Source organism: Macaca thibetana, chromosome 1, assembly GCF_024542745.1.
Source record: "Macaca thibetana thibetana isolate TM-01 chromosome 1, ASM2454274v1, whole genome shotgun sequence".
NCBI classification, from domain to species: domain Eukaryota; kingdom Metazoa; phylum Chordata; class Mammalia; order Primates; family Cercopithecidae; genus Macaca; species Macaca thibetana.
This window is the reverse complement of record NC_065578.1, coordinates 130414782-130536677: the sequence shown is the minus strand read 5'-3', so window position 1 is coordinate 130536677 and position 121896 is coordinate 130414782. Positions and strand designations below refer to the sequence as shown.

The 121896-nt window shown below is 41.2% G+C and overlaps 2 pseudogenes; both read right to left on the bottom strand.

The window, feature by feature from the left end:
• Positions 1 to 6542: 6542 nt before the first annotated feature.
• On the bottom strand, positions 6543 to 58923 carry LOC126953049 (Fc receptor-like protein 2; annotated as a pseudogene).
• Positions 58924 to 113447: 54524 nt separating this feature from the next.
• Positions 113448 to 113710, bottom strand: LOC126948307 (28S ribosomal protein S21, mitochondrial-like; annotated as a pseudogene).
• Between the last annotated feature and the right edge of the window lie 8186 nt (positions 113711 to 121896).

The following is a 121896-nucleotide window of genomic DNA, read 5'->3' as shown; positions in this document are numbered from 1 at the left end:
GAAGCCTCTCTAATTCCTCCAGACAGCTAGATCACCTTGTTATTGCCTTCAATAACCTTCTATTTCCACTAGTAACATTCATCTCCCTTCTAACTAAGTATTCAGTGTCTGTTTCCCATGCTAGATCATAAGCCCTGTGCAGGTAGAGCCTGTACTGTTGTTGTTCACAGTTGTTACCAGAGTGCCTGGCAAAAAGGGAGATATTTCTGATTCTGAGTTCCACAAAGGATTTCCTGGAGTAGAGAGGAGGCTGGCTCCATTTCAGAGTACAAAGCCTGGGGGCTAGCAATTGAACTGCAGGAGAATATTCTCAACTAAGCAGGCACTTGATAAGTCCAGGAAATCATCCTTCCAAGGAGCTGGGAGAAGACAAACAGAAGTGGCATAAAAGTTTATCTTCTGTTGTTCAGGATGAGTATGTGTGGGGGAGACACTTATTACCTCGAATGTGCCAAGAAAAAAATCCCAGGGAACAGTGAACAAAGCTATAAATACAGCCGAGCGTCGGGTGACATCACCTGAGCACAGTGCGGCGATTTATGGCCAAGTCACACGGCCCTAAAGTGTATTTATAACGGTGTAACTCACTAGTACTTCTCCCTGCCTGCCTGCCCTCCCTCATTTCCCTGTTCAGTGGTGGCCACATTCCTTGTTCTTCTGATGAAACAGGATGGCTGGGCCAGGCACTTGCTCTGGGGGTACTTGGCTACTCTGAAAAGTGGAGCCGTCTCTCCAAAATATGTACTCAGCAACGTGCAATGGCTCTTTGCTTTTTGGAGAATTCTGAACATTTAAGCTGCACATTCAAGGCATGCAAACCCTCTGGCCTTAACTTACCTTCTAGCTTCATGGACAGCTTTGTTACCTTCCAGTTTTCTTCACGTATGTCACAGGGATCCTAATCTCCAACCTATTAGTTCTTCTCTAAAGTCTTCAGGTTTTTACCCCCTTACTTCTTTGCTCATGCTTTCCCCTTTACATGATGTATTTTTCTACCATAATCTCCGGTCAAAACTCCTCCTTCAAGGCCCAACCCAGACACAACATTTTCTCCGAGCTGTCTGATATGAGGACATGCCTTTTAGCTCTCTCTTTCCAAAGCCGCTGACTCTCCACTCCTGGAGGCCACCTGTTCACTATTATAGTCATGTATTTACATAGCTTGTTTCCTCCTCAAACTTTGAAAACCTTCCCCCACACATCTTAGTTCCTCCCTGAGGGTTTGCTCAGTACCTCTCATGTGGAGGAAGCTCAGGGCACATTTTTTCAACCAAATATCTGTCCCTCCTGCCAACCCAGTCCTCCTTGAGCATCTCCAGCATGTCTGGCACTATGCTGAACACGCTATGGGCACTATTTTCAATCTTCATAATGACGAGATAGGAATTATCATTCCCACTTCCATATAGGGGAATTGCGGCAGAGAGAGGCTAAGCAGCTTGCCCAAAGGCACACAGTATGCGAATGTGACCACAGGATGCTCACCCAGTTTGTCAAACTCCACCATGTTTCTTCTATTCCTGGAGACCTTGGGCTGTGTGTTCGACAGCCTAATTTCTATCCAATATCCCAGGGTTTGTATTTTCTTCTCAAAGACACTGCACACAGCCGGCTGAGAGCCTGCCTCTTCACAGAGAGTTCTAATGTGACTTGCTCAGGCACTGGGGTTATCAAAGTGGAGTTTTTGAAGAAGCTTTTCAGAGAATGGCTGCTATGAAAAAGGCAGCCTGGGCCCTGTCTATACTCTGGGGGCCTTCTCCTCCCTTGCTTCATTTACATGGGGAAAAGAAAGCTCAGAGTCAGCTCAGAGAGAGATAAACACTCACCTGCCAGCCGCTCGCTCCTCACAACATGGGCTCTCCTCTTCAGTCTCCACTCCTCTGCTCCTGGATTTTCTCAGGTGATTTTACCACTACCTCTGTTTAGAGTCTAAATGGAGAGAGAAGCAAGGTGGACTGAGAGTCTCCTTCTCACAAACACATCACCAAGTGCTCAGCTCATGGAGAGCGTGGCCTGGAAATCTCCCAAGGTGGATGGGGTAGGTGTAGGGAGAGTTCAGCTAGGCTGGTCCCTGAGTCAGGATCTCTTAACAAGCTGAGGTTGGGCAGTGGGGACAGAGGGCAGCGGGGGAAGCAAGTCAAAGGAAGTTAGAAAAATTATGTCTCTCCAATTCAGCTTGAACTAAGTCACCGCCAACACGTGGCTTAAAGCACTCAATAAAATCCAAAATACTTACCAAGCAAAGTGATTTTGTTGAGAAATTGCTATTAATACTATTAATAATTATTTTCTATTATTGCTCATAATTGAAAAGTGACTAAAAATAATGCTGCATGCTAGAGGGGTTCTCTTTCACTCTATCTCCTCACATAGGCCACTTGTCATCCCAAATTTGGCTGTAGAACACAGCGCATCCACTTTACACACAAAATGTGAAGCGAAGAACGTTTGCCTTTGTCTCTCTTTCTTGATACTTTATTCTTCAACCATGAGAATTCTCCTACAGTTCTAAACTTCCCCTGGTGAATGCATTCATACTAAAATGTAAGGGACTCCATATCCTGCCTCCTCTCATACCCCTACCAAAGCATATTTTAAAAGAGAGCTAGCATTGGCACAATGCTGTAACCAAGGGAATACATTCCTAACAGTGTAATTATAGACCCCCTTATACTTGATAAGGAGGCATTTTGGAGGGATACTAGAGAGACCTTCTCCAGCCCCTGAAATTATGGAGTCTACAGCTGGAGGCAGACTTATCGTAAAGGTAATGAAGCTCACTTGTCTAGGGCCCTCCTAAGGCCCTGGGAGGCGCCCTGTCGGTATGTTCATGTGGTTCTGCATAGAATATGCAAGCGTAAGATATCGTAACTACAATTCATTAAGTCTGATGTCTCTTTCCATTATAATTTTCTCTCTGCCCCACCTCCCCTCAAATTAGGTGGTAAAGGAGCCATGGGTGTTTTGGGGGTCTGCCTAAGTGGAAATTGAGTTGAAAATACATTGAAGTTTTTCTTTTTCTTTTTCTTTTTTTTTTTTTCTTGAGACAGAGTTTTGCTCTTCTTGCCCAGGCTGGAGTGCAATGGCGCGATCTCGGCTCACCGCAACCTTCGCCTCCCGGATTCAAGCAATTCTTCTGTAGCTGGGATTCTCCAAGCAATTCTCCAAGTAGCTAGGATTACAGGCATGTGCCACCATGCCTGGCTACTTTTTGTATTTTTACTAGAGACGGGGTTTCACCATGTTGGCCAGGCTGGTCTTGAACTCCTGACCTCAAGTGATCCACCTATCTCGGCCTCCCAAAATGCTGGCTTGAGCCACTTCACCCAGCCTACAAAAGAAAGCTATGCAAATATTTTTCATAATAGAGCTGTAAGATTTCAGGACAGTTCAGGCTTTCTTATGTAGTAACTAATCTTAAATACTTGTTATAAAGGATAATAGCCAGTTTGTCCTAGATGTAGCAGTCTATCATGAAGTTTATGAACATTATTTTTATCAAACCACCAAGAAATTTAGAACCTACATTTCAGTTTGTTTAAAGGGGTACGTGATGTGGTCCACGATCACCGGCATGTCTAGTTGTTGCTAACTTCTGGTATAGGATTGGCTTCTAGGAATATTCCTACAGCCATTGAGCTGACAGATTCAGGTATCATCATGACATATAGATTCAGAACCTGAGGGTCATGGTGGCAAGAACATGTCCTCTAATGCCTGAACCTGGAAGTAGTATTTGAACTATATGGAGCCAGAAGCCAGTCCGTGGAAAATTCTCCTGATCACGAAACATATAACATTGCAAACAGTGGATTGAGTTCTCACTGGTGCTTTATCAAAATGGAAGTTTTCCCTGTCAGGAATATGTTTAACAAGGTGGGATATACAATTATAAACATACCATACAAAAGTGTTTCCCATTGATTTTTATATGAAATTGTTAGATAGAAATTATTCTGACATTAAGGAGTGAATTGTAACATAAAACTCAGATTATCCTCAAAGAGATACTGCAGTAAGAGGAAAAGACAGATTTCTAATAAGATCTTGGATTATTTAATAATTCAATTAATGAGGAAGAGTAATTCATAGGAATACATTGCAAAAAGTTCTAAATTTCTTGGTGATTTGATAAAAATAAAGTTCATAAAGTTCATAATAGACCACTGCATCTAGGACAAACTGGCTATTATCCTTTATAACAAGTATTTAAGATTAGTTACTACATAAGAAAGCCTGAACTGTGCTGAAATCTTACAGCTCTATTATGAAAAAAATTTGCATAGCTTTCTTTTTCAAATCTGACAATCCCAATTTCTTTTTTTCTTAATAGAAACAGAGTCTTGCTCTGGAGTCTATCCAGGATAGAGTGCAGCGCCACAACCACAGTTCACTGCAGCTTTAAACTCCTGGGCTCAAGTGATCCTCCTGCCTCAGCCTCCCAAAATTCTGGGATCATAGGTGTGAACCACCATTCCTGGCCTATCCTAAAACTATATATGGTATTACCAAGAGCAGATTTATTTATTTATTTATTTATTTATTTATTTATTTATTTTTCTCTAAACAGAGTCTTGCTCTGCCACCCAGGCTGGAGTGCAGTGGAGTGATCTTAGCTCATGGCACCCTCTGCTTCCTGGGTTCAAGTGATTCTCCTGCCTAAGCCTCTCGAGTAGCTGGGATTACAGGTGTGTGCCACCAAGCCTGGATAATTTTTTGTATTTTTAGTAGAGACGGGATTTCATCATGATGGCCAGGCTGGACTTGAACTCCTGACTTCATGATCTGCCTGCCTTGGCCTCCCAAAGTGCTGGGATTACAGGTGCGAGCCACGGCGCCTGGCCTCACGAAATTTTAAAGTTGAAACATATTTTTAAATACTATCAATAGTAATAAAAAATTTTTTTCATCAACCATGCCAGAAGAAAACTGAATTATCTTTCTGCTCTCTCTATAAAAAACTGACAACATCATTATAAAGAATCAATCAAAGAGCATGCTGCCAGAAAAAGTTTAAAAATGCTATATGAATGTGCTAGGCAGTGAATTAATATAAATTACTATGTTATTTTTTCTGGATTTTAAATGATTTTTGATTTGCCAACTCTTTAATTTGCAATTTGTTATGATTCATCTTCTCATTTTAAAAATAAATTTTCAAGTATGTATCTAATTTTGCATTTATACTTTTATCTTTTTTTCCTTTGTGGGAGACCCTGCCTCCAACCAATGTGAGCTTCAGGACCCATAAAATTGGATTCACCTTTGTCCACAGCAATTTTTTTTGTTTGTTTGTTTTTTTGTTTTTTGAGAGGGAGTCTCACTCTGTCGCCCAGGCTGGAGTGCGATCTCCGCTCACTGCAACCTCTGCCTCCCAGGTCCAAGCGATTCTCCTGCCTCAGTCTCCCGAGTAGCTGGGATTACAGGAGCCCGCCAGCATGCCCGGCTAATTTTTTCTATTTTTAGTAGAGACGGGGTTTCATCGTGTTAGCCCGGATGGTGTCCATCTCCTGACCTCGTTATCTGCCCGCCTAGGCTTGCTAAAGTGCTGGGATTACAGGCGTGAGCCACCACCCCCGGCCAGCACTGGTATTTTATTACGGTAGTGTTGAATAATAATAATAACAACAACAACAACAACAACAATGGCAGCACCTTTCCTAACAGTTTGCTATGCATCAGCACTGTCCCAGGGCTTTACATGAGTTATCTCATTTACTCTTCTACGACTATGTTGTCTCCATTTCACAGGTGAAGGAACTGAAGTCCCAGAAATGTTAGGTAACCTGCCCACCGTTATTCAGTTGGGAGACTGCAAAGCTTGTTTCCTCTTTCTGTCTCCCTCACCTTCCCTGACTCCAGAGGGAAGAGCAATGTCCCACTTACTACGACATGTCTTACACAGGGTGCAGCAAAGTCTCAGAAAGGGTTGAGTGACTTGCTGGGCGATGCACAGCAGGCAAATGGCAGCGTTAGACCTCCAGGTCGCAGGGCTTTCCCTCCCACACCAGCAAACACCGACCTCGGCCCAGGCCCCATCGCAGCCGCTGCCTGCCGGCGGACTGAGGCCCTTTGTGGAGGGGATGCTCGGCAGGTGTGACCCAATGGCGGCCTGGGGCGGGGCAAGGGGACAGGGACGCAGGCTGGAGTCTCGCGGAGGAGATGCCTTCAGAACTCCGGCGTCTCCAGGGGCAGCGGCAGGGACTCAGCCTCCCCCCATTTCATTAACTGGAAAATAAACTAGAGCCACAAAGGGCTGAGGGAAGCGGAGGGCCCGGGCCCAGCTGCCGCGGGGTCGAGGGGCGAGGGGCGAGGGACGAGGCGCCGGTGGCAAAAGCAGGGGAGGAGGCGCCGCCCGCTGAGGCAGCCGCAAATCCCTGGCCCGCAGCCCCCAGACTGCAGCCCCTCCCCAGCCTCAGATCCGCCCACCCCCTGCCCCCAGTTAGCACCGAGGAGCCCGGGGAGCCAGTGGACTTTCCGGAGCAAGAGGGAATTTTTCCCCTCGGAATCACTCCACCCAGCTCTGTGGACACAATGGGCCGTCAGATGGCGGGGAGGGCCGGGGGCAGTTCTATATCCTCCTTGGAGCCAAACCTTCTGCTCCCTGAACAGAACAGAGGCACATTGAGAGTGTGGCCCTGGGGAAAATGGGCTGGCCCAGGGGAACATGAGATTTTAAGAGAGAGAGATGAGACTTTTTGTCTTCTGCAACCCTCCCCACCAATCATACACAAAGTTCCTAGCTCTTTTTTGGGGGGGGGGGGGGGGGGGGGGGGGGGGACTAAGTCTAGCTCTGTCGCCAAGCTGGAGTGCAGAGGCGCGATCTTGGCTCACTGCAACCTCCGCTTCCCAGGTTCAAGCGATTCTTCAGCCTCAGCTTCCCGAGTAGCTGGGACTACAGGGGCGCGCCACCACGCCCAGCTAATTTTTGTATTTTTTTTAAGTAGAGACGGGGTTGATTATGTTGGCCAGGATGGTCTCGATCTCTTGACCTAGTGATCCGGCTGCCTTGGCCTTCCAAAGTGCTGGGATTACAGGCGTGAGGCACTGCGCCCGACCCCTAGCTCCTCTTTTCAAAGCTCCCACCCTTTTCATTTTGTCACAGGATCCCCTGAGCTGTGCTTCCCCAGTGCCATCCCAATACCACCCACCTCTGTCCTCCAAGCTCACCCCTTTCCTAGCAGAGCAGTTTCCACTGCCCTCCAGTTCCCTTCTGTATTATACTAATTTTCTAGGGCTACCATAACAAAGTAGCACAGACTGGGTAGCTTAAACAACAATAGTGACTAGGCACCGTGGCTCGTGCCTGTAATCCCAGCACTTTGGGAGGCCGAGGTAGGTGGATCACGTGAGGTCAGGAGTTCGAGACCAGCCTGGCCAACATGGTGAAACCCCGTCTCTACTAAAAATACAAAAAAGTTAGCTGGGTGTGGTGGCGGGCACCTGTAATCCCTGCTACTTGGGAGGCTGAGGCAGGATAATCACTTGAACCCGGGAGGTGGAGGTTGCAGTGAGCTATCATGTCATTGAACACCAGCCTGGGTGGCAGAGCGAGACTCTGTCTCAAAAAAACAAAAACAGACAAACAAATAGTTGATTTTTCCCCTAGCTCTGGAGGCTAGAAGTTAGTTCCAGGTCAAGGTGTTCGCAAGGCTAGTTCCTTCTGAGGCCTCCTTGGCTTATAGGCGGCCTCTTCTCTCTGTGTCCTCACATGGTCTTCCCTGTATGCATACCTGTGTCCTAATTTCCTCTTCTTATAAGAACATCGGTTAGATTAGGACCCGCTTTAATGACCTCATTTTAACTTAAAGACCCTATCCCCAAATATTGTCAATTCTGAGATACTGGGGTTAGGACTTCAACATATGAATTCTGGGAGACCCAATTCAGCCCATAACACCTTATATGTCTAGACAGTCTGCCACCAAATCCTACAGGTCACAGGATCACCTTAGACTGGATGCTGTGACATGCACCAACACACCCTAACACCTTTCCCACTTTTCCCTCCATATTCAGGCCACCTCAGAACTACCTGGCCACACAGGCCCATGTAAGCTGGTAAATATAACCTAGCATACAGGGTTACCAACCTCCTGCTCCCAAGAGCAAAGCTGGCGTCTGGTTTCTTACTCTGTGATTTGGGGGCTGCCTATTGTAGAATCATAGCTCTTCAGTGTCTTTGGTCCTTTAGAAATCTCTTCCCATCCCCCTCCTGCCCCCAATGTTTCAGTGCCTTTAAATCATATATTTTGACTAGTTCAAAGTTTCCAAAAAATGACACAAAACTGAATACATGGAGGAATTTTCTTCTCACCACTTCCACCTACCCTGTTTCTTCCTCAACCCCATCCCTTATAGGGAGTAGGTTTAATTAGCTTCTGCTGTGTCTTCCCAGTGTTTCTTTATGCAGACAGAAGCCCACGCAAATGCATATGTGTATATTCCTCCTTTCTTATACAAATGGTAGTATTCACTGATTTACCCTTTGCATTTTTCACTTAACCATATATCCAGGAGGTTTCCCCATTTCTATAGAGATGGCTTCACTTTTTTCTGTAACAAGTGCATAGTATTTCATTATGTGGATATAAAATGATTTCTTTAACCAATCCCCTGTAGACTTGGGTTGTTTCCTATGCCTGTCCTCTTAAGAGGAGTATCTTGAGGCCGGGCGCGGTGGCTCAAGCCTGTAATCCCAGCACTTTGGGAGGCCAAGGCGGGCGGATCACAAGGTCAGGAGATCGAGACCACAGTGAAACCCCGTCTCTACTAAAAATACAAAAAATTAGCCGGGCGCGGTGGCGGGCGCCTGTAGTCCCAGCTACTCAGGAGGCTGAGGCAAGAGAATGGCGGGAACCCGGGAGGCGGAGCTTGCAGTGAGCCGAGATCGCGCCACTGCACTCCAGCCTGGGCAACAGCGTGAGACTCTGTCTCAAAAAAAAAAAAAAAAAAAAAAAAAAGAGGAGTATCTTGAAAACTTTAATCCACCAAGGTTTCCTAACACCTGGGAAATATTAGGGCCTGGAGGGAAGGCAGAAGGGACAGCAGAAAGGATCCCAAAGTACAGGAGATGTGGTCTCTGGCACTGAGTGTTTCAAATTAATGGGAAAGATATGGCTGCTCTGCTCTGAGGAGTCTTCTGTATGAAAAAGATCCCACAGAAACTCAGACCAGGCACATTTCTTGGATACTGCTTTACTGGTTCAAGACCTCTGGGACTGGTGATATCGCTGAGTTAAAGGGCTAAGATTAGAAGTAAACCTTAAAGGCCAATTTCTTTTCCTGTTTGTATTAGTTATCACTGCTGTGTAACAACATGTCACAAATATAGCAGCTTAAAATAATATACATTTACTTGCTCACAGTTTTGTAGGTCAAAAATCTGGGCAGAAAGAAAGACATGGAAGCTGGAATATGGCAATGGGGAGAGGGGAGGTAGGCAATAAGTAGCCTGGTGGTGTAGAACTCATTATGTAGGGAGAAAGGGGAAGTAGTGGTGCGATCTGAGCTCACTGCAACCTCCACCGCCCAGGTTCTCCTGTCTCAACCTCCCAAGTAGCTGGGACTACAGGTGGGCACTATCACACCTGGCTAATTTTTGTATTTTTAGTAGAGATGGAGTTTCACTCTCTTGGCTAGGCTGGTCTCAAACTCCTGACCTTAAGTGACCCTCCTGCCTCGGCCTCCCAATGTGCTGGGATTACAGGCATGACCACCATGCCCAGCCTCTAAAATGTATCTTTTTCAGTGCTAATGACTGGAATGATGAAACATTCATTCTGTCTTCGTACCCTTTCCCTGTACCTAGCACAGTGCAAGGCAAAAAAGCAGACATTTAATAAATATTCATGGAATTTAAATCACTGATGAGGAGCAAAAGAGAAGGCAGAACTGTGGGTATAGATTCAGGAAGGGAGGAGGAGCTGGGAGACAGGCCAGGGCTGGGCCTATGGGGATAGGCTAGGGGGACAAAGAGCCACCCACCATCAGTACCCCAGCCTGAGCAGACTTGGCAGCCAAGCCCAGTCTAAGTAGCACTTTCTTGCTAAGTGTTCTGTGGGGAGGTGTAATGTGTCTCTATTTAAAATTAATTTTTCAGAATTGGAAGCCCTACTCTGAAAGGCAGTGCTCCCTTGGTGGCTTCTGGCAGGATTGGAAAGCCATAACTTTGGAGAGAAACACAATAAACCAGAAATTTCCTCCCAGGTGAGCAAGAAACTGCCTCTCTCCTTCTGAACAGAGCATTTTCCAGAACTTTGCTCATCAAGTAGCTGGTTTTTGAGTCATTTCTTCTGTTTGTAAGTGAACCGCATTCTAGTCAACTGTCTGTTCTCTCTGATGGATGGGACAGAGGCCTAGGCAATCAACGTATAAGAGAGAACACAGAAGTAATTTCTCTCTGGCTAGGGGCTATGTTTCTGTATTTACATGTGAATGGAGTAGCGTCTGATGTTGGAAAATTTGCAGTGCTTGCTGCCAATAAAGAAACACCACTCTGTGGTGGACTTTGGAGAACTTGCTCAGTTCAACAAATGTTTACAAAGGATGTAGGCGCTAAAACCACAAAGACTCATTCATTCATTCATTCATTCATTCAACCAATATTTATTGAGTGCCTACTACATGCTAAGTGTTGTACTAGGCACAGAAGAAACAGCAGTGATAAAAGTAGAATCCCCCAAATCTCTGCCTTTATGAAGGGGAAATAAACAGTTAATATTATAAATAAGTAAAATGCATATTCTGTTAGGTAATGATAAGTACTAAGGGGACTAAGAAGAAAGTGGGGAAATAACATATTGGGAGGTGGGAAGCGTTTACCAGGAAAAGACTTACTGAAAAGGTGACATTTAATAACAACTTAAAGGAGATGAGGGAGTTAGAATCCAGAAATCTGGAGAAAGTATTCTAGAGAGGCCTCAGCAAATGTGAAGGCTGTGAGGTAGGAGCACATTTAATGTGTTTGAGTAACAGCAAAGACGTGGAGGTGTAACTCAAGCCCAGAGGATGAGGAGAATAGTAAATGATCAGAAAGGCAGTGGTTAGAACGGCAATTAGCAGCTGTAGAGGTCACTGTAGAGATCTGGGCTTTTCTATTTTTTTTAGACAAAGTCTTGCTCTGTTGCCAGGGCTGGAGTGCAGTGGTACCATCTCTGCTTACTGCAACCTCCGCCTCCTGGGTTCAAGCAATTCTCATGCCTCAACCTCCTGAATAGCTGGGTTTACAGGCACGTGTTACCACGCCTGGCTAATTTTTGTATTTTTAGTAGAAATGGGGTTTCACCATGTTGGCCAGGCTGGTCTTTAACTCCTGACCTCAGGTCATCCACCTGACTTGGCCTCCCAAAGTGCTGGGATTATAGGAGTGAGCCACTGCTCCTGGCTGACTCTGGGCTTTTAATACCAATAAGATGTGCTACCAATGGAAGGTTTGAGCAGAGGGATGATTGCAATATGGCCTGACTTATGCTTTAACAGAAACACTTTGGCTGCCATGTCAAGGATAGAGGGCAAAGGGAAAGGGGCAAAGGCAGAGAGCCATGGGGGGGACTACTCAACCATCTGTGAAGAGTGGCTTGAGTTAAGATGAGAGCGGGGGTCTGGATTTCTCTTGAAGACAGTATGGACATGATTTATTGATAATTAGACGTGAGGTATGAGAAGAGCAAAGTCGAGGATGATGCCTGCAATCTCAGCCTGCACAACTGGAAGGATGAAGGCAGTGCCATCTGTTGTGACAGAAAAGAAAGCAGTAGGAGCAGGTGGGGGGCATGAGGAAAGAACACTAACTTGTTTTTTGACATATTCAGTTTGAGGTATCTCTTAGACACCCAAGTGGAGAAAGTTACTATATAGTTGGATAACAGAATATAGAATTCAGGAAAGAATATTCTGAGCAGACTTGGGAGTCATTAGCATATAGATGGTATTTAAAGCCATGAGACTGAATGAGATCACCTAAGATGTGAGTGAGTGTGGATAAGAAAAGAGAAGAGGTCTGGGGATTGAAATTGGGGGCGCTCCAATCTTTGGAGGTCAGGGAGAAAAGAAGGAACCAGCAAAGGAGACATTGAAGGAGAGTGGAGACAAACTCAGGGGAGGGTGGTGTCCTGGAAACCAAGGGGAGAAAGAATTTCAATGAGAAAAGAGTGGTCAGCTGTATCAAAGACTGCAACCTTCCTGGTGGGGTAGTGGGGGTTAAGGCCTGCCTGAAGTGGGTTCGAAAAAGAATGTGAGGAAAGACATGAGAAACAATGAGTATGGACAATGGTGTGAGACATTATGCTGTATAAAGAAGGAAATAAAAGGGTGGTAACTACAGAGGGAAGTGGGGCCAAGATTTTTTCTTTAAGATTGGAGAAACAAGGATGAATATGGTATAGTCTGTTCTCAAGTTGCCATAAGTCTAGCGGGAGACAGACACACAGGCAGAAGAGATGGCATAGAGCTGTTTACAGGGGTCTGTATCAGTGCACCCCAGAGAGAATTTAAACTCTAGGCTAATTTGGATGTTTTGCTCCATCCGAATCTTATGTTGAAATGTTGGAGGCCAGGTGTGGTGGCTCATACCTGTAACCCCAGCACTTTCGGAGGCTGAGGCAGGCAGATCACAATGTCGAGAGATCGAGACCATCCTAGGCAACATGGTGAAATCCCATCTCTACTAAAAATACAAAAAAATTAGCCTGGCATGATGGCACATGCCTGTAGCCCCAACTACTCAGGAGACTGAGGGAGGAGAATTGCTTGAACCCAAGAGGCGGAGGTTGCAGTGAGCCGAGATCGTGCCACTGCACTCCAGCTTGAGTGACAGAGCAAGACTCTGTCTCAAAAAAAAAAAAAAAAAAAGAAATGTTGGAGGTGGGCCTAGTGGGAGGTGTTTGAATCTTGGGAGTGGATCCCTCATGAATGACTTGGTGCTGTCCTTGCAGTAATGAGTGAGTTCTCCTTCTATTAGTTTACATGACATCTGGTTGTTTCAAAGAACCCAGCACCTCCTCCCTTCTATATTGCTCCCTTTCTTGCCATGTGATACACTGGCTTCCACTTTGCCTTCCACCATGATTGGAAGACTCTTGAGGCCTTACCAGAAGCAGATGCTGCCACCATGCTTCTTGTACAGCCCACAGAACTGTGAGCCAAAAGATACCTCTTTTCTTTATGAATTACCCAGCCTCAGGTATTTCTTTATAGCAATGCAAAATGGACTAACAAAAAAATTGGTACCAAAAAGTAGGGCATTGCTATAAAGATACTTGAAAATGTGGAAGCAGTTTTGGAACTGGATAACAGGCAGAGGTTGGAAGAGTTTGGAGGGCTCAGAAGAAGACAGGAAGATGAGAGGGAATTTGGAACATCTTAGAGATTTGTTAAGTGGTTTTGACCAAAATGCTGATAGAAATATGGAAAGTGAAGGCCAGGCTGATGAGGTCTCATAGGGATAAGGAATTTATTGAGAATTAGAGCAAAGGTCACCCTTGTTATGCCTTAAAGAACTTGGCTGTATTGTGTCTGGGCCTAGGAGCTGGGGAAGGTTGAACTTAAGAGTGATGACCTAGGGTATCTGGCAGAATTTCTAAGCAGCAAAGCATTCAAGATGCACATGGCTACTTCTAACAGCCTATTATCAGATGTGAGAACAAAATAATGACTTAAAATTGGAAGTTATAATTAAAAGGGACGCAGAGCATAAAACTTCTGAAAATTTACAACCTGGTTGGATGGTAGAGAAGGAAAGAGCATTTTCAGAAGAGGAAGATAAGCTGGCTGTGGAGCAACCACTTGCTAGAGGGATTAGCATGACTAAAAGGGAATCAAGCGCTAATATCCAAGACAATGGGAAAAAGGCCTCAGAGGCATTTCTGAAATCTTTAAGGCAGCCCCTCCTATCACAGGCCCAGTGGCCTAGGAGGAAAGAATGGTTTTGGGCACCAGGCCCAGGGCCCTGCTGCTCTCTGTAGCCTCAGCATACTGTCCCCACATCCTGGTCACTCAAACTCCAGTCTTGGCTCAAAGGGGCCAAGATGCAGCTCAGGCTGCCGCTTTGGAGAATGCCACTATAAGACCTGGTAGCTTCCCCATGGGGTTAAGCCTGCAGGCATGCAAAGTGCAAGAATGAAGAAGTCTTGGCAGCTCCCGCCTAGATTCCAGAGGATGTATTAGAAAGCTTGTGTGCCCAGACAGAAGCCTGTTGCAGGGACAGAACCCCCACAGAGAGACTTTACTAGGGCAGTGCCAAGGGGAAATGTGGGATTGGAGCCCTGACACAGAGTTCGCATTAGGGCACTGCCTAGTGGAGCTGTGGGAAGGAGGCCACTGTCCTCCAGACCCATGAATGGGAGAGCCAGTGGCAGCATGCACCCTGAATCTGAAAAAGCCACAGACACTTAACTCCAACCTGTGAGAGCAGCCACAGGGCCTGCACTCTGCAAAACCACAGTGTCCAAGGCCTTGAGAGCCCACTTCTTGCATCAATGTGCACAGGATGCAGGACATGGAGTCAAAGATTGTTTTGGAGCTTTAAGAGGTAAGGATTGCCCTGATGGGTTTCAGACTCCTGTGGTGCCTGTTGTCCCTTTCTTTTGGCTGGTATCTCCCTTTCAGAGTGGAATGTTTACCCAATACTGGTATCACCATTGTATCTTGGAAGTAAATAGCTTGTTTTTGATTTTACAGACTCATAAGTAGAAGGAACCTGCCTTGAGTCTCAGATGAGACTTTGGACTTTTGATTGAGTGGGTGCTGGAATGAGCTAAGACTTTTGGGGACTATTGGGAAAAGATGATTGTATTTTGCAATGTGAGAATACCATGAAATTTGGGGAGCCAGGGTCCAAAAGATATGATTTGGATGTTTTGTCCCCTCCAAATCTCATGGTGAAATGTGACCTATAATGTTGAAGGTGGGCCTGGTGGGAGGTGTTTCAGTCATGAAGGCAGATCCTTCATAAATGGCATGATACTGTCCTTGTGGCAATGAGTGAGTTCTCATTCTATGAGTTCACATGAGACCTGGTTGTTTAAAAGAGCCTGGCACCCTATCCCCTCTCTCTCTCTTGCTCCTTCTCTTGCCATGTGATATACTGACTTCCCTTTGCTTTCCACCATGATTGGAAGGTTCCTGGGGTCTTACCAGGAGCAGTTACCAGTACCATGTTTCTTATACAACCTGCAGAACCATGAGTCCAAATATACCTCTTTTCTTTATATATTACCCAGCCTCAGGTATTCCTTTATAGCCATGTGAAGTGGACTAACGCAAATACTTTGAAAAGATAAGTACTAAACCAAGTCTTGAAAGATAAGTGATTTTTATCCAGGGGAAGAAAGAAGGGAATGGCATTTCAGGTAGAAGGGAGAATATAAATCAAATCCTGGAAGCCTGAAACAGCTTGTTGTGTGTGGAAATCACAAAGAGAGCAGCATTTCTCTTCTAGAACTGAACTGCCTGGGTGTGACTCCCAGACTCTCTGCAAGATATGTGATTTTGATCACATTACTAAACCACTATGTGAATCAGTTTCCTCAATCATAAAGTGGGGAATATCACAGTGTCTGCCTCATAGGGTTGTCATGAGAAGAAACAAATCAATTCATGTGAAGTGCTTGGGACAGTGTCTGGCACATTGTAGATGCTCAAGAAATGATAGCATTTCTTATCATTGGGTGCAGATGATGAGGCAGGGATTAGATGGAATATGAGATTGAAAATATAATTAGCTGAGCGTAGAAGGTCTTGTATGCCATACCCAGGGTTTTGACTTTGTCCTGGGGATACTGGGAGCCACTGCAGGATTGTAGGCTAAGGAACAATATAATGGGATTTGGTATTTCAAGTGGCTCACTATGGCCACCTAGTGGAGGATGGTCATGGGGAGGAAATTTGGAGGCAGGCTTTAGAAGACCTGGCTGTATATTCTGGCTCAACACTTACCAGTGTATGAATCATTTCCTTCTTTGAGCCTCAATTTAATAATCTGGGAAGTAGGAATTGTAAAACATATTCAAAGGGCTGTGGTGAGGAGTAAGTTATACAACAGAATGAACGGCCCTAACCCAGTGCATGACACATATAAATAGGTTTGCAACGAATATTTGTTTTGATTGTAATATCAAAAGTCTTACAAGAGAAGAGCAAAAAGTCTCACAGTTTCCCCATCTTTACGCTCTGTCCCACCAGGCCAGCTCTCCTTGCTTCTATAAATGTGCTAGAAACAGTTGAACTGGCTCACAGACCTTCATGGTAAGTATCATCCTTACTCTCTCCTGCTTCACTCTTCTCACCTCCATAGCTGTCCAGTTCACCCTGACTCAGTGGTCAGAACCCTGATCTCTTTCTAAAGCATCTGCCAGATCCAAGGCTAAGACCACATCCACCAGGCTGGAAAGTGGGTAAGGAAAGCTTCTGATGTAACAAGTCTTTTCTTTGTCTGCTGATTGTCATCAGAGAGCTATTGTTTTTCAATTGACCCTCACCACATTCAACACCTGTTGTTTTACACAATCATTTTGCAACACCTCTGTCTCATCTCCCCTAATAGTCTGTACCTTTCTAGAAGGCACAGACTGCACAGTAAACATGTCTTAGGACCTGCCTCTTGCTCACGGCAGAGGCTTGCCGGGGAATGAATCGAATGAGGAGTTGACTGATGCTCACGCAGTGCTGAAAGCCTGCCAAGCTGTGAATAAGTGTGAGTTGGTTTGATTATGAAAGATGGGAAATCATGTCTTCTTTTCCAGAGTGGAACATAAAACTTCCCAGCCTCTTCAGGCTTGCTCAGGCAGAGCGGGCAGAGCTGTGACCCGTGGGCCCAGAATTGTACCCTTGATAATCTGAATGACAATCAGCTTATTAAGTCTCACAGTCCCCTGTGCAAGCTGATGAAGGACAGTGGGCTCCTCAGTGGTCAACAACAGTTCAGGGATCTCCTCTCAACAATGGCTCTGTGCCTCTACAAGGCGTTTGAAACACACACAGAAAAGCAGCCGATTTACACACTCTTCTTCCTGCTGTTCCCTTGGCACACATTTTGTGCTGACGTGACAGCCACAGGAACAGATGTCTCTTTGGCCTCTGGGAAGGCAGAGGAAACTCAGGCCACATCTGAAGCTCCTCCCCTTCTTTCCGGGCCACCTGGAACCCAGGCCATGAGTCATGTAGGACCAGTTCAGGGATATGGTCCAGGAAGGCTGCAAGGCGTGGGGGTGATGACAGTTGGAGAAAAGAATCAAAGGCGTTGGCACGGAAGGGGAAGTTGAAGGATTCTCTGGCCCAGCTCTTGGGGCATTAAATAGTATTATTGTTCTGTTTTTGTAGTGAAGTAACTGAGGCCTGGGGTGGGTGAGTGACCTGAGCGACGCAAACGCTCCATGTGTGTAGAGAAGAGAGAAGACGGTGGCAGCTCAGGCCTACTGCAATGCCCATCACTGCCACCTGCTTCTGACTAAAGATATTGGTGGTGGTGATGGAAAAAGGATATTGGAGAGGATGTTGTTACCTCAGACCAGGTTAACCAGTAAAGGTGAGTGTGCATATGTGTTTGTGTGTGTGACCTGCTCTTCAATATTCAACTTCAGAGGTCCACTTCTGCAGGATACCACTGCTGCTGTCACACCTAATGATAATAATAATGGTAATAACAAAGGCTAACAGAGTGACTGAGCACTTACTATGTGCCAGACATGGTGCTCAGTGCATTACACAGATTATCACATTTAATCCTCTCAGAGGTTGTTCTTGTTATTCTTACCCCATTCCATAGCTGAAGAAAACAAAAGATAAGTTTAGGAACCTACCCACAGATGTACACTAGAGTCTTGGTTAGATTGGGTTGCTATGACAAATACCATAGACAGGGTGGCTTATAAAACAGAAATGTATCTCTCACAGTTCTGAAGACTGAAAGTCCAAAATTAGGGTGCTAGCGGATGGGGTTCTGAGCCACTTTTCTGAGCTTCAGCAGATGGGGGTCCTGAGCCCCTCTTCTGAGCTTCAGCATATGGGGTTCCGAGCCCCTCTTCTGAGCTTCAGCACATGGGGTCCTGAGTCCCTCTTCTGAGCTCCTGCAGATGGGTCCTGAGCCACTCTTCTGAGCTTCAGCAGATGGGGTCCTGAGCCCCTCTTCTGTGCTTCAGCAGATGGGTTCTGAGCTTCTTGCTGGACCTCTTGCTGTGTCCTCACATGGTGGAGAGAGAGAGATAGATCATCTCTTTTGTGTATTTTAGGGCACTAATCCCATTTGTGAGGGGTGCACCCTTATGACCTAATCATCTCCCAAAGGCCCCACCTCTAAATACCATTACATTGGGGAATGCATGCATTCAGTCCACAGCAGTTCCTAGATTCACAGGACCAGAATTTGCATGTGGGGTAGTCATTAGGATTGTTCACAAATCCTTTTTTCCCCTCTCTTTCGCAGGTTAGAATTTTCTGTCTCAGTTGAATTAAAGCATGACTATGGGACTTTGGCCAATAAAATGTGAGTGGAAGTGTCACTGCTGGCCAGAAGTTTTAGGAAGCAAGTTATGCTCTGCCATGTTCTCTTTTGCCTTGGTCACAGTGACTGGCAATAACCTAGGTGATGTTGTGCTGTCACCCCGGGTCCTAGGGGGAGGAGGATGATGGGGTTGAACAGAGCCCTCAACTGACCCTCAAGATTGCATAGTGAGAAATAAACCTTTGTGGTTGTAAGCCACTGAAGTTCTAGGACTGTTCACTATCAGAGCAACAGGGCTCAGCCCATTTTGATTGAATTGGAGTGAGGCTTTTCTAGCACAAAGTGAAACTCAAACCCCATACTTTGCCATCTCCTCAGTTTCTCCACCTGTCCTAGATATTCCCCCAGTGGCCTCAAGTAGCATTCTACTATGGCATCAGTTACTTTGCATATCCAGTCTTCTTTCATTCATGTGACCAAGCCCAATGGGGCACACTTCTGTGTCTTTGGGGTCTAAGCATCTAACACAGAGCCTAGGACATAGGGCATGCTAAGTACATGCTCACTGAATAGATTCCTGTAGGAGAAGGATTCTGGCACTGCAGTGTTGCCCTGCAGGATAAACTCCAAGTGGCCCAGAAGGTCAGCCCACCTCGGACCCCACATTTTTGTCAGATGACACAGGAGACTTGTTGTTTCCAGTATCCTCATGCCTGGGGACTCAGCCAGGTGGGTTGGCACCCAGGGTGTCTGCCCAGCTGGCTAGCAGAATTTGTTTCACCCTGTGCAGACCTCAGCAGTAAATCAGCAGGTGTGAGGAATTTACCCCAGAGAGTGATCCAGCAGTGGCATGAATGAGTAATTTACAAAGCCCATTAAGGCGGCACAGAATTACTTATTTATGGGAACTTTTTGACAGATCTGCGGCTTAATCATTTATCCCTGTGAACATTTAGCCAGGGTCATTGGTAAATAATTCACTTATTACACACTCTGGAGTGGTTTATGGTACTGTGACTTATGATCTCACATGAGTTCGCAGCTGGGGAATTGGAATGTGAAGGCCAGGGAGGGGAGGGGGAGGTGGAGGCCTCTGGATGCAGGCCCCAGTAGAAGGGCTGTTTGCTCTAAGTCAGCTTGATATTACAGCACAGGAGGATTTTAGTCCCCAGTCTAACCTTTGGGGAGACAGTGAGGGGAGGAAATAGGTATTAAGAGAATGGTCTGAAAATGCTAGGTCTTAGCTCCAGGCAGAGTGAGGACAGACTCCAGTTTCACTAGCTCTCAAGGGCCTAATGGGGAAATCTGAATGCCCCAGCCTGACATTCAAGATCCTCCAAGAACTGTCCCCATTCCTTTCCAGTCTTATCACTATTACTTATCTCAGCAGCAGCCACGTGGGCTGAGATCTAGCATACCTCCCCCTTCTCCAAGCATTTGCTCATGGCATTCCTCCTGCCTGCCTGCCCTTCTCTTCTTATTGTCTAACTGCTACTTAATATTCAGCTTTCAGCTCAAAGCCCATCTCCTGCATGAAGCCTTCTTACACTACTTCAGCTACGTTCACCACCTCCATGAAGTTCTTGAAAACTTGCAAAGTGCCATGCACACATGAAGCACATTACACATGCCATTGATTAGCCAGCTCCCCTGGCTAGACCAGGTGTTCCTTTAGCACCAGGACTCAGATCCCAATGAGCATGGTCCCATGAAAGCCAGCCCAGAGCCTGTCCCACAGTGAGTTAAATGAACATGGGCTATTGTTGATGATGATGATAATATGAAGATGCTAATGAAGATGGTTGTCAGGCTGACTTCCTCAGCATCCCACCACGGCCTCTCTTCTCTGTCCCACATGTTCCCCAGGACCCAAAGACAGTGGAAGCAGGTGGTCACATCTCTAAGGTTCTTCGAGATTCTAACTGATACCATAAATGGAGAGAGGCACTTATGTTGGGATGGAGGAGGAGTGCATTTGGGCCTGTTCACCAGAGAGGAGTCAAGTTGAAGGGGTAAGGAAATCCAGGTGCAAGCACCAAGCCTCACCCTCTTATTGAAGATCCACCCCCAAGTCACACCTGTCTTGCCCATAGCCTTTCAGGAAGACCCCACAGATTCCAAATGTGTTTCCCAGACCTCTAGTTTAAGAAGATTAGCTTGAGTTCTTAACGTTGAGGCCAGTTAAATAAGGTCTTCTACCTTTGTATCAACACCAATTGTTGCCCAGATGGTAGAAAGATTTAGTAAGATGGCTTCCTTTTCCCACTGGAGTTTTTAGGTCTCCAATGGGAAGACACGGGAGATAATTTACTGTCTTGCCCCCCAGAAAATCCTTCATAAAGTCTAGTCTCAAGCAGTTTTGCTATAACGGTCAAGAAGAAGCATAGGATATTGAGGAACTTGTGTTCCAGGAAGGGAAAGCCTGGGCTTGCCTGAGATGAGTTGGGAGATGAGAAAAGATAGAAGCAAGGTCGTTCCTAAGCACAGTGCTCTGTTCTTCCCTGGGTCTTAGGGAATTTTGAACAGGTTTCTAATCACTGTCTAGAGTGGTCAGAGCCATATGGTTTGTTACCATATTCGCATGTTTTTATGTGCTCCCATAACAACCATGTCAAGTAGGTATTCTTGTGAGCTACTCTTACTGACTGAATTGTGTCCTCCCTGAATCCATATGTTGAAGCCCTAGCCCCCGATGTGACTATTTGGAGACACAGCCTTTAAAAGGTAATTAAGGTGAACCCAGCTCATAGGGGTAGAGCCTTAATCCTTACAGGACTGGTGTCCTTATAAGAAGAGAATAGACATCAGATCTCTCTCTCTCTCTCTCTCTCTGTCTCACACATACACACACACATGCACACACTCCTTCTTTTGCTTTTCATGCATACAAAGGAAAGGCCATGTGACGACATAGCAGGAAGGCAGCTGCCTGCAACCCAGGAAGAGAGGAACCAGAAACTAACATGCTGGTACCCTAATCTTGGACTTCCAGCCTTCAGAACTATAAGGAAATAAGTTTCTGTTGTTTAAGCCACCTGGCCTATGGCGTTCTGTTACTGCAGCCCAAGCTGATGAGACAGCTTCCTTTTGCAGGTGAGAAAATTAAGGCTCACAGCAGAGAAATGACTTGTCCAAAGTCATCCAAGTAACAGGTGGCAGGATTTGAAATGAAGACTGGATGCTAGCATGGATGGACCAGATCCTGCAGACTCCATCCCACGATGGAACTTGGAGTCTAGACCCTGCGTCTCGCAGTCTCCATGCTAGCTCTCCTGCTGTGGGTTCCTGTTACAGCTTCTGCCTCAGCTCTGCGCTCCCACTCCAAACATCCTACACTTTGGGTTGCTTCTCCCCTTCTCTCCGCTCAGTGCGCCTCAGGTTTTGTGGTTCTGTGGTTCTGTGGTGTGGTGCTGCCATCTGCTGGCGGGACGCACCAGCTGCCCTAACTGCCAGGGAAAGATTTTCTATTTTATTTTATTTTATTTTATTTATTTTTTGAGACAGAGCCTCCCTCTGTCGCCCAGGCTGGAGTGCAGTGGCACGATCTCGGCTCACTGCAACTTCTGCTTCCGGGTTCAAGCGATTCACCAACCTCAGCCTCCTCAGTAGCTGGGAGTACAGGTGCACACCACCACACCTGGCTAATTTTTGTAATTTTAGTAGAGATGGGGTTTCACCACGTTGGTCAGGCTGGTCTTCAACTCTCGAGCTCAAAAGATTGCCCACCTCGGCCTCCCAAAGTGCTGGGGTTACAGGCGTGAGCCACAACCCGGCCCGGGATTTCCTTTACTATCTCTCTCTCTTACTTTCACATACCATCCATCTCTCCCTCCTAAGTCCAATCCCTTTCACTCTCTCCTGTAGGCAGGTGGCTAATATGATAGGCTCCTGGAGGAAAAATAAAATAAAATAAAAGGAAGCAGGTACAGAGAACTACCTTTAGTTTGAGAAGAAAGTGGATTACAAAAGAGAAAAGACGGTTGATTCCCAAGGGGTGAAGTCCCCACAGAGTGCCAAACCAGACCTTTCCAGCCTAGGTCAGAGAGCTGGGGGAGGTCTGAGGCAGTGGGCATGGTGCCCTTTGGCTTTGATCACAAACAGAAGCACCGAAGACCTCCCTGCATGTCCTATGGAGGTGGCAGGAGCTCCTGGAAAGCCTGTAGGAAGAGGCTACTAGGAATAAAATTCTATCTATCTATCTATCTATCTATCTATCTATCTATCTATCTATGAATGAGACAGCACTCTGTCACCCAGGCTGGAGTGTAGTGGCACAATCACAGCTCACTGCAGGCTCGACCTCCCGGGATCATGCCATTATCCTGCCTTAGTCCCCTGAGTACCTGGGACTATAGGTGTCATGCCTGGCTAATATAAAAAATATTTTTGTAGAGATGGGGTTTTGTTATGTAACCCAGGCTGGTCTCGAACTCCTGGGCTAAGGTGATTCTCCTGCCTTGGCTTCCCAAAGTGCTGGGACTGTAGGCATGAGCCATCATGCCCAGCCTACTGTCCCTTTATTCCAGAGAATGAGGGTGATCTTGCTGACTGGTTTCTGTTAGTTACTCTCCCATAGTGACATGTGCAGTAAATAATCCCACCTCATTTGACCGATGGGGAAACTGAGTCTCAGAGTGGTTTATCAATCCACAGATTAGTGTGGATGAATGATATCATACTTTGGGGGTGTGGCTATTGAGCCAGGAATGTACTTCAAGGGCACCTGAAAGTTCTGACTCATCTCATGCCAGAGTGTGAAATATTAAAGTCAGTGCTTAGGAGGGATCTCACTTTCTTCTCTCCACACAAACCCTAGCTTCAGTGTCTTTCTGTGAGGTCACCCAGAGTCTGGTTCGTATGGCTAAGAGCCACATATTACAGGCACAGCCACAGTCAGCACCTGGCTTCTGTTCTCCGGTGTCACCAAGGCTCAAGGCAGGAGAAGCAGATGGGTGAATGGGAGCCAGGAGAAGGGTGCAGAGAGGGGGAATGGCCAAGGGGACCGAGCATAAAGGAAGGGAAGGTCATATAGAAGGGAAAAAGTACAGACATAAAATACAAAGATCAGAGGACTTTGACTTTGCAGTTACCAAGCTGTGTGTCTTCAGGGAATTCTTCTTCATCTGTAAAGTGGGCATAATACAGTCATGCCTGCCTCACACATCTATTTTGAAAATTAAGTGAGATAACGTGAGTGAAACCACCAGTCCCAGTGTTCAACTCACAGTCAGCCCTAGTAAGTGTTCGTTGAATCTGAAACCATGAAAGGGAGAGGGCTGATTCATTGTACCCTCATGTCCTGGTACTGCTGCTAACCTGTATTAACATGAATATGCTGGCAGCCACTCGTCACATGCACCACAACACCTCCTGAAGGCTCTGACCCAGTCCCAGCTTTCCAGAAGCCAGGAGGTGGTCTTGCTGCCTCCAGCTTTGCTCTTCACAGGCACAGCTTTGCCACATTCCTCTAAATGCATCAGCATTGCAGAAGCCATGTCTTGTATGCCAGAATGGAGCAGATTCCAATTAGGAGCCACAGGGAGTCACATGCCTTCAAATGGAAGGGGGTAATTTTGATAATTTTTTGTTTATTTTGTTTTGAGATGGCGTTTAGCTTTTGTCGTCCAGGCTGGAGTGCAATGACATAATCTTGACTCACTGCAACCTCCGCCTCCTGGTTCAAGCAATTCTCCTGCCTCAGCCTCCCGAGTAGCTGGGATTACAAGCTCTCGCCACCATACCCAGCTAATTTTTATATTTTTAGTAGAGACGGGCTTTCCCCATGTTGGCCAGGCTGATCTTCAACTCCTGACTTCAGGTGATCCACCTGCCTCATCCTCCCAAAATGCTGGGATTACAGGCATGAGCCACTGCACCTGGCCAATTTTGGTAATTTTGTTTCCTGGGAAGGACAATACATTTACATGGCTTTGCAATATGACTAAGGAGCCTTGAATTTAGAGTCAGGAATCTGGCTTATGGTCCAGTGTCTTGATCACTACCTGTATCACTACCTGGGCAAACTAGGACAAGTTGGTTACCCTGTCTCTAAGTCTCCTTTTCTCTAATACTCCATGTTTCAATCACTAGCCTACCCAATTTTACCTCTTGGAAATGCTTTCTGCTGCAAGAAATAGAATACTCAGCTAACATTAGCTTTTGACAAAAGAGTATTTATTGTTTATGTACAACCATTTTGGACACAGGCAGTCTATGTCACCTCAACAGCATCATCAAGGACCCAGGCTCCATCGTCATCTTTAGCATCTTAATCCTCATGACTGCCACCTGAGGTCACAAGATAGCTACTGCAACTCCAGTGTCACACAACTATTTAAGGCAGAAAGAAGGAAGGAGTTGGCATCAAACGCTCCTGTTACTTATGTCAGGAAAGCAAAAGATTTTCCAGAAAATCCCTAGCTGATATCTCCTTTGCTTTCATTGTCTAGAATTCTGTCATATGAGAACTTCCAGCTGCCAGAGAAGCTTTCTAATCTCTAAGTGGGAGGCAGCAAGGGAGATCCCACAATTCTTTCATGTGCCACCCTGATGAGCATATATTCCCTAGTGTTGCTTTCCTGAGAGCGAGGATGAGCCAGTGAGTAGCTTTTGATAAAGAGGGAGGAAAAAGCCCTGAAAAAATTTAGGCCTTCCCCTCGGAGGTTAGACAGGGGTGGATATAATATGAATACGCTGGACACCATGAGTCTCAGGGCCCTGAGGTTTGGAGTACTGAACAGAGGAGTGTGAAGGTCTGGAAGGTTGCATTGTGTTTTGCCTAGCTTTATTATCCGCAAGACTTAAGAGTGTATCTAGGGCAGACTCCCCACCTGGTCAGCTAGCTGAAGCATCAGGGGTTCTAATATGTGTTTATCTCTATGGAGCCCCAGAAAGCCTGATAGTGATATCCTCTTCTTTCCTCCTTCTCCTGAGGGGCTCTGGAACCTCTAGGTGCCCAGACCTGTGCAATGTATAGATGTTGCTGAGTCCTGTAAATGACCTGATCGTACCTCCTCCCAGGAGCTTCACTACTTCCTGACCCCATTGAAGTGGCCATATAGATTCATCCCATTCCTGAACAACTGTGCCTGTGGAATCTTGATAAAGTAGGACATTTTTTTTTTCATAATAAGCATAGCTATCATTTACTGACTTATAGCAAAACAGTTCAGAGATGACAAGCCCCGAGTTACACAGTGACAGAGCCAAGATTCCACCTAGGTCAGTCTGATTCCACTGGCCTTACCTTTCTCTTTTCCTTTTGTTTTGTTTTCTTTCTTTTTTTTCTTTTCTTTTCTTTTCTATTCCCTTCTCTTCTCTTCTCTTCTCTTTTCTCCTCTCCTCTCCTCTCCCCTCCCCTCCTCTTTTCTTTGTTTCTTTCTCTCTTTCTTTCTTTCTTTCTCCTTCTCTTTCTTTCTTTCTCTTTCCTTCTTTCTTTCTTTCTTTCTTTCTTTCTTTCTTTCTTTCTTTCTTTCTTTCTTTCTTTCTTTCTTTCTTTCTTTCTTTCTTTATCTCTTCCTTTCCCCTTCCTTCCTTCCTTCCTTCCTTCCTTCCTTCCTTCCTTCCTTCCTTCCTTCCTTCCTTCCCTTCCTTCTTTCCTTCCTTTCTTTCTCAGGGTCTCACTTAGTGCCTGGGCGGGAATGGAGTGGTGCAATCTCTGCTCATTATAGTCTCAACTGCCCAGGCTGAAGCGATCCTTCCACTGCAGCCTACCAAGCAGCTGGGACCACAGGCGCACACCACCACACCAGGCTCATGTTGTTTATTCTTGGAGAGACAAGGTCTCACTATGCTGCCCAAACTGGTATTGAACCACTGGGTTCAAGCAATTCTGACTTGACTTCCCAAAGTGCTGGGATTATAGGTGTGAGCCATCGCACCCTGTCAACTTTATCTTTCTTGTTGCAGCAGTCTGACTTCCGAGTGGTTTTCCTAGACTTTGTGCAATATCCAGCTATAATATATGCATGGGATTGCTAATTTCCTCCACTGGTTTATTTCCATTTCCTGTTTCCTGAAGAACTCAACTTTTTGTACAAAAAGACTAATATCCCCAATACCTTTCAGAATAGTGGTTAGCACCTAGTAATGCACATTTGTGGAGTGACTGTTACATAAAGAAGTTTCTGATTTCCCAGGCCTTCTAGATACTTGGATTAATAGAAAAAAATGGGCCTGTCTACTTGTGGGTCTGTCATTCTTAGAGAGTACTAACTTAATTATCTATTTTTATAGTGAGAGGCTGAGACAAGGGGAGATGAAAGGTTATGTCCAAAGCTTATACAGCTGATTCAGGAAGGACCTCTACTCTAGCCCCTCAAGCAGGTACAGCCAGAACAAACACCTCTTTCCTACATGAAGCTAGGGAGGTGACAAGTAAACCTAAATGTTTTCAGGTCGGACCGTAACATCCACAGGATTCCTGTTGGGGGACTTTGCCTCACTTAGTGAAACTAAAGAAATCTAGCTTTCTTTTGGAATAAAACATCAGGTTGAATCACAGTTTTACGGGTAACTAGCTTGATGCTCTCAGCTAAGTTGTTTACCCTGATTAGGTCTCCGTGTTCTTTGTTGTAAAGTGGAAAAATAAAAGTGTTTATTTACCTTGTGCGATTTCTGTGAGGAGTAAATGAAGAGCTCCATGTGAAGTGTTTTAGCACAAACGCATACCCAGAGTGAGCATTCAGCACATTGTATGTAGTTGCAGTCATTACTGTCATAATTAGACTGCGGTGTGCTGAAGAATATTTGACTTTGTCACTTTCCCACGTTGTTTTACTTCTTGCTGTGGGAGGGGCTCTGCAGCTGTAGAAGGTCGCTGACGTCTGAGGTTTGGTTTTGCCCATCTCCTCTGTCTCTTCTGACACATTCTTCTGCCTGTTTCCATCCTTCCAACCCTCCCAGAACCTTCCACTTGGCCCAGATGAGCAGTTTGCTGGGTCGCAGGGCTGGCCTGCTGGAATGCCCTGTCATTCTGCTGTTGAAATGGGTGACCCTTCATTACTCCTGGGCAGAGGCTGGCCTGTCAGTCAGCTGGTAATTAACAGAGCCTGGAGATGAGTTGCCAGAGAAAGGGCTCTGGCCACTGCCTCCCCCACAATGCTTTTCTGGTGTGCTATGGCTGGTAAAGCCAATGGTTAAATATCCAGGAATTTGGCAAATCAGCTGTTAAGCTGGCTGCTGAATATCCAGGAATTTTGTGAGCCAGTTGTTAAACTGTTGGTAGCTGGAGATCAATCGTGATGGGAGTCTTTACGCCATGGAATCATCAGCAGACACAACAAATCAGGACACTGTCTCACCCTGCAGCGCATTGACCTGCACATCATTGAGCAAACTGTCTTCTCCTAAAACTCACTAACTGAGGGACTACAGGATTCTGGGCTTGACATGTGGTTAAAACCCACATTTTAAGAAAATTAATTCTTTTAGTTATAAAAGTAATGCAAGCTTGTTATGAAACATTGAAATAATATAGGACAAAAAACCTGAAAAGTAAAGGTCTCTGTCCATTTATCTCTCCTCCTTGCAGAGATATCCACTCATTTTTGTTTGTTTCTCTCTTGAACTCTTTTGTAGAGATAGAAAAAGAGCTATTTTATATGTCTACTGGGTTATTGGATGGGGCTGAACTTGAAAGAAGAAACCACTTTATTTTTTCTCTTGCCTCTACTCCTGCTATCCATCATGCTACATAGAATCCCTCTGACTTGCCCCTGAGGGCTGGCTTGAGCAGACTCAATAGCTTTCTGGCCATTTCTAGGCATTGGAAAAATAGTGCAGTCCAGTTCAATTTAAAACTTGAATCTCACATCCATTTCAAAGCTCCTCTTATCCCCCAATCTTAGGCCTGAATTGTGGCCCAGAAACCTGGGTGGGGTCACTCATTCTCCTTCTATCTCCTCCCACTTAGGGCAGAGAAAGATACATAAAGCTCTTTTTATTTAGGGGCTGCCCTCTGTAGCTCTGTCTTTGCTTGGTGGTTGACCTACACACCCTCTAGCAAGGCAGCCAAGTTCTTCTAATTGCTGTTTCCTGCTGGCTGACCTCTTGTAACCCTTTCTCAAGTCCAGCCCCTACAGGTACAATCTATAGCCATTTACTGGTGGTGTCCCGTCTCCAAGCAGGCAGGCTTCTTGGGTAGATTCTCATCGAAACGGCTTTAGTGTTGCTACTTCCCACAACATCCACTTGGCTCTCAGGAAATTCAGGCATCTTTGCCCTACCAAATGGTAGGAATACAGCTTACCCATCGGCCAACCCCTCTCTTCTCACCTTCTGTCATGTGTGGCTCCACCAAAGGTAAGTAGGCAGCTGTCACTTGCCCAGAACTCTCCCCTAGTTGTGCAGTGGTGCACCCAGGTGAGCTGTGAGTTGCTGCAGCTGAGGAGGAAGTAACCAGCCTCTATTCCTGTAGGCACCTCCTGTCTCAGCCAGTGATTCTTTTGAGACTTTCCTGTGTTGTGGTTTAAGATGGAGAGAAGCCCCCTCCTTCCCCTTCCCCTCACACGACTCTACTCACACGAGTAACCTAAACGTCCCTTTAAATGTATAGCCTCCCTTATAAGGTGGGGGTTGGAACTGGGTAAGGGCTGCAGGATAGGTTTTGTCCTCTTTTCATAAATTCAACAAGTTGTGTTTTGTACTTTTCTTTAGAATGTAGGAGGGTTTACTACCTAATCTTTACAGCTTTGGCATTCAAACTGAAATTTAAAGACCGTCTACATACATAATTGTATTAAGCAAATAAGATTATTATATGCATCTTGTTCTACCATTTGCTTTTCTTTCTAAGCAAAATACTATATTTCAGGCATATTTCTTTGTCATTGTATATAGATCTACCTCTACCTCTTTTTAAAAAAGTATCTTATTTTTCCTCACATATTACTTTTTTGTTATCTTGTGTTCATGACCATTTCTTCTTCTTCCTCTTCTTCTTCTTTTTTTTTTTTGAGACAGAGTCTTACTCTGTCTCCCAGCCTGGAGTGCAATGGCATGATCTTGGCTCACTGCAACCTCGGCCTCCCGGGTTCCACTGATTCTCCTGCCTCAACTTCCTGAGTAGCTGGGATTACATGTATGTGCCACAGCGCCCTCTAATTTTTGTATTTTTAGTAGAGATGGGGTTTCACTATGTTGGCCAGCCTGGTCTCAAACTCCTGATCTCAGGTGATTGGCCGGCCTTGGCCTCCCAGAGTGCTGGGATTACAGGCGTGAGCCACTGTCCCCGGCCCATGATCATTTCTTAAACTAGAGATTTTAGAACTGCCTAGAACAGCAAGCAATGCTTCCTCTTTATGATTTTGCATTTCCTTATTTTCACTGGGTGTCTTCAGAAAGGTTGGGGGACTTGAGTGTGCCTGTGTCCCTTGGCAGTGGGGTAGATCTTTTTACTCAAGCAGCACAAACTTTTCAAAATGGCTCAGTGTTTCCACTATACATATATCACCATGTGCATGTATGATGATCTACTGAATTAACCCCCATTAATGGACATTTAACTGTTTCCAATTCATCCCAATTATAGATAACATTATACTGAACATCTATCTTATATTCTTGTGCACTAACTCATTGGTTTTTAAGTAAGCAAAACATTATAAGATGTGATCCTTTCCCCTAAGACACATTTCCAGAAACCCCTTTTGTAATCAGAATGCAGAGAGAAAGGCTAGGATTAGGACAAATAGGTTCCCAGAAGGGACCTTTGAAGGATGGCGACTTTGTTAACCTTCCTTTCTACCAGGAATTCCTCTAGAGTTGGCACCTCATGGGCTCTGAGTGTGGCCATGGTCTATTGAGCAGAGGCCTGAACAAGACCCGGTGTGGGGCATTCAGCAGGTACTCAATAAATGTTTGTTTAACCTGAAGCACATTAGCCATCCTTATATAATGGCAGGCAGCCCAGGAACAGTTGTGCACATAATTACAACTCAGTCAGATTGACCGGGTTGTAACTTGTAAATTGGGCTTGCTTTCTACATCTTCCTGTTCACTGAGTTAGGCCTTCACAGATCACTATGCCTGACAGTCGTATGATCTCATGAAGGACTGGTTTTTTGGGGGTTTTTCTTGAGACAGAGGCTCCCTCTGTCAACCAGGCTGGAGTGCAGTGGTGTGATCATGGCTCACTGCAGCCTCAACCTCCTGGGCTCAAGCAATCCTCCCACTTCAGCCTCCAGAGTAGCTGAGATTACAGGCATGTACTACCATGGCTGACTAATTTTTTTAATTTTTTGTAGAGTCAGGGTCTTGCTATGTTGCCCAGACTGGTCTCAAACTTCTGGACTCCAGCAATCCTCCCATCTTGGCCTCTCAAAGTACTAGGATTACAAGTGTGAACCACTGCATGCAACCCCATGAAGTACTCTTGGCCCAGACTATAAATCCTTAGGGTACAAGGGTGGAGGCAGCCATACAAAATATGACCAGAATACTACTTTTTGAGGCTATACCTGCACCGAGTCACATTTAAAGAAATGGTAGGCTAGTAGAAAAATCTAACTGAAAGCATTTCAAACGTTTAATCAGAAGAGACTTGTTATTATAGTGCAGTCCACCTTAGATACTCCTCTTAGTTTCAGTCTCTCTTCTTTGCCAGGCAGAAGGTCCAGAACAAATTCTTCCCTCTCCTCTAATTTTCACAAACTCTCCTTTCCCCTATCCACTGAGTTCTCCTATGTATGTCTCTCCCTTTTAGACGTCTTCCTAGAGTGGGGCTCTCCCTTGCTGATCACACACACACACATACACACACACACACACACGCGCGCGCGCCCCTCCAGACCTATGGCTTTTTTTTTGGCTATACTCTGTTCCCTGGGAGGTATAGGTCACCCTCCCTGTCCACACAAACTATTGCCATTCCTCTCACAACCTTCAGCGCCTTTGGCAATTTCAGGGAATAAAATTTCCTATCACTTTACACACGGAGTCTAATTAGTAAAGGCTCCATTCCCCGGGCTGCCACATGTTGCATTGCAGATCTTTCTCAGCGTCTCTGGCAGAGAGTCTCAATGGACTCTTTCTCCAAATCCGGCTGTAAAAGAATCAGAAACACACCCAAGGCAATGATTTTGAGCATTCCAAAGTCTGGCATTGGTGCCGTCGTTTCTGATTTCTTGGGACTATCTCCCTCCCAGGAGAGGGAGGACCAACGGTACTCAAGTCTCTGGTTTTAGGTTTTGTGTTGTTGCACTGAATTTCTACTTCTGGTCAGTGTCATCTCCGCATCTCTGCCTAGATAACTCAACTCATACTCAGTTCAGGTGCCATCTACCCAGGAAGTTAATCTTGAATATCCACGTAGAACAATGACTGGTCTCTGGGATCTTGAAAGTACCGTGTTTACCTCCACCATAACACTTTTTTTTTTTTGGAGACACAGTTTCACTCTGTCACCCAGGCAGGAGTGCAGTGGTGCAATCTTGGCTCACTGCAACCTCCACCTTCCAGGTTCAAGCGATTCTCCTGCCTCAGCCTCCCGAGTAGCAGGGACTACAGGCATGCACCACCATGCCTGGCTGTTTTTTTTTCAGTAGAGATGGGATTTTGCCATGTTGGCCAGGCTGGTCTCAAACTCCTGACCTCAAGTGATCTGCCTGCCTCGGCCTCCCAAAGTTCTAATTACAGGTGTGAGTCACTGTACCCGGCCCTAAAATAAAATTTTTCCCCTACTAGAAAAATAATAAATGCTAATTACAGAAATATTGGAAATACTGAAAAGCGGGGAAAACAGCACACTTGTCTCAGCAGTTGAAAATAAGCAAAATTAATATTTCAGTGTATTTCTTACCAGTCTATTTACTGTACAAATTTTAATTTAATTTAATTGTGCTCATGTGGTAAACATAAAATTGTACATGTTGATATATATGAATACACTAACTAGTCAAGCATATTAGAGAAAACATCTATAAATACAGAACAAAATACAAAAAAAGAAAAAGTAGCATTTTATAATTCCACACCAAGAAACAACCTAGTTACATTTTAGTATATTTTCATAAAACCCCAAAAATTACCTGTTTGCATAATCTCACACTATGTGTCTTGAATTTTAATCACAGTTAACAAAGGAACACTTGTAAAATTTAGTTGGCAGATTTTACGTAAAGGTTTTAGTGACATGCATTTTCCACCTGGTGGTTTATTAGTCTTGTTTAATTAAAAAATGATTCAGGCTATACTGATTGGCTTTGAAGATACAGAAAGTCATTAATAATATTCTTTAGCAATGAAAATAGTAATTATGCTCTTTTGTGCACTTCTGCCTTGAGAAATGGAAGAAAGCGGGGGGCGGGGGGAACAAAGATTTTTAGTTTAATAACTATCTTGGCTTGGCATCTCAACCATACAAATTGTTTGGCCATGCTAATCAAAGTTGGAACAGACCCAGTTAGTGTTTTACGTAGTCTTTTATCAAATTGGCAAGAGATTATCTGTAAACTGCTTTTTTTTTTTTTTTTTTTTTTTTTTTTTTTTTTTTTTTTTTTTTTTCCGGTGGGAGGGGGAAGCACAATCAAAATAGAATCTGTAGGAAAGCAGAAGACAATCTTGGGAACTATACAGGGCCGGACTTTGACCTCAGGCTGGCAAAGCTACTTGATAGCACATTGTTCCATTGTTTCTCTTGGTTTTGAGTCTAATTTTAGTAAGGGAAGATCCGTCAGTCTTTCATTTCATGACATCTCCGTTCTCTACTTTTAAACTTTACTTTCTCTCTTTGTTGACTGGAGAATATGTTCAAGTGATTTGTTTCAAGATTAGCCCATGCATGACAGGTGTATGTTCTGAACCTTTTCATTTCTGATGTTTGCTTTTTTCTTTCTTTCCCACATAAAGGGAGTAATTTGGTTGGGCACACATTCTCGGGGGGAAACTCTTTCCCCGCAGTACTCTAGATCCTTTCCATTGAAAACTAAGTGCAGAGAAATCTGAAGTCAGCCTTCAAGAGAGATCTTTTGGTGAAAAGATTGATGATTTGGGTGGTGGGTGGGCATCACTGTCACTTCTCAGAAGGCAGCTTCCACACAGTAGAAGTGGATGTCCAGGTCTCTGGTATAGATTTAGCATTTTGTAACTGGGTGAGGGGAGCGTGATGTGGAGGTAGGAAAATGACTTTTTCTATTTACTTTCAGATAAGCCACCTGCTCTGTTTTTTCCAACATACCCAAGGTGTCCCTCTCTTCTGTTTTTTTTTTCTTTCTTTCTTTTTTCGGTTCAGTTCTAATGACCTTAAAGTTCATGGAAATTCCTTTTGCCTCTGACAATAGTTGATTTTTAAAAGTCCTCATTTTTAGTGTCATTATTAGGTTTGTCTTTTCCTGGAACTTTATAGATATTTCATGTGAAGCTTTAAGAGACAAGGCTAGGAGTGGTTAGCCAGATATTATTTTAATTCATAAGTTTAGCTATGACATTCAGTAGGTTTAATCAACCTTCCATAAAGCTATCATTTGGTTTCAGAGGGAAGGCTGCTCAGAGCTGCAAAGAGAAATGAGTTTTGAGCCATGTAAAGGTCGGAGCAAGAACATGTGTTGGTTGTTAGATCCAGGGTTGCTAGACTCTGTTCTATCTCACTTTTTTTTTCTATTGTATTCCATCTCACTGGATGGTCTGTTAGGAAGAAACATAAATAGCACCTCAGCTGACAGGGTGATGTCTCTCTGTTATTATCCTTAAGTAGAAGATGGTTCTATGTGGCTTACAGGTTCAGCACACAAACCATGTCAGTAATGATGTGAGTGCAACAGCGTTAAAGCCACAACAGAAAGAGGGCTTGTGTCAGTTCAGGTCCTCTGGGAAGCAGATACTAAAGACGGAATTGTAAGGTCAAGAGATTTTGAAAGATGGGAGATAGGGAACAAAAGGAGTCAGGGAAAGTCTTCCGATAGTGATATAGGTCTGATGCCTGTAAAATGAGATGGGGAGGCAAGACGGTTGGGAAAGAAGAGACTTTGACCCTGATGCAGCTCTGAGGAAGTCTCATCCAGCCCAGTGGGAAGCTCCAGGGAGGTTGCCAGTAGAGGAGTCTATGTTAGGAGAATGGCCACGTGGAGCAGAAAGTACCCCTGCTGTCCTGCTGTGCTCAGTGGCTGAGGCTGCCTGGGGAGATTTTAGCTTTGGTTCAAACATTGCAGCAGATCCTAAAGGTGGTGCAGCTGGAGGCTGATAGCTAAGTGCACTCCTGGAGCAGGGTCTTCCTTGAAGGGAGATCTGACTAGTGCACCTTTATGGCTGCCACAAAGCCCCTTCCACACTCTCCAGGAGGCACCAAGAATGTTACCCATCCTAAGAAGATGATGCACAAGGCAGCTTAGCTCCTGTGGCTGGATGAAAACAGAGCAGGTCCATTCATATGAGATCCCCAGCAACTGCTCTTTGGCAAAGCTGAATGGGCAACCCTGAGCAGATTGTCTCCAGGGGTTATGACCTTCAGTTTCAGGTGATTTTGAATGTGTACTTGAATGCGCCCCCAGAACAGCACGGAACCTAGCCTAAGGGTCAACTTAATTTGAGCAAACATTTCATCTCTCCATCAACAATTATTGAATAGCTACAATGAGGCAGATCTTGTACTAGTTATAGGTAATATAGGAGAGAACAAGAGGAAACTTCTGCCCTCGGTTTGCCTGTAGTCTAGTGATGGAGAAATAATATTAAAAACTGAGAATGGTGATAAGCACAACTAGCCTTTGTGAACAATATTAGGGATCAGACAGGAAAGGGAAGTTAAAAGAGGAGAGAGGGCTCCTCCTACAAACTTCTTCTGTTCCCTCTTTGGAAATAAAGTATGAAAAACATGAGTCTTGGGTCTTGAAAGGTCCCAGAGGCAAGTGAACTGGGATCTAGTCTCTGGTCCGTCTCACTGACTTCCATTAGAGTTCAGCATGGGGCATCATGATGAGCAGAGGGAGCAGAACAGACAGGCATCTGGGTCTCTCTCTACTCCACCCTGGTTGGGGATGGAGAAGAATGGGGTGAAATTAGTAGAGAGATTTACAGAACACACCAGGTCTCCTTTCACTGACCTCTTTCTTGGCTTCTGCATCATAGAACTATTCCCTTTTCCTTCCCTCAGTCCTCTAACATGGATGATCGGGGTGGGACTGGTCTAGGTAAGCAAACATGGTCTCCTGTCTACAAGTCATTGACTAGTTGTGCTATATCTGGACCAGGGTTGTTGGGGAGACCCTTCCTTCCTTCCTTCCTTCCTTCCTTCCTTCCTTCCTTCCTTCCTTCCTTCCTTCCTTCCTTCTTTCCTTCCTTCTTTCTTCTTTCTTTTTTTTTTCTTTTTTTCTTTCTTTCTTTCTTTCTTTCTTTCTTTCTTTCTTTCTTTCTTTCTTTCTTTCTTTCTTTCTTTCTTTCTCTCTTTCGTTCTTTCTTTGTCTGTCTTTCTTTCTTTCCTTTTTTCTTTCTTTCTTTCTTTCTTTCCTTCTTTCTTTCTTTCCTTCTTTCTTTCTCTTTCTCCTTCCTTCCTTCCTCCCTCCCTCCCTCCCTCCCTCCCTCCCTCCCTCCCTTCCTTCCTTCCTTCCTTCCTTCCTTCCTTCCTTCCTTCCTTCCTTCCTTCCTTCCTTCCTTCCTTCCTTCCTTCCTTCCTTCCTTCCCCCTCCCCTCCCCTCCCCCTCTCCACCCAATGCCTCTCCTCCATTCCCCAGCCCTCCCCTCCCCTTTCTTTTTTTGACTGAGTTTCACTCTTGTTGCCCAGGCTGGAGTGCCATGGTGCAATCTCAGCTTACTGCAACCTCCCCCTCCCAGGTTCAAGTGATTCTCCTGCCTCAGCTTCCCAAGTAACTGGGATTACACTGGGATTACAGGCATGCACCACCACGTCCAGCTAATTTTTTTATTTAGTAGAGATGGGGTTTCACCATGTTGGTCAGGCTGGTCTTGAATGCCTGACATCAGGTAATCCAACTGCCTCTGCCTCCCAAAGTGCTGGAATTACAGGTGTGAGCCACTGCACCCAGCTGCTGTATTTTTCAATCATTATCTCCTTTCACCATTAATTCCTTTTTTATAGCATTTTAAAAATTATTAGGCCTGGTGCGGTGGCTCACACCTGTAATCCCAGCACTTTGGGAGTCCGAGGAGGGTGGATCATGAGGTCAAGAGTTCAAGATCAGCCTGGCCAAGATGGTGAAACTCCGTCTCTACTTAAAATAAAAATAATTTTAAAAATTAGCTTGGCCATCAGAGAAATGCAAATCAAAACCACAATGAGATACCATCTCACACCAGTTAGAATGGCGATCATTAAAAAGTCAGGAAACAACAGGTGCTGGAGAGGATGTGGAGAAATAGGAACACTTTTACACTGTTGGTGGGATTGTAAACTAGTTCAACCATTATGGAAAACAGTATGGCGATTCCTCAAGGATCTAGAACTAGATGTACCATATGACCCAGCCATCCCATTACTGGGTATATACCCAAACGATTATAAATCATGCTGCTATAAAGACACATGCACACGTATGTTTATTGCGGCACTATTCACAATAGCAAAGACTTGGAATCAACCCAAATGTCCATCAATGACAGACTGGATTAAGAAAATGTGGCACATATACACCATGGAATACTATGCAGCCATCAAAAAGGATGAGTTTGTGTCCTTTGTAGGGACATGGATGCAGCTGGAAACCATCATTCTTAGCAAACTATCACAAGAACAGAAAACCAAACACCGCATGTTCTCACTCATAGGTGGGAACTGAACAATGAGATCACTTGGACTCAGGAAGGGGAACATCACACACCGGGGCCTATCATGGGGAGGGGGAAGGGGGGAGGGATTGCGTTGGGAGTTATACCTGATGTAAATGACGAGTTGATGGGTGCTGACGAGTTGATGGGTGCAGCACAGCAACATGGCACAAGTATACATATGTAACAAACCTGCACGTTATGCACATGTACCCTAGAACTTAAAGTATAATAATAATAATAAATAAATAAATAAATAAAAATTAGCTTGGTGTGGTGGTGGGCACCTGTAATCACAGCTACTTGGGAGGCTGAGGCAGAGAATTGCTTAAACTCAGGAGGCAGAGGATGCAGTGAGCCGAGATCATGCCACTGCACTCCAGCCTGGGTGACAGAGCAAAACTCCATCTCAAAAAAAAAAAAATCAATAGAAATAAACTCTGATGAGTGACATCAGTATCACTTGTCCTTATTCTTGTCCTGAGAACCTCAGCAGGGCCAGAGTTATTAGGAGGCCCCTTGAGTCCTCACTCGCATGGTGCCTTCCTCACATCTTCCTTCCTCCTTGGGTCCAGTTCTGGAAGTTTAGCCCCAAAGGAACCATTATCATTATTGCACACTGGCTGCAGCTCCACTGGGGTGGATGAGAACTGGGAGCCATCTCAGGCTGAGAGGATGCCTTGACAACAAGAACAACAAAAGATTTTCACTGAGACAGTAAGTGAGACTGGAATAGAAGCTGGGAAGAAAAGGGGGAGGGAAAGAGGATCTCAGAAACTCAGTAGTCAGGAAAACAAAGGCCTTTCATGGATTCCTTAATGAGATGACACAATTTACATGGGACATTTGAACATGGATCTTACAGTGGGGAGGAAGAGGGCGGGAGTAATCTCAGCTTGGAGACTAGACAGGCAACTGGACACAGGGCTAAAGGGTTCTCATCACACAGTGACCACAAATCTCCATCTCGTTTGACCTTAAAAGTAATCTGGATGCAGCAATAGGCGGTGAAGCCCTCTCAGCCAGAGGGCTCAGGCTGGGACTGGCTGAATTCTTACAGCTCACACTGCAACACTGATGGTCTCTCTCCATTTACACCAGGGATCCAGACAGCAGGAATGTGTCTGTGTCAGCAGAGGGCACTCCTTACTAACAGGCCGGGCTTGCTCTGAAAGACTGGGCTAATGAAGGAAGGCTCAGGCTCAATCAGGAAGAATCAAATTAGCCCTTCTTCACAGCCAGAGGGGTCCCAGCTGCCTTACTCAGAGCTGGGACAACAGCCACCCGTGTGGTGCTACTGGCAGGACTGCCTGATGCTGGAAGAGCAGCAGACATGGGATCTTGTCTGTTGGTGTGTCATTCATCCTCTGAATATTTATTGAGTGCTGAGTGTGTTAGCATTCCTCTAGGGCTGGGGACACAGAAGAGATGAATGAGGAGGCAGTATTTTGTGGTGATTAAGAGAGTGTGACCCGGAATATTCTGCCTGGGCTAGAGTCACAGATTTTCTGCTTCTTGTGTAAACCTGGGCAATTGACTGAAGTTCCCTGATCTGCACTGTCTTCATCTATAAGATGGCAAAGATGATAAAAACACTGTCTCAGGATTATTCTAAGGGTTAAATAAATTAATACAAATAAAGTGCCTTGAACACTTTCTGGCATATGTTAAGTTCTCATTAATGCTGGCTACTATTCTTTTCCCATGAAGGGCATATAAGAGCCAGTCAACAAATATCTGCTGGGATTCTGCTATATTCCAGGACCTCTGTCAGGTGCTCGGGATGGTGTGGTGAAGGCAGATGTGACAGTACCTATACGGAGCTTATAATCCAGATGACTGATTAGAAAGTATCTTAAATGCTGGAAAGTACTGTGGGATGTTACAGGAGCTAGTGTTGGCTCTGTTCCTACAAAACAATGTGAGCTTGGGACAGTCAGTTCATCTCTCTGGCCTTCACTTTCTTCATCTAGAGAAGGAAGGGTCCTTGATGGTGGTATTGCAAGCTGGTAGCCGTGGTGATAATAGGACCCTCAGATCCACCTGGCAATTCAAAGGGTCCATCACGGGGAGGTTTCACTGATTCACAAACCCCTGAAACATCTTTCTTGTCCCCTCCCCCCATGTATCAGTAGGACTTATGGTCTATCATGATGCTTTTGGGGTTAGTGTTGTCTTTCTACCCACAAAGGTGGTGATCCTTGACCAAGTTAGTCTCTAAGATTCCTTCCAGCTTCAATATTCAGAGCCTTTGAAAGCTTCTTTCCTTTGGACCTGCTAGCAGATCTAGAATCCGTCTTGTTCCTTCTCTGTCAAAACACAATTGCTACTTGAATGGTGACTTCAGTTGAGCAGCTGTGAGTTGCTAGATCTTATGGTCATATGGGCCCTCCACAATGACAGGTGCTGGGGGAGGACAGTTTCACAATAGAGGACCCTTGGATTCTGGCTGTCAAAGCCCAGCTAAGGGTGAGACTGGCAGTCTGTTTCTGAATAACAAGTGAACAATCAGTTGCACACAGAAAGCCTTGAATGGGCAATGACAGCCTGGCTGCTGTTTTCAGAATTTCTGGTTGATTTGATCCTTGTCTGACTTGAAAACCATACTTCTCTGAATCATCCTCCTGAAGCAGAACAAATCTCTGCAATGACATTTGTGTAAAAAAACAAAGTGAGGTAGGAAAATGGTCTTGTTGAGCCTTGTTACGGAAAAGACACTGGTATCTGCCCTTCTCTTATGAAGGATGTATATGAACTTGTTGGAGAGGTCAGTTCTTCCAAAGATTTGTCATACACCTGATAGATCAATTGCTTTGATTAAATACAGGATGTAAAAATTAATTCTCTGGGATTTCTGACTCTTCTTGGTTATGGATAGGGGACTGTGGTGCCCACTGTTCGCTGCCCTGTCCCAAAACTGCACTGCTGTTTGAGTCCAATGCCTGACTGCCCAGCCAAGTCAGGGAATCTTCCAAGTGTGTGTTGTGCTAGTGCCTTTCTCCCACGGATGAAATATGGGTTAACATGGGTTATGAAGACTGTGACTGTGGCTCGTGGACTCTGCAGTGCCAGCCTGGGCATGGGAAAAGTATGGCGTGTGGGAAGGCTCTCTTCCATATTCCCAACCCCCTCATCAGTTTGTTTACCCTCAGATGCTCCTTCATACACCCACCAAGAGGATCGTCAGAAAATAAGATTAAGCACCCTCAGTGGCTTTCTGACACTAACAAAATAACTCCGAAGCATTCAGTGCCCTTTACAGTCAAGGTCCAATGTTCCAGTGTCTCTTTCAAGCCATTCTAGTGTTTCTATATCAATTTACTCACTAATCTCTAAACACATTGTGATGTCTTATATGCCTGTGGCTTTTTTCCTCCCCTTCCAAAGTGGTAATATCCTGTTCCCGTCTGCCATAGACTGAACTTTTCTTAAGCTGCCCAATTAAAAATGTACCTTTTGGGGAGGCTAGAGAGAGCAGTGGTTATCAATGTGGAGAACAGGCCTGAGTGTGAACCCTAGCCCCATCATCTTGAGTTGGGAGACTTTGAATAGGTTTCCAGTTTCTGACTTTATAAAAGGGAAAGAACATTATCATTCTTAGAGGGTAGTTCTGAAGATTGAATATTAATACGATAATGCTTGTAAAGTTGCTCAGTTCACTGTGGGCACATAGCAAGCCCCAAGAGAGCTATTCTTAGTAATTTTGTAGAACCCTGTCTTAGTCAGTTCAGGCTGCTATAACAAACTCCCATTGAGCGGGTGGCTTATATACAACAAACATTTATATCTCACCATTCCAGAGACTGAGAAGGCCAAGATCAAGGGGCTAGGAGATTCTGTGTGAGAGCCTGCTTTCTGGTTCATAGACAACCATTTTCTTGCTGTGTCCTTACCTAGCGGACAGGAGAAGGGAGCTCTCTGGGATCTCTTTTATAAAGTTACTAATACCATTCATGAGGGCTCCCCACTCATGACCTAAACACTTTCCGAAGGCCCCATTCCCTGGTACTGTCACTCCGGCGGTTAGAATTTCAACATACAAATTCAGGGGAAACACAAGCATTCAATCGATAGCGAACTTCAGTAAATCTTACCATCTATAATGATAGACTGTACCTTCATCACAGCAGTAAATGTATTCTTCAAAGAGGACTCTACATATGCGTCTCATACCAGATTTCTGCAGTTTCCTCAGAGTAAAGGACTATGTCTGATTAATCTTTCTCCCACTATGCCTTATGTCAAGCTTATTATATAACAGAGGTTTAATAACAACTGCTGCAAGGGATTTATGGTTGATAGTTCTGAACATTCCAGCAGAAGTTTAGCACTGTTCCACCAGCACTGAAAATATTGCTTTCCCTTTGGGTGTCCATTCAGGTGCAGTTTGCTTGCAGAATTTCGAGGAGCAAAGATCTGTTTTAGAAAGCCTTTCTTCTCTGTTTGCACAGGAAGAGGGCAGGTCTATTCAGGGGAGCGCTGAGGTGTCAGAGACCACAGTCGACTCGACTCTCTAATCTGCTGAGAGAGAGCTTCAACCTCTATGCTGGTGAGAACACTTTTCCAGGAGTGACAATGGTAAAGGAAAGTGAGGAGAAATGTGATGAAGGAAAATTACGAGAGCCTACAATAAGGAGGTAATATAGATGCTGTTCTTACTGACTGGCAGTAAAGAAGGGGAAGTGACAGAATGTTGAAATCTATGACAGAAATAGGACATGAGGAAGGGAACTAGTTCTGTGGAAGAAGAGACTTTTGATTTTAGATGGATTGAGTTGAAGTAACCATGGAACAGAAATCTCTAGTAGTGGAAAAGTTTTAAACCTGAAGCTCGGGATGGAGCTCTAATAAGCACCATGCATTGTGACTGTAGTTAACAATTGTATTGCATACTTGAAATTTGATAAAAGAGTAGCTCTTAAGTGTTCTAACCAAAAAAAAAGAAGAAAAAAATGATAACTATGTAAGGTGACATAATATGTTAACTACTTTCATTTGATTACTGTTTGATGGTGATTATTTCACAATGTACATGTACATTAAAACATCAAGTTGCCCACCTTACATATATACAATTTTTATTTGTCAGTATACTTCGATAAAGCTCTTTTTAAAAAAACCAACCTGGAGCCCAGAAGAGGAGATACAGATTTTTGAATTATTTTCTTGGAAGCCATAGTTAAAGCTTTGTACTGATGTGATTCTTGGGAGTAGAAAAGTTAGAGGGAAGAATGAAGTCCTGAGAAACACTTAATGCAAAGGGACAAAGAAGCCCAAGGAGGACAGAGCAAATATGGGGTCAGAGTGAGATTGACCCCTGACTGTGGGAGCTGAGGAGAAAAGTCACTAGGAAAGTTGAGGATGCAAACTAAGTCAATCGCTGCAGAGAAGGAAATCATGGGGCCTGTATCAGACTCCTGTAGTCAGACATTAGGTGCTCATGAGTAAGCTTTAAATTGGCCAAAGAAGACATAATAGAAGAGGCCTGTTATGGGCTGAGTTTTATGCTCCCAGAATTCATGTGTTGAAGTCCTAATACCCCACTTTCTCAGAATGCGACTGTATTTGGGGATAAGGTCTTTAAAGAGGTGATTAAGTTAAAATGAAGTCATTAAAGTGGGCCCTAATCCAATATGATTGATATCTTGATAAAAAGAGGAGATTAAGACACAGATACCCACAGAGGGAAGACCACGTAAAGACACTGGGAGAAGGTTACCATCAACAAGCCAAAAAGAGAGGCCTCTGAAGAAGCTGTCAACCTAAATAACAAATAGAGAGAGATTTCTAAAAGTACTGAATTTAGTCGGGAATAAGCAGAAGGATTGCAATGTGGAACACGTGTGCCATAGTAAACTGGCGTATTTGAGGAGGTTGAGGCAAGGGGAGGCTTTTAAAGGCAAAAGGAGGAGTATATGTACATCACAGGAGCTGACACCAGTTCATTAGTGGAGACAGTGTGTCAGGCAAGTGTTCCTGTGGATCTTGCATGCTGTCCTTGTGACTCATGTAGCAAGCTGCAGTTTAGAAAGTCCTTCCCAAAAACTCTGTGACAGGTATGTGTGCATAAGAGCCCTCCAGAAAGCCTTTGTGCTAGTTCTTGTCACAGACGTGTGTGTGAAGGTCTTCCATTCCTAACCTCTTGACTTTTTGTTTGGGTGACCTAAGTGACTTCATTTTGATATTGACAACTTTCACAAAATCAACCCTGCCAACATCTTGATCTTGAACTTTCAGTCTCCAGAATTGTGAGGAAAAAAAATTATATTGTTTAAGCCAGCCTATCCCTGGTGCTTTGTTATGGTAGTCTAGCAATTAGATAAAATACCAAACATAATTTACTCATCATTTTTATTCTGGGATCCAAAGAAAATAGGAATATCAGTAGCAGAGAGGAAGATCATAATGAACATGGCCACCTTTCTTCACGGGGGCAACAATCAATGCAGGGGGCCTGTAAGACTAAGGCAGTAGTTTTCAGTTTGTCTGAATACTGTAATAACCTGAGGGTTAACTTGAAGGAAAAAATCTTGATGCTCCAGCATCACCTCAGACTCCTAGAGAATTTGGAAGTAGAACCCCGACATCAGGACTTCAAAAAATTCCTCAGGTGATTCCAATGTGCAGCAAAATTGAGAATCAGCAATCTAAAGAAAAATGCATCCACCAAAGGCCAGAGGAAACAGTCTGTGGAAGTCCATCAGGCAGCAAAGGCCCAGCCACACTGGGAAGTCCACAAGGAACAGAAGCCTATGAGATGCAGACTTCTAAGGGCTCTGTGGGTGGGCTTGAGGACTGCGCACAGAAGACCATGGCTTGGTCTTGCATGATACAGGATATGCACCTTTTGTTGTCTCCCAGAATGTGGTGAAGTCCTGAGAAGTTGTCAGGAGGAAAGGATATGAGGTATGGATAGAGCAATAAAGATATTACTCAATCCTTGCTACCCTCTAGGAGAACCAAAAATTTGTGGAAAAGAAAGGGAACAAATACTTTTTTTTTTTTTTTTTTTTTTTTTTGAGACGGAGTCTGGCTCTGTCGCCCAGGCTGGAGTGCAGTGGCGCGATCTCGGCTCACTGCAAGCTCCGCCTCCCGGGTTCACGCCATTCTCCTGCCTCAGCCTCCCGGGTACCTGGGACTACAGGCGCCCGCCACCTCGCCCGGCTAGTTTTTTGTATTTTTTAGTAGAGACGGGGTTTCACCGTGTTAGCCAGGATGGTCTCGATCTCCTGACCTCGTGATCCGCCCGTCTCGGCCTCCCAAAGTGCTGGGATTACAGGCTTGAGCCACCGCGCCCGGCCTGGGAACAAATACTTAGTAAGGGAAGTTTATGTGTTTACATTTAAGTCCATCTCCCATTCAACGAAATAGGAATTAATATGCTCATGTCATAAAAGAGAAAGCTGAGGGGCTCTGCAAGATTTGTAAATTTTCCTAAAGACGTATATCTGGCAGAGTTGTATGTTGAACCCAAGTCTATCTGACTACTATATTTCATGATATTGCCATCACATCATGCTTTCTCCCCGTGAAAGTTGAGTAGCGGTAGGGTAGGATAGGAGGTATGCTGGACTCTGGACTTCTATTGTGTCAATTTAGCTAAACTGGAAATACATTTCCTAGAATTCCCTGCCCGGCATAGTTCCAAATTACTGTGGGTCACAAGAGACATTTTAGTGCAAGATTTGGAAGGTGGAAGTGATGTGAAAGCCATATTCTTGTTTTTCCTGGAGAGTCCTCAACACCGAAGGCCCTGTTGCAGTTCACTCTTATAGCTTATTTTCTGGCTCCCTGTGCTGGCGTGGGGTAGCAGCCCGCAGCGACTCAAGCTTCTGCAGGCTCTTCAGCTTCTCTGACTCCTGGCCTCATTCATGTTTTGCTTAGTGATGAAAGGTGCCACCTTCATTCTCATCATTAATGAGGACATCCTCATTGTCCTCATTGATAAGCAGGACATCCTCATCATTGAGGCTGCCAGCTGGAGATGCTGAGAGACCAGTGCAGGTTCCGGCTCATCCTCATGGGTTGCACTAATTCTTGCAGGTTTCAGGTTATCCTTCCTTTTCCCAAATGCCTGTCATTTGGACTTCAGGCTGCCACACCAGACACAGAAGAAGCAGCCTTCTGTAGACTGTTTAACCATTTCTCACAATTATGTAATGCCAAATCCCTACAATAAATCCCTTATTATTTATATTGCCTAGTAAGTCTGTTTCTTTTATTGAGATCAGACTGACATAGGAAGCATGGTTAGGGAAACTGTTTTTTTTTTTTTTTTTTTTTTTTTTTTGAGACAGTCTTGCTTGGTCACCTGGGCTGGGGTGCAGTGGCACAATCAGGCCACTGCAGCTTCGACCTCCCAGGCTTAAGATCCTTATGGAAACTTTGTGAGAGCACAAAGTAGAACCACCATGCTGAGAAATTCTGTCCCTAGATATCCCACACCCAGGTACCTCATCAGAAACACTGTTACATATTCTGGAATCAGAAAGCCATTTTGAGCCACGAGGTTGGAGTGTATATTTCAGTTCAGTGGCTTATGGCCCATGGCAGGTGAACAGCAAATTAGTGACAAAGAGTGCCTCACTGTGCTGGGTCCTGGGGCCATTGTTGGCTTCACAGGAGTAGTTTTCAGAACGCTCTGTAGTCAGAAAGAGGTTGAAGGATGCTTCTCTTCCAGAGGGGGCTGAGCCCAAGGGCACTGCCCTGTGATAAAAGCAGTTCAGGGGCTCACGCCTATAATCCTAGCACTTTGGAAGGCCGAGGCAAGTGGACTGCCTGAGCTCAGGAGTTTGAGACCACCCTGGGCAACACAGCAAAACCCCATCTCTACTAAAATACAAAAAATTAGCCAAGCATGGTGGAAGGTGCCTGTAATCCCAGCTATTCAGGAGGCTGAGGCACAAGAATCGCTTCAGCCGGAGAGGTGGGGGTTGCAGTGAGCCAAGACCTTGCTGCTGCACTCCAGCCTGTGCAACAGGGTGAGACTCTGTCTCCAAAAGTAAAAACAAAATTAAAAAAAACATGGTTCGGGATTGGGAGATCCTCTATAGGCCTCACAGTGAAGCTCTACCATTTCCCCCATGTCAGCCTGGACCTCAGGAGCTCTGAGGGTGGGGGATAGTCAGACACTGGAAATGACAGAGAAAAAGGGACTGTCAGAGAAGGCCCCTGCTGCTTCCACCGTCCTCCCATCTGTCCATCTACTCAAGGAGGCTAGAACAGGTAAACAGCCCATTCTCATATCTAACATCCCCACATTCCTGCTCTTATGTTCAGAGGAATCATCCCCAGAGCTGTTTTGAAGAATTTTGAGCAACATTCTGTACACCTGTCCTGAATCCTGAGTTCCCATAAATTCCTCATGGTTATCCTTCTAGGACCCTGTAGTACCTTCATCATCACCATCACCAAAAGCAATAGCAACACCATGGAGCTGGCAAGTTATCTCCCAGGCTCTGCCACAAGAAGTGGCTAATTGTGCTCCCTAGGGTTGGCTTCTGGGTCCTCTTGAAACATTCTCATGATGCCTCTGGGGATATTGAGCATACTTTGAGATTTGCTGGTTGAGATGAATGAAGGTAAATATCCTTCTTATGTTGATATTTACCTGCCCACTAAACATACAGCCTTGGCTGTTCACAGCTGAAGAGCATCACCCCCACTCACAACACAGGTCATCTGTTTACTCTCTGGGAATGTTTAGTGCTCTTTTCCAAACGTTCCCTGTGCCTTCTCTGTATCAGGAGAATGTGGTGTCCTCTGGGACCTCAGACACCAAGGAGACAAAGAAGAGCATTATTCAATCACTCACCCTACTGTAGGGAGGGAAAAGGGCTGGGACTCAGGGTCAATGTAAATATGGGAACCCCTGAGTGAACACAAGATATCACAGGCTGTGTTTCCAGGAAGGCAGATGCTGAGACAGAAATGAACATGTAGGAAATCTATTATGGAGTGATCTCTGTATCACAAACTGTAGAAAGGAAGGAAACAACTTTGTGTAGAAGGAGAAGCTGGGCTTTGATGCAGTCTCCACAAAAGTCTCAGCCAACCCCTAGACAGCCTGAGTCTAGGATTATCTTTCAAAGTAGTCCTGAGTTGAGATTTAGGAACCCTGCCTTTATACCCTAGTGTGGACAGCCACTGGATACATGCTCTGGAAAGGGAGGATGACTCTGGATGGAGTGGACAAAGCCTTTGCCAAGAGGCTAATAACAGGATTATCTGCTGGCAGCAATTCTAGCAGCTGGGGGAGTAAGTCCATTCCTGACAGTAGATCTGGGTGGTGCATCACAGAATCCACTACGCAAAATGGGAGTCAATTTTGAGCATATTTCTGTGGAGGAGGGCAAAATCCCTGCCTCCTCATGCAGGAGCATGTGGCCTCCAGATGCAGATCGCTTTGGGAACTCAGAAAGGTTAGGGTGGGCAAATCCTGAGACATCATAGGGCATGTGTCTGAGGGCTCACTGGGTAGCTCTTAGGGAGGATACTGGAGGATATTAACCCTGACTTGAAGGTCACTATTGAAGATCATAAATCAGCTTTTCTTCTAATGTTTACAGACTTATCTCAAGTTTAATATAGTTTCCCTGACACTGTCTTCTCTCTGCTCCAGCCCATACTAATCTCTCTCTTTTGCACTGTTCCAGGTTTGTAGACCATGTTTCCCAGTTTTTTATCAGTTCCGTGTCAGAAGAGATCAGTTCACTTACCCTGCTGACTTCCCCTACAACCTCTACGGCTAGCTGATGGGCGCCCCATAATTACCTAGTATAAATATTTGGTGGTTTTACCAACTGAAAGAACAAGGATACAGAGATGTAGAGGCCTTATACAGCTTGGGATTTATGGAATATCATGATAACCCTCCCAGTTGTTTGCACCATTGGGAAATAGGGGAGACCAGGATGACTGATGGACCTAGCTGCTTTCAAGAGGAACCCTGTTTCTAGGAACAAAAGAGAAAAGCAGAGACAAACATCTGTCCCCTTCCTTTCTGCTTAGTCTTCAAACTGGCAGACAGGTCCCTCTGACACTCACTATTTACTTGAATCTGGGGTTGTTGACTTTCTTCCTATACCCTGTGACCTTCATATTCAGTACACACAGAACCTTTAATTTTTTCCTGTCTCCAGAGTGTGAAGCTCTTGGGCTTGTATTAGCTTTGCTCTAGAGCTCTGCCATTTCTAAAAAAGCAGAAATGAAGCTGAGTCTCTCATATTTGGAAGAATTTGGTCCCTGAGCTCTCCTCCATGGGATACTAGTATCTGGCTTTTGGGACAGAAGGTTGAATAAGCTCTAGAGAAGATTCAAATACATTTCCCAGGGTAATGAGCTCAAATTTCTGGTAAGAAGTGCATTGTGTTCTCAGCACTAGAACATGGGACATACAGCCCATGGGACATGAAGACCCATGGCCCACATATCTCTTTAGGAGACTAGTCTGGCAGAGTGCTAATCAAAGGGCTTTCTCTCGTCAGCACTTTCTCTTTCTCCATAAACCAATCCACTCCCTCTTCCAGCTCAGGCCCATAAAGAGAGTTAACCTTGCCCTAAGCTTTAAGCCTCATTGTTTAGAAGGTGTTGAGATTCTGAGATGTCCTGCAGTGGTACTTGAGTATGTTACTGGAGTCTGTGATTGACTTGTCAAAGCCTGAGTTTTTTTTTTTTTTTTTTTTTTTACTAAAATAAAAACTCTTTCTTTCATCTTAAGGAAGTCAGAGTAGTTCATAACTTTTCCTCACCCAAGCATCCAGGTATCACAGAGCTGCGGTGTCTCCATCAGAGATAGACTGTGTGGTCCTGAGATCAATCTGTTCACTTTTTTCAAGTTCTTCTTATTTGAGTCTATAGGAGAAGAAGCCACAGCCCTAAACATGCCTGAAGATGTTCTGCTTCCACATTAGCCACAGGAACCATCTGCCTGACCACTTCTCTGTCTGGAGACCCATCTGCCTGACCACTTTTCATGGGATGCCACAACTCCCATGGACACTTATGCTTTTCCTCTCCAAGTTCATTCTTCATTCAGAAGTGAGTTTTATCTTGAGTTTCCTCTTTTACTTGGAGGAACTGGCAAATATGCAGGGTTCTTCAAGGATTAATCTGCATTCTCTAGTAAGACTCACTTGAATTCTATTTGAAAGAGATTCTTTATTCCATCATCCCTCCCTATCCTCACTGTCCCAACATATTCTCTTTTATTCAGGGGAGAGAAATTCTTTGCATGTTGTATTGACCCTGGGCTTCTTTGCCCTCAGATCCATTTTCTACCTTCCCCTTGCACTGCTCTTTGTCATAGGGGATAATAATGGAGTGCTTCTGTGCATGCCAACAGTTTGGTTTACTAAGTCAGATAATACCACTTCATTTAGAATGAATTTAGAATTTAGACGGCTAAGGTCACATGCGACTTTGTGGCCCATGGCCAAGGGTTCAGTCTCTATTAGGACTTAGTAGCAAGTCAGAAGCTAGTTTTCAAAAGGAGACCAGTTATCTACAAAGGTGGACATGGCTGTGCTACAAAACATGTCCTTCACTCTGGGAAATATGTTTTGATATGTCTAAGAACACTGGACAACCAGAAATTTCACCAAAATTGGATTTATTTACCACTCCCTGGCATGTATATGTCCTACCAAGATGTCTAGAGTTGCTGCTTTGTGCTCAGTTGGTCTAATCCGTATGATGCCATTGATATAGTGGATGAGTGTGCAATGTCCTATAAAGAGGAGAAACTCATCAAGGTCTTTGTGATTCTATGACAGAGGGCTGAAAAGCTGATATAGCTCAAAGTTAGGACAATAAAGTGTATCGTAAATGCTTCTGGTGGTCTCAATTAACAGGAATTGAGGTTTAAAAAAAGGCATTTTCCAGGTCAAAAGCTGCATGGTGAGTGCTAGTAGCAAGACGATTTGCTCTGTCAAACAAAAGCACATCTGGAGCAGCCACCACAATTGTTGTTCTTCAAAATATACCTGTCATTTGCACAAACCAAATAAGTGAGTTGAATGGAGGATGTGATAGGAATCAATCTCTGTGTATCTTTCAAATTAATCTATAAATGTAATAAAATCACAATAAAAAGTTCACCTGGATCTTTTTTAGCCATTTAATATACTTACCCTAAAATTTTACAGAATAATACAAATCTATGAAAGGCCGGGTTAACTTTGATAAAAAAAGAACAAAGAGTGGTTTTATATTATCAGATACTAAGGTAGATCAGATGTCCAGGGCAATTAAATCAGTACAATGTATGTGTAAGATCAAATAAATAAATCAATGGAACAGAGTAATCATAAATAGACCTTGGGTGCTCTCACACACACACACATAAACTTAAGGCTGACATCACAAAATAATGCGGAGTGCATGGCCTATTTAGTACATGGTGCTAGATTACTCTAAGGAGAAAACAATTTGGACTTACACCTAATATCAAATATAAAGTTGGACTCCAAAAGATCCAAAGCATAAAAAGTAAAACTATAAAATTAAGAGAAGAAAATTGAAGATATCATTGAGATTTTGGAGTCAAGGACTAAACAAAACTCTAAAAATAAATGTTAAAAGCAAAAATTGGACGAGTTTTATAGCATATATATATATATGTTTTTGTTTGTTTGTTTGTTTGTTTGTTTTTTTGAGATGGAGTCTCACTCTGTTACCAGGCTGGAGTGCGGTGGCATGATCTCGGCTCGCTGCAACCTCCGCCTCCTGGGTTCAAGTGATTCTCCTGCCTCAGCCTCTCGAGTAGCTGAGACTACAGGCGTGTGCCACCACACCTGGCTAATTTTTGTATTTTTAGTAGAGACGGGGTTTCATCAGATTGGCCAGGATGGTCTTGAACTCCTAACCTCGTGATCCACCTACCTTGGCCTCCCAAAGTGTTGGGATTACAGGCGTGAGCCACCGCACCAGGCTTATAGCTTAATTTAAAAAAAATCTGCTCAATAAAAGACACTATGGACAAAGTTGACTGATGGTAGAGTAGGAGGTAATGTTTGCAAAGTCTAAAACAAGCAAGAAACTTATATAGAAAAAGCAGTAGCTCCTATATGCCAAATAAAAAAACCCAGAAATTATATTAACAAAATGAGCAAAGGACACAACATGGTTATTTCATAGAGGAGGAAACTCAAGAGGCTAACAAACACATGCAAAGATGCTTATGCTTATTGATAATTAGAAAAATGGAAACAAAACACCAATTAGATCTCTGAGATCTCTCTTTATCCTCATCTGATTGGCAAAGTTAGAATGCTAAACGGTTGAGTGGGATGTGGGGTTAGGGAATGTTCTTGCCCTGTTGGGGTCACTAGTAACTTTGGGGACCACTCAGCATTACTTGTTCCATCAATCACTCTCTTCGGTATATATCCAGAGATATTCTCACACAGGTCTATGATGAGACATTAAAAAGCAAGTGTCAGTGTTGGTAGTAGTAACAAGTTGGGGACAATCTAGGTATCTATCACTGGGATTAGATAAGGGTAGCATGGTGGAATAACCTGCAGAAGTTAGGAGCAATGGGCTAGATGTACACATAACAACATGGGTGGGTCAAAACATAGTGCCAAGAGAAAAATGCCCAGTAACATATGTAAATTAAAAAGGCTCAAGGAAAATGATACATGTATGTGGAGGAAATACACCAACACATGAAAATGATTGGGAGGCTGGGAAATGGAAATAGTAAGTAAAGACACAAGGAAATAAATAAACCAGAGAAAAAATTCATATGGACCAACAAAGGGAGTGAGCCATGAATTGAGGGATTAACTCTGTGTCTGAGGTTACAAAATGAAGAGTAAGAAAAACAAAACAAATAAAAAACAAAGGAAGCATTAAGAAGAGAACAGATAACACAGAATATAAAAGCAAGCACACTTAATAAAATAAAATAATTTTATATTCAGTACAAAAACAAAACAACTCTACATTATGTATAAGGGGCATATCTCAAAGAAAGTGGCTCAGGAAAGTTAAAAGTAAAAGAATGGAAGGCTGGGCATGGTGGCTCACACCTGTAATCCTAGCACTTTGGAAGGTTGAGGTGGGCGAATCATTTGCGGTCAGGAGTTTGAGACCAGCTTGGCCAACGTGGTGAAACCCCATCTCTACTAAAAATACAAAAAAATAAAATAAAATAAAAATTAGCCAGATGTGGTGGTGCACACCTGCAATCCTAGCTACGTGGGAGGCTGAAGTGGGAGGATTTCTTGAACCCGGGAGGCAGAGGTTTCAGTAAGCCGAGTTCACATCACTGCACACTCCAGCCTGGGTGACAGAGCAAGACTCTGTCTCTAAAGAAAAAAAAAAAAAAAAATGGACAAAGCCATATCAAGGCAAAAAGCACCAAATGAAAGTGGAGGAGGTTAAAATATATGAGAAGTCTCTAAGCCCCATAAATCTTTGGAATTGAATATCTTGGCATCAAAATGCCTGACACACAGACTAGAGGAAACAAAAAAGAAACAAACTCAAGCACAATGACAATAACAAATGACACCTGTAGACCTAGAAGATCCAGTGGATAAAAAATAAGGAAGCATATGATTTGAGTGATATGATTAATAAGTTCCTAATACATACATATTGAACAATAGATCCTAGCAACAGAGAATTCACTTTCTTTTTTTTTTTTTTTTTGAGACGGAGTCTTGCTCTATCACCCAGGCCGGAGTGCAGTGGCACAATCTGGGCTCACTGCAAGCTCTGCCTCCCAGGTTCACGCCATTCTCCTGCCTCAGCCTCCCCAGTAGCTGGGACTACAGGCGCCCGCCAGCACACCCGGCTAATTTTTTGTATTTTTAGTAGAGACGGGTTTTCACCGTGTTAACCAGGATGGTCTCGATCTCCTGACCTCATGATTTGCCCACCTCGGCGCCCACCTCGGCCTCCCAAAGTGCTGGGATTATAGGCGTGAGCCACCACACCTGGCTGAATTCACTTTCTTTTAAGTACTCAGGGACCACCTACAAAAACTAGCCATATTTTAGGTCACAAAGAAAATGTTTAAAAATTACAAATGCAATGAATTTTTTTAAATCACAAAATTAGGGGAAAAGATTATCTATCGCCAGCTAATTAAAAAAAAAAATCCCTTTTTAAGGATCAGGAAAAATAACTACTGGGTACTAGACTTAATACCTGGGTAACAACATAATCTGTACAACAAACACCCATGACACGCTCTTACCTATATAACAAACCTGCACATATACCCCTGAACTTAAAAGTTAAGAAAAAAACAAATAAAATAAAAAATAAAAAATACTTCTTTAAATCAACTTTGAGATCAAAGAAGAACATAAAATTGATGTCGCAGACTGAAAATAATAGTAACCAAAACACTACATATCCAAACCTGAAGGATATGACTAAAATATGTTCTCAGGAAAATTAATGAAACAGTTGGAATGAGTACCAAGAAAAAATGGAAATAAATGAACCCAGCATTAATCTTAAGAACTTATAAAAATGCCAACAAAACAATTCAGATGAAGGCACAGACATTAATGAGTAAAATAAAAAAACTCTCACAATGAAGAATATGAATAAACTCAAAAGCTTTTCCATGAAAAGCAAATTGATCAAGAAAGGAGCAGCAATGAATAAATATACATCTGAGCACCCACATTGAATGGATAATTTTCTAGAAAAATATAAATTACTAAATTTTATGTAAGAAGAGACAGTTAAATAAAAGAGTAGTAGTCATGAAAAAATTGAAACACTGTTAGAGAGCCACACCTCTAAACATATCAGGGCAAATGGTTTCACACTAACTTTTTTTTTTTTTTTTTTTTTTTTTGAGACAGTCTCACTTACTGCAACCTCCTCCTCCTGGGTTCAAGCAATTCTCCTGCCTCAGCCTCCCAAGTTGCTGGGATTATAGGCACCTACCACCATGCTCAGCTAATTTTTATATTTGTAGTAGAGACAGGGTTTCACCATGTTGGCGAGGCTGGTCTCAAACGCCTGATCTGAAGTGGTCTGCCTACCTCGGCTTCCCAATATGCTGGGATTACAGGTGTAAGCCACCGCTCCTGGCCTCATGGTAACTTTTTAAAAATCTTCAAGGGAAATGATAAACTTTAGTAGCATTCAAATTGTTTTTAAGCATAAAGAAACCTTTTAACATAATAAGAAACCAATATGGCATTGATATCAAAGTTTTTCAAAGAAAGAATGAAAGGCTACAGACAAATCCTCATTATAAATATCTGTGTTAAAGTCTTATATAAGATACTACCAAAGAGAACTCAACAGGATGTTAATATACATCACAGCCAGGTAGGGTTGAAATAATTATTTATTATTAGGAGATGTTAATGTAATCCACCATATTGTTAAAAGGAAACAAAAATAACACTGGGAAGATGTTTTAAAAATTCAACATGTACCTCTGATTAAACAGTAAATGAGTTTTGATGACTCATAGAGTGTGTTGCATCATGAAGCATGTGGCTTCTACCTTCCCTTAAGTCTGCACTCCCAAATCTAGTAAAGGGCCTTTTTGAATCAATATTTATCTTCTTGAGAGGGAAGTGTTATATACATACATACATACATATATACATATATGTGCAGGTGGTATGTATTTTCTATATCTATGGAATGTCTGTTAATGTTGCCTTGTTAAATTGAATAAGCACTATAAAATAATATATATATAGATTATGGTACAATAAATTCAAATATATGCATTAATATATGTTTATATATTGTTTTACTGAAGAATATATAAATGATATTTTCATTCCTTATATGACTTTCAGAAAGTTTCAGTATATTAACAGCAGTTACTTCTCAGTGTTAGAATTTTGACTGACTTTTATTTTCTTTCTTGTATACCACTTCTTTTCCAACGTGTTTTACCAATGTGATTTTTTTAAAATTGAAAAAATAACTTTTTTCAAACCTAGTTTCTTTCCAAGTCATTAAGAAAGGAGATTAAATGCCCTTAATTTTATCTGTTTTACATGTCCACATTTCTACCAGATGTAGGGCCCATTTCAGGTTATTTCTTGCTTGTTCCATCTCAGGCTGCCAAGAAGACAGTAACTGAGATTCCCAGCCAGGCACTTCCGGGAAAGACTAGAAAAGCCTGCTTGGCCAAGATGCCAATGTGGGGGACAATTTCACCAAACTCAGCTTCCTTAGCAGTTGGGTTTTTCCCTTAATGCAGGTGGGGCTGAGACTTTGGCTCAGGAAAGTGGTGTTTACAGTCCTGCAGAGGGGATGAGAGAGCCGCAGGTAAAGTCTTAAAAGTCCATCTGGGGTTGTGGGGCTCTCCAGGCCTGTGAGGTCAATGAGGATATGGGCCTGTTGATCCCCAGTCTCCAGATCTTCAAAAAGTATTAGGCAAGAATGCTATAGAGAAAAGGGGGAGAGGTGGTAAGGTGGGGAGATCCAGTAAAGTACTCTTCAGAGAAGCTCATAAGATCTCCCAGGAGAAGAGAGGCCCAGATTAAGGATGGAGCCCAGCCCCAAGCCTCAGACTGGCTCCCCTCATCCAGACCATCCCAAAGCAGCTCAGAGACTTCTTCCCAGACTTTGTTCCACAAGAGGTCTTTATGAGTGTGTTTTGCTTTATCTTGTCCTACTCTATGAGGAAGTTTGGCTAGATGCTATCCCACTTTTCTAACAAAGATAACAAGTTTTGGAGAAGTTTGCTACCTACATGGCTGGCAAATCAGGGAGGTAAACCTCTAAATTTACTGTTTAGTAAACTGTGCTCTGCACAGTTTACTCCAAATCTTGGATCCTTGCTAGTGCCCAATACTGAGTCCATTTCCTCGAACAAATCACAGGTTCTTACTAGGTCCTAAAGCTTAGCCTTGGCCTAGTGTTTTAAAGACTTTTCTTCTCACCAAGGACCTCTGAAAGGCCACTGCACTCCAACCTGGATGACAGAGCGACTCCGTCAAAAAAAAAGAAGAAGAAGAGGAAGGAGAAGGAGAAGGAGAAGGAGAAGGAAAGAAGAAAGAAGAAAGAAGAAGAAGAAGAAAATACTAAGGTCAACATTACATGACAAATTTGAAAATCTAGAGAAAATCCCCAACTTTTTGAGTGAAGGGATTCCAACTGTGTTTTAAAAGGGTGAAAAATTTGAAAAAAGCGAATAAAAAACGATTTGACAATGGAGACAGAAATATACCAGGCTCACAAAGTTTTCTGGGCTAGTTCCAAAGACTAAGTAGCAGATAATTCCAATATTGTTTTCAATTGTTGCGGAGCACAGCAACTATGGAAACTTCTGAAATTATTCTTATGAGGCTAACCTATCCCTGAAACCTAAACTAGATGAGTATAATTTAGAAAAGAAAACTCACTTATAAACAAAATGCTAAAATTTAAAATAAAACATTAGCAAGTTTTATGTAGTTACTACCTGCAATGACTAAGAAGGGTTTATAGGGGAAATTCAAGGATTGCTCCATATTAGGACATCTATTAATACAGTTCTCCACAATAATGGATTAAAGAAAAAAATGTATAGAACGGTGGTAATATATTAACATGGTGGCTAAGAGCACAGGTTCTTCATTTTGGCATCCCTGACCTAAAGTTCCATCTTTGTACCTATTTGCTATGTAAACTTGGGCAAGTTACTTAATCTAAATTTATTTCCTCATTTGTAAAACAAGAGTTGCTATGGAGATTAAGTGAGATAATTCTAGTAAAATTTAAAATCCCAGAATCTGGTCTGTTCACGGTTTTTCTACCTGTATTTACAAGGATTAGTTGTATCTCCTCACTCCCTGGAGCTCTGCATGTGCAAGATACTTCCTCATTTTTCTCAGGGAAGTCTTCCTCCTTTCTTCTTGCCTTACCGACCTGACTCCCAACGCTGACTTGACCCTAGCACAGTGCCCAACACCCAGTATCTATTTCACACGTTTTACTGGTTAAGTGAAAGGGAACAGGAGAGACCAGGGGTTGGCCAGTGATGCTGCTGTTAAGACCAGTTACAGAAGGCTGGGTACGGTGGCTCATGCCTGTAATCCCAGCACTTTTGGGAGGCCGAGGTTGGTGGATCACCTGAGATCAGGAGTTTGAGACCAGCCTGGGCAACATGACGAAACCCTGTTTCTACTAAAAATACAAAAATTAGCCGGGAATAGTGGTGGGTGCCTGTAATCCCAGCTACTCAGGAGGCTGAAGCAGGAGAATAGCTTGAACCCGGGAGGCGGAGGTTGCAGTGAGCCGAGATTGCCCCATTGAACTCCAGCCTGGGAGACAGAGCGAGTCTCAGTCTCAAAACAAACAAACAAAAACCAAACAAGCAACCCCCGCCCCCCAAAAAAACAAAAACAAAAACAAAAAACAATTACAGGGAGAGCCCTGGAGCATTGAGGTGCTTTCTAGAGGAACTGATTCCTCGAGAGGCAGAAATTTCGGAAGGAAAGGAAGCACCAGCCATTGCTTGGTATAATTGCAACCGGCTCTCTGGAAGGAGCTGTTTGCCATGTCCCACCTGTGACCGTGAGTGTCACCACCTCACTGCGCCGTGGGTCCCCAGCCATTGTCGGCCTCACAGGAGTAGTTCCCAGAATGCTCTGCGGCGACGGAGAGGTTGAAGGACGCTCCTCCTCCAGAAGGTGCTGAGGCGTTCCGCAGAGTCACGTTTTCACGGTAAAACCAAAACAGAATGGGTGCAGACGCTCTCCTGTCTTCACAGTGAAGCTCCACCACATCGCCAATGAAGGCCAGGGCGCCAGGAGCACTGAAGCTGAGAAGACGCGGCACCGGAACTGAGAGGCCGTAGGGTCCCTCAGCGAGGCTGGTCCCAACTCACAACCCACCCTGTCCTCGGCTCAGGACGTCCTCGCCTCACAGCACCCCGCCGGCCCTGCACTCTTTCCCACGTCTCACCTCCTGGTCTAACACTGCAGAGGTGCTTCCTGCAGAGCTGTGCTGGGCTCTGGTGAAGAGCTCGGGATACATGGCCCCGCGTCCACCTTCTCACCCTCCTCTAGCTCCTTTGCCACCCTGCTGCTGCCACCACCTCCCATCATAAGACTACAGTTCCCATAGGGCCTCTTACTGTCCTCACGCCCTGTTCCTTGTCGTCACCTTGGAGCATCCTCGCTGCTACAGAAGGAAACTGACCCCAGCGAGGAGCCGCCAGCTCGCCTATTCAGACCACGCGGCTCACCTCTCACAGTGACATTCAGCAGCGCGCTCTGGACCGGGCCCTAGCTGTTGTCCGCTGTCCAGTGGTATCCCCCTGCATGGCTCTCTCTGATGGCAGGGAGCTCCAGCTCTGCTCTTGGGGAACGCTGAGTTTTCCTCCCCAGACTCTCCTGCGTGTCCTCTCGGTGCCAGGAGAACGTGGTGTCCCCTGTGCCTTCAGCCACAGAGCAGAAAAGGACCAGCGTCTCCCCTTAACCGCCTGGCCCCTGAGGGCTGGGTCTCCAGGAGCACCCCAGACACAGGGATCCCTATGTAAAAATGAGACCACAGGTGGGGGCCAGGTATGAAGGAGGGCAGGGCTGGGTGGAAGCCGGTATCACCTGCTGGGCATTAAGGCAAGTGGGGTTGGTGGAACTAAATGTTTGGGTAGAGGGTCCACCTCACTTGCCTGAGTGTTTTTAATAGCTAGACAGCACCCTGAGGAGCATTACACAGGACCACCTTGCTGTTTGATGCTCCATAACAATCCTACCCTGCACCTCCTCCACATTCTTTTGTCCTCTGGAATGACAGCAGCCCACCGAAATCTCATCCTCTCCTGATTTCCAGATGTACATGGGCAGCAGGAGTGGGAGGAAGAGCACAGGCTAGGGGGATGGACTCCATTACTATCTCTATCTCTGGGTCTCAATCTTGGTAAGTCAATTACTGTTTCTGGTTCTCAGTTTTCTCAAATATAAAATGTGAATAATCATGTCAACATTACAGAGTTCTCATGGAGATAAAATGTGATACAAGTACCCCTCGCTTTGGATAAATCCAGCAAATGGTAGCTATTATTGGTACCACTCTTCACTGGCATGGTTGAGATAGGCAGTATAGCAAGGTAGTTAAAAGCACATACCTGAGTGACCAGGTTCATATTCCAGCTCTATGTGTTGAGTTACCTTGGGCAAGCCACTTAACAGCTTGGTGCTTTCTCTTTCCTCATCTGTAAAATGGAGATAATAATACTACCTACTTTACAGGTGCTATTTGTAATACTCATAGTGTTGTAGAATATCATAGGGTTGCTACTAGGACTAAATGTTAAACTGCTCTGAACAGTGCCATGTACAGCTGTAAACTTTCCTTAAATCTTCTCCTCTCTAGATATTTATGAATGTCAAAGGGGTTATTCCAGAACTGAGAATAACAGCTTGGGTTCAGACCTGGCATTTAAGCCTTTTATAAAGGCTGGAATTGTTAATTGTAATTTCTATTATTATTATTATGTCATTCCTTCATTGCTCTACTTAGGTCAAGTGTGCCTCCTGGTTAGGCATCACTCCTTGCAGACAGAGACCATGATTTATTTATCTTTTGGTTCACTGAGATATCTCAGTGCCAGTTGCACAGTAAATGCTCCAGAGATTATTATTGTTTTTCTGACAGGGAGAGCAAAGCTATTGGGAAATGATGCCACTGTAGAAATAAATAGAAAAGGGTGCAGATCAGTCATTGTAGCCCCCACACCCACAGGGATAGGGGAAGCATAACTGGAAAGAAGAGTCCAAAGTCTGGCCAGGTGCCACGGTTCTTCCCTGCCCAACCCAGGCCTAGCGACCCAGTCCACTCTTACTAACTCTGTACTTGTATATAGGATTCCAGATACTGTGAGATGCTTCCAGACACTGTGAGATGCTGTCATTGCCTCACACCAGTAATATCCTGAGTCTTCTTTCCATATTGCTGAGATCAAAAGGGAGCCGAATATCACAGGACAGGGTCACTGAGCTCCTTTCTGAGAGCTAGAGCAGAGTGGAGGGTCTGGCTGTTAGCATAGGTGCTGGAAACAACTCTAGAGGGAAGAATTAAACAGAGACCACCTGTCAGTGTGATGGGGAGTTCTTGTTGAGAAAAGACTTGTTTTCTTAGCCCAGACGAGCAGGACACACAACCCACCTCTCACTTCCCCCTCCTGCGTTGTCTCCTCTGTCCTGTACCCTCAGGGCCTACACAGGCCCTACTCCTTTCCAGTCTCATCCATTTGAAAAGTGAGCCCTCACCTTGGACAGTGAGCTATATTGATCTTGTTTCTTCTGTCATATCTACAAATAAGAAAAGTTTCCTATTTTCCTTACAATAATAAGAGCCACTGTCACTGGGTCTTGCATTTGAAATGGTATAGCTTGAGGCACTATGGTAGGTAGATATCTGAGATCCATCCTTGTAGTACATTAGTCTTTTTATGTCTTTATTTTTCCCAAGCACCTCACCACCACACGGTCTTCTTCATAGGCATTATGTGGCATGTAAATGATCAGCCAGTCTACAAAAGATACAAAGATACCTGTAGTGATGATGCTGCTCCCTGACCCAGCACTTTAACTTCTGTTCATAAGGGAAGGGGATAGTGCTGTACATGAGTCAGGAATCTGGGTATCCACAGTTGTCCTGGGACCTACTGGCCCTGTTAGCTTCCCTGCTCTGCAAAGGTGACTTTATTCCACTTAGTTTCCCTCTAAACATCCTGTTCATTTTATGTCTGTTAATGGTTTTGATGTCATTTTTCCAGGTGCCAATAGTTTTCTGGACTAAGTATGGATTTTAAAACAATCCCACTTACATCTCCTTACATCCATTTGAGGTTACTTTAAGTCCTCATGGGACCATGATTAACTTTCTCTGCATCTCTCCTTCCTTAGAGGCTCTGACCAGTGTAAAATTCAAGGACCTGCCCTTTGTCATTTACCCTAGGAGAAACAAACTGGGCCACTGAGACATCAGCCCTGAATCTACGTCTTCAAACTCTAGAGTTGCCCACTTGAAGGCTTTTATCAGAGGCTTCTGGGAATTGTTTTTGGGCCTGGATGATCCCTGTGAGAAAGGATGTGGGCTCCTCTGCTTGTTCAGGTCATTGCCTCCTCTTGGAAGATACTGGTCACTAGAAAGCTAATGAGCAGTTGGGTGTTTTGGATCTGCCCCTAGTAGGGGAAAAACCCACAATGGAATAGGAAAAAGCTTGTAGACTGTTCTCTAAAAGATTGTGCAGAAGGAAAGGAGAGCCAGCCGCCATGCTGCTCTATGACCGAGGCTGCAGGGCTGGGCTTGGGGAAATTTTTCATTTGGAAATACAGCTAGGAATTCAAGTTTGGGTCTTAATTTGGAATTGTACTATATTGGGCTAGATTTCAGGAAAAAATGTTTGTCGTTCTGATTAAAAGCCTGACCCCAGGCCTGAACCTTCGATCATTACCTTCAGTGTAATGAAAGACAGTGTCATACATGGAAGAATGGAATACAAAAAAAGGGCATGAGAGTTGTTTAGATTGTCTTCCCAGCCTATCCCTATAGTCATGAGACCATGGAGGAGGGGCGGTTCCCAGGGTCCTGTTTCAGAAGAGAGGCCGTCCTCTCACCAGATCTATATCCACAGTCCTCAAAATGGGATCCATAAGGAAGTGGGGAGAAAACATTGAGAATTTCTGGATTATATTAAACACTTCTTAATCTTAAAAGTTTCCTATTTTTGTGTATATTTTGCCACATTCACAACATTTCAATATAGGATTTATATCAGTGTATGTATAATACATTGGAGGTACATGCTCAGAATTTTTGTTCCCAATAGCACAAGTGTTCAAGTAAGTTTAAAGACAACTGTTCTACACCCTTTAACCACTTTGAAAGTTCTACCATTAGAATAGAAAGTAGGTGTGGACAGTAGGAGCCATAAGTATTGATAACGAGAAAGCCTCTTGGAGGCCAAATGTTCTCTCCCTTTATATTGAGACTGGGCAAGATTGTCAGTGAAGATGAGGAAGATGCAATCAGTTTGATTCAAGAAATATTTGAGGAATAAGATTTTTGTGACCAAGTTGATAATAACAACAGGACTAGAGATAGAGAAGAAATGCTGGCACCAGGCATTACTGAGTCTGGAACAAGGATTTGATTATAATTGCCTGGATAAGTGGCCCTTAACTTTTCACATTTACTTATAGGCTCATTCCCTAGTGGAAGGCACGATTGTGCATATATACACATTTCGTCATAATTTCAGGGAGTTTGCTGGATCTCATGACACTGCTCCAGAGACCACTCTCCCCCAGCCACTTTAAAAACACTCTTGCTTAAAATTACAAGCTAGGTACACAAGCTTCACCTCCCTTCCCTAGTATAGATTGATTAAATATATGATTAAAGAAGAAAATATAACATTCCAATCTAATATAAAACCAAGCTTTCTGTATTATATTAGAATTCCAATAAAAAAGCAAAACAAGTTAGGCATTTGATAGTTTATAATCCAAGTAAAAGATCCAGGGGCATTCTTATTTAATGCAGAGCATCTCCTTCGCTCTCTAGTTGCCACTCTAGTATAAATATGTTTCCCATCATTGCCTCCAGTACTTCCATTGGGGGCCTATGAGCACCTGCGGCCGGAACCAGGAGAATGGTTTACTTTCCCTTCATACTTATCTTCTCCTTTTCTGTCCCAGGGCTCAATAGCAAAGGGATAATTCATTGCCTTGAGAGAGTCAGGGCACGGTCTTCTTGCCCATCAAGCAGGGAGGTGGCAAAGCGGAGATGAATGTGATACTGGAGTGTCCCTGCCATGGCCAGGACTAGAGGGAGGTGAGTAAGGCACTGGACTCCAATTCTTTTCACCCTAGTTCTGGCCCAAATCCCCGCAGCCCTCAGCCAAGAGGCTGGAACTGGAAGTACCTCTCATACCTAGCAGAGTGAGTGTGATTCCTAGAGATCTAAAAGAACAAAGAGAAGAGCCACTCACCTGACTGGACGGTGACAGGAGCGATGAGGGAACAGAGTCAGAGAGATTACCACAGGACCAGGATTCTTACTCTCTTTAAAAAGTTGTAGCCCTTTGAGAATTTTCCAACAATTATCACTGCCCAACTTTGTTTCTGTTTCTTCTCCCCTCCTCCCACTATTTCTTCCCTCGTATCCTACTTCCCTTATTTCCTCTATTCTTTTCCCCTCCTTCTCTTCCTTCTTCCTTCCTTCTTTTCTTTCTTCCTTCCATCAATAACAAACAACACTCCTGCGGACCTCACTGCAACCTCCGCCTCCTGGGTTCAAGCAATTCTCCTGCCTCAGCCTCCCATGTAGCTGGGACTATAGGCACATGCCACTGTGCCTGGCTAATTTTTGTATTTTTAGTAGAGATGGGGCTTCACCATGTTGGCTAGGATGGTCTCAATTTCTTGACCTTGTGATCTGCCCGCCTCGGCCTCCCAAAGTGCTGGGATTATAGGCATGAGCTACTGTGCCCGGCCATTTTGTCTGAGATACATTGCTTGCCTGGGGGCAACGTGAAGCCCAGAAGGCCCATGAGGGAAATGAAGGTGTCCTCTCATATTTCATTGACACCATTTATCCCTCCATTCCTATTCTAGGCCTAATATTATGTTTGAGTCCATATAAGAGAGACATATTTATCAGCAGAAGCCATGATCTCATCTATGGTTAGCAAGACTTGAAGCCTCTCTAAAATCTAAGTATAGGGAGATAAGAGTTCAGCCAGAAATGTAGTAGCTTTGAGTGGAAATGGGGGTTAGGGCAGAGTAGAATTTATGTGGGCTGGACCTAGAATTCACCCTAACTGAAAATTTCTTTCATGTCCTTTTAATAAATTTTCCAGTTTTCTGAGAGATCAAAGCAGAAATGGATGTTAAACAAAAGAAAAGTAGTCAATATTTAGTAAAGGGATTCATAGTGCTTTGTTTTTCCTAGGAACCCTGCTCTGCTTAATACCCATTTGCATAGTATCTGTTGATACTGAGTTAGGAGCTGAATCCAGCAGAAAGAATGCGCTCAAGAATAGCTTCCAGGATGCCCAGGGACAGGTAATTCTGCCCACCTCAGTCCTGCTCTAGCATTCTACCCACCAACGACCAGAAGTAGTGTCCAGAGCAGCATGAGGGCTAAGGCAAGAAGTTCTACCAGCAACTGTCAGGTGCAGCTCAGGTCCTTAGGGCAGCTGTCTGTCTGCATGGACCGTGAAGCCAGGATTTGGCCCTGTGGTTTAGTAGGGATTATATAAAATAGAAAAATGGAAGTAGAAAAGCTCTGTGTCAGTCAGCATTGTCTCCACCCCCATGGATAAGGAGAAAGTAATTTGTTTCTCCTTTACAGACTTGCTCAGATGTTTGTGTATTGATCAGAAATGCTCCATAAAGTGTCAAGTGTCTTCATCCTATTTTTAAGCTTTCCAACTCATTTTGACTTTGTGGAGAATGCTGAGTTTTGGGCCTTCTGAGATTCGAGTCACTTACTTGGTCTGCTTTAAAGGGAAAACCCCTTTACTACTCAAGATGCATGATTTGTTACACAGTTCCTCATATTGTGACACCATGTCAACACCATATCAATGCTGCTCTTCAGAGGTCTACTCAGACTACATCAAGAGACAAGCAGGCATTTGTCAGAAATGATGATGGGATTGGTATGATATTAGAGGTGTGTATGGTTCGGGGACTCAGGAAGACACAAATCTTGCCCAACTCAAGTCACCTCTGCCCATGAGATGCTCTAGCCAGATACATTCAGAAAGGAAGAGGTAATATGCACACCCTATGGCTACCTGAAGCTTTAGCTCCAAACTACAGTGCAGTGATTTAAAGGGCCTTAACATGCTCAGGAGAGATCAGGTCCAAAGTTCAAGAATAAATTTTGGAAGAGACCCCTTGTAACTGGCTGGAAATAGAATCCACCCTAGTGAATAAAAAATGACTTTAATGAAAGAACTACCTAGAATGATGTAGACAGGACTTAAATAATAGACTACAGACAGTGAGCCATCCAGAGACCAGCCACAGTGGAAAGCTGTCACCACCTTCACAGCTGAAGGAGCAAGGAGAGGAAGGACTGCTACAAAAGCCCAGTGAGAATTGGAGGGGCCACCAGGTGGAATTGTGATTGTGGAGGGCATTGCTCCTGCCAGAGAAAAGGCACCAAGCTAAGCCAACAGGTGGTGGGAGAGTGGGAAGGGGGGAAATACCTTGACCTCTTTCCTTCATGGTCCCTCATCGGTGCCTCCTATTGATAGAGCCAAACTGTAAGCCAGAGAGGCTGACTGATGCAGTCCACAGGGCATAGCCTCCTAGAGCACAGAGCAGCAGAGGATGACAGAGAATGGATGTGGTGGGGGAGTGGAATGGGGTGGCTCTAATGGAGAATATCCAGTGTAGTCCTCAATGGGGTAAAAGAGATTACACCAGTTTAGGAGCTCCTTCCCAGCAAAAGCTTTTATTTCCTCATGTTGGTATCTGCCCATTCCCACCCAGTGCTGCCAGTGTGTGGGGTGCTCAGGTGAGAATAAGATATTTAGGTCAGGCAAAATGTAATACCTTGATTATCTTCAGTCAGTCACTCTAGAAAGGAATACTGACCAAAGAATAAACAATGCAAATTAACACTTTTTCACTAGCAATTTCAGACCCAGATTTTACAGGTAGCTTTTTTAGTCTAGTCTGCAGACCTTCATGACTTGACGAACTTCTTCTCCCTCAGTCATTCTACCCCTGGAATAAAGATGTGAGCATAAGAGGTGAAGCAAACCAGAACTTGCCTAGGCTACTAGGTAAAACCTTTCTCTGCTGATGTGTTTATGTTTGGAGTCTGTGGGGAAGCAGAAGCAGGAAGGACAGCATGTGAGGGTACACACTCCAGGCTTGCCTTGCTGCATGAGTGCGAGAAGAGAGGGTACTGAAGAAATCATATCCATATGCATTTTATCTTGTAATACCTCTGTTGTTTCACCCTCTAGAACTGTGGGCAAGTAAATGTTCCCAGAAAGCTTTCAATCAGAAGTAAAGATGAAAATGGTTTAAGTCAAAGGAATGTTTGAGAAATAACAAGATTCTGTGACCAAGAATCTTCTAGTCCTGCAATGTATTCCCTTTAAATTGCAGGACTAGAAGAAGAGAATACATGATTTTACTGGAATATTTCAAACAAGAACCAAGGCTTAAACTATAAGACATGGGTCTAGCCAGCAGCAGATGGACTCCAAATTTGGTACTCTCCGGAAACATGGCTCATGATTCTGAACATGTTCCTTTGAGATTGTGTTATAATATATGGACATTTTATCCTCTCAAATACTACAAACACACAAAGGTGAAAGGTTTTTTTTTTTTTCAGGCAATTTTGGAGGTTCAAACACTTTCAGATGTGATCCAGGGAAATCAGATAAGAGCCACTAGCCTATTTCTGTACAGCAGCAAAGACAAGGCAGGATAGAGATGGTCAATTATATTTTCAAAGGACAGGTTCTAGAAAAATATTACTTTTGTAGTGGATGGTAAAAGCTGGCTCTTTTCTTTGTTAATTATGTTAGAATTTTAAGCCATGAGGGGAAACATGGTGAGCTTTTGCCAGTTTATTAACCAAGCTGAGAACATAGGATTTCTCAGATTTCAGAGCTGCTGTGGCTTCTGTTCTCCAGACCGTTCTGCATCCTTTGGAGAGGACATCCCGCTGGGGAAATCAGAAATCTTAGGGTATCTTTCAATTTGCAGTAAAGGGATTCTTCCAACATCTTTCAACTCCACAGATACCCTTTCCTCCATAGGTGTCTTGTATCCCTCCCAGCTTCGAGCTTTCCCAGGTTGAGTGAGGTTTTTTTCACCCAGGAGAATAGGCAGGTGTCAGGGCAGGGACTGATATATCCTCAGAGCAGGGAGATCTCACACCTGGGAAAGCAGGAGAGCTCATCTGTGAAGCCTTTGGCAAAAGGGGAAGGGTGGGCACTGGTCACTGAAGTGGGCATCTGATAGTTTTCTATCCTCTTGTACCATAGGACCCAGAGGTTCGAAAGAATAAAAAGAAGGGGAACCCATGTAACTAACTACATACACACTAGTGGGTGAAGATTCTGACATTAGCTTAGGCAGGACTTCTCATACTTTAAATTTTGCAGTCCTCTGAGAAATTTTATGCATTCCCTGCTGTGTTTCCTTCATGTCTCCAGTCTGGAGGAAATTGCCTGCAGAATGGGAAGAGTCCTGAGGTAACGTCCCTTGACAGTGAGCCATGTTCAACAGATCTGTCATGCCTACCGGAGCGGGGAGACTGGAGCTTCAGGCAGCAAATCCAATCAAATGTGAAACAACGCTTTTCTCAGGCCCTTGGGGACCTTTGATTGGAAAAGTAATCTTTCCTAGGACCTCCAGCAGTACTGCAGGTGGCAGACTTTCTGTCTAATGTGTCTGGCCTCCAATGGTGCATCTCACTGTTGTCCTGTACCCCATACGACTGATCACTGATACTGACATAGAAAGGTTGCTAATACTGACATAGAATGATTTTCAAAGAGTGAAGTGGGCTGGTGTCTCTAGTTCTAGCACAGCCTGTGAAGGATCAGCCTAGAATCTGTGGTACATTTGGCAGGTGGGTGATGGTCATGCTGGACATCTCCCAGCCGTATGCTAGGTCTGGCCATCAGCCTACAGTGCATATGGAGAGAGCCAGGGTGCAGTTAGTGACTATAACTGGATCATATTCATGACCACAATTTAGTAATATCCTAAATCATCAATGTTCTGATGTTCCTTTGCACTAACAGGAACTCGTGTCTTGCCCCAGGACTGAGAATGATCAGGAAAATGTGCAAGTATAAGCACAAAGACTCTGATTCAGGCTGCAGAAGCAGGTGCATATATTGATTACCCAGGGAGTTGAGGTCGTTTTGGAACAGGGAGTACCCAAGCACCACTCCCAAGAGTAGAGATACCCAACACAAAGTTAAAGTATTTAAACTGGCATTCATGGCTATCTTTCTGCTGCCAGGGAGGGTAAATGGGAACATGTCAGCATGTTGCAGCTGTCTAGGAAATGACCCCTTAGTTCTTAAAAAACCCCTAACATCTATATGGGGAATGCCCCATTCTAGCATTTCATTATGCTGATTTAGACCCCCATCAAATAAAAAAGTCAACTCAGGCAATACAAAAGTTCTACCAGGACTGGTAGAGCCATAGGGAAATATGGAAGTCAAGATTTCAGGAAGCTATGTCATGTGATACTAGACACACGGCTACTGTAATTTTCAGTGTTCTTTGTTACTAAAATCTGGTCTGATTCCATCACAAGGCCTGAGGTTATGGCCTCTGGGGATTAAATACTGAGTCTTACACAGACCCAGGCTCAATTCTGGTGAGTTTTAAATGTGAGGAGATTTTGAAAGCAAAGGAAGACTTTGGCTCAAGGGAATGAGTCAATGACAAGCCCCAGGTGACTGGGTGGAGTAAGCAGGGCCTCCCCCAGGTGGATCTAAATTTTGCTTTGGCAGTGGCAAAAACTTGAACTGCTTAACTGATATGCTGCTAAAAGATACAGGGCCCAGTTTAAACAATGAATGATTCTGTTCCAAATGCAATATTTCCCAGCTCAGAGAGAATTACCTGGATATTATGGGGAGGAGGAAACCCTAAAACTTAAAACCCCCATATTTACCAGTGCAAGATTTTTATAAGGACATCAGAAATCTAAATGTGAGATGGGCTTCTGCTTCTGGGAAGACAGAGTAGATATACTTCTTTCTATTCTTACAAAATGCAACTAAAAACCCTGGATACGATAATCACAAGCAGACTGAAATATGGAGAAAAGAAGGAAGACCAGCTAGGAATCTCCATATCCAAAAAACAACATGGTGCTGAGTTCCCTGGGTTGTTTTGTTGTTGTTCTTGTATATTCTACACTTGGAACTGAAAACTCCATGCAACCTGTAACACCCATGGGTGCAGATAAAAAGGCCTCAATAATAGCCTGTGCTCTAGCCAAAGGGTGAGAAAAAGGACAGCCAACCAAGACAGAAAACTTTCAAACAATAACAACTCTACTCCAACCAAACACTACAGAAAAAACTGTGGGCCCATTCCCACCTATGCTAACAAGACAGGAGTGGAGAGCCTATACTTCCACCCTTGTAAGCCAGTATCATCGAAGTGACTCTACCCCTCCCAGGAGTAGTGTCAGAGAAGCCTGAGTAGGGCACAGAAACTTTCATCACTGGTGGTTCGTGGGTGTCAATGGAGACCTTGTGATGAGCCTGGACTTCCACCCCTGCCTGGCAGTAAGGAGGTGCCTCCCTTTCTTTTTTGTGTGTGTTCATTTACTATATAGTGACTTAATTTAGTTACCCTTTATAAAATCTCTCTGTTTTTATTGTGGCAAAAATAAACATAACAAAACTTATTTTACCATTTTTAACTGTACAGTTCAGTGACATTTAGCACCTTGACCTTGTGCAACCATCACCATCCATCTCCCAAACTTTTTCATCTTCACCAGCTGAACCTCTGAGCTCATTAAACAGCTTCTCACTTTCCCCTCTCCCAGCCCCTGGCAACCACCATTCTACCTTCCATCTCTATGAATTTGACTACTTTAGGTACCTCATATAAGCAGATCATACAAAATTTGTCTTTTTGTGTCTGGCTTATTTCACTTGGCATAATGTCAAGATTCGTCCATCTTGTGGAATTTCCTTCCCTCCCTATCTCAAGATGTTGCATTCCCAGCACACATTCTACAGTTATTCTGAGAACAAGAAGAGGGAAAAAGCTTGGTTGGCCAAGGCTGTCTGAGGACTGTCTTGTAATATCCAGAAGTGGAACTACTGGATCACAAGGTAATTCTATGTTCAGTTTTTGGAGAACTTTCCATATTATTTTCAATAGCTGCTGTGCCATTTTACATTCCCACCAACAATGCAAAAGGGTTCTAGTTTCTTCTCATTCTTGCCAATGCTTGTTAATTTCTGTTTTGTTTTCATTTTTTTTATAATAGCCATTCTCATTAATGAAGTGGTCTTATTGAGGTTTTAATTTGCATTTCCCTAATTATTAGTGATATTGAGCATCTTTTCATGTACTAACTGGTCATATGTATATCTTCTTGGGAGAAATGCCTATTTAAATTATTTGCTCATTTTTAAATTGCATTGTTCATTTTATGCTAAATTGTAAGAGTTATATATATATTCTGGATATTAATTCCTTATCAGATATACAATTTGCAAACATCTTCTCTCATTCCATGAGTTGTCTTTTCACTGTTGATTGTGACCTTTGAGGTATAGAAATTTTAAACTTCGATGTACTGTAATTTATCTTTATTCTTTTGTTGCCTGTGCTTTTGGTGTCATATCCAAGAATTATTGACACATCCAATGTAATTAAGCTTTTTTCCTATATACTAGGATTTTTGGTAATTTTAGTTCTTATGTTTAAGTCTTTGATCAATTTTGAATTATTTTTTGTATATGTTGTAATGATCTAACTTCATTATTTATGTATGGATATCTAGTTTTTCAATATCATTTGTTAAACAGAGTATCTTTTCCCCACTGAATATTCTTGGCACCCTGTTGAAAGTCATTTGACTGTATATGCGAGAGTTTATTTCTGGGGTATCTATTCTATTCCATTTGTCAGTATGTCTGTGTTTATGCTCATACCATACTGTTTTGGTTGCTGATAGCTTTGTAGTAAGTTTTAAAACCAGGATATTTAAGACCTACAACTTTGTTCTTTTTCATTGTTGTTTTGCTTTTCTGTGTCTCCAAAAAATATATCTAGGATTTTATTGTATTTTATTTATTTTAAGACAGAGTCTTGCTCTGTCACCCAGGCTGGAGTGCAGTGGCACAATCACGGCTCATTGCAGCCTCAACTTCATGGGCTCAAGCAGTTCTCCCATCTCAGCCTCCCGAGTAGCTGGGATACCAGGTGCATGCTACCAAACTCAGTTATTTGTTTGTTTGTAGAAACACATTATCTCTATATTGCCTAGGCTAGTCTTGAACTCCTGGGCTCAAGTGATCCTCCCATCTCAGCCTCCCAAAATGCTGAGAATACAAGTATGCGCCACTGCATCCAGCCTCACTGGGATTTTGATAGGGATTGTATTGAGTCTGTAGATTGCTTTGGGTTGTATTGACATCTTAACAATACTAAGTCTTCCATTTATAAAAATGGAATGTCTCTCCATTTATTTGTGTTTTCTTTAATTTCTTTCAACAATGTTTTCTAATTTTAGCGTACAATTTTTTTGCCTCCTAGGTTTTTTATTCTTAAGTATTTTATTATTTTTGATGTTGTTGGAGTTGTGTCTTAATTTCCTTTTTGGATTGTTTATTGTTAGTATATAAAAATGCAGCTGAGGTCAGGCACAGTGGTTCATGCCTGTAATCTCAGCACTTTTAGAGGCCGAGGCAGGAGGATTGCGTGAAGGCAGGAGTTTGAGACAAGCGTGGGCAACAGAATGAGACCCTGTCTCTACAAAAAATTTTAAAAATGGGCTACGCGTGGTTGTGTGTGCCTGTTGTTCCAGCTACCAAGGAGGCTGATGTGGGAGGATTGCTTGAGCCTGGGAGTTCAAGGCTGCAGTCAACTGTGCTCACACCACTGCACTCCAGTCTGACTGACAGAGCAAGAGCCTATCTCCTCCCACAAAAAAAGAAAACAAAAAAAAGCAACCGGTATTTGCATATTGATTTTGTATCCTGTAACTTTGTTAAATTCATTTATTAGTTCTAACTTTTTTTTTTTTTGTAAAATCCTTAGGATTTTGTATACATATAACGTCAGAGAACAGAGATAATTTTACTTCTTCCTTTCTGATTTAGATGCCCTTTATGTCTTTCTAGTGCTTAATTACTCTGGCTATGATTTTCAATACTATGTTAAATAGAAGTGGTAAAAATGGACATCTTTGCCTTGTTCCTGATCTTAGAGGAAAAGCTGTCAGTTATTTACCGTTGAGTGTGATGTTAGTTGTGGGCTTTTAACACATGGCCTTTATTATATTGTGGTAGGTTTTTTCTATTTCTAGTTTGTTAAGTGTTTGTTTTCATCATAAAAGTATGTTAAATGTCACTAATGCTTTTTCTGCATCATTTGAGATGATCATGAGGTGTTTTTCCCTGCTTTATTCTGTTAATGTGGCATATTATATGGATGGTTTTCATTTGTTGAACTATCCTTCCAGGAATAAATCCCACTTGGAAGTGGTGTATAATTCTTGTAGTGTGCTGTTGAATTCGATCTGCTAGTGTTTTGTTGAAAATTTTTGCATCAATATTGATAAGAGATATTGGTCTGTAGTTTTCTTTTCTTGCAGTGTCTTTGTTTGGCTTTGATATTAGAGTAATACTGGCCTTAGAATGAGTTAAGAAGCTTTCCTTCCTCTTCAACTATTTGGAATATTTTGAGAAGTCTTTCTTCTTTTTCAATGTAGACATTTACAGCTATAAATTTCTCTCTGAAGACTGTGTTCACTGCATCCCATGCATTTTGGTATGTTACATTGTTCTTTTTATTCATCTCAAAGTATTTTCTAATTCCTTTGTGATTTCTTCTTTAATCCTTTAGTTGTTTAATAGTGTGTTGTTTAACTTGTTCATATATTTTCCATTTTTCTTGTTATCGATTCCTAACTTCATCCTGAGGTAGTTGGAGGAGATACTTCATATGGTATTTATATTTTAAAATCTATAGAGTCTTGGCATATGGTTTATTCTAGATAATGTTCATGGGCATTTGAGGAGAATGTGTATTCTGCTTTTGTTGTTTGCTCTGTATATGTCTGTTAGCTGTAGTTGGTTTATTGTGTTGTTCAATCACTCTGTTTCCTTATCTATCTCTTGTCTGTTTTATCCATTATAGAAAATGCATTATTGCAGTTTACAACTATTAAGTAGAACAATTTATATCTTCCTTCATTTCTGTCAATTTTGGCTTCATATGTTTTGACAGTCTATTATTAGGTGCACAAAATGTTTAACATGGTTATATCTTCTTGCTTTATCATACAATGTCCTCATTTTTCCCTTGTAAACCTTAAAAATTTAACATCTATGTTTTGTGATATTAGTGTAGCTGCCCTAGCTCTCTTTTGATAACTATTTTCATGGAGTCCTTTTCTCATCCTTTTGCTTTCAAACTATTTACATCTTCAGTTTTAAAGTGAGTCTTTTGTAGACAGCATATAGTTGGATTATTTTTTATTCCATTCTGCCATTTTTTGTCTTTTGATTGGAGATTGTCTTAGTCTATTTAGTGTTGCTACAACAGAATACCTGAGGTTGAATGATTTATAAAGAAAAGAGATTTATTTGGCTTATAACTGTGGTGGCTGAAAAGTCCAAGTACATCATGCCAGAATTTGTTTGACTTCTGGTGAGGGCCTTGTGCGGCATAATAGCATGGTAGAGAAGCAGAAGGATAGACAGGCATGTGCGAAGAAGGTAAACATAAGAGGCAGCTTCACCTTATAACAATCCCCTGTCGTGGTAACTAATTCAGTCACACAAGAGTGAGAACTCATTCCTGCAAGACAGCATTCACCCATTAATGAGTGATCTGCACCCCTGACCCAAACACTACCTGCTATTCCTCACCTCCCAGCACTGCTGCATTGATATGAATATGGAACATATCATATTTAAACCAATGCATTTGCCCTCACCCCCCAAAAACTTACATTCTTCTTAAAATGCAAAACACATTCATCCCATCCCAATAGTACCCAAAGTTTTAACTCATTCAAGGACCAACTTAAAAGTCCAAAGTCCAAAGTCTCATCTGAGACTCAAGGCTAGTTCCTTCCACCTGTGAGCCTATAAAATAGAAAATCAAGTTATTTACTTTCAAGATACAATGGTAGCATAGATATTGGGTTAACATTCCCACTTCAAAAAGGGGTAAAAGGCCCAAAGAAAGGAGTAACTGGCCCAAAGCAAATTTGAAACCCAGCAGGTAGATGTTAAATCTTAAAGCTCTAAAATAAGTTTTCACTTCATGTGCCACCTGATGGACATACTGAGATGGGAGTTGGGCCCCCAGTGCCTCAGGCAGCCCTACCCCTATGGCTTTGCTGGGTGCAGCTTATGTGGCTGCTTGTACACCTTGGAGTCCAGTGCCTGTAGCTTTTCCCAGTAGGCATTGAATGCTGCTGGTGGCATTCTGGGGTCTTCAGGGCAGTAGCCCCACTCCCACATTTCCACTAGGCGTTGCCTTGGTAAGGACTTTCTGTGGAAGCTTTATCCCTGGTGGGAAGCTTCTGCCTGGGCACCCAGGCTTTCTGCAGCATCCTTTGAAATATTGGTGGAGGCAGCCATGCCTCCACTGCTCTTGCATTATGCATACCTGCGAAATTAGCACCACATGGATGTAGATGTTTCCAAGGCTTTATGCACCCTTTAGAGTGGTGGCCTAAGCCATATCTGGGGCTGCTTGTGCCATTGCTGGAGTAGCCAGAATGGCCAAGATATGGAGAGCAGCATCCCAAGGCAACCCTGGGCAGCAAATCTATGGAAGGTGCCTCAGGCCCATCTCCCAAAGCCATTCTGTCCTCTTATGCCTCTGGGTCTGTGGTGGGAGGGGCAACCTCTAAGATTTCTGAAATACTTTTGGGGCCTTTTTCCCGTTGTCTTCACAATTAGCAATTGGCTTTTTTTCTATCAGTAGTAATCCCTTTGACAACCAGTTGCTCAGCTGCACTGTTGGATTCTTCTCCTAAATATGCTCTTTCATTCTCTACCACATGTCCAGGCTGAGAATTTTCCAAATTTTTATGTTGTTTCCCTTTTAAGTGTACATTTTGCCTGTAGATTATCCTTTGCTCCTGTAACTCATTGTAAGCAGTTAAAAATAACCATGCAGCTTCTTGCATGCTTTGCTGCTTAGATATTCCTTCCTCCAGATATACTAGCTCATCACTCTTAAATTCTGCCTTCTGTAAAGCCCTAGGAGATGGAGACAATGCATCCAAGGTTTTTTTGTTTTGTTTGTTTGTTTTTTTGTTTTTGTTTTGTTTTGTTTTTACAAATGTATAACAAGAGTGCCTTTTACTGCAGTTTCCAATAAGATATTTCCATTTCCATCTGAGATCTCATAAGAATGGACTTTACTTTCCATTATTTCTATCAGCATTTTGGTCACAACCACTTAACCAATCTCTAAGAAGTTCCAGACTTTCTCTACTCTTCTTGTCTTCTAAGCCTTCATTAGAATCTAGGCTTTTTCTAGCCTGTTCCTCTTTCAACCTCTACTAATTGTCAATTCTAAAGCTACTCCACATTTTTAGATATCGAATAGCAACACCTCACTCCTCAGTACCAATTTTCTGTCTTTTTTTAGTGTTGCTATAACTAAACACCTGTGGCTAGGTAGCCTATAAAGAAAAGAGATTTATTTGGCTCACGATTCTGATGGCTGGAAAGTCCAAAAGCGTGGAACTGGCTGGCATCTGCTGGGCTTCTGGTGAAGGCCACAAGTTGTGTCACAATATGATGGTGAAGCAGAAAGTAGGCAGACATGTGCGAAAAGTGCAAATATGAGAGGCAGCCTTGCTTTACAGCAACCCACTCTCATGGTAACTGATCCAGTCCCATGAGAGTGAGAGCTCATTTCCAAGACATGGCATGCTATTTATGAGGGATCCACTCCCATGAACCAAACATTTCCTAGTAGGCTTCACCTCCCAACAATATTGCATTGAAGATCAAGCCTCACCATGAGTTTTGGTGGGGGAGAAAACTATATTCAAACCATAGCAGAGAGTTTAATCTACTTACACTAGAAGTTATTACTTATAAGGAGAGACCTCTGCTCTTTTGCAATTTGTTTCCTATGTGCCTGTAGCTTTTTTGTTCCTCAGTTTCTCCATTACTGCCTTCTTCTTCATTTAGTTATTTTTTTGTATTGAACATTTGCTTCTTTCTTATTTTCTTTTCTCTATGTTCTATAGTTTTTTTGTGTGGTTGTGTTTCATGTGGTCATGTTTAACATGCAAAGTTATAAGAATTGAATTTGAATTTATATCAATTTAATTTCAATAGCATACAACAATTCTGCTTCAATACAAGTTTGCTCCCCTTTTCTGTTATTGATGCCACAGATTACATCTTTATATATTGTACACCCAGAAACATAGATTAGTGATTTTTTTGCATCTGTATTTTAAATTATGTGGAAGATGAAAAGTAAAATTACAAACCAAAATTACAAGAATATTAGCTTTTATAAATGCCCATGTATTTACAATTACCAAAGACCTTTTTTTCTTTAAACTGTCAAGTTACTGTGTAGTATCCTTTCATATCAACCTGAAGGACTCCCTTCAGCATTTCTTACAGGGCAGGTATTTTAGTAACAAATTCCCCCAGCTTTTCTTCATCTGGGTATGTCTTAATTTCTCCATCATTTCTGAAGGACAATTTTGCTGAAAATAGAATTCTGACTTGACTTTTTTTTTTTTCTTCAAGCACTTTGAATATATCTATCTACTTTCTTGGGCTCTCTAAGATTTCTGATAAAAAATTGGCTGGTAATCTTATTTAAGATTGTTGTACATTATGAGTTGCTTCCCCCTTGGTGCATTCAAGATTCTGTCCTTTTGAGGAAAGAAACTGAATAGACATTTTCCCAAAGAAGACACACAAATGGCCAACAGGCACATGAAAAAAATTTCGGTATAACCAAACATCAGGAAAATGCAAATTAAAAAAAAATGAGATATCACCTCATATCTGTTAGGATAGCTATTCCCAAAAAGACAAAAAATAACAAGTGTTGGTGAGGACAGAGAAAAGGGAACCCTTGTACTGTTTGTGAAAATGTAAATTGGTTATAGCTGTTATTGAAAACAGTATGGAAATTCCTCAAAAAATTAAAAGTAGAGCTACCATATGATCGAACAATTCCACTTCTGGGTACATATCCAAAGGAAATGAAATGATAACTACATAAAGTGAAGGATATGTTAATTAGTTTGATTATAGTAATTATATTACAATGTATGTATAAAACATCAAATTATATTTCAGTAAAGCTGTTACTTAAAAATTAAAAAATAAAATTATTCTCTCCATGTTAGCCAGGATGATCTTGATCTCCTGACCTCCCAATTTGCCCACCTTAGCCTCCCAAAGTGCTGGGATTACAGGTGTGAGCCACCGTGGCTGGCTATTCTCTCATTGTCTTTGGTTTTTGATAGTTTGATTATAGTATTTCCTATTGTGGGTCTTTTTAAGTTTATCCTGCTTGGAGTTTGTTGAGCTTCTTGGACTTGTAGATTCATATATTTCATCATTTTGGGAATTTCTCAGTCATTACTTTAAAATCTATTCTTTCTGACTCCTTTTCTCTCTCTTCTCTTTTTGGAACTCAAGCAGTAGACATATTGGTTTATTTCATGATGTCTCACATGTTCCTTAGGCTCTACTTATATTTCTTTTTTCTTTCTATTTTTCAGACTCAATAATTTTAATTGTCTCATCTTAAAGTATTCTCATTCTTTCTTTTGCCTATTCAAATCTGCTTTTTAGCTCCTCTAGCAAATTTTTCATTTCAGTTATCTTACTTTTCAGCTCCAGGATTTCTTTTTCATTTTGGTTATTATATCTTTCAGCTTCAGAATTTCTTTTTAGCTATTTAAAAGAATAATTTCTATTATTATTAACATTCTTATTTTGTTCATACCTTGTTTTCCTGTCTTTTAAAATGTTTTTTTCTTTTTTAGATCTTTGAGCATCTTTAAAACAGTTGTTTTAAAATTATTGTCTAGTAAGTCTAGTGTCTTTTGATTTGTTTTGTTCCTTTGAATGAACCATACTTTTCTGATTTTTTGTTTGTCTTGCGATTTTTTTGTTGAAAGCTGAATATTTAAATTATATAATGTGGTAACTCTGGAAAGCAGATTGTCCCCTTTTCATAGGGTTTGTTGTTTTATTAAAAAAATTATTGCAGGGTGTCTCTGTGCCAGGCCTCAGTTTGAGGTGAGGACTTAAGGTATTCTCAGGTATTTTCTGAGATCATATCTTCCTCTGGGCATGTGTGATGGCTTTCTAAATTCTTTCATATATGTGATTGCACTTGAATATCCCAACTTGCATGTCAACAATCAAAAGCCATAATCTGCAATCAGAACATAGAACTCAATATTTGTAGGGAAAGGTCTTTATTGCCCACTCAGGCTCCAGAAAGCTATACTAAGAATATGGGCTTTCATACTCACAGCTACCTGGTACAGAATTGGAGACTGGGAGGCAGTAGACACCACTGAAGGAAAGCTAAGAGTGATAGAAATTAACTGCAATTTAGCAGCTGATCTTTCTTCTGGAAGCTGCAAGCATTCAAATTCACGTCAGCATTCAGAAATAGTTACTTCAGACAGTTTCTGCTAGTAGAATTGTTGCCTAGGTGGACAGACAGATTCCTGGTGCTTCCTACTTCACCATTTCCTTGATATCCCCAACTGTTTTTGACAAAGTGCAAAAGCAATTTGGTTGAGAAAAGGAAGCCTTTTAAACCAATGGTAGTGGGACAATTGGACATCCATAGGAAAAACAATAAATCTCAATCTAAGTCTGACACCTTATACAAAAATTAACTTAAAATGGATCATGGCTGTTATTGTAAAGTGTAAAACTATAAAACCTATAGAAAAAAACTAGGAGGAAATTTTCAGAATCTAGGGCTAGGCAAAGAGTTCTTAGACTTGTTACCAAAAACATGATCTATATGAAAACAAAATGATAAATTGAACATCAGAATTTAAAAATTTAGCTCTGCAAAATACTTTACTTAAATGATGCAAAGATGAACTATAGACTGAGAGAAAATATTTGAAAAGCAAATATCTAACAAAAGCCAGTATCTAGAGTATATAAATGACTCTCAAATTCAAGAGTTAAAAAAAAACTGAAACAATCCAACTTAAAATTGGCAAAAGATATGAAGAGATATTTCAGCAAAGAGGATATAAGATGGCAAGTAAGCAATGAAAAGATGTTCAACATTATTACCCATTAGTGAAATTCAAATTAAAATCATCGTGACATATCATTACATACCTATTGAAATGGCTACAATAAAAAACAGTGACAGTATCAAATGTACCAATTTACATTCATAAATTGGTGGTAGAAATGTAAAATGATACAGCCACTCTGGAAACCAGCTTGGCAGTTTCTTAAAATCTAAATATGTTACTTATATATGACCCAGAAATTGCACTATTGGTCACTTATCCCAGACAAATACTTAAGTTTACATAAAAAACTTTACAGGAATGTTTATAGCAGCCTTATTTGTAACAGCCTTAAATTGGAAATAACCTAGATGTCCTTCAACAAATGAATGGTTAGTGGTACATAGTAAAGTACTTAGTCCATATGGTTTGGCTGTGTCCCCACCCAAATCTCAACTTGAACTGTGTCTTCCAGAATTCGCACAGGTTGTGGGAGGGACCCAGCTGGAGGAGGTAATTGAAGCATGGGAGCTGGTCTTTCCTGTGCTATTCTCATAATAGTGAATAAGCGTCATGAGATCTGATGGGTTTATCAAAGGCTTTCACTTTTGATTCTTCCTCATTTTTCTTTTGCTGCCGCCATGTAAGAAGTGTCTTTTGCTTCCCACCATGACTCTGAGGCCTTCCCAGCCATGTGGAACTGTAAGTCCAATTAAACCTCTTTTTGTTCCCAGTTTTGGGTATGTCTTTATCAGCAACCTGAAAAAGAATTAATTCAGTAAATTGGTACCAGTGCAGTGGGGTGTCACTGAAAAGATACCCAAAAATGTGGAAGCAACTTTGGAAGTGGGTAACAGGCAGAGGTTGGAACAGTTTGGAGGGCTCAGGAAGACAGGAAAACGTGGGAAAGTCTGGAACTTCTTAGAGACTTATTGAGTGGCTCTGACAAAAATGCTGATAGTGACATGAACAATAAGGTCCAGGCTGAGGTGGTCTCAGATGAAGATAAGAAACTTGTTGGGAACTGGAGCAAAGGTGATTTTTGTTGTTTTAGCAAAGAGACTGGTGGCATTTTGCCCCTGCACTAGAGATTTGTGGAACTTTGAACTTGAGAGAGATGATTTAGGGTATCTGGTGGAAGAAATTTCTAAGCAGCAAAGCATTCAAAAGGTGACTTATGTGCTGTTAAAAGCATTCCATTTTAAAAGGGAAACAGAGCATAAAAGTTCAGAAAATTTGCAGCCTGATGCTGCAGTAGAAAAGAAACACCCATTTTTTGAGGAGAAATTCAAGCCAGCTGCAGAAATTTGCATAAGTAGCAAGGAGCCTAATGTTAATCCCCAAGACCATGGGGAAAATGTATCCAGGTGATGTCAGAGACCTTCACAGCAGCTCCTCCCATCACAGGACCAGAGGACCAGGAGGAAAAAGTGGTTTCATGGGCTGCGCTCAGGGTCCCTGTACTGTGTGCAGCTAAGGGACTTGGTGCCCTATGTCTCAGTTGCTCCAGCCATGTCTGAAAGAGGCAAACATAGAGCTTGAGCTGTGACTTCAGAGAGTGGAAGCCCAAAGCCTTGGCAGTTTCCACGTGGTGTTGAAACTGCAGGTGCACAGAAATAGAGAAGTAGAGAATTGAGGTTTGGGAACTTCCACCTAGATTTCAGAAGATGTATGGAAATGCCTGGATGCCCAGGCAAAAGTTTGCTGCAGTGGTAGGGCACTCATGGAGAACTTTGGCTAGGGCAGTGTGGAAGGGAAATGTGGGATCAGAGCCCCCACACAGAGTCCCTACTGGGGCACTGCCTAGTGGAGCTGTGAGAGGAGGGCCACCATCCTCCAGACCCCAGAATGGTAAATCCATTACCATTGCACCATGAACCTGGAAAAGCCACAGGCACTCAGTGCCGGCCTATGAAATCAGCCAAGAGGGAGGCTGTACCCTGCAAAGCCACAGGGGTGGAGCTGCCCAAGACCATGGGAACCCACCTCTCACATCAGTGTGACCTGGCTGTGAGACCTGGGGTCAAAGGAGATCATTCTGGAACTTTAAAATTTGACTGTCCCACTCGATTTTGGACTTGCATAGGCCCTGTAATGCCTTTGTTTTGGCCAATTTCTCCCATTTGAAATGGCTGTATTTACCCAATACCTGTATCTCCATTGTATCTAGGAAGTAACTGCTTGCTTTTCATTTTACAGGCTCATAGGCAGAAGGGACTTGCCTAGTCTCAGATAAGACTTTGAGTGGAATTTTGGGTTAATGCTGAAATTAGTTAAGACTTTGGGGGACTGTTGGGAAGGCATGATTGGTTTTGAAAAGTGAGGACATGAAATTTGGAGTTTGGTTTGGCTGTGTCCCCAACCAAATTTCAACTTGAACTGTATCTCCCAGAATTCCCACATGTTGTGGGAGGGACCCAGGGGGAGTTAATTAAATCAGGTGGGCCAGTGTTTCCCAGGCTATTCTCATGATAGTGAATAAGTCTCAGGAGATCTGATGGGTTTATCAGGGGTTTCCACTTTTGCTTCTTCCTTATTTTTCTCTTGTGGCTGCCGTGTAGGATGTGCCTTTTGCCTTTTGCTGTGATTCTGAGGCTTCCCCAGCCATGTGAAACTGTAAGTCCAGTTAAACCTCCTTTTGTTCTGGTTTTGGGTATGTCTTTGTCAGCAGCATGAAAAATAACTCATACATTAGTAATAAAAAAAACCTATTCATGCAAGTGCAACATGGATGAATTGCCAGACAATTATGTTGAATAAAGAGAAAACATCCAAATAATTACAAAATACATGATTCTATTTATGTAACATTTTTGAAATGACAGAACTATAGAAATGGAAAATACATTTGTATTACCAAGCATTAAAGAGGAGGTTTACAAGAGGGAGGTGAGTGTGGCTACAAAAGAACAACTTGAGGGATCCTTGTGGGGAAGGATATATTGTGGTTTTTGACTGTATCTATGTCAGTATCTTGGCTGTATATTGTACTGTAGTTTAGCAAGATGTTACAATTGAGGAAAACTGGGTAAAAAGGAGATGGGATTGATGCAGGGCACACGAGCACCAAAATTGGAGCTTAGCCTAGGAGAGTTCTTGGCTTTGCCCAGGAAAAGAATTCAAGGGTGAGCTGGAGGTGTTAAACAGCAACTTTCACTGAAGTGGCAGTGTACAGCAGAACCACAGGTACTGCTCCTTATGGAGAAGGGCTACCCCATAGGCAGTTTACCTGGAGTAGCAGCTCAAAGTCAGTTGTGCAGTCATATTTATACTGACTTTTAATTACATGCAAATTAAGGGGGTGGTTTATGCAGCAATTCCTAGGAAAAAGGCAGTGACTTCCAGGTCATCTGATCATTGCCATGGAAAGGGTGGTACCTTCTGGGTGTTGCCATGGCAATGGCAAATTGACGTGGCACACTGGTGGCCATGTCCTATGGAAAGTTGCTTCCCCCCAGTGTCTATTTTCCTCAATTTGATTCCATGTCCAAGCCCTGACTCTGGAGTCAAGTCTCTGTTCCTGTCTCAGGATCTCTCTATATTATTATTTTTGACTGCATGAGAATCTACAGCTATCTCAAAATAAAATTTAATTAAAAAGTACAAATGTGAGAATTTTGCCTATTTCTAAAAAGGTAGCCTACGTGGACGTACTTCCTAGAGCTGGTGTTTATAATATTCTCTTGGATACTAAATAGCAGAATCATTAAGAGCATATTTGTGTTGGCTAATCAATTTACTTATGAATTCCAAGTTTATTCTTACAGGGAACAAAGGCATCTAGAGTTACAGGAAAAAAATCCCATACTTTCCATTCTAAAAGTTTCCCATTTGAATTAACTCAAATATAGGGAGATATTTTTAGACTTGGCCAGAATATGCAGTTTTACAATAGCTGAGGCATGGAAGCCTCTATGATCCCTAGGGAGACAGACAGCCTCAGGAATTTATACAGCATATTGGGGAAATTGAAGCTTGAAAAATAGATCAGAGGTGCCAGCAGCTAGCATTCAGTGGTAAAGAGCAATGATTTTGAAGCTGAAATGTGAATCTTGCCTTTGCTGCTTAACAGCTGTGTGACTTAAGGCAAATTGCTTAACCTCTCTGGGCCCAGAGGTTAAGCTCTAGGAAGTGCTTCCATGTATGCTTCCTTGAGGTAGGAACAGGGATTTTTAATTATATGCAAATTAAGGGGTGGTTTATGCAGAAATTCCTAGGAAGAAGGCAGTAACTTCCAGGTCTTCCGGTCATTGCCATGGAAAGCAAAACTCAGGCAAAGATGCCACTGGCTACAGAGTTTCTGGCTGGCGAAGTCACACTCCAAGGATCCTGTAACATGATCTCCCTCCGATATCCGGTCAGGGGTCATGAAGCCCTGGTGCCAACCTGAACTGTCTGGTTTCTTTAAGCAGCTGAGCCTGTAAATGAGGGACTAAAGAGAAACAATAAGAAAAATAATTTTTCCAGCTATTTTGTCAGGGCTGTCCTGGTAACATTTTAATATTTAAAAATGCTTAAAATAGTGTTTGACATATCATAAGCCACTATGTGAATATTTATTAACTTACTAAATAATAGAATAACATACTATGAGAAATAATGTTACTGGCTTTACCCTCAATTTTGAAGTGTTGAGAAGGACCTTGACTGTCCACTGATATCTGTTTTTAGGGAGTTGTTGGATTGGGAATTTGAGGGACTGCACCAAGTATGCTGCTACTCTGATAAGAACCCTAATCTTCGAACACTTTTGAATAATAGGGGGAGACAAAAGGAGCTGAAAGAATGGGACTGCAGTCAAGAGTGTTGTTTGATTGCCAAAATTCATCTCCCTTTCCCCTCTGTAGCATAGACTCAATTCTTTTGGCACATTTGTGCCCCTCCACAATGCCAGGCACACAGAAAAGTAATCCACTCAATCCCTCACCAGGAAGGTAGGTTTGATTTAACATTAGCCAGTCAGTCAGTCAAAGCAGTTCCATTTCTCTTGCTTCAATGCTATTGATCACACAGACCAATCCTGCTACAGTATGTGGGAGGTGAGTACAAAAGGGTATGAATACCAAATGTCAAGAGTTATCAAGGATCGTCTTGGAGACTGACTACTCCACCAGCATTTTAAAAAAATTGTTTTTGTCATTAAATATATGTCTCTGCATTCATAGCTTAAAATTTTTGAATTTTACTTAGAAAGACGGATTCCATCTTAGATTATTTAAAAAAATCTGTCATACTTTTTTCTCGTATTTGTATAGTTTCTGTTCGTATGTTAATTTTTCATCCACTTGGAGTTCATTTCTGTTAACTATTGAGTAGGAATCTAGATTTATTTTTGTAAATGACTAGTCATTTGTCCCAAGACCTTTAGAGAGCAGTCAATTTTCTTTCCACCAAGTTGAGTTGCTGCTTTTTAAATTATTAACATATATTACTTCATCATTTGTATGTTAAAATGTGTTTCTGGAATTTCTATTTGGGTTCATTGATGTGTCTACTCATGTTCTAACACCAAAGTTAATTGCCATCATTTTATATTTTGTTGTTTTTACTTTTTATTTAGAAATAATTATAGATTTCTACAAAATTGCAAAGAAAGCACAGGAAGGTCCCATGTATCCTTTGTCCAACTTTCACCAATGTTAACATAATTATAGTACCTATTAATACCAGAAAATTGGCACTGGTATAAACCACTGGTATTCAGATTTCACCAGTTAAACATGCAACTATTTGTGTGTGTGTGTGTGTGTGTGTATGTGTGTGTAGGTGTGTGTGTGTAGCTCTATGCAATTGTATCTCCTGTACAGATTTTTGTAATTACTACCAAGTGTTACTTCATTCTTTTATGGCTAAAAGGAAATACGTGAAATTGGGCAATTTATAAAGGAAAGGCGTTTAATTTGCTCCTGGTTCCATAGGCTGCATAGGAAGCATAATGCTGGCATCTGCTCAGGGAGGCCTCAGGAACTTACAATCATGGCAGAAGGGAAAGGGGAAGCAGGCATGTCTTACATGGCTGGAAGAAGAGGAAGTGGGGGGTGGTGCCACACATTTTTAAACAACCAGATATTGTGAGAGCTCTATCTCAAGACAACACTAGGGGGGTGGTGCTAAACCATTAGAAACCCCCTCCACGAGCGAATCACCTCCCACCAGGCCCCACTTCCAACACTGGGGATTATAATTTAACATGAGGTTTGGATGGGGACACAGATCCAAACCATATCATACCATAATCAAGATACCTCCAGTACTGTCACCATGGGATCCCTGGTACAATTCATTTCTAGCTGCCAACTCCGCATCCATTCCCTTGCCACTGGCAAAAACTAGCTTGTTTTCTATCTGTAGATTTCTGTCATTTCACAAATACTGTATAAATGAAATTGTGTAGTGTGTATCCTTTTGAGATTGGATTTTTTTTATTCAGCATAATTTCTTTGAAGTTCATCAAAGTTTTTGCCTATATGAATTGTCTATTCCTTTTTAATCACAGAATGCAGCACTGTTTAACCATTCACCCATTAAAGGATATTTGCATAGTTTATAGGTTTTGGCTGTTATGAATAAAGCTGCTTTAAACATTTTTGTGTGAGTTTCTGCTTGAAAATAAGTTTTTTCCTCTGTGCAAGAGTCCAAGTGCTGTATTATATGGTAAGCCCATTTTAAATATATATACTTTTTAAAAAACTACCAAACTGTTTCCCACAGTGGATGTACCATTTTACATTCCCATTTGCAATGAAACTGTAAGTAATACTATTTCTCCACATTTTTACCAGCATTTTATTACCACTATTTTTGTGTTTTTTTTTTTTTTAAACATAGCCATTTTGATTGGTGTGTGATGATAGCTCACTGTGGTTTTGATATTTCTCTAGTAGCTAACTGTGTTGTGTGCATTTTCATGGGCTTAATTTCTATTTGTATAGCCTCTTCAAAGAAATATCTTTTCATGTTTTTTGCCCGTTTAAAAAATTGTGAGAATTTATGTATTTTAATTAACAAATAAAAATTGTATATATTTATTGCATACAACTTGTTTTGAAATATGTGTACACTGAAGGATGACTAAATCAAGGTAATTAACATATGCATTATCTCACCTGCTTTTTGTGGTGAGAACACTTAAAATCTATTCTCTTAGCAATTTTCAAAAACATAATATGTTGTTATTAACTATAGTCATCATGCTGTGCAATAGAACTCTTGAACTTATTCCTTTATCTAACCGAAGTTTTGTATACCTTTACCACCATCTCCCCAAGTTTCTCCTCCTCCACACCCAGTCCCTGGTAATCATCATTATGCTCTCCAATTCTACAAGTTTAACTCTTTTAGAGTTCACATGTAAGTAGATCATGCAGTATTTGTCTTTCTGTGCCTGGCTTATTTCACTTAATAAATGTCTTCCAGGTTCATCTTGTTGCAAATGATAGTAATTCCTTCTTTCTAAAGGCTGAATGGTATTCCATTGTATATTTATACCACATTTTAAAATCTATTCATCCATTGGTAGACACTTAGGTTAATTTCATATCTTGGATATTATAAATAAAGCTGCAATGAACATGGGAGTGCAGGTAACACCTCAATGTGCCGATTTTATTTTCTTTGGATATATACCCAGTAGTGGAATTGCCGGATAATATGGTAGTTCTATTTTTAATTTTCTGAGGAACTTCCACACTGTTTTCTATAATGGCTGTACTAATTCATTTTCCCACCAACAGTGTAGAGGGCTTCTTTTGTCTCCACGTGCTCACCAACACTTGTTATCTTTCATCTTTTTGATAATAGCCATTCTAACAGGTGCGAAATGATATCTCATTATGGTTTTAATTTGCGTTTTTGTGATGATTAATGATTTTGAGCACTTGTAATATACCTCTTGGCCATTTGTATATCTTCTTTTGAGAAATGTCTATTCAGATTATTTGTTCATTGTTTTAATTGAGTTACTTGTTTTCTTACTATTTCGTTGTTTGAGTTCCTTATATATGTTAGATATTAATCCCTTATCAGATGAATGATTCACAGATATTTTTGTCATACCATATGTTGTTTTTCACTCTGTTGTTTCTTTGGGTGTGCAGAAGTTTTAGTGTGATGTAATCTCATTCATCTACGTTTGCTTTTGTTGCCTGTGCTTGTTGTTTATATCATGTCTTTTGCCCATTTTTAAAATGGATTTTTCATTTTTCTCATATTGAGTTTTGGAGTTTTAAAAATATATTCTAGATGCTTGTATTTTGTTGGATATGTGATTCACAAATATTCTTTCCCAGTCTGGAGCTTGTATTTTTATTCTTTTAACAATATCCTTTGCAAAACAAAAGTTTTAAATTTTTATGAGGTCTAAGTTGTCAATTTTTTCTTTTGTAAATTGTGTTTTTAGTATCAACTTTAAGATTTCTTTCCTAGCTGTAGGTCCTTAACGTTTTACTCTACCTTTTCTTCTAGAAGTTTTATGGTTTTACTTTTATATTTAACTCCATAATTCATTTTGAGTTACTTTTTGTGTAAGTTGTATGACTTAGGTTGAGGGTCATTTTTTTTTGGCCTATGAATGTCATTTTAAAGACTATTCCTTCTCTTTCAATTTTCTGTTCCTTTATCAAATATTAATTGGACATATTGGTTTGGGTCTATTTCTGGGTTCTGTATTCTGTTCCACCACTTTATGTGTCCATTCCTCTGCAATTTCATGCTGTCTTATTTACTATAGTTATAAGAAAAAACCCTTAACACTGGGAGGAGTGATTCCTTCCACCTTATTCTTCAAAACTGTGTTTGGCTCTTCTAAAGCCTTTCCCTTTTCACACAAATTTTAGAACAATCTTGTCTATGTCTACCAAAAACCCTTTCAGAGATATTGATAGCAATTTTGTTAAACCTATAGATCAATGTCGGAAGAAATGAAATTTTTCTTATGCTGAGTCTTCTAGTCCATAAACATAATAGGTCTTGCCAAGTAGGTAGTTTTTCTTGAATTTATTTCATCAGCATTTTGTATCTTTTAGTGTATATATTATGTATATATTTTGTTAGATTAATACCTATTTTCTTTGAAGCAATTATTAATAGCTTTGTGTTTTAAAATTTGATTTCCACTTGTTTGTTGCCAACATACATAAATGAAACTAATTTTTTTGTGGCTAATCTTGTATTTTTTTGACCTTACTGAATTCATTTAGTAACACCAAGAGGTTTTGTGTTTTTTTTGTTTTTTTTTTTTTGGTAGATTCTTAGAATTTTCTATGTAGTCAATCATGTCATTTGCAAATGACGCTGTTTTATTTTTTCCTTTCTAACTTCCACGTCTTTTTGGTTCTTGCCTTATTGCAGTAGTTAAAATTTCCAGTATTATTGAATAAGAATGATTAGGGCAGATAACCTTGTTTTGTTCCCAATCTTAAGGGAGAAACAGTTTTTCACCATTATGTATGATGTTAGTTGAAAGTTTTTATAAACGTCCTTTGTGACATTGAGGCTAGTATGTTGTTTAAGTTTCACTTCTTTGAAGATGTTACTCTTCTGTTATTTATTCTAGTTTTTTTCTGTTCTGATCAGAGAACATATTCTGCATGATTTCAATTATTTAAAATTTGTTAAGGCTTGTTTCATAACTCAAAAATAGTGTATCTTGGTGTATGTTGCATAATTACTTGAAAAGAATGCCTATTCTGCAGTCGTTTAGTGTTGTAAGTGTTGTGTTCTACAAATGTCAGTTAGAGCCTGTTGATTGACAGTGCTTATCAGTTCTTCTGTATGTTATTTTCTGTTTAGCAGTTCTGTCAACTGATGACAGTGGGGCATTGAAGTCTTCAACTTTAATTGTGGGTTAATTCTCATGAGTTTAAATACACTGTTATATATCGCAGGGTTTGTACTCCTAAGTGCTCTTTCAGATTTTCTCTCATCACCATTATAAGTTTGTTTCTTCATATGAAGTTTAGAATGGGGCTTGTCAAGTACAAAATAGCAAAATTATTGTTACGTTTTTGCTGGAATCAGAGTGAATCTGTAGATGTAAATAATTAATACATAATAAATAAAATAAATTACTATATAAATAATATGCATGAAAATAAATGCATATTTAACATACATATAATATTGAGACTAAGAATATAGTTTGCATTATTATTTGAATCTTATTTTGTTCATGAGAGTATAAATTTTTTTTATGTTTATTCTTCAATGTTTTGCTAGCCTTATTCCTGGATATATTATCATTATATTTTTCTATTTTATTTGTAGGATATTTTTTCTATTACAATTTCTTATTAGTGGTTGGTCTTGGACATTGTAAGGCTCTTAATCTATTTTGTCAAATTGCTTAATTAAACAATTTTACAATTACACGTTACCTTACTTTAAGACTCTACTCAGGTAGTTGAACATGGATTGAAAAAGATTTTGTTAGCTTTGTCTTCAACACCTGTATCAGTCAGGGTTCTCTAGAGGGACAGAACTAAGAGGATATACACATCAAGGGGAGTTCATTAAGTAATATTAACTCACATGATCACAAGGTCCTACAATAGGCCATCTGGAAGTTGAGCAGCAAGGAAGCCAGTCTGAGTCCCAAAGCTGAAGAACTTGGAGTCTGATGTTCGAGGACAGGAAGCATCCTGCATGGGAGAAAGTTGTAGGCTGGGATGCTAAGCCAGCCTAGCCTTTTCACATTTTATTTTTTCTGCCTGCTTTATATCCTGGCTGCACTGGTAGCTGGTTATAAGGTGCCTACCCAGAGTAAGGGTGGGTCTGGCCTCTTTCCCAGCCCACTGACTGAAATTTAATCTACTTTGGCAACACTCTCACAGACACACCCAGGATCAGTACTTTGCATCCTTCAATCCAATCAAGTTGACACTCAGAATTCAACTCCTTAACAACTTGAACCCATACACATCTCCTCAGATCATACATAATCTTCAAATAAAGAAAATAATAAAGTCATAATTACACGTAATATAATACAGCTCTCCTTCATACAACTGGAAATGCACCAATCCCTAAATGCTATTACATAAAGTTAACAATATTTAAATACTGATATGAAGTCAATAAATATCTCACATGATAAAGGAAAGAGGAAATAAAATCAAGATATTTTCTTAGTACAAATGTATACATGCATAAACATGCTTTTAACAAAAGAGGGAGGAAATACTCATGATAATTACAGTCCTCATTTCTGCAGCTGGTCATGTGGTCATAGCTGGTATTGATGACTACCTTCCTCTGCCACCCTTTCTGTATTTCCTTTGCCTTCAGCATGCACCTCAGCAGGTTGTGTTTTTTTTTTTTTTTCCCTGGTGGAGTGACCCAAATCTTCATTCCTGAAGGGTCTGGGCCATTTGTATTCCTGCCTGGATTGGGCTGTTGTAGTTTCCCATTGGCCTTAATCACAGGGCATGGGAATACTAACAGGTGCCCTGATGGATCTCCTGTATTCCATGCATACTCTTTCTTACCTTCCTTGGGGAGTAGTAAACTGATTTCATTTTGATAGTCTGGGTCTATAACCCCCACCAACACTGTATCTCCTTTCTTAGCCTGTTGACTTAAAGGTAGGAGAAGCCCCAAATGTCCAGGTGGCAATCTCAGCTTCCAGTTTAATGGAATCATTGTTGTGTCTCCTGGTGGCAGTGTTCCTCCCTCTGGAACTAAGACCTCTAGACCAGCAGAACGTAATGTCACAGGAACAGGAAGCAAAAATTTTGCTAGTGGATCACTAGGGGTGATGATGAGTGGTGCCACTTTCACTTTCACCCCTTGATTTCTGGACCCATGAATCCTGGCTATGAGAGAAACCGTACCATATACTGGATGCTGATTCAGAGCATACAAGGCCTTCTGAAGAAATTTTCCCCAGCTCTGCAAAGCATTGTCACCTAATTGGCGTTGTAATTGTGATTTCAAAAGGCCATTTCACCATTCTATCAAGCCAGCTGCTTCAGAATGCTGGGGAACATGGCAATACCAGTGAATTTCATGAACATGAGCCCACTGCCACACTTTTTTAGCCATAAAGTGAGTGGCTCTGTCAGAGGCAATGCTGTGTGAAATACCATGATGGTGCATAAGGCATTCTATGAGTTCATGAATGGTTGTCTTGGCAGATGTATTGCATGCAGGATAGGCAAACCCATATCTGGAGTGTCTATTCCAGTGAAGACAAACCTCTGCTTTTTCCATGATGGAAGAGGTCCAATATAATTGACCTGACACCGAGTAGCTAACTGATCACCCCAAGGAATGGTGCCGTATTGAGGGCTCATTGTTGATCTCTGTTGCTGGTGAATTGACCACTCAGCAGTGGCCACAGCCAGGTCAGCTTTAGTGAATGGAAGTCTAGGTTGCTGAGCCCATGTGTCACATCCATCCTTTTCACCATGGTCACTTTGTTAATGTGCCCATTGGGCAATGACAGGGATGTCTGGGGAAAGAGGTTGAGTGATGTCCACAGAATGGATCATCCTATCCACTTGATTACTAAAATCCTCCTTTGCTGAGGTTACCCGTTGGTGAGCACTCACATGGGATACAAATGTCTTCACAGTTTTTGACCACTCAGAGAGGTTCATCCACACACCTCTTCCCCAAATTTCTTTGTCACCAGTTTTCCAATAATGCTTCTTCCAAGTCCCTGACCATCCAGTCAAACCATTGGCTACAGCACATGGATCAGTATATAATTGCACATCTGGTCATTTCTCCTTCCATGCCAAGTGCACAGTCAGGTGCACTGCTCAAAGTTCTGCCCACTGGGAAGATTTCTCTTTACTGCTGTCCTTCAGGGATGTCCTAGAAAGGGGCTGTAGTGCTGCGTTGTCCACATTTGGGTGGTGCCTGCATATCATGCAGAACCATCTGTGAACCAGGCCCTAGTCTTGTCTTTCTTTGTCTACTGATCATAGAGAATGCTCCATAAGGCTATTGGTGCAGATGGGGGGAGAGAATGCAGAGTGGCAGGAGTGTAGACCATGGGCATTTGAGCCACTTCCTCATGTAACTTACTTGTACTTTCAGGACCCACTCAAGCCCAATCATATACATACCACTTTCAGGCCTCCGCTCTTTCACCTATGGGGTGAAATACCCTGACTGAAATGTTAATCTACTTTGGCAACACCCTTGAAGACACACCTAGGATTAATACTTTGCATCCTTCATTCCAATCAAGTTGACACTCAGTATTAACCATCACAACACTCCATCTCAATGATTTTCCGTCTCATATTAGAGTAAAAGCCTAAATTGTTTCACAGTAGTCTCCCAGGTCCTACTTACATTATTTGGCTACCCAGGCTACTTTTTGGACCTCATTCCTTACTGCTTTTTTTTCTGCTTTCAGCTATAGCCACAGTAGCCTTCCTGGTATTCCTTGAAAACGCTTAGTGCACTTTTGCATCAGGGCCTTTGCATTAGCTATTCTCTTTGTCTGAAATAAGTTCCCTCCAGAGAACGATATGGCTCATCCCTTCATTTCTTCACATTTCTACTCAACTCTTACCTTATTAGTAAGGTCTTGCCTGATGAACTCATATAGGAAGTAATCCTCTCCTCCACCTACTTTATTTCTTAAAATAGCATTTATCAATATATGAAACACTATATATTTTATTTATCTTTTCTTTCCCCTTTAGAATTTAAGCTACACAAGTGCAAAGACTTGCTCTTTTTCTTACTATTATGTCACCCATGCTTCATGTTGCCTGGTACATGTAAGCAGTAACTATGAGTGCAAATAATGAATACTATCAGGGCATGAGAGTGCCATCTTACTGTACTCTCACTTCAGTCACTTGCAAAGGGATCACACTTCAGCTTATATCAGGCTCCATGTTACTTTAGATCTACTGAGAAAGGGCTGTGTGTCTAGAAAGGAGAGAAGACAGTACAAATGAATTACTAGCAAAGAATAGCATGTGCAGAGGAGACCAGACTAGATTTGCAGATATCAGTTGGCTCTGTTGAAATCATTTCCTTTTCTCTACTCCTAGGAAATAAATGTGTGGATGCAGAACCAGTGAACAACTTCTGTGTTTCTGAATAAAACTGCTGTGGCTTCCCAGAAGAAGGAAGGAGATTTCTGAGTTGCAAGAGGCCATCTATGAAGGCAGAAGCCCAGGGGCCCTACAGTTCCTTTACTTCTTCCCTTTTCACTGGTAAAGAAACTATTCATGATGATCTTAGAGCCAGGGTCATTGTTGGTTGAGATTGATGAATTTATTTTTAGACTGCCATCCTGGGATGGAAACCATGCCTTAGGGGAGGCATTAGTAATCAGGTGGATGGTGTTTCCAGGATGAGGTATCATTTCTTAAAGAGATACTTCTTGGGCAATTATTACAGCTTTCCCTTCATAGAAAAACACTGATTAAATGCTTGATGCTATATATAGTGTCTCTGTGTTTATAAATCCCTAACTTAAAAGTCTAAGCTACCTGTGTGTCCTACATTCAACCCCAAATCAAAATGCCCAAAATTTACCATCAAAGATGGTTGCAAAAGAATGTTCATTGTTGGGATATTAATTATACTGAAAACAATAACACTGTCAATGTTAGGGAGTTGGTTCGATTAATTATTGTATGTTTACAAAATGGAATAGTATGTAGTTATATATGAAGTAAATAAATATTTTTTGATGTAGAGAGATATACGTGATAGATAGCTAAGTAAACAAAATGAGGTTATACAGTAGCATTACAGTATGATCCACTTACATGTCTATGAAGAAATTACTGTTCAAAAACGAATATCAGAAACAAAATTTATTGTAGGAAGAGAATTGCTCTTTTGTTAGAGAAAAATACTTTAGTTTGTCCTATGTTAAAGAAGGTATCACCTTCCCTACCCCATGCTACCACTATATCTAGGTAGTAGCTGGTAAGATGAAGAGTGGCTAAAGTTCTTCCTAGTAATAAAATAAATGAAGTCGGAAATAACATGGGAAAATAATTTTCAAAAATATTACAAGTCACTTTTTTATTGCTGTGTCTGTCAGGCTTGAACTTCCTTATATGGTGTCTGCCTGTTGGAATCATTCTCATGACATCACAGCATCCACCCAGTACTTCACAGGTACAAAGAACATTCACACCATTTGAAGTGTTGATTCTCAAAACTTCCAATAAGATGGGTGGAAGAAAACACTCTTATTGTTATCATTTGGTAAATGAAAACATCAAATCAGAGAGTTACAATGACATACTCCAAATCTCAGAGATAATAGCTTCTGAAGATTATTTGTGTGTATCTTAGATTTAACAACTCAGTTGTATTGGTGCCAGGGCTGATCCGATATGAATGAATTAGTTTTCATTATCCAGACTCACCAGAAGACTCATTTATAAACCTAAAGATCAATTTTCAAAAGTTTTATGTATTGGATATATCTTTCAAGATTCAGAACACTTGGTTGACCTATGCACAATAACACTTTTTTAGTACCAAGATAATTGACAAATAGAATTAGTTCATTTATTTACTCATTCAAAAATGTGTTTATCAACTACCTACTTTATGCTGAATTCTATTATAGAGGCTGACTCTTGAGTGATGTACAAAAATATATAATCTTTATTTCCATGGAGCTTATGATTTAATACAGGAAGACAGATATTAAAAATTGTGTTAAGTGCCTCAAATAAAATTTATAGGGTGTATAAGCAAATAAAATAGGGTAAATACTTATACTGGACTTGTAGTGGTTAGAATTCTTTATTGCAAGTGACAGAAACTCAAATTAGCTTAAGTTAAAAAAAGAGAAAATGTAAGAGAGAATGTAATGACTCTTTTGGTCTCAGTTTTCTAGAAATCAGAGTCTGAGACAGGGATTAAATTGTTGACACTTTATTTGGAATGCAAATACTCAAGTCAACACAGGCAAAAAAGAGGGGAAGTGAGAAAAGTGGAGATGTGGAGCATTGTCATGCTGGTCTTGATCATATCAAGTCATGAAGAAACACAGCAAGGGCACAAAAACAGGTGCACCACTTATCTGGAAAGTCTTCTCTGTAGAGGTTGCAATGAAGTCATGCCACAGAGCATTCCATGAGAATGAGGAAGAACAGAGAATCTGTCTCCTCCCCCAACAGCCTGTGTTGTGGTGTTTAATCCAAACACTAGAATGTTTAATGAACATAGAATCAGAGTAAAGGGCTTATAATAAGTCACTGGGGCTGTGGTAGCTCTTTGTCCCTTCTCCCCTATACAGGCATTCTTAACTCTTGTTACGCTGTGGCACACTGAACCATGTGAGATATTGATTCCCTGGGCCTTCAGTTCATTGAGATGTTGCCTGAGACTGCTGAAATCCCTGGACCATTAATCTTATACTACAGAATCCTCCCTTGGGCCTTTGGATGCCCCCCACTTTATACCAGATTGCCCAAAAATTATTATTGTGATACGAAAAACTTTGGGAAGCACTGACTGGAAGTACATACTTTTGGTACTTTGTCCTTTGTGAGCTAAGAGGGGTGTTTCTCCTCCACAGATTGTGTTGGAGACACATGGACACATGTTTGACTTCTGATTCTAGTGCAGGCAGATTCTCTAAGGCTGAAGCAGGGTGGAGTTAAGTGACCTGAGGGTGTGTATCAATGCTGGTCATCAGAATCTGGAGGCAGCAGATTTTTAAAAATGTGTTGGAATGTGTTGGAATGTGTTGGTCTTCTTGGAAGCTCAGGGAGACTAATTTGCTCTCTTCTTTCTTTTCATCTTCTACCTGCTATATTCCTTTGCCCATCCCTGCCACATCCAATTAATTGAGAAAAACTTCTCTAGTTATAGTGAGCTTTGGTGCCTGATTGGAGCAGATGATATCCATCAAAAGTTTTAGAGAGAAATGATGGCTAAGCATCATTAATGATTAATCTTACTTTTAAAGTTCTCCTTTTATATCATAGTTTCCAAGGTGATAGCTCACTGATTGCCACCTTATTACTTTCTACTCCTTGTTGGGAATTGGGAGCTACCAAGACTTATCAAAACAAATCTATAAATAATTCTTTTGGATGGGTTACTCCTGTCGGGAAGAACTAGGCCATGGCATATTCCCTCTATCATTTGTTGAATCAGTTTTGCGGTACTTTATTTTTCTTTAAATCCTGTGGCTGCATCCTATGTGTACAGCTTCCAAAATGATTTTGGCTATAAATCAGATGTAATGTTTATGATACCCTCTGTTACCTCATGTCACAGTGCACTGTTTCAAACATCTTGGTAGATTTTGACATTTATTTTCCTCTTAGGGGTATATTTCTAAAATGGGATTACTGAGTCAGAAAGAATTTGAACAGATCTTATCATATATTGTGAAATTATTTTTCTAAAAAAAACTATCATTTTTCAATGTCATGAGCAATATACTTATTTCCAAATAACCTACTACAATTGCGTTTTATCCTTTATGCTTACTTTTGTTAATTTAACTACATTGTGCCCAGAAAAATATATAAATATAAATATACAGCCTTTTCTCCTGTTTCTCTATATAAATATATGTCTTCGCTTGCTCTGTTCAGTGTCTGGACATGATTGAGATAATAGGAAGAAAACTAGAAGCTGAGAATGAAGTGATTCATTTCCATAAGAAAGGACACAGAAGTAGCTACAAAAGAAAAATATTTTAAGCAAAAGAGAGAAGGAGGTTAGAAGTAGGAGAGGAGGTAATGCAATAAGAAAGCTAGAATATTGAAAGAGATTTTAAAAATGTGTTGGAAGTAATAGGTGCTGTGCTGAATGCATTTTTGGGAGAAAAGGTGTAAAAAAAAGATACTGAGGAAATTTGGTTTTGTGTTGTCTGATAAGATTTCTTCTTTTCTAATACAGTTAGGAAGGAGGTAACTTTCACTAGGACTACCACACTCTGGCTTATGGCATAAATAAGTAGGAATATATCCCCATGATATTATGTTCCTGAAAATACTCCCCCTACCCCGCACAAAGTTAGAGATACTGTGAAGAAAACTGTGACATCTTAATAATGCCCATTGAGGAAATAACGCAGTTTTGACCTGGGTATTTCGGACGGAGAACCAGACTTAGAGCATTAGTTGAGTTCATTGATACGGGGAAAAAAAATAACTCCCCCTACAGGTCTTTCCTTTCCCCTTTCCTTTCCTTTCCTTTCCTTTCCTCTCCTCTCCTCTCCTCTCCTCTCCTTTCCTTTCCTTTCTTCTTCTCTCTTTCTTTCCTTTTCTTTCTCTTTCTTTCTTTCTTTCTTTTTTTTTTTTTTTTTCTTTCTTTCTTTCTTTCTTTCTTTCTTTCTTTCTTTCTTTCTTTCTTTCTTTCTTTCTTTCCTTCTTTCCTTCTTTTTCTTTCCTTTCTTTCTTTTTATCTTTAAAAAACAAACAAACAAACGACAACCTCCATGAATATCCAATTTCCCAATAAATTAGAGTCTTTCCTAGGAGAAAAGCTCTGGGTAGCCCCCTGCCCTATACTAGCACCTAAGACAGGGCCTTGTAGGAACTGAATGACTGTTGTGAGGCATGCCATTAAATAAATTTTGAAACCACAATTAGAGGTCATGTGCTACCATAAGTGAGAAAAACTCATGGGGGTTCTAGTAGTGATGGTAGAGGAAGACACAAAGTTGTGAGCACACTCCTGAAGATTACAGGTTGATCAACGTGGGAGGTCCATTATTGGAGATTAAATGAGACCCTGAAAGGTCCAGTTGATGCCTACACCGTTCCCCACGGATGGCACAGACTTGATCACAAATCCAGGATTTCACAGGGTTTGAGAAGGCAAGGATACCCTAGGCACTGATCTTAGTTATGGAGAAGAGTGACATCTGGTGGCGCTCATTAAGAAAAAAGCTCTGTGAACGTGCCTCACTTATCAAGAGGCATGATATAGGCGGATGTTCCTATGATAGCAGCCAGATCTGCTGATGTATTTTCCATCAGGACTGTTACAAATTTCCAAAATATAAAGTTCTAAAAAGAATTCTGGCAAACATATGTAGGCTGAGCCAGGTAAAATCACTCCAAAGGGCTGCAGGGAGGAGCCATGCAAACCAGTAAGAACAAAATAATATCAAGGATGAGCATAAACTTTGAAGTTGCAGGGGTCCTAAGTGACCCAATTAAATTTCAAAAACCTCTTTGAAAAGATTACAATAATTTCCCTGGATAAAAAGTTGACAGGGACAAAAGCAAAAGTGTTTTATATTCTGTATTTCCTCTATCCTTGTCTTTTGTGGAAAATTCTTTGTTTGTACTGCTCAGTTGGACTGATTCACATAACCAAAGGAGAGTGTCAGTGTGAAGTTTGGAGTGTATTTGAGGGTGGCTTGGAGGCACATACAAGGCCTTTCAGATGCTTACAGTTTAAAGTAATACTTCCAAATATGAGTTTACAAGAATGAAAATTTAGCAAGTATTTTAAAAAGGAAATTTTTAAATATCTTAGTTAAATTTCCTAGACACTTTCAACTGCATTTTTACTTTATTTTTTTATTATTATACTTTAAGTTCTAGGGTACATGTGCACCATGTGCAGGTTTGTTACATAGGTATACATGTGCCATGTTGGTTTGCTGCACCTATTAACTCATCATTTCATTAGGTATTTCTCCTAATGCTATCCCTCCCCCAGCCCCTCACCCCCGACAGGCCCCGATGTGTGATGTCCCCCTCCCTGTATTCATGTGTTCTCATTGTTCAACTCCCACTTATGAGTGAGAATATATGGTGTTTGGTGTTCTGTCCTTGTGACAGTTTGCTTAGAATGATGGTTTCCAGCTTCATCCATGTCCCTGAAAAGGCCATGAACTCATCCTTTTAATGGCTGCATAGTATTCCATGGTATATATGTGCCACATTTTCTTTTTCCAGTCTATTATCAATGGACATTTGGGTTAGTTCCAAGTCTTTGCTATTGTGAATAGTGCCACAATAAACTGTGTTTTTAAATCTAATGCACTGTCTTTGATTTCATTTTCCAGTAAATTGTCTAACAAATCTTCTCATGTACTCAAGCAATCACAAATGAAATAACTTGCACTTATAAATATGGTGACTATTAAGTTCTCCTCAATTATGTTTACAAACTGAATAAAATTCTCTTATAAATTTTAACTTCAAACCACAGTTCTATGGGACAAATTTTTTCTCAACCATCCAGTGGTTTGGTTTATTTAATTGGTCACTTAAGAGGTCAGGTCATGAAAATAGACAGGTGTGCTGTGATTCCTCTAAATCAGTGGTTAGGAGATAGAGCATCATCAAGATGGGCTGGTATAATTACATGCTGCTACAATAATGCTTGCCTGTGTTTTTAACCAAAGAAGTTTCCTATCAGAGGTTTGGAGTTCTGACAGTCTTAGTTATGATACTTGTTTCTCTTGAGGGTCCTTTGCTCTTCAATATTTAATGCATTTGGCAAGTTGTTTGCTGTGCATACCACTGGGCATTTTTATAAACACAGAGATAAGATTTTTGCACTTACTGAATTTGGTTATTCTATTCTTTGTTATACTAAACAGAAAAATGAGAGCTGTATAAATTATTAAATGAAGAGGAAAAAGAGAACCAAAAGGAAGATAAACATAAAAAATAAGAATCATAAATTTAAGATGATCAGATTGAAGCCATGGAGTATTATGAAAACATACTATCTTCAAGAAAATATGCTGATAATTTGGAGTATTTAGGACTGTTTCACTAGGATACAATGAAAATTCCTTCTTAATTAGAAAACATGTGCAAAACATATTAGAGCTCAAATAAATGTTGATTGTTTTTCCTCTCAATTCCCCCCAACAATTCTAAATAACTTACTTGTTACACATTTTAAAAATTGGAATCTCATGGTTAATTTATTAGATACTATAATATTGCACATTATCTTAATTTATATATTCAAAACACCAAATATACAAAGGTCACTTTTCAATAAGTAGAAAAATATTAATATGTGTTTACTTCATCATCTCAATTCTTATTTTCACCTTCATTGAAATAAGCCCCTTAATCATTAAAAAAACAATTTTAGCATCTCGATGTAATTTTGAGTTACTAAATATTAGGAATTTGCTTAATTGCTAGTTACAAAAACCTGAAATGATGATGGCTTAAATGTTAGGAACTTGTTTTTCTTTCACCTAAAAGATATCTATTCATGCAAAGATTGAATCATTTCAAAGAGATTCACAAAAGCTTTCCCAGAAGTACCACCCAACAACTTCAACCTACATATCCTTGTGCATAATGCAGTCATGTGGCTACCCCTATCTGCAAAGAGGTGGATGGGAAATCTGGATGTTCATCTGGTCGCATGGCTGTCCTCTGCATTTACCAAATAAGAAGGGGGGATTGAATAATTGATGTGCAACTGGAAGTCTCTATCATAACCAGCCAGGCACCTTGACTTTACAGTGCCAGTGCACTGATGCTGCATAGAGAACCGAACTTTGGGTTGAGGCATGAGATCTAGAGCAAGACTTCTGGGATTGTTTTTTACAAAACTGTGAAAAAATAAGTTGAGGTTTGTTTTATAGTTTCTGTGCCAATAGAGACTTCAAATCCATGTCCTATAAATGAAATGGACTTGCAGTTCAGTGTCCTTGGATTTGAAGGGCATCTTAACAACATTTCGAGTCTGATTTGAGGCTATGAGCACCCCTCACCAATCTCCCACTAGGCCTCCACCACTAGACTGGGTTCTAATAATTATTTGCTTTTCAAATTCTCCTTATATTTTAGCTGGCAGGAGCACAACTCTAATAGATATTTACTTAGCATATTATTGAATGCAGTATATTTTACATGTCAGCTCCTGGATTTGAAGTAGCAGCTTTTAGGGTCTTTCTAATGAAGAGAGGGAACTTGAAGGAACACAAAGACAAAATATAAAAGAAAGCTCTGGCAAGTGAGAGGAGGGGCAAGAGAGTAAGGAAATTGGGATAAGAGGTCTAAAGTGAGACAAGGAAGCTGAAAACTTAGGAAAAATAAAGATTTAGGGTGAGCTGGTGCAATGATGACACGTTTGACAAGAGATATTTCTAAAGGACAATATAAAAAAGTTTTTTAATGTACCGTGTATTATAATATCCATCATGTCACTCCCCGAACTTTCTGTCTCCTCAAGAGATAGTCTATAAAAGTCTGTGTTACTGTTCAAAACTTTTGGAGGTTGAATTTTGGTATTTTTGAAAGTGCTACCTTGTCAAAATGGATGTTGATGAGAAAGTAGAACCTTATTTATTGGTATCCAGGAGTGTCATGACATGTGATACCCAATCTCTGTTTTAAGAAATTCAAAGAAGTGTGGGTGTCAGATTCCACTCAACCTTCAGATAAGTTGTGGGAAATCCAAATTCATACTTGCTTTATATACAGAGCTCTGGACAACAAGAAATCCTCTATTCTGCCAGGACTTAGAAACAGGTTAGAGATTGCTATGTGGGGGAACCAAGGAACAAAGAGTCTATCAATCAGCAGACATTTACTGAATCTGTATTATGTTCTAGGTATTATGCTACAAACTGGGAGAACAATGGTGTACAACGTAGGTGGCATCTCTGTCCCTAAGGAATTTATATTTAGTGAGCCTGAAGGAGCCCCACAAAATCTCCTCTGGGGGCCATATTTGGGGCAAGGAAGCAAATTGCATGGAATGACCTGCAGGGTTATGGACATCTTAACAGGTATCAACCTGGAGAAATGATCTAGCCTGGAGGCCAAAAGACATGCTTCAGTCGCCTACACGGATAGAAAGTGATACCTAAGGACCTGATCCCCAGCGTGTGCCTTTCTGCACTGCATGTATGCCCCTTTATTCTAGAGTCACTTTCAGAGAAAAGGGGGAGAGGGAAATATCAGGCTGAGTGAGAAAACCCTGACATAATTGAAGTTAACCTGATTTGGCAAGATTAATGTCTATTTACTTATTTGGCAGTAGGCAGAATGGAGATTAGAGATAGAAATTAAATTTAATTATACACATAGAAAAGTTATAATTTTTATACACTTTAGTTTATGTTTTTTGTATATTTTTATCCAGTACATCTGGTTACAAATCGAATTGAACAGAAATTATCTAGAAACAACTTTGAAGTCAATATGTTGCATGGTAACTAAAATTAGTATTTGGGTTGGCATTAAAATATGTTTTAGGAGATGTACCCAAGTACCTGGGTCATTAGAAAGTTTTTCCATGTGATTTTGGATTAAATAGATACAGTATTAAAATGGATTCACTTTTGTGTTTCTGACAACATTTGTGGGAGTTTTGGCATTAGAGTCATAATCGGGTGTAGGTCTAGAATACCTTTGGTTTAGGATTGATATCTTGAGATTTGAGTGTTTATGAAACATTTGGCTTCAATTTAAGGCTAGGGATGAAGAGTAAGTGCAGGTTTTGATTCCATCAGGGTTTGCACTGACAGTAACAAAGTACAGATGGAGACGTTCCCTTTATTGCCTTCTTGAGGATGTGCTGAGGTAAAGAGGGTTAAAAGACAGATTGTTACATAATCAAATACCTGACAAGTTAGGCTATGGTTAAGAGACCAACTCAAGTTGTTTACCATGGATCAGGATTAGAGAAGATCAGCAAATGGTCAGTTAAAAAAATGGAAATAGAAACAAGTTAGGGGATAGGGGACCTCAATGAAAAGAGCTGGGAAAAAGAAAGTGTTAGAAAGCTCAGGAAATGAGAAGCTATGTTCAGAGGTTTGGCTGGTGCATTTCATATTTCAGAGGAGAAGCAGTTCTGGCAATGATGAGGTCCAAGACAGAGGAATAGAAGAGAGGGAAGGTGGAAGTTGTAGAAGCCAAGGTGTTCAGGGAATTGAGATGAGGTTAGTAACAGGAGACTCCGCCAGCTGAGACAAGTGGTGCAGGATTTTAGGGAAAGAGCCCAAAGCTGTCTGGAAGTAGACAGTTTTCTGAAGAACATTGATGTAAGACACACACTGAAGGCTAGAAGACACCCTGCAGTCTACTCTAATGAAAAGTGAGCCCCATGTCCTGTTTGTTTGGCATCATTGTGAAGCCCCTGTCCCCGAGGCTCTTTGAATAGTTTCCAAAGTTTCAGTCCTCAGGAGCTCCACTGGCCCAAACTTGGGATGAGCTAATGTTATTTCTCCCAGTGAACTTTTCTTTTGTTGTTGTTGCTATGTGATTGCCTAATTAACAGTAACCTAAAGGTGGTGGGGGGCTTACAGAGTCCTGTAAGCACAGTTTCTTTCACCTGAATTTCTATGGATCGCATAGGTCAATTACTAGGCTGTGGACTCTGAAAGTAGGAAACCATCCAAGTTGTTCCCCCTTATAATCCCAGTGCTTGGCATGCAATAAATGGTTACTGAATCAATGAATGCTTGAATGAAGGTATTATCTGTGAAAGAACATCACAGAGCCTTTAGACTCACCAGAAATGCCAACTTTGCCTCTACTTCTTGTCCGTTATGTCCACATTGTCTTGTGTGGGCTGGGGGATAAAGGCAATAGTGTCTTCAGGAGGAACAACTGGCAGGAAATAAGTACTCGGTCAAGATAGAGTTTGGATCATCAAAGATGTGAGAGCTAATAGGTTTCAGGTCGTTCAGGAGGCCCACCACCATAATATTAGTCCAGGAAGATTCATTTCAGTCCTTATTGGCCAAGATGAGGCTCTTAATGTGCACTTGTCTTGCTTAGGATTGATTGGCCTTGGAGCTGGGTGGGGCCCACCAGTGAGAGTCACTGGGGGTATGCTTTCTAGGCTAGAGAAGGCAAAACCTGATGTTCTGAGATAGTTATCAGAATGATTCGGCCTCTCCTAGGCTGCTATATGCTTTCTATGAGCTATAGATCTAGATTCTTGTGGGTTTGGTTGCTCTTTCCTGTGTACATCTGCAAACACTTGTAGATAGTAGCTTTGATTCTCTTCTGTTGTTCTCATTTTTTCACCTACCTCCATCCCTCACAGTGACCAGGATGAAGAAGCAGCTCCACATTATGTCACATGAGGAACAGATCCAGGACTTAAGGTTCAGGGAACATGATCACCATCTTTAGACACTTAGATTAAATTTGCTCTGTGCAATTCCTGAGGAGAAATCTCTACCTATATATGGAAATTACAGGAAAACATTTTTCTGTCAACTCATCAGAAGAAAAAACTGAGGATAGAATAAGTTGACCCAGATACCATGAACTCTCTATGACTGTAAATGTTTAGTTACATTGCCTGTTTACAGATACTCCATTACTGATGCCTGATTATTATTAATACTTTTTCAATTCACAAAATCTCAGGGTTGATTAGTGCAGAAAATTTCTGATCACTCACAGGAAGGAGGTCCTAAGGACTTAGTAGTTAAACCTCCAGCACCGACCCTGTCAGTCTGGGCCCTTGTGGATGCTGCAGGGCAGACAGGACACCTGCATTGTGGCCTCCCTCAGGGTCATGACAGAATCAAAATGATTTTCCTTTCTTTAAGTATCTGCAATGAGGAATCCAAGAGGACATAGAACAGGTTATGGCAGCCCAAAGACTGGAGTCCACAGGGAGGAAACTCAGCGAGTCTGCCTGTCCAGGGTGCCCTGGCTGAACCCGGACTGGTTGCCCACATCCTGCTGGCAGCAAAACCATCCCTAGCTGTCCTTGTGTCCCTGGTGTGCTCTGCCGTAGAACTTCTACCCGTGCTTTTCTGGACTTTCCTGGAACAATATTTAAAAAGCAGCATTGGCCTTGCACGATGGCTCACACCTGTAATCCCAGCACTTTGGGAGGCCGAGGCAGGCAGATCACCTGAAGTCAAGAGTTCAAGACCAGCCTGATTAACATGGTGAAACCCTGTCTCTACTAAAAATACAAAAATTAGCTGGGCATAGTGGTGGGTGCCTGTAATTCCAGTACTCGCGTTGCTGAGGCAGGAGAATCGCTTGAACCTGGGAGGTGAAGGTTGCAGTGATTGCACTCCAGCCTGGGTGACAGAGTGATCTAAAAAAAAAAAAAAAAAAAAAAAAAAAAGGGCAGCATTATAGTTCAGAGGCTAAGAGCACGAGTTTTGGGTTTTGGAGGCAGGTAGACCTAGTTCTAATTCCCACTCTGTCACTTACTAGCTGTGTGGCCTTGAACAACATATATTGGCTCTTTACTGGTAGTTCTGTTGATTAGATTTATGCTTTTTAAATTTTGCTAGGGGGATCAGTTTTCATTTCCACCTTTTATTAAATATTTAAGTAGCCTTGCTTAATCCACGTTCATGTTCCTCTTTTAAATGGGAAATCAAAAGTGACAGTAAAGCAAGTAGCTTACGGAGTCACACCTCAGAGGAGCACTAAGTAGGGAGGCCAGCTTGCTTCCTACTGCTTATTAGCCTTAATTAGCCCTTCTGTGATTCAAAGCTTATTCCCTGGACATCTCTGATTCTAAACCTAGGCCCTGTGAAAGATAGAAATTTCCATGTTCAAAGCCCTTATTCTGTTAATGTCAAAATAAATGAGTCAGTATGGGGCTCACAAGAAGACAGTAAAGCAGAGCTACCTGAAGAGGTGATGTTATGTTAATGGTGAAATAAGTGCTCTGTAAGGAGACACATATACAGTTTACTCATGAGCACTCTCTACTTAGCCTTGGGAATATTGTACTGTGCAACTTCAATCCTTCCTCATCCAGGAGATAATTTTTTAATCTACGTGACTGAGAGAACCATCTGTTCTATTCAGCCCGTTTCTCTTCTTCAGGTTCTGCCAGACTTCTCTGTGTATCCACATGTGTTTCCTCCATATTGTCTGGGCAGAGGAATATGTTTTCTTTTTTCAAGGTCTTAGTTTCTCTTTTATCAATTGGAGTATGCTGCCTCTTGAAAAGAGGCTGGAAATGGTATAAAGAGATAATAATTATCTAATCTATCACCTGTATTGTGATTTTGTTAATTGACCCAATAATGATTTTTATAGCATTTTTTCCTCCTGGATCCAGTGGAGGATACAGTCTACAGTAATTTAACTGTTATGTCTCTTAGGCTCCTTTAATCTGGAGCATTTCCACAGGGGTGTGTGTGTGTGTGTGTGTGTGTGTGTGTGTGTGTGTGTGTGTGTGTGTGTGTGTGTATATATATATATATATATATATATATATATGGTACATTTTTCCTTTGACTCTGTTTTTTAAGAAAAGGGTGTTTCTCATTTTGAATCTGTCTGATGCTTCTCATGAATTCCCAGCAAGAAAATGACATATGTGATGCTGTTGCCTTAGTGTATCACAAGTCAAGGCTCAAGATGTCCATCTGCCCCTCACTGACAGTGTCAGTTTCCATTATGTAGTCAAGGTGGGGTCTTTTTTTCTCCTCACTGTAGTTACACTTTCTCCCACTTGCACCAAGTAAGAAATTTGTGAGGAGACACTTTAATACCAAACAAGTATCCTGCTTCTCATCAAACTTTCATCCCACAGGTATTCCACTGATTTCCTGAGCCGATTTTTAATGCAATAGTGAAAAAGGATGATTTTCCCCCTCCAGCACTCCCTAAACACTCTCCACTGCCATTTACCATTCCACTGTAAGCACAAGTCCTCTCTTCTCCCTTGTAAGAACTTTAGTGAGAATTTGTCTAGCTTGATGATGCCTAACTAAAAATAAGAATGTCTTTCCACTTGTTCCAGTGTACTTTTGTGATTTTAGGTTTTGAGCATCTCTTGTGTAAATCAAAAATAAAATTCGAATCCCTCCCCCACAACCAACCAACTAAATGGAGCCCTCCTCTTGGCCAAAGACATTCCAAAGTTAACCCTAAACATGAGTATAAACCATGATGGGAATGGGGGGTCAGATGTGTCTCATTATGCCCTCCTGCCTTTGGAATTCAGGCACAGCTGACCAGCATTAACATTAAAACAGAGACCTTAGGACTGACAAAGCAGACTCTTTGTAGCAATATGATAACAACATGACAGATAATAGTCCCTAAAAGAAATCAAAGTGTTTTACCCCAAAATATATCTATTTTTTTACATATTTATTTTTATTTTATTTTTTAGCATTTGGAATAATTTTCTTTATTATTGCTAATGTCGTTATAGTAATATCTGCCCGTGGAAAAATCTGGTCTCTGGCACCATAAAGGTTGGGGACTGCTGTACTGATTGATGTCTTATGTCTCCCTAAAATATATAAAACCAAACTATAATCTGACTGCCTTGGGCGCATGTTCTCAGGACTTCCCCAGAGTATATGGTGAGTATGTCCTTAACCTTGGCAAAATAAACTTCTAAATTGATTGAGACCTGTCTCAGATACTTTTGGTATACATGTTAAGTTTATTTCTAAGTATGTGTTTTTATTGCTGTTTACATTTTTTTGTCGAATGTTTTTAATAACATAATTCCAACAATACGTGTCAGTATTTGGATATATAAATTTTATTAATTTTGCAGGTTAATTTTATATCTTGGTACTTTCTTAAATTATTTTATTGTGTTATCTTTACCATTTATCCTTAATGTTTTCCAGATGTACTATAATGTTATCCTTAGATATCAATAGCCTTTTTTTCTTGTTTATTTCGTATACACCTAACTGTTTTCTCTATTTAAACTACTTTGAATAATGCCTCCAGAACAATGGTAAATAGTGAGAATTCTTGCCTTTTTTATGACTTTAGTGGAACTACTTTTAATATTTTCTCATTAAATATGATTCTCGTTTTAGATTTTAGGTAAATATACTTGTAACATGTTAAGGAAGCATCTATAAATTCCTGTTTTCTTAAGAGACTTTTACGAGAAATGGCTGTTGAGTTTCATCAGACTTTTTCAGCATTTATGAAGGCAATTATATTTATCTCCTTGAACCTATTAATACAGTAAATTATATTAACATATTTTCCAATGTCAAACCGCCCTCAAATTCCTGATATAAAACCCGACTTTGTCATGGTGTATTCAGGTTATTTATTAATCTTGATGGCCTAAGCCCCTGCTGTACCCTAAGTGGGTTCTTTGACCGGCCTTAATCTAAATGTAGACCTTATTTAAGATAGTCATTCTCATGTTAAAAAGCTCCTGTTCTGGTTACTCCAGAATAAACTATTTAGTACAGGGGCTCATGAGAGGAAAGAAAAAAGCAAATAGGGCTCTTTTACAGGACTGAGATGTGTCACAGGTGTTGTCAGGTCTTATGTCAATATTATGCCCCTCCAGTGAAAGAATTCATTACAAGTGGTTAAATCTATGAACTGTAATGAGATGTATATAGAGTAATTCAAATATATCTTTTATGTAGCAACTAAGAATATGATACAGTAGTTTCTGATGCTTAATTCCAGTCTTTCTTTGCTAAGAAAATGGTGATTTTCCTTACTCACATTAACAAAGAGAATACTTTCTGTTCTAATCCTATCTGAAGTCCACTTCTTCCAGATTCTTCAGGTCATCTTCTGTGTACCTACACTATTATTATTCCATATAGTTTGGGCTGGAGTTGTCACTTTCCTGTATCAGGACTTTCTCTACCATTTTCAGGGCATGCCACCACTTTTTGAAATGAGGAATAAAGAGATGAAATCAAATGAATTGTAGGCTGAAAATATGTGGAGGAGATCCTAGTGTTTTTTATATACACGAAAGAATAAATGTAGAAAGAAAATTTAAGATTTAAGGTGAAAAAGACAAAGAATATGCTCTCTCTTCATTCCTAATTTTCTCGATACTTAGAGTAAGTCTCCTTTTATTTTTATTCAAACACCATTAATTTAGTCAACATATATTTGTTGATTATCAACTGTGTGTGAATCACTGTGCTAGGCTCTATGGAAAGAGAGCAACAGGATACTCATGAATGAACCATGATTCTTCTGTCAGGATAAAGAATCCATAGAGAGAGGCGGAACTTAGTAATGCTACAGTGTAGGTATAATGAGAGGAAAATAATTTATTTATAGCCCCCTTGTACCCTTGTAAATTTTAGTGTAAATAAATAATTCATCCTTCCTTAAAATACTTAAAAACAGAGCATTTATTAAGGCTATGTAAAACTGGCATATCAGTTATCTATTGTTATGTAGCCAACTACTTTAAAATTTAGCAACTAACAACAACTGCTGTTTGTTTAACTCATAACTCTATAGGTCAGCAATCTGAACTGGGCTCAGTTGGACAGTTCTGGTCTCAGCTGGACTCACTCATGGGTCTGTGGTCAGCTGTAGGACAGTCAGGTACCTCTCCTGGGGTGACAGGTGGTGGGCAACATGTCTCTCATCATCCAGTAGTTAGCTTGGGCTTGTTCACATCACAGCAGAGTTTCCCAGAGCAGCAAGAAGGCAAGCCTGAAATGGGAAAATGCTTTCCAAAGCTCTGCTTGCAACATGTCCACTACCATCCTATTGGCCAAGGCAAGTTATTAAAGCAGCCCAGATTCTAGGAGTGAAGAAAAATTCCATCTTTTGAAGGGAGAAGCTGTAAAGATATTGCACATGATGAAGGAATATATTTTTATTTCTGCAATCTATCATGAGTGGCAATTAAAGCTGATGAAAAATTATCTACCACCCTATCTGTCTATTATCTATCTATCTATCTATCTATCTATCTATCTATCTATCATCTATCTACTTACCTATGTATCTGTCATCTGTTTGTCAAGCTTAGGGTCAAGGCTTGTTTTACATCACATTGTGAAGGAGAATATTAGGGAGAACCAAAATGTTCAATGAGTATTTATTTTGGCATATGTTATGGGTGGAGGTGGTGTAATACTCTCCTATATTTTCCTTATTATTAATAAAATATATATTACTGTCATAAAATTTTAATTGTGATTTTTATTGTGTGCAGTACTGAGGTTTTGGCACACCTAGAAAAATAAGTACCAGACCAAATGTGCAAGAAAATACATTATAGACCATTTGTTTCGGAAATGCTAAGAGATTGGAAAACTGCTTTTGCCATATGAGCCTCTAGATTTTTAAGAGAAGGAAAATAATTTTCTAAGAATAGATTGGTAGTAAGGAATTACTTTTAAAAGAGTTTTTTATATGTTACATCATCTTCCACCCTCTTCTCTCAAACAAAATGATGGAGGTTACAGAAAATCTCTTACAAAGCTGACCGCGTTCTTTCTGGAGTTGGGAAGGCCCTGATACTGGTATCTGACTTACATTTGAAAGGGTCTAAATGTGAGCAACTGGATGAAGCTCCCTGTAATAACAGAATGCAAAGATGAAACTGCATCAGGAATAACCTGCTCACTCAGAGTTTGGCAGGAAAGGCGCATGTTTCCTATGGTTCACTGTGAACCAGACTGGATCATCTTGAAAGTGACCTTGTCCACAAGGATGCAGGATGAGGTGACCTCAGCAGAGGGCATGTTGAGGGGAAGTCCACTGGAAGTCAAGGGATAAGGGGAATGTTCTAAGTAGCTGGCTATAGCCGGCTTCATCAATGTCAGGAGATCCTAAGTGAAAGATCCTGGTGGGGAAATCTGTGAAGAAACCACAAAAATGCTGCCCCAAAGAAGGAAGCAGCAGGTGGACACTGGTCACACAGAGTGTGGCTGTGGACAGTGAAGACCTTTTCTATTTCATCTAGGTTATGGAATGTGTTGACATAAAGTTGTTTACAATGATTCCTTATTATCCTTTTTACATCCATAGCTCTGGGCATTCTTACATTAGTATGATAGTGCATTAGTAATTTGTGATTTTTTTCTTTTTTGGTTTTGCTGGAAATTTGTTAATTTTAGTTATCTTTACAATTTTAGATTTACTATGATTTTCTATTGTTGTTTTGCTCTATTTAATTGATACCAACTTTTATTATCTTTATTGTTACCGTTCTATTATTTTGGGTTTACTTGAACTTTCACTACGTTAAGGTAGAATTTTAGATAATAAATTCTAGCAATCTTTTCTGTTTATAAACATTTAAAACTGTGAAATTTCCTTTTAGTACCATTTTAGCGGCTTTCCACAAATTTTTGACATGTGTTTTTAATTTCTAACTCACCTTGAGCTTTTTATTTTGATCCATGCATTATTAAGAACTGTGGGCTTGGTGCGGTTTGGTAGCTCATGCCTGTATTCCCAGCTCTTTGGGAGGCTGAGGTGGGCAGATCACCTGAAGTCAGGAGTTCAAGACCAGCCTGGCCAACGTGGTGAAACCCGTTCTCTACTAAAAATACAAAAAAATTAGCAGGGCATGATGGCGGGAGCCTGTAGTCCCAGTTACTTGGGAGGCTGAGCCAGGAGAATGACGTGAACCCAGGAGGCGGAGCTTGCAGTGAGCCGAGATCGTGCCACTGCGCTTCAGCCTGGGCAACAGAATGAGACAAATCTCCTTTGTAGGAAATTTGGTTAAAATCCTTTGATACTTACTTAATGGACCATAAAAATAAATGTGTCTTGAATATATTCTGTATGCATTTGAAATATACATTCTACATTTGCTGAATGTAGTGTTATATAGATACCTATTAGGCAAAGTTAACTGATAGTACTGTTCACATTTCTACATCCTTATTGATTTTTTGTCTTCCTTTTTTACATGGACTAATTAGTTCTGTGAAGGTGAAATGAAGAAGAATGATACAACAGAGAGAACAGCATGTGTTTAGATTATAAAGAGGAATAAAGTGTGTAAATAGACTTCTGTCTCATCACTCCACTGGAAATGCCAGTTAGCTGAATCCCAGCAGTGGGCACAGGTTAACTTCTTAGCCAAGAAGCTCTTCAAACACTATACAAAATCAGCATCTGAAGGGATGTCCCACTAGCTCTTCAGTCTCAGTGTACCTAAGCAGAGCTTGCCATACATTTCTACCCTTTATCTGATCTATCTACTCTACTAAAGTCCCTATCTGATTGGAATGGGAACTTTCTCCAGTGCCGTATCTCATCACATTCTCCATATAATTGCTACATCTTAGCATAGTCGAAGGCACCTAACAGGTGCTGAATTAATGCTGAATGAAATCATGAAGCACTGCCCACTTACCTAAGTCATTGGCCGCGACCCAATGACTTCTGCTCACCAGAAGAAACATTCCTGAAATCCTATCTATAGCAAGAACCTGGATAGTTTGACAGGCCTGTGGAAGCAGGCTGATCACAAGAAGACTGTAATACCTGAAAGCAATCTTGTCCAGGTGGGAGAGCTAGGACTCCAGGCCTTGCAAAGGATTGGGACCCGAACAGGAGGAGACACACACGGAAAACTCAGGTAGTGACTAGGCCTGACTCACTGTTCTTCTTTGTCCTCATTCACAATAGGGGTAGCCTCAGAACACCATATTCTGCTGTGCGGTTTGTGCCATGTACACCTCCTAGGAAAGTTGGGGTAGGTACCATTCACATTGTGCTCAGTGGGACTGACTGCCTCTGCTGGAGTTGTGCAGTATACAATCAGGATGATCCTGTATGGATCACCTAGGAAAAGGGGCAAAGTAATAACCAGCAGGAGCCCTCACCTGGGTGGGTCAGCAGCTGAGCTTTCTCTTTCAAAGAAAAAAATAAGGTTTATCTATAACAGCAGAGGGCATTCCACTCTAATGGATCCTTGAACTTACTATGAGAGGCAGAGCCAACTTTTCAGAAATGAATTTACACCATCCTATCAGCTATGGAGGACTGTTTTTTTTTTTTTACTTTCAACAAATTTTTCATTGTAGTAAAACATAAAATTTACCATCTTAACCATTTAATTATACAGTTCAGTGGCATTAAACACATTCACCTTTTTGTGCAACCACCGTCACCATCCATCATCCATCTCCTGTTTTTTTGTGTGTGTGTGGAGTTTCACTCTGTCACCTGAGCTAGAGTGCAGTGGCATGGCCTTGGCTTACTGCAACCTCTGCCTCCCAGGTTCAGGTGATTCTCCTGCCTCAGCCTCCTAAGTAGCTGGGACTACAGGCACCTGCCACTATGCCTGGCTATTTTTTTTTTTTTTTTTTTTTTGTATTTTTAGTAGAGATGAGGCTTCACCATATGGGCCAGGCTGGTTTCTTGAACTCCTGGTCTTAAGTAGTCTGCCCGCCTTAGTCTTCCAAAGTGCTGAGATTACAGGCGTGAGCCACCATGCCCGGCCATCATCTCCTAAACTTTTTCATCTTCCCAAACTGAAACTCTGTGCCTATTAAACAATAACTCCTCATTGCCCCCTCCTCCAGCCCTAGCAAATACCATTCTACTCCTAGACTACTTTCAGACTCAGTTTCTTCTTTCACTTAATAAAAGACAGGGTTCACTGCTGACTAATGGGATTGTTTCTATATGTGGAGGCCTTCTTGCAAACATATGATTGAGTTTATTGCAGAGAACGGTAATAGGAAATGAGATTGTAGAAAGAAAAGAGATGGAGACAAAATTGGATGAGGGTTTCATACTGGGTGTCCCATCCACAGGCCTCAGCAACCCTGCCACAGATCTGCCTGATTCTTTCGCATCAAGAAGTTGATCTTGGAGCCATTTCCATGTTGTAGATCTGCTGGCACCTTGCATAGCTTTCCCTCTGTCACTGGTGGCATGGCTTCTCATTATACCGTGGACGTTTAGTGTCCTCAAGGAGCCCATCCATAGTGAGGATTCTGTTTAGGGTCCTGTATGCACCTTCCACATTTCCTTCCTGTACCATCACAGCACTGGTGATGAACTTGAGATGTTTTGCCATGACCTTGGATTTAAATCTCCACTCTGCAGAGCCTGGCACGCTCAGTACCTAGTCGACCCTGGCTATGGAGGATTTTAAGTTGCTTAGAAATATGTGTGTTTGCCTGTTGGTGGGACTGTAAACTAGTTCAACCATTGTGGAAGACAGTGTGGCGATTCCTCAAGGACCTCGAGCTAGAAATACCAGTTGACCCAGCCATCCCATTACTGGGTATATACCCAAAAGATTATAAATCATGCTGCTATAAAGGCACATGCACATGTATGTTTATTGCGGCACTATTCACAATAGCAAAGACTTTTAACGAACCCAAAAGTCCATCAATGATAGACTGGATTAAGAAAATGTGGCACATACACACCATGGAATACTATGCAGCCATAAAAAGGAATGAGTTCATGTCCTTTGTAGGGACATGGATGAAGCTAGAAACCATCATTCTGAGCAAACTGTAGCAAGGACAGAAAACCAAACACCGCACGTTCTCACTCATAGGTGGGAATTAAACAATGAGAACACTTGGACACAGGGTGGGGAACATCACATACTGGGGACTGTCATGGGGTGGGGTGAAGGGGGAGAGATAGCATTAGGAGATATACCTAATGTAAATGATGAGTTAACGGGTGCAGCAAACCAACATGACACATGTATACATATGTAACAAACCTGCACATTGTGCACATGTACCCTAGAACTTAAAGTATAATTAAAAGAAAGAAATATGTGTGTTTGCTTTCTCCAATTGTAAAATATTTTAAACAATTGTTGTTTTATTTATTTGCTAAATACATTATATATACATGGCTCCAAATTTAAAATGTATGAAAGATCATGCATATCCTCATTTAGTTAAGATAAACTTTTGGAAGCAACCTATTTTATCAATTGCTTAGGTAATATTTCAGAGAAATTTTATGCATAAACAGATAGCTAAGTACATATATGTTTGCTTCTCATTTTTGTACAAATGGCAGCACACTATACACATTTTACTGTATCTTACTATCTTCAGTAAACGAGAAGTCTTAAAGATTATTCTCACCAGTACATAAAAAATTTATTCACTTTTATAGCTGAATAATATCCCATTACAAGGATGTAACATAATTAATTTAAACTTTCCTCTGTTGATGGACATAAAGATTGTTTCTAATTGTTGCCTATTTCAGATAATAATGCAGCTAATTAATTTGATTACATGCTGACTAGAATGTGAACCCTATTGAGAAAGAAGAGTTTTTGTCTGTGTTAATCACTAATGGATCCCCAGTGTCCACAGCAGTACCTTGTACATAGTAGCTGATCAATAATTATTTGTGCAATTAATCCACTATTTCATATATACATCCACATCTATCTATGCCTATATCTATATTTGGATCAACTGTATCTACCCATGTGTCTATCTAGCCTCCAATATAGAACATACATCACACCAAGAAATTCTCTTATCCCTCTTTCTGTTCAGTACACATTTCTCACCCTGGACCAACTTTTTTCTGATGTTTACTACTATCAATTAGTTTTGCTTGATGTTAGACATCATATAAATGGAATCATACAGTGTATTCTTTTTTGTTCTGCTTTGTTTCATTTGATATAATGTTTGTGAAATTCATGCATGTTATTGTATGTATCAGTAGTTTACCTTTTAAAATTGTTAAATATTTCACCACTATATGAATATATTGAAGTTTATTTATCCTCCTGTTGATGAACATTTAGGTTGTTTCCAGTTTTTGGCTATGATGAGTAAGATCATTATATGCATTTTTGTATAAGTCTTTTTAGGACATATATTTTTATTTATCTGGAATAAACATTAGGAAGGGAATTGCTGGGTCACAGGGTAGGTGTACGTTTAATTTTAGAAATACTGAACAGTCCTTCAAAGTTACTGTCCCATTTCATATCATCACTAGCAATATATGAAAGTTCCAGTTGCTCTACATCTTCATCAACATTTAGTGTTGTCAATCTTTTCAATTAGAGACATTCTGGTGGATATGATGTATACTTCATTGTAACTTTAGTACACATTTCCCTGATGATGAATGAGGTTAAGTACCTTTTCACATGCTTATTGAACATTCACACGTCTTCTTTTGTGAAGTGTCTGTTCAAAAGTTTTGCCACTTTTGATTGAATTGCTCATAATCTTTTATCTTTGTTTTGTAGGAATTTTTCGTAATAGTCAAGGGACAAATATCTTTTTTCTATTCTGGCTGCTCTTTTAAAAATTGTGTCCTTTAAAAGAAAAAAATTAATTTTAATGAAGACCAATTTATCATATTGCTTTAAATGAGTAAAGCTTTTTGTTTCCTTTCTAAGAAATCTGTTTACCCTTAGGCCACCAAGACATTTTCCTATGTTTTCCTCTCGAAGCTTTATGGAACTGTGTTTTGTGCTTAACTCTGTGATCTGTCTCAATTGTTATTATTATTATTATTGTATTCAGAAAAAAAAATCTATGGTTCTTGTGTTCCATACAGATAGGCACTATTTGCTGGCACTATTTGCTGATAAGTCTTTCTTCTCCTCAGTGCACTGACTTGGCACTTTGGTTTAAAAAAAAATCAACTGGGGTGCAGTGGCTCATGCCTATAATCTCAGCACTTTGGGAGGCTGCAGCAGGCAGATTGCTTGAGCTCAAAAGTTTGAGACTAGCCTGGGCAACATGGTGAAACCCCGTCTCTACCAACAATACAAAAAGTTAACCAGGCGTGGTGGCATGTACCTGTGGTCCTAGCTACATGGGAGGCTGAGGTAGGAAGATTGCTTGATCCCAGGAGGTGGAGGTTGCAGTGAGCTGAGATCAGTGCCACTGCACTCCAGCTTGAGTGACAGAGTGAAACTCCATCTCAAAAATAAATAAATAAATACATAAATATTTTTAAAAAGAAAAAAACTGATTTTTGGTATGTGGTTTTATGTACAAATTCTGTGTGTTCCATTGATCTATTTGTACGTCATTATGCCAATACCATACTGTCTTCATTACTGTATTAAGTCTTGAAATCAGAGTGTCAAAGACATTTTATACCTTACTTATTTTCTTAAAATTGTTTTGGATATTCTAAACTTTTGCATTTAAATAAATTTTAGAAGTAGCTATTCAACATGTTCAAAAAAGCATACTGGGATTTCGGTATGGATTGCACTAAATCTATAGATTAATTTAGGGAGAAGAGATTCGTAACATTTTTGAATATGCCTATCTACAAATAAGGTATAATTCCCCATTTATTTAGGTTTCAAATTTCTCTCAGTGATGCTTTGTCATTGTCAGTGCAGCAGTTTTGTAAGTATTTCATTAGATCGTTTCCTAGGTACTTAATATATGTTGATGCTATTGTAAATGGCGTTGTTTTGAAATGTTATTTTCCATTTCTTTGCTCCTAACCTATTAAAAGGAAACTGACTTTGTATTTTTCCCTTAAATCCTCCAATTTTGATAAATTATTATTTTTTGGTAGGTTTTTTTTGGTAGAAACCATATATTTTCTATGAACATAACTAAGTTGTCTTCAAATAATAGCAGTTTTACCTTTTTATTTTTCCAATTTTTATGACTTTTATAATTTTTGTCTTTTCACATTGCACTGGCAAGGGCAGATAACACAATGTAGAATACAGGCAGTGAGAATAGAATTTATTGATTTTTTTCTAATCTTAGTGTGGTAACTAGAGGTTCTTCATCATTATCCTTTATCAACTTAAAAAATTTCTTTCGTTTTTAGTTTATTGAGAGTTTTTTTTGTTTTGTTTTGTTTTAAATCATGAATAAAGGCTGAATAAAGCTATTAAGATGATTCAGCTCTCTAGGCCTTGCTCTCCTAGAGTTTGCTGGAATAAAGAATGCTTAATTTGTGTTCCATGAACACATATAGGTTACCTATGTGAGAGATGTGACTCTTGGAAAGAAGTGAACATACCTTAGCAGAGAGAAGTTGCATGAGTTTTGCTTGCTTAATATACCAGTTACATTATTTGTCAATGTTCAAGAAAGAAAACTGGGGTCCGAAGAGATTATCTAACTTGTTCAAGGTCACACAGTAAAGCAGTATGTCAATATAATAGTTTTTAACACTTGATATAATGTCCTTATAGAAAGCAGTGCAAAAAGAAGACTGTAATACACACAAGGAAGATAGTCAAAAGTGGATATTGGTGGTCATAATTCCAGAAATCTACACCAATGCTCCCTGATCCAGTGCCCATCGCCTCTATATCAAAATCTTCTCATTACATTGGGAAGTTAATGAAAAGTTGGGAAGACTCACTTACAGATTTGTATTATGTCACGAGATATGGGTGAAAGATACCACAATGAGCTAGAAAGAATCAGGATCCAGGGCTCCAGAGGCAACTCTGACACTACCCCACTGTGTGACCCCTGCCAAGTCACTGCATCTTTCTTGCCCTCAATTTCCATTTGAAGAGAAAGGAACTGAATTAGATTGAGTCCTTACTGAATGATTCACAGATTAGAAGGCGCCATCAGGCCCCCTTCAAAGCAGGGAAGGATAGTCATGAATGAACCAAGAGGAAGGCTGTTTGCCTCAAAAATCTCTCCTACTTTTTCTCTCTCTCCTCTTCTACCCCCACATTGTGTCCAACATCAAAAACACTTTCCTTCACTCAAATCTTATCCTGGTCATTCTTCTCATAGGGGGAAAACTCCTGGGCTAGTTGATTTCTAAGTTTCCTTCCTGCTCCAACACTCTGAATATGTGGAAAGCTCTTTCCTTTATACCTTGACCTTTTGTCATCTAGTTAAGGTCTATTAGTCATTTCAGTAAGTTTCACTTATTTTAGAGTAATAAGATTGCCTTCATCATTGGGATACTGTACAAATGGGGCAAAAGGACTGCCCTGTTACTACCAGCTGATACAAAAACATACACACTATCTCCCTTGCATCTGAAATTCAAGTCATCATGCCCTAATGGGATAAAACTGCTTAGTTTCTTTGGGTAGAAATTTCCCCAAGATTTCCCTAGTAGTCAGTTGCTTTGTTTAATTGCAAGAAAATGTAAATCTCATTGCTATTCTCGTCTGCCTAATTGAGAAGACAGTGTTCACTGTTTGCTTGCCCTCTGACATTCAGATCAGACATCTGCAGGTATGGCAAAGATAGAGAATCTTCTGAGAGTGAATCAGACTTACACCTTTTCTTGCAGAGTTCTCACTACTAGATTCAACCTGGAAAAACAGTGTGCAGCCAGGTTTGTCTCCAGTGCCCCCCTGTTATGACTCTTCAAAAAGATATGTTGAAGTTCTGACCTAGAGTACCTGTGAATGTGACTTAATTTGGAAATAGAGTCTTTGCAAAGGAAATCAAGTTAACGTCAGTTTATTAGAGTAGACTCTAATTCAATATGACTGATATCCTTATGAAAACAGAAAACTTGACGCAAATGACAGAGGTAATGCTATATGAAGGTGGAGGCAGAGATTAGAATCATGCATCTACAAACCAATAAATTTTTGTGGCTGCAAGATGCTAGAAGAGGCAAGAAAGGATCCTCCTTTAGAGGCTTCAGAGAGAGCATGGCCTTACCAACACTTTGATCTCATTTTTGTTTTTTACTTCTGAATTATATTTTAGGTTCAAGGGGTACATGTGCAGGTTTCTTATATAGACAAGTTGTGTGTCACCAGGGGTTTGGTGTAGAGATTATTTCATTGCCCGGGTAATAAGCATAGTACTCAAAAAATATTTTTTCAATCCTCCCCCTCCTTCCACTTTCTATCCTTGAATAGACCCCAGTGTCTATTGTTCCCTTCCTTGTGTCCATGGGTACTCAGTGCTTAGCTCCCACTTATAAGTGAGAACATGTGGCATTGGGGTGGTTTCCTGTTCCTGTGTTCATTCACTTAGGATAATAGCCTCCAGTTCCATCCATGTTGCTGCAAAGGACACGATCTCATTCTTTTTTTTATGACTGCATAGTATTCCGTGGTATATATGTGCCACATTTTCTTTCTCCAGTCTACCATTTATGGGCATTTCGGTTAATTCTGTGTCTTTGCTATTGTGAATAGTGCTGTGATGAACATTTGCCCTTATGTGTCTTTATGGTAGAATAATTTCTATTCCTTTGAGTATATACCCAGTAATGGGACTGCTGAGTTGAATGACAGCTCTGTTTTATGTTTTCTGAGAAATCTCCAAACCACAGCTTGGAAATCTAAACTGGCTGAACTATTATAGTTTATATTCCCATCAGCAATGGATAAGCATTGCCTTTTCTCTACAGCCTTACCAGCATCTGTTGTTTTTTGATTTTTAAATAATATCCATTCTGACTGACATGAAATGGTATCTCACTGTGGTTTTGATTTGCATCTCTCTAATGATTAGTAATACTGAATTTTTTATATGTTTGTTGGCTGCATGTATGTCTTCTTTTGAAAAGTGTTTGTTCATATATTTTGCTCATTTTTAATGGGGTTGTCTTTTGCTTGTTGATTTGTTTAAGATCCTTATAGATGGTGGATATTTGACATTGTCAGAGGCATAGTTGCAAATATTTTCTCCCATTCTGTAGGTTGTCTGATTACTTTGTTGATAGTTTCTTTTGCTATGTAGAAGTGCTTTAGTTTAATCAGATTCCATTTGCCAATTTTTGTTTTTGTTGCAATTGCTTTTGGCATCCTTGTCATGAAATCTTTGCCAGGGCCTATGTCTAGAATGGTATTTCCTATGTTATCTTCTAGAGATTTTATAGTTTTAGGTTTTACATTTAAGTCTTTAACCCATCTTGAGTTGATTTTTGCTGTGCAGAAGCTCTTTAGTTTAATTAGGTCACACTTACCAATTTTTGTTTTTGTTGCGATTGCTTTTTAGGGACTTAGCCAAAAATTCTTTGCCAAAGCCATATGTTGAGGAGGGTATTTCCTAATTTTCTTCTAAGATTTTTATAGTTTGGAGTCCTAAATTTAAATCTTTAATCCATCTTGAGTTAAGCTTTGTGGATGATGAAAAGAAGGTGTCTATCTTCGATCTTTTGCATATGGCTAGCCAGTTATCCCAGCAATATTTATTGAATAGACAGTCCTTTCGCCATTGCTTGTTATTGTTTACTTGGTCAAAGATCAGATGGCTATAGGTGTGTGGCTTTATTTCTGGGTTCTCATGCTCCATTGGTCTTTGTGTCTGTTTTTGTATCATTACTAGCTGTTTAGGTTACTGTAGTCTTGTAGTATAGTTTGAAGTTGGGAAGCATGATGCTTCTGGCTGGTTCTTTTTGCTTAGGATTGCTTTGGCTATTTTGGTTCTTTTTTGATTCCACATGAATTTTAGAATAGTTTTTTTTCTAAGTCTGTGAAAAACATTGCCAAAACAATGTACAGATTCAATTCTATTCCTATCAAACACCTTGAGTTTGGATTTCTAGCTTCCAGAACTGTGAGACAATAAATTTGTGGATTTTGGGGTGTGTGTGTGTGTGTGTGTGTGTGTGTGTGTGTGTCTTTTTAGGAGATGGCATCTTGCTCTGTCAGTTAGGCTGTAGTGCAGAGGTAGGATTACAGTACACCACAGCCTTGAATTCCTGGGCTCAAGCAATCCTCCAACCTCAGACTCCTGAGTAACTGGGATTATAGGCACCCACTACCCAACCCAGCTCAAAATACCACCAGTTTGTGATAATTTGTGGTAATTTGTTATAGCAGTCCTCAGAAACTAATACACCTATCCCCTCATCTGCACCTCTTCTCTTACTCAGACATCCTTTCTTCTCTAATCTCTTTTTCAAGAAGCTCTTTTCTGACCTCAAAGCCTCAGAAAAGAATGTGAACTAAAACTCATTTACACTGAGTACATTAAGGTACATATAACCTAAAAAGAGCATGAAATGTTGGCCTTCACAGGCCCTTGACCTCAGGGGTGGGAAGCTACACTCTTACACTTAAGGAACTGCTGGAACGGTGGACACAGTACTAGCTTGGGGTCAGTAGACATCTCTTGGCTTCTCAGTTTTTCCACCTGCCGAAACAACATAATCTCATGAACCCCTTCTAGATTTGACATTTGTTGGTTCTTTGAGCCTATAAATGTAGCCCCAACAGTGGAGTCTCTGATTTTCCTTTGGTAGAAGGAATGATACTGCTGTACATAGCGCCTTCTGGTTCTACTATAATCACTTCAGTGATTCTCTGTTTTCCTTTGTTGCTCC